Here is a 144,179-nt window from a genome sequence, read left to right as displayed (position 1 = left end):
ATGTCCCTACCCTTCCCAATAAGATCTCTCCTCATGTTTTATACCTTCCCCTTCCTTTGTTTTTCACTTCCACGCAAGTTTCCAACAAGTTTAAACCATCAGTTGGGTATATGATCATGACTAGCACATGTAATGATGGCTAATGTTTCAAATTTGCAATGCACGGTACTTACGTTTAATGTGAATGGGTTAAATGAGCCAGTTAAAAGGGCTCCGATTTTTCACGAGTAAATTAAACTTAATTCAAAAATAGTGATTCAAGAAACTCTCTTCAAAGGAAAACACAAACCAACTTTGAGACTAAAGCATTACCCCCATATTTTTATGAGCAACAACCCTTTAAAAAAATCTTTGGGAGTATTAAGCCTTATCCATAAAGACCTCCCATTCAAACATTTAGATACAATTACTGATAAGGAGGGGCGCTTTCTTATTTTAAAGGGGAAACTAATGGAACAACCTTGCACAATAGCAAATGTGTATGTACCCAATACGGCACAGATAACATACCTGAAACACTTCTTGAAAGTTCTAGGAAATTGCAAGGAAGGCCTCCTCATATTAGGGGGAGACATTAACCTAACACTTAACCCCCTAATTGATTCATCTTCTGGGAAAACAAATGTATCCTACAAGGGTTTAAAGGAAGTAAAAAAAGTCATTGTCTGAGTTGCAATTGATTGATGTCTGGAAAACACTCAATCCAGCAAAAAAGGACCATATGCACTTTTCAAAAGTCCATTCTGTTTATTCGAGAATAGATTATATATTTACATCACAATATTGGTTGAAATGGTTTCTAAGAGCAGACATTGGGAACACCATCTTATCTGATCACTCCCCATTAACTTCTACATTCACAGTCCCCCAAACATGGAGAGCGGATTTTACATGGCACTTGAATGAAAGGTTGTTGCATACAGAAGGTAGAAAGAAACAGATCCAATCTTGGATAGATTCGATAATACAAAATAACAGTGCTGCTGATACTTCACCGGCGACACTGTGGGAAACTGGTAAATGTGTTCTGAGAGGCAGTCTGATTGCCATGGGGAGCAACCTGAAAAGAGAAAAAGATAAGGAGATTAATACCCTACTAAAAGAAATAATGATCCTAGAACAATCCCATAAAGAAACTATAGCCCAAGGGACATTAGTTGCACTTAAAAGCAAGAGATCACAATTGAAGGCCCTTCTTAATCATACAGTACAAAAAGCTTATATGAGGACGAAGCAGCCATATTATGAACTAAGCGATAAATGTAATAAGCATTTTGCTAGAATTACCAAAAAAATCCAACCCCAAATGCAGATCATGTCTGTTAAAGACAGGGATGATACATTACATTAGGACACTATAGGAGTAGCAAGTGCTTTTCAAGACTACTACCAAGCACTTACTTGAACTCAGGCCCACCTAAAAAGGAAGAAATTAGTAAAATAGAAACATTTATTAAAGAGGCAGGCCTAAACCAACTAACTCTGGAAATTACCCAAAAAATGGAAGTCCCTTTTGAATCGAAGGAAATAGAGGAGTCCATAGATTCCCTCACTCCAGGGAAAAGCCCTGGACCGGATGGATACACTGAACTTTTCTATAAAGCCTTCAAACATGATATAATTCCAGTTCTGCTTAAATACTTTAATAGCATAACCAAAGAAACTGGGTTTCACTCACAAGCCCAGGAGGCCCACATAACAAATCCCCAAACCAGACAAAGACCCCCAATTAAGCTCTAGCTATAGATCCATTTCCCTGATTAATATAGATTTGAAGTTGTACGCAAAAATGATAGCTATTAGAATAAAGAGATACTTATCTGGACTCCAATAAAGCAGGGTTTGTGCCTAAAAGAGAAGAAAAGGACAATAAGGCTAAGATTATAACACTACTTAAACATGCCCAAAAACAAGGCATAATGGCAAAGGATAATGGCTCTATATGAGAAACCCACGGCACGCATTCGAATAAATGGAACCATGTCCTCAAAGGTGTCAATTTTAAATGGTACAAGGCAAGGATGCCCCCTCTCACCAGTCCTATTTATCATGGTGATGGAAACATTGTTGGCGCATATCAGACAGGACCCCGATATCTCAGGCATAATGGTTGAACTCGATGGACATGTGTCTTTTTTCAACCTTACTTACTATGTTACTATGTTACTATGTATAATTGCTGCAGGTCAGGATTTTAAGTGTGTGGCCTTTGCAGATGATTTTTTACTTTGTATAACCAAATCTGCAATTTCCCTACCAAACATTATGCATTTAATGAGAGAATTTGGTATGCTATCTAATTTGAAAGTTAATTACTCTAAATCAGAGATACTCAATATAACAGTCCCAGAGGCAAGAACCAAAGTACTACGACAAAACTTCCCATTTAAATGGGCCGATCCGACAATCAAATATTTGACCTGACCTAGGAAAACTCTACCAAGATAACTATATGCCCTTATTAACATACTTTCAAAAATCAGTTAGCAATTGGGCAAAATTACAACTTTTGTGGTTTGGGAGAATACAAACTATTGAGATGTTTCTTATACCGAAGCTCTTATATCTCTTACAGGTACTTCCAATATTGGTGCCCCAGTCCTTCTTTGCTTCCGTAAAGTCCATGATATCTAGATTTGTGTGGAAAGAGAAAAGCCTCAGACTGAAACATGATTTACTAATACAGCCTAAAGACAAAGGCGGCCTAAGCTTACCAGATGCATACCTTTATTATGTAGCTGTTCACCTTGTCCGTATCCTTAATTGGAGATTGGAGAAGAAGAAAAAAGACTGGTGCACTCTGGAACAATCATTGATAGGGAACCCGCTGATGCACAACGTGTGGACAGAAAATGATATCAAAGCAACAGCCCTTAGTGGGCGCCACATTGAAAGTGTGGCACAAAAATAAAAAAGAATATAAATTAACATCTTCTCCCTATATACTAAAAGCTTTAGTATACAATCTAGACTTTAAATCTAGTATGGAGGAAGGGTCATTCACGAGATGGGGTAAATGCGGTGACAGAGAAACCAGAGTAAAAGATCTTATGAAAAATAACAGGCTGATACTGTTGGCAGAGATTCAGAAAAGATGGGGCTGACACCCCAGAGACCCCTGGGAGTATAACCAACTCCATTTTTATATCAAATCTTTAAATCTTGATGATTGGGATAGACCTGAAACACATTGGGAAAGGCTGGTAGCTACACAAGTAGAAATAACCAAACCCCTCTCCAAAATGTATGAGCTGCTAATTGGGGCAATTTACTCCAAATATGAGAAAAAGAACTAGGAGTTACCGTAACACAATATATGTGGAACAATATAATCAAGGGGGTACAGCCAGAACGAAACAGGCAATCTAGAAATGAGTCACCCGGTGGCATTACACCCCTATATCATTGAAAAGGATGTTCCCCAGTAGTTCAGGTAACTGTGAAAAGGAGGAGGGGAATCACACTCACATTTGGTTAACATGCCCTTATTTACAACAGCTTTGGAGGTAATTTCTAGAGGTTGTAAACAAAATTACCCAAAATACTTTTAAAATGGAAGACAAGACGACAATACTATTGAATGTCATGGCAGATACACAAGAGATTATAAAGGATCCCCTTACCTTACAAAGTAAGTAAGTATTGATTCCAAGATACTGGAAAACACTGGTTGCTCCTAGCTTTAGAGAATGGTGGGCTCCCATAGAAGAAATAAGGCAGAAGAAATCTCATACTTATTACATAACCAGCGCACTATATATTGGAAAATATGGGCCCCATGGGTAAATTATCTCAAGAAAGCAACCAAACAACATAAGGCTTGACCACCAATTAAAGTCTATGACAAGTGAACCCATTCACCCTTTATTTATCACTAGTTACAGAAAATTTAGAAGTGAAATTCATACCACTGAAATGTATATCTTAAAGTAAACTATGACTTGTTCTCTAACTTATTTCAATTTTTATGTTATTGCAAATGATGTCAAACTGATGTGTAGATTTTTTCCCCTGTTTCCTCCCCCCCCCCCTTTTTTGTCTTCTGAACCCCCTCCCAGTTTAAAATACAATAAAGAAAGAATTATAAATAAAATCAAAACCTTAAGGCGTTGGTGTTTGCTGTGCATGCTGGGAGTGCTGGTGCAAGAAGGGAGTAAGTGCACTGACTGCTGTGGGTTCTGTGAGTATCTGACTGAGACAAACAGCTTTTTCTTTTCTCTCTTTGGGGTCAACTCGTAGATACATTTAGTGCATTTATTTTCTTTTTGTGTTAAATCCTGAAATTGTTTCTAAGGGAAACTTTTGTTTAAAAAAAGAAATAAATAAAATGTTAATAAGGGGTTGTTTTACTGCTGGTAGCAAACAGCATAATGAGGGAGGAAGGTTTGTGACAGTCAAGAGGGGAAGTAGGGGACAGAAGAGTAGGGGGGCTGGTCCACAGCTTGTCCAAAACAGCAAATTCGCCGTTTTGGCTGAAGATACTGGGGAGGAAAACTCTGAACTGACATGTATGGAGCAGACTGACTCTCAGAGCACACTGGGGGCAGTGTTTGTAATACGGGTGGTGAGGGGAGTGCAAGGAAGGAAAGGCAGGTTCTAGTTATAGGGGATTCAATTATTAGAAAGGTGGATAGGGGAATCTGTCGTAAGGCCGCTACATGCCCAACAGTCTGCTGCTTGCCTGGTGCTGGGGTTCTGCATGTGATGGAACGAGTGGACAGATTATTGGGAGGGGCTGGGGAAGACCCAGGAGTTGGGGTACACATAGGTACCAATGACAAAGTTAGAGGAGGTGGTGAAGTCCTCAAGAACAATTTAAAAAAAATTAGGTTTAAAGTTGAGGGCGAGGACTTCCAAGGTAATTTTCTCAGAGATATTACCTGAGCCACGAGCAACGCTCGATGGTGCAGCTGTTTTGGGAGAGAAGATGGCTAGAGGGTTGGAGGAGATTTTAAACTAGGTGTGGGGGGGGGAGGGTTCAGTAAAAGATTCAGTGGAAGACAGGTTAGATGAGATAGTGGGCAAAGAAAGGGAAAATGGGGGAGGAGATTTGGCTGGGGGTTAAGGATAGGGAGGAGCACATGTCACATGTTCAATATTTTGCTCAGTTCACCAGGAGACATCCAGAATCCACCTGAGGGTAAGGTGCTTAAAGGAACCATTACACACTGTTGGAAGTTGCAGGGAGTTGCCCACAGCCTAAGGGAGCGAGCACACAGGCAGATTCGGGGAGATTTAGTCGCCTGGCGATTCGATTTCCAAAGTCACCTGAAGTTGCCTCATGAGGAAACTTCAGGCGACTTCGGAAATCGAAGCGACGCGAGTGCATTGGTGCTAGTGTTTTGTCATTATAGCAGGCGGCAGGCATTGCAAAGGCAGTTTGGGGAGATTGTTGCCCCGCAGAAGAGGCGATTAGTCACCAGGCGACTAAATCTCCCCGAATCTGCTTGCGTGCTTGAGGCCTAAAGGTATCTGGGGTACACTGTCAGCCAGTCACACATCCTACACTACTTCTCAGGCCCACCCATGTCTTTGCTACAAACAATATCTTCAAAGATTGAGTCTATATACTTGGCAGCAGTTTCAGCCCACACGTACAGTATTGCTAATATACACTGCAAATGCTAAACACTGTATTGCAGATCAGTGGAGTCTCGTCACAGTCAAAGAGAGGAGGTCACTTTCAAAGGCATCGGCCACTGTGATTGGAGCTCTTCTATCAGAGCGGTAAAGGAAGAAGGAGGGCTAGTAAGGTTTTTGGCCTACTATGTCCCCACTGGCTTCAGACATGGCTCCCTCTGCTAATCACGGAGCAGACTTCAGTGGTTACAAAGAGACTGACCCGAAAGGACAGTCAGTATCAGTGAGGACAAGGGCAGGAGAGCCGCTCACCTGGAGAAGGTTGTGGTGAGTGCAGGTAATGTCTCTAATCTGAATACACTGTTACATAAATGTCATTTTTACTTAGAGGTACAACCCACTCCTCTGGTGCATCTATAAGTAGTGATGGGCAAATTTATTCACCAGGTGCGTTTCCATGTTTCGCTGCCGGTGAATACATTTGTGAAATTGCAGTGAAAATTCTCCGGCGAATTGTTTTGATGCCGGCAACAATTCTGGCCGCGATGATAATTAATAGGCGCTTATTGACTTTAATGTGCGTCGGAATTGGCGCCAACGTCAAAATTCATGTTGGGGGGGGGGGGTTTGTCAAATTAAAGTCGGATAAAAAGACTGATTCGGAGGACAGGAGACAACCAGTAGGAAGAACTTGTAATCATTGGCTGCAGGAATTGTGTGTATTAGTGTCATCTGTGAGAAGCAGCCATGCCTGGTCCTAAATGTATTCACCATATTGATATTATACTAGAGATGTATAAGAGCTTTGGGGTCTGTTTCCTAAATGAGGAAAGATTCAGGCAAAGGTTGGCTGTGCACGAGCATCTGACGTAAATAAAGCCGTGGATCTGTGGCTGGATATTCTCTCTTTTAGGCAACTGGTGCCAAGTCCCAGGGGTGATTCTGGCCTTTTTGCTGCCTGAGGTGAAAGCATGGCAAGGCGCCCCCATGCCACACGCCCCGTGCCACGCCCCCCTCATACAGGATAGGTAAATTACCCTATGTGTTACCATGCTGTCCCACTGTGACACATTCAGTTACATTGAGTAGGAGAAACAGCAGCCTGCCAGAAAGCAGTTCCATCCTAAAGTGCTGGCTCTTTCTGAAATCACATGACCAGGCAAAATGAGCTGAGATGCACCTACACACCAATATTACAACTAAATACACTTGCTGCTTCAGGAATGACATTTTATTTTGTACAGTGAATTATTTGCAGTGTAAACAGTGTCATTTAGAAATAAAAACTACATAGAAATCATGACAGAATCCCTTTAAATTACAGTACATTGCACTGTTAAAAAGCCCTCTGAAGAACAGATAAGTTATGATGTGACAGCATTGCTTCCATTGAAAGGAGAAAAGTCAAGCAGAATAAGTGTAGGGTGATTGGTGATACAGTAGAAACGGTAGCATTAATGTTACACTATAGATTAAACTGCATTATAACTTAATGGGGCCACAAGAAAATTAAGTAAATGCTGAACAAACTTATAATAAGGAGATGTAAAATTGAGGTATCACAGTGCAAGGGGTTGATAACCTTCAAGTTCTCTTTTAGTATGTCATAGAATGGCCAATTATTAACACATTTTCAATTGGTCTTCATTATTGTTTTCATAGTTTTTAAATTATTAGCCTTTTTCTTATGATTCTTTCCAGCTTTCAAATGGGGGTCATTGATCACCTCCATCTAAAAATCAAACGCTCTGTCAGGCTACAAAGGTAAATTCAAAGACCCTGACAAGCAGATGGCTGAAATTAAAGACTGGAGAGCTGCTGAGGCTTTTCAATTATGGATCAACTAGCATTTAACTTCATTTGAGCAAAACGTTGCCTTTATGCATTAAACATGGAACATACATCTTTTTTTAAACTTTTTTATAACTTTTTTTTAACTTAAGCAACTATTATTTATGAATTAATTGTCTACAATTTTATTTTGGTAAATAGAGTCAAAGGCATTGCCAAAGGCTCCTGCGCAAGTGACTTTTATAAATACAGGCTTTTGATGACACACACAGTGGAGAATTCAAATTACAGGCAGTACTACTATTATTCCAAATATTCCTTCTGTACAGTACCTGATCGCTTCTCAATAAACTCTGCCTCGCCCTCACTGCCTGCCCTGAGTGTGCACACTAGACGCAGCAGCCAGCCAGCCACCAGACCGGTTCAGTCCAAAGCCAACATCCAGCCCTAGAGATATGCACGGAGCTGGTGATGTCACCGTCGTCACGTAAGCAGGATGCAGCATGCAGGAAGCAACGGAGCGCTGCACAGTTACGCACCGGCACCGCACAGGACAAGTGAGGGCAGCAGCAGGACTGGGAACTGACTGAAGGCGCATTACTATTACGCGCATATTTACATTACACAAGCAAGTTTTTTTCTTCTTAACCACAGCAGAGCAGCCTATTACAGCTTCGAAAATGCCACCCCTTGTATTGACCCACATTTTGCCGCCTGAGGCGAGATTCTCAGGCCGCCTCATTATAGAAGCGCCCCTGCCAAGTCCACAAACCCCTGGTAGTGCCGTTCAGATAATGAACCCTAATGCTCCCGCCCAATGGGTGATTGACAGTTATTCAAGTCAGTATGTTTCTGTTATTTGGGTGATTGGAATAAAGTTCCTATTTCTTCCCAAGTAAGTCTCATGTATGTGTTCTTTATTGGGTATAAGCTCTTTCCCTTCCCAGTGATGACACATTTCTCTTTCTTCCGCACATCACAAAGTCTAAATGTAGTTGTTTAGCTTTGTCTGACATTTCCTAAAATCCCCTAAAACTATTGCATTCTGCTGCATTTATCTTGTGCAATTTGTTACATTGAAAGATAAATCTTCTTAAATATGAACATCAGGGATCTGCTGAACAGTCTGATGCCCAATATGCATCGATTTCTAATAATATGTGCCGTACAGACCCCAATATTAAAATTGTGCATTTGAGGTTCTTTTGGTTTCTGCAAACAAAGCCCCATCTGTGTATTTTGTGTTATAAGAACCCAAACAGTACAAAGACCTCAGAAAAACATGTCTTTTTGGAAAGTCAACCTTCTGATGAATCCAACATTGGTAAATATGAATTTCTAGGTCAAATTGTGAAACTACAAAGTGTTTGTTATAATGATCAGTTGTTATGACATTTCTGTAAATAGCATCAAATAATAAAAGTTTACCACATTATTGTCACACAATTTCCTACATATGAATCACTATTACTGAAATAAATCCTGCCCTGATTTTCTCTTTTTTTCTGCTGCTACAGGAGTCAGGGGCTTTAATATATGAAAGTGCAGGTCAGGGGGGGACAGGGGGGACAGGGGGGACAAGCGTACGGGGCCCGGGCATGAAGGGGGGCCCAGCAGCGCTGCATTTTTTTGAAGATCCGGGCCCCCCTTACGAGCGCCCGAGCCGTACGTCATTCCTCTTCAGTGCCGAATGCGGAAGTGCCGAAAAGACCCGAAGTCACGAAAGGAGGTGAAGTCCTGAAGCCACGAGTTCAATTCTACTGACACCAGTTTGTGGTTTTAATTTTAATCCCCACCAATGTATTATTTTAATATTCTATAGGCCCCTGCCACCAATCTTTTTTTTTGGGGCCCCAATTTTTTATAAACTTGTAAGGTCCCCTTGCTACCAATGTTTTTTTTTTTTTATAATTTTTTTAAAAATAATTTTGGGGCCCCAATATTTTTTAACTTGTAAGAGGCCCCTTGCCACCAATGTTTTTTTTTTTAAATAGTTTTTTGTTGGGGCCCCAATTTTTTTTAACTTGTAAGTGGGCCCCTGCCACTAATGCATTTTTTTTTGGGGCCCCAATTTTTTTTAACTTGTAAGGGGGCCTCTGCCACCAATATTTTTATTTTTTAATTTTTAAAAAAACTTTTTTTCTGTTGGGGCCCCAAGTTTTTATAAGGGGGCCCTGATCATCAATAGCTTTTTATAACTTGTGTGTGTGGGGGGGTTACTTTTGTAGCGCTGATGTCTGTGTGGTCTTTTAACTGAGATGTGGAGTGGGTGGGATATGGGGTGGAGCTTGGGTGTCAGTGTGGGCGGGGCCCCGTGATTTCTAATGGCGGCCCTGGTGCAGGTACACGATATTTGGCAATGCCTCCACCAGAGCAGACACAATGAATGGTCTAAATACCTGATCCAACATGATCTAACATTTTTAGGGGAGAAATAAAATACAATTGGCATAAGTAACAAAAAACTAATTTGTGAGATGTCTACACTTTTTAAGGTAATTTGGAAACATGGAGTTGCAGCAAAATTCAATATTTCTGCATCACAAACGTTTCATAGACAATAATGTATTGAGCCCAGAAAAATAAGTCACTACATGAAAAGTCACTGCAAAAGAAAGTGCCAATAGATAACAATGGATGTAAAATGCATTGAATTGTGTTTAAAGGCCCTGACCCACATCATGGAATTTGTATTGATGATCTCTGGTCTTAATTTGATGGGCGGTTTTTAAAGAATAATTATAAAGACTCTTTCCAGCGACTTTCTATTTTCTATTTGTGACTGTTTTTCTGATATAGAAGTGTAAAGTGTCATTTTTCACCTTCTAAAGCAGCTCTGGGAGGGGTCGTCGACTCTTCAACTCATTGATATATATATATATAAAATTGAAACATTTGTTATGTTTGTCCCTGCTGAGCAGAATCCCTGAGTGACATTAAAGGCAACTGTCAGACTTGATACAATAGTTACTGATATTCCCCATAGATCCTACTGAGAAATGGAGCAACTAATGGATCAACTAAATGTAATAAATTGTATCAGTTCAGAGGCTCCTGGATCACTGAGTTGCCAGACTGACACACCAGAGACACAAACATTAAACTTTACACTGACATTTTGGGAAAATGGTAAAAAATAAAAGATGGAAAGTAATTGGACAAAGTCTTTGTTTCTGGGGAAGAATCTGAAAACAACTGAACTCTGTTTGGAAGGCAAAGATCCCCTTTAATGTACAAATAAAAGTTTTAGACAAGAACCCTTTGATCAAGTGAAGGAACTAATTACTGAACTTGTCCTATTATAGAAATGTCAGTCTAATACTGAGAGTCCTTTATCCCTCTGTTCATCTCACTACGATGTGATCACAAGTCAAGTGGCTCTATGAGAAGTTACACGTGTTCCCTATACAATAACTTTTCCCTTTCCCATAAGCAGCAGCATTTCTCAGAAACAGGATTTATTTGTATTGGTTCCTGTTTTTGTCTTTTCTTGGAATTATTGGAATAGTTTCACTTTCATACAGTTACACTGACAGATAATTATGTGCAGCTGATCCTGATCTTTTAACATATACATTTTGTATTGTATTGTATTATTGTATTTGTATACACAGTAGATAACAGATAAGTACTACTATAGTTTATATAAACAAGCTGCTGTGTAGCCATGGGGGGCAGCCATTCAAGCACAGGACACACAGTAGATAACAGATAAGTACTACTATAGTTTATATAAACAAGCTGCTGTGTAGCCATGGGGGCAGCCATTCAAGCACAGGATACACAGTAGATAACAGATAAGTACTACTATAGTTTATATAAACAAGCTGCTGTGTAGCCATGGGGGCAGCCATTCAAGCACAGGATACACAGTAGATAACAGATAAGTACTACTATAGTTTATATAAACAAGCTGCTGTGTAGCTATAGGGGCAGCCATTCAAGCACAGGATACACAGTAGATAACAGATAAGTACTACTATAGTTTATATAAACAAGCTGCTGTGTAGCCATGGGGGCAGCCATTCAAGCACAGGATACACAGTAGATAACAGATAAGTACTACTATAGTTTATATAAACAAGCTGCTGTGTAGCCATGGGGGCAGCCATTCAAGCACAGGATACACAGTAGATAACAGATAATTACTACTATAGTTTATATAAACAAGCTGCTGTGTAGCCATGGGGGAGCCATCAATCTGAAGAAGGCTAAATGGCTCAGGTTACATAGCAGATACAATGGTGTACTACAGAGTTTGTTTGTTATATGATATATAACCTGTGTCTGTACCAGTACAGGACAATACTACAGTATATTAAAATTGGTTTAATACACTTTAATTCATTTTTTGGTTGGTATAAAAACATCAACCAACAAGGAACCATTTTTGCTGTTTTTGTTAAATTCCAGAGATAACGGCGCTGCATAGAAAGCTCCATCTATTTTTCTATCCAGTGGTTGAGATATGGAAAATATTCTCAGATGTAGGGCACTCTAATATAAAGTAAATGCAATATTATTAACTTATGGGTGCAAATAAAGCCCAAAAGAAGCCCCCATATAAGTGGTTGAGATATGAACTAGCAATAGATTTAAATGTCGTATTGAATATTGATTATGATTGATTACATTTAATCTCACTGTGCAGTAGATACTGTAGATCACGTGGGGACACATTGTGTATAAACAAAGGTTCACCATATAAAGGCCAAGCTGACTCTGAATATTGATCTATTTGTGCCCCGTCTGGAGAGATCCAACTCATTGTGTGAATGAAGAAGCTCATGTTACAGTATAAACCTGTTGTGTCCACGACTCCTACTTCAGTCAGTTGGATTTATTCAGAATGTGAGGACAGACAGATTCTGCACTTTGTGCCCCAATGTAGTTCTATTTGGGTTGAGCCAACTGAGTACGGCAGATGATGATGCTACAAATGCCCAACCCATGTGACCCCCATATTCTTATAGCGACAAACCTGAATTTTCAGTTTCTTCAAAGAAAAAGACTTTCTTGATATCATTTAGGTCTTTCCAGGATTCTTTGCAGTTCGAGAGCCCAAAGATCTTCACCCCAATTATTCTGTCAGAGGAACAAACAGGTTAGAGAAGAGGTTTTCATCTATTTAGGGCCAAGCCTGGGGCGGATTGTGGGCTCACGTTTATATAAAGGGTCAGGATTTAAAGGACAAAGTAAAATGGCCTGAACTGTTTTCTTTCCCATTCAATAAAACCAGCCTGGCACTAATGGGAGGTCCATTGGTTGGATACAGTCCTCCATCGCATGTTTTGCTTCTGATCAGCCTACTTCTTATAACAAATTTGGGCAACTTTGCATTAAAGCATGAGACACCCCAAGCGGCACATTGATATGAAGCTGCTGTTTCTGTGCCTTGAGTTTCCCTCAAATAGCCACAATGGTGCAGTGCTCCCTCCAATGCATTAAAGCATCAATGACCTTCAACATCCCTAACCCTATATATCTTCATCTTCACCTGAGGCAGAAGGATCCCCCCAAAACATTGCGCATCCCCAGTATTGGACTGTGCTGGCAGGACAAAAACCTGGTGGGCTTCCAACTTCCCTCCCTGCCCCCAGCATGGCTGAATGAAAAAGAAGGTAGGTGCAGGGGGCTTGGGGGGATGTTGCGGCTGAGGGAGGAACTTTGAGTCTGAGTTGGGGGCCTCCCCAGTGAGTGGTGGTTGGCCCCAGACCCCCCAGTCCGACGCTGCGCATACCACACACTGTTTGCCCTGTATGGTTTCCAATAAAAGATTTAAGAGAAGAGATTTAATTCCCCCTGAAATGTTTTTGTGCCTCAATTCTATTTCTTGCAGATGGAAGGGAAATACCTACCCAGGCAAAGCCAAAAAGCTAAAACTGCACTTTTTCATAAAGGAGAATTGTTCATTAGGAGGCAGATCTGCGGTGGAGTCCACGTTGATACAGCGAGGGGCCCCGTCTACGTACGATTTCCAGCTGGGAGGAGAATATACAAGTTATGTGGGTATCAATGTTTTAGGGTTCATTTATATCTGCAAAAAGATTGTGCAAATTTGAGATCCAATCGTTACGTTTTTACCCACAATGCACTTTGTGTGTCATTGCGAGTGCAATATGGGCCACGATTCAGACGCAATTGAGCTATGATTCTTGAACGCTGCGTCCTGCACAACTGCATTCTATCTGTCATGATGGACACAACTGCATTCTATTTGTCATGATGGACACAACTGCATTGTATCTGTCATGATGGACACAACTGCATTGTATTTGTCATGATGGACACAACTGCACGTGTGCGGCCCTGTAAATTGGATGCAGTTCTGTTCATTTGCATCAGATCTGGTGGATGTCATGTGATTCCTGAGCCCAATTCTTTAGTCCACTGCATCTATAGCCAAAGACAGGGGCACAGGGCGGTGCATTAATAGACGCAGCACAGGAGACAGGAGGGACTGAAATGGAAGTGCTGGACACAAATATCTTTATTGCCATTGGATTTAGTAGCATCTCACAATCTCACGGTCTCTGCGGATGTAAATGAGCCCTTTCATCTGTCGTTAAAATGTAGAGCCAAAATCCTGCCGCCATTACTTCTTGCACTTTCTCATTCCTGTTCTGGAATTGACTGTAACTGTCACCTGGCACCAAACTGCCACCCGTCTCACAAGACTTGTGCAACAACAGCTATGGTTTATGTGAAAGCCACATTTACATTGATAAAACTGGGGTTAGACCTTTTATATCCCAATCTCTGCTCATTGGGCCCCAGACTGGTCTATAGAGTGTGGTAGAGTGACCAAAACAATGTGGGAAAATGTGTGTTTTACCTTTAAGTTCTCCTTAGTGGGAGAGGTAGGCACCAGGAAGGGTGTTCATAAAGAGAGAATAGGTTCTCTCATTAAAGGTTTTGGCAGCCAGATTCTGGAAGCTGGAGTATTCTGGAAAGAACAGGCAAGCCAGGTACTCCGATCCAGAAGTCCAGCTCATGGATTAGAGCTCAGCTTTCATAGGAAGACTGTCCTGTGGAAAGGTATTTAGTTCTAGTGAGGCTGTTAGGAAGGTCTATCAGAGCAGGACTCAGAGCAGGAAGGACACCTGTCTGTGTAAGGAACTCCCAGAGGGGCTGGGGGTGCCGTTTGCTACTGCAGGGTGCAGAGAGAGGAGACCAAGTGACAGAGGGTCTGTCTGTCTGAGGAAAGTCAGGAGGCTGAGCAATCCCCCAGGAGATTCGTGAGTACAGGGGTGACCCCTACTTATGTGTTTGCTTACTGGTAGTCCACAAGGGGCCCAGTTTAGTAAGGGAACTCTTCATGTGTAAAGGTAGCGCCCAGTGGGCAGGATTTATTTTTATTATTTGTTTTGTATCCTGAAATGGTCACCCCTGTGTGTAAATAAACTGTCTTAAAGAGAAGAGAAGTGTCTGTCGTGGATCCCACAGCTTACAAGAGTCACTAGCTGAAGAGAAGTCTCAGCTGAAACAGAGCAAACAATGTCTAATGTGACAGTAACTCAGCAATATTTAGGCTTATGTAAACAAATGTCAATGGTTTTTGGGGGTTTGTAGTGCTGCACCCCCATTAAGCTCCATTTGCATCTTATAAAGGGGCACGAATGTTAGTGCAGCTGTCACTCACCCGTATGTCTGTCTCTTCTTCTCCAGCTCTGACTGTCTCTGTTGTCTCACTATGGGGTTGACTCCAGCGCTTAGAATGAAACCTGCAACACCCACACAGGAGGGAAGAATTCAGAATTCCAGGTGACTCCCCATCTGATGGATATATCGGTTACACTAGTCCTGCAGTATTGCCCCGGGGGCCGGTGTGAAGGGGAGTGGGATCAATTCAGATATTATATTACTGGGGAGTCATTAGAGAACAGCTTAGTGATTCTCTAGGGGTCTCTATCACTAGGGATGAACCCCAACACTGATATGGGAATATATGGGGCTAAATTGCATCAGTGCAGTTACCAATAGCAACCAATGAGCAATTCCTTTAATCAGGGTACCCACCTGTAGTGCTGAATTAGATAATGTTGCTGAGTGGAGGATTGTACAGAACCCCAACATATGCAAAAATCAACAAAATCTTGGGGTTCATTCCCTTAATACATTCCTTCCTGCTTCCCCAAACTGCAATTTATTTGCTTATTCAGTGAAATTCAATCAGTTCATGGAACATGTTTGGATCTCGCAGGTCTTACCCTTCCCCTGGGGAATATCCACAGTCACAAAGCCTTCGATCCATTTGTAGTATGGGAACTGATAGAGTTCTCCTTTGGGGCAGGTCACCGTGATGTAGTTACAGAACCAGGTATCCGTTGGGAAGAACAAGTACTGTTCCTTAATGATCCGGACCAGCAGGATCTCTCCCAGGTCTTTCTCACTACTCACTGTGTACTCATCCACCTGGGAAACGGGTCAGTACAACTGAAATCATCCCAAACACAAACTCACATAAACAGCACAACTGAAACTTATCTACTTCTGGTGCCATAATGATGTGAAAGAACAGATCCAGTGATTTATTTTTTTTCTTTACATGGGGCTGAAAGTGTTGCACCCGTGTGGTTCTGCTGCTGTTCCAAAGATGGATCCAACATTCTGGTACAACATTCACAAAGCAATTTGCTGATTTGCAATGAGCGGTGGATGAAAAACCTTCAATAATCTTCACCAGACCAGGGACCCTTAGACAACATCTAGTCCTCAGGCTATTTGGAGATGCAGGCTGAAGACCCATCCCCAGGGCTAATAGAAATGAGAGGGTTTATAAGGTGCAACAGTGTTGGACTGACCCACCGGGATACCAGGAAAAGTCCCGGGGGCCCAGGTGTCAGTGGCCCCTCATGCTGATAAACATTTGGCCTATTTCATGGTCATTCCCTATTTCTATGAGAACTAAGAGGCTAAATAGATGGAATAATAGATTATAGTCTGTAAAGAAAAGAGACTAGGAGAATAGAGGTTGAGTTAGGAGAGAAAGAATAATAGTATTGAGAGTGAGCCCTGGTCTAAGATTAATTGGTGGACCCCTAGTCAAAGGTTTTTGGGTGGGCCCCTGGTGTTCCAGTCCGACTGAGGTGCAATAAGTGTACGGTGTGTAGAAGCTTTACAGACAAATGCACCAAAAATCCAATCAGGAGAAGGAGTAGAACATCAATAGTCTGAGTTAGAGGCACTATTTGGTCAATGTGGATGTAAGTACCATCAAAGTGAGTGCAGTTATCAAATGGCTATACAGTATTACACTATTTTGCTGTGCTTCTTTCTTTAAAGCATAAGTAAACCTTTAAAATAAGTGAATGTAAAACTGATGAGGGGGCTATTCTAAGCACTTTTGTAAGTTACATTCATTATTTATTTTCTTTTAATTCCAAGATATTAAGGGATACATGTGCTGTTAATATGAATATGAACCAGCGCCACCTGCTGGTCATTTTCCCACCAGTCTGACCAGCAAGTAGTCAAGGAAGTTGTCAGGAGAAAGAAAGAGGCTGATGTTCTTCTGCTTAGGAATAAAATTAGAAACCTTTCTCACATCTTTCCTAAGCAGAAGAACATCAGTCTCTTTCTTTCTCCTGACAACTTCCTTGACTACTTGCTGGTCAGACTGGTGGGAAACTGACCAGCAGGTGGCGCTGTTGTAACAAAATTCATTCATATTAACAGTACATGTATCTCTTAATATCTTGGAATGTGAAAAAAAACTAATGAATGTAAATTACAAAAGTGCTTATAATAAGTCCTCATCAATTTTACATTCAATAATTTTTAAGGTTAATGTATCCTTTAAGTTTTCCCCACGTCTCTATATTGGTTTGGAGTGTTTGGGTGAATACAGTTAGATACTGGCTGCTAATAGACTGTACAGCATTGACTGAGCCATATATTAAGCCTGGGTGTGAAACAGATAGAATGGACTCTATCAGAGGACATCTGTTGAGAGTCCAGTTATTTTTTGTTGTTTTTTTTAGAGTGGGAACTCTTAATTAACCTGCAAGCTCATTTGTTTAGTATTTGACTATTTAATAATAAGCGAGTGTGGAAAACACTGGTCATATCTGATACCAGGGAGACTTCGGGCTCTGATGCCAAGGGGGCTTTCATACCAGGGGATTCCAGACTCTGATACCAGGGAGACTCCAGGCTCTGATATGAGGGGGATTCAAGGCTCTGATACCTGTGCTGTTCCCCATGTTTTAATATGGGGTACAGCACAGCTGTTTAAGTACCCATAACTACTTCTGGCCTGTATGGATAAGACCCATAAAACAAGTGCCCTGCATATCCATCTTGCCTGGATACTAAGTGCACACAATACAGAGATGTTGAGACCTGGCTTCACAAGGTTCAGCTGTAACCAAGTACCCAAGAATCTACTGGAGTTTTGGGTAAATCTAAGCACAGGTTCTGCTTCATGTATCTGAATTCATTGAGGAGCTAAGGATGGGGATAATCCTGATACCGGGGAACCTGCTCTTCTGCAGACTGAGTTAGACTGAGGAGAGAGGTGCAAGTCTGAAAAAATTTAGGAAATTAGGTGCATTCACTCTCCCTGTGTGTGTGGGGAATTCCCATTCAGAATTTTTGCCTACAGATATTGCACTGGAATTGCACTTGATAATATTTCTTGTGATATTAGTGCCGTCTGATTTAATTAAATAAACAATATGATCTAATGATATGAACCCCATGGTCTTTCTTACACTTCCCACCCCTTCCTATAGGAAAATACTCACAGCTCCAGGTTTGGATTCATCTCCACAGTCATCCAGTTTGTATTTGGTGCTTTCTCCATTGGATCCAATGAGGTGAAGAGAGATGGAGTCCAGGGTCCCAGCACTGAGAAAATTGCCGGTTACCACTTGGATCTTATAGACAAACATTCTGGGATACAATAGACAGAAAGTGCTGCTCCAGCAAAGTGTCACCCGGGAATATTAATGGTTCTTATATACCTGGGGATGAGCCCACCCAAACATCCCTTAACCCTTTCCTAAAGAAGGACTTTAGCTTTACCAGAGCCCGACCAAGAGTATTATATGCCCCAATACACGGATACAGACCACAAGACAAGGGTGAAAAGAGACCTGCAGTTGGTCTCATGATTTTTTTTTTTTTACAGTGTGATCATCTTACGTATTCATGTCCTTAAATATTGATAATGGCAAATCCTGCAGTTGGCAAATAACTGTGACTGTAACTGTGTAACTGCCTGAAATCTCTGTCTGTGTCTCCCATGATGGACAAACTCTTACTCAAGTGTCTCTGCCGTGGATCTATCGATGATTAATAAGACCTTTGCCTGAGAGTTTTAGGCCCAACTTGGGTGGAAGTTCATGAGAAGAATATTGTGGAGCTGCTGCAATGCATTTCTAGTCCATAGAAGACATAGACAATTTTGGTTATTAAAGGACACATATTGTGTGAAAAACTAAAATGTGCCGGTGAATGACACTCTTTTAAATACAGAAGGAAAGTGCATTAAAAACTTTTATTGAAAATGTCTGCAAAAACCCCTCTGTTCCACTCAGGGCCACCATAAGAAATCACAGAGCCCCTTACAACAAATTTTTCGTGGCCCACCCCGGCCCCTAAGCCCCATCCCAGATCCAGCCCACCCCACACCACAGTTGAAAGACCACACAGACATCAGTGCTAAAAACAGTAAACCCCCCCCCACACACACACACAAGTTATTAAAAGACATTGATGGTCAGGGCCCCTTTATAAGTTTAAAAAAAGACTGTACACCAGGGCCCCCCATAAAAGTTTTTTAAAAATAATTGGTGGTCAGGGCCCCAATAAGTAAAAAAAAAAATGTTGACGTCAGGTTCCTCCATAAAAGTTTTTTTTACAACTTGAAAAGAAACATTAGGGCCCCAGAAAATATTTTTGTAAAAAACATTGGTGTCAGGGGCCAGTAGAGTATTAAAATAATACATTGGTGGCCAGGGGGTTTAATGAAATAAAAAAAAACTCATTAGTGTTCAGTAGAACTAAACTCATGGCTTCAAGACTTCAACTTCGGCTCCTTTCATGACTTTGGGTTTTTTCACGGCTTTAGGATTCAACTTTGGCTCTTCGGGACTTTGTCGGTTCTGGACTACGGCAGATGTGGCCTGGCTATCTGAAAGGTGCAGCACAGTCGGGCCCCCCTTTAGGCCCAGGCCCAGTACCATATTACCCCCTGTGCCCCCCTGATAAAGGCCCTGGTTCCACTTGCTGCTGCCTCCTTTCCCAGGCTGTACAGGATGGGAACCAATCAGCAACTAGACTGACCTGATAGGGAACTAAACCTGTCATTGTTTCTGTGATCTAGCCTGGCTAAACCCCTCCTACTGTGCTTCTGGCAGGGACCTTTAGGACACGCCCATCCCTAATAAAGGGGCCATTTTTAAAGATTTAGCCCAGAGTGAAACCTACACAATATGTTATTCATTATTGCCTCCAAGACTGGGGGGATTTCCCCTTATCCTATAGGAATCGTTTAAGAAAGACAATACTACAAGACATGCTGTTACTCACCTGGATACCCCTGGAACTGAAACCGGGGGAAATGGGGATGTAATGGAATTTAATGGTGACCAGTGTAATGTAAGGGGCTAATGGAAAAGAGTCTCAGGAAGAAAAGTTACAAATAGATTTTTCTTCTGTCCTTCTGGCTGGCACATTCTTGATGTTTGGAGATTGGAGTTTGATGGACACATCCATGATGGACACATCCATTGTGAGGTTTCATCAGTTGTCAGTTACGAGAAGAGCATCATCATCATCATCATCATTTATTTATATATCGCCAACAAGATACATCTCATTTAGTTCTATATTTATAGTACAAGTTGCCCAGGACTTTCCATTTCTGGCCGAGGGGGGCTGAGGATGGGTTGGGCCGGACAAATGGCTGAATATTGATTTGACATTTGCATTTCATTTTTACTAAAGCTTTTAAACATTCTTTTTTCCCAATGGTATTGTTTACAAATAGGGATGGGAAAATTTGACCTGTTTTGCTTCACTAAAAATTCACCCAAAATGCATTAAAGGCTATGGGCAACATTTTTTTTCCCAATGAAGTCTATGGGTGTCATTTCTGCCGTAAAACTCATCGAAAAACTTTTTCTTATCCCTATTTACAAACACAATTATTATTTCAGTGCCAAATAATGTACATTTTCATTCTTGCACAATAGAAACCAAGGTGGTTAAATTCATAAACTTTACTTAACACTTTGCCTGTCACTCCCCCTTCTAACATTCATAGCCCCTCACTCCTCTGCCCCTCACTCCTCTCTTTCTCAATCCTCTGCCCCTCACTCCTCTCCTGCTCACTCCTCTCCCCCTCACTCCTTTCCTTCTCACTCCTCTGCCCTCACTCCTCTCCCCCTCACTCCTTTCCTCCTCACTCCTCACCCCCTCACTCCTTTCCTCCTCACTCCTTTGGCCCTCACTCCTCTCCTCCTCACTCCTCACCCCTCACTCCTTTCCTTCTCACTCCTCTGCCGTCACTCCTCTCCCCCTCACTCCTCTACCCCTCACTCCTCTCTTTCTCAATCCTCTGCCCCTCACTCCTCACCCCCTGACTCCTTTCCTCCTTACTCCTCTGCCCCTCACTCCTCTCTTTCTCAATCCTCTGCCCCCTCACTCCTCTCCTCCTCACTCCTCACCCCTCACTCCTTTCCTTCTCACTCCTCTGCCCTCACTCCTCTCCCCCTCACTCCTTTCCTTCTCACTCCTCTGCCCCTCACTCCTCTTCTCCTCACTCCTCTCCCCCTCATTCCTTTCCTTCTCACTCCTCTGCCCTCACTCCTCTCCCCCTCACTCCTTTCCTCCTCACTCCTCACCCCCTCACTCCTTTCCTCCTCACTCCTCTGCCCCTCACTCCTCTCTTTCTCAATCCTCTGCCCCTCACTCCTCACCCCCTCACTCCTCTCCCCCTCACTCCTCTACCCCTCACTCCTCTCTTTCTCAATCCTCTGCCCCTCACTCCTCTCTTTCTCAATCCTCTGCCCCTCACTTCTCACCCCCTCACTCCTTTCCTCCTCACTCCTCTGCCCCTCACTCCTCTCTTTCTCAATCCTCTGCCCCTCACTCCTCACCCCCTCACTCCTTTCCTCCTCACTCCTCTGCCCCTCACTCCTCTCCTCCTCACTCCTCACCCCTCACTCCTTTCCTTATCACTCCTCTGCCCTCACTCCTCTCCCCCTCACTCCTCTACCCCTCACTCCTCTCTTTCTCAATCCTCTGCCCCTCACTCCTCACCCCCTCACTCCTCTCCCCCTCACTCCTTTCCTCCTCACTCCTCACCCCCTCACTCCTTTCCTCCTCACTCCTCTGCCCCTCACTCCTCTCCTCCTCACTCCTCACCCCACACTCCTTTCCTTCTCACTCCTCTGCCCTCACTCCTCTCCCCCTCACTCCTCTACCCTCACTCCTCTCTTTCTCAATCCTCTGCCCCTCACTCCTCACCCCCTCACTCCTCTCCCCCTCACTCCTTTCCTCCTCACTCCTCACCCCCTCACTCCTTTCCTCCTCACTCCTCTGCCCCTCACTCCTCTCCTCCTCACTGCTCACCCCTCACTCCTTTCCTTCTCACTCCTCTGCCCTCACTCCTCTCCCCCTCACTCCTCTACCCCTCACTCCTCTCTTTCTCAATCCTCTGCCCCTCACTCCTCACCCCCTCACTCCTTTCCTCCTCACTCCTCTGCCCCTCACTCCTCTCTTTCTCAATCCTCTGCCCCTCACTCCTCTCCTCCTCACTCCTAACCCCCTCACTCCTCTCCTCCTCACTCCTCTCCTCCTCTCTCCTCTGCCCCTCACTCCTCAGCCCCTAGCTGCTCTGCTTTATACTCCTCTGCCCCCTCACTCCTTTCCTCCTCACTCCTCTGCTCTCAATAATCTCCTCCTCACTCCTCTCCCTTCACTACATTTTCCCCTTGTCTCTGTCAAGACCGCCGGGAGCGCGAGGAGTTGCGTCCGCTCCCGGCGACGAAGAATCCAAAATGGCGGCGCCCAGGCAACCCACGTGGGTTCCGACGCCGGCGCCGTGACGTCAGCGCGGCGCGACGGTCGCGGGCGCGCTGACGCTGGCGCAAGGGCGCCAAATTCAAACATAAAAGGACGCCTGAGGCGCCAAGATGGCGCCCGAAAATAGGATTCTGTTCCCTGAGTGATTCCTGGGTTCCCTTGCTGTTTTCCCTGCTTATATCTGCCTGATTCCGTGTTGTGACCCCTTGCCTGGACCTGGACTTCGCTGATTCTCTGCCTGCCATTGACCCCCTGCCTGGCCTTGGACTTTGTTTGTATTCCGCCTGTCTTTTGACCTGTGCCTGGACTTTGATTATTCTCTTGCCTTACCCCTGGATACCACGACCCTGATCCCTCCTGAGGGGCTTCCTCCTAGATCCGGACTACTCCCCAGAGGGGGCTCCCGGCTCCCTGACATTATTTTCGGGCCATGGATCCTTCTGAGGAAGCCACACCTCATGTCGGACGAGCGCTCCGCGGACTGGCATCCCGCATGGAGGACTACGAAAACCAGCAGGTTCGCATTGGGCAAGCACTCGATGTCCTGCTAGCTCAAGTGCCTTCTGCGCCCTCCACTGCTCCACCTACTGGAGATCCCCCCATGGCGGCAACCCCCACGAACACAAGCTACCCGACAGGTGAGCCTCGCATTCCACCTCCCCCTCGTTTCAGTGGGGACCCACAAGCCTGCAGGGGATTTGCCACGCAATGCCAAATTCAATTTGAGTTCCAACCCACACAGTTTCCAAGTGAGCGTTCCAAGGTGGGGTATGTGATGTCTCGATTGGAAGGCAAGCCACTGGAGTGGGCAACGTCTCTTTGGGAGAAGAATTCCCCGCTGACTTTTGATGTTAAAGACTTTCTCCAAGCTTTTCGTATAGTCTTTGATGCTCCAGGTCGGGTTACGAACGCCCCCGCCCGTCTCTTGCAGCTCCGGCAGGGAAGCCGCAGTGTCAATGAGTATGCTATAGACTTCCGAACACTGATGGCGGAGACTTCCTGGTGTGATGACGCTTACAAGGCTGTATACTACCAAGGCCTATCCATCCGCATCAAAGATGATCTCGTCTCCAGAGAGACTCCTGACACCCTGGAAGGGCTGATCGCTCTATCCATTAAGGTGGACACTCGTCTCAGAGAGCACCAGGTGGAGAGAGAGCGCAGCAGACGATTTTCTCCCATGTTGGCCCCTCGCTTTCAAAGGCCGATTCTGCAAACACCCGCTGTTCCTGTGACTCATGTGTCGATGTCTCCCTTGGAGGAACCTATGCAGTAGGAAAGACTCGCCTCTCCGAGCAGGAAAGACTCCAAAGACGTATGGCAGGTCTCTGTTTATACTGTGGTGGGCATTCCCATTTTGCCAACGCCTGTCCTGCCAAAGCCAAGAGTTTTGTACCCCGAGGTATGTCTCAGGTTTCTCATGTAGGGGGCATCAACTCGAGGTCTTCAGGAGAAGTATCAAGAAAATTCACGCAGACTTCTCCTTCCTTTGCAGATTCACCTGGCAAGTAAGTCTATCTTCGAAAGGGCCTTCCTCGACTCCGGAGCGGATGGCAATTTCATGGATGCCTTTTTTGCCGAACGCATGAAGATTCCCCTGCTTCCATTGTCTTCACCCCTGCGAATTACCGCCATAGATGACAAACCCCTGGAGTTTGAATTCGTCACAAAGTTCACGGCGGAACTATCTGTACAAGTTGGGGCGCTGCATCAAGAAAAACTTTCATTCTTCATCATCCCCTGTCCTTCTACTCCAGTAATATTGGGTCTTCCGTGGTTACGTCTGCATAACCCCACCATAGACTGGTCCACTGGGCAGATCTCTCGTTGGAGTTTATTTTGCCTGCAACATTGCCTTCCGCCAAAAACCCCTCGAGAAGGTGAATGTCTCCTCTGCGGAATTAAAGACTTTGCCCTCCACTTACAAGGGATTTTCCGATGTGTTTTGTAAAAAAGTCTGCAGAGTTCCTCCCCCCACATCGCTCCTACGACTGTCCGGTTGAACTCCTGCCAGGAGCTATGCCCCCCAGAGGGCGCACCTACCCTCTCTCTCCTGCAGAGACTACCGCTATGAAGGAGTACATCCAAGAAAATCTCCAGCGGGGGTTTATCCGCCCTTCTACCTCTCCTGCAGGGGCTGGGTTCTTCTTTGTGGAGAAGAAGGACGGAGGCCTTCGGCCTTGTATAGACTTTCGGGGTCTGAATAAGATCACCGTGAAGAACAGGTACCCCCTGCCCCTGATTGCCGAGCTCTTTGACCAGCTGAAAGGGGCAAAGATTTTCTCCAAGTTGGATCTCCGGGGGGCCTACAACCTCATTCGCATCCGGGAGGGTGACGAATGGAAGACGGCATTCAACACTCGGGATGGGCACTATGAATATCTCGTTATGCCCTTCGGCCTATGCAATGCCCCTGCCGTCTTCCAGGAGTTTGTTAATGATGTGTTCCGAGATCTCCTAGGAAGGTTCGTAGTCGTATACTTGGACGACATCCTGATCTTTTCCAAGGACCTTGAAAGTCATCGCTCCCAGGTGAAGGAGGTACTCTCTCGTCTGAGGAAGAACTCTCTCTTCGCCAAGTTGGAGAAGTGTGTCTTCGAGGTATCCAAGATCCCCTTCCTAGGATACATTATCTCTCCAGAGGGATTTGAGATGGACCCCGTGAAAGTGTCGGCCATCCAGGAGTGGCCTCTCCCATTGAGTACCAAGGCAATCCAGAGATTCATCGGATTTGCTAATTATTATCGACAGTTCATCCGGGGGTTCTCTTCCCGCATTGCACCTATTCTGGCCCTCATCCGGAAAGGGGGTAAACCCAGCCTGTGGCCTCCATCTGCCATAGAAGCTTTTCAGTCCTTGAAAGAGGCCTTCACATCCGCTCCTGTTCTCCGACATCCCAATCCTGCACTACCCTTCTGCATCGAAGTTGATGCTTCTGAAGTCGGAGCCGGAGCTATCCTGTCTCAGAGACACTCCACTGATGGAAAATTGCACCCCTGTGCGTTTTTCTCCAAGAAGTTCTCATCCGCAGAGCAGAACTATGATGTCGGGAATCGGGAACTCTTGGCAGTCAAGCTTGCCCTTGAAGAATGGCGTCACCTCCTGGAGGGCTCTGAAATTCCTGTCCAGATTTTCACAGACCAGAAGAATCTGGAGTTTATACAGTCCCTCAAGAGGCTAAATCCCAGACAAGCCAGGTGGGCCCTTTTCTTTTCCCGATTTAACTTTGTTTTGACCTATCGCCCAGGTTCCAAAAATCTGAAGGCCGACGCCTTGTCTCGTAGCTTCACTCCGGTGGACCGTGACCCTGAGAGGCAGGAACCAATCATTCCACCAGTCAAGATCATTGCCTCTCTGTATCCCCAATTTGCCGACCAGATTCTGGCTGGGCAGTCCTTGGCTCCTCAAGATACTCCGATTGGCATGGCCTTCGTCCCTCCAGAACTTCGCCTGGCCATCCTGCAACAAACCCACTGCTCCAGGCAAGCTGGACATCCTGGTCCGGCCAAGACCCTTGAACTCTTGAGGCGCCTAGTCTGGTGGCCTGATATCCGCAAGGATGTAAAGGACTTTGTGGCTGCTTGTAATGTCTGCGCCACTTCTAAGCCTAGCCATTCCCGCCCCAGCGGGTTGTTACAGCCTTTGCCGGTTCCCTCTCGTCCATGGACGCACCTCTCTATGGACTTTATTGTCGAACTTCCTCCCTCCGGTGGGAATACTGTGATCTGGGTTGTTATTGACCGCTTCAGCAAAATGGCCCATTTCATCCCTTTGAAGAAGTTACCCTCTGCGGTAGAATTATCCCAACTCTTTATTAAGTACATCTTCCGCCTGCATGGTTTCCCGGTGGAGATCGTCTCCGACAGAGGCACCCAGTTTACCGCCAAGTTCTGGCGTTCCTATGTAAAGACTTGGGAATAACACTTCATTTTTCGTCTGCCTACCACCCGCAGACGAATGGGGCAGCTGAACGTGTGAACCAAGCCTTAGAACAGTTCCTGAGGAACCATGTGTCTCTTTGCCAGGACGATTGGTCTGACCTCCTCCCGTGGGCGGAGTTTGCTCATAATAATGCATGTCATTCCTCCACAGGAAGGTCTCCGTTTATGGTGGTGTATGGACAGCACCCTCAAGCCTTTCCTCAGGACTTCGTGTTGTCAGACGTCCCGGCTGCAGATGATCTGGCAGCCCATATGCTTGCTATTTGGGCTGCAACCAAGTCTAATCTGGAGAAGAGTGCTCTAGTCCACAAGACTTTCGCGGATCGCCGTAGAAGGCCCTCTCCTCCCTACAAGGTGGGTGATAGTGTCTGGCTCTCTTCCAGGAATATTCGCTTGAAGGTGCCATCTCCCAAGTTGGGTCCAAAGTTCCTGGGTCCGTTCCCCATCTTGGAGATAATTAACCCTGTAGCCATCAGACTTCAACTCCCACCAGAGATGAGAATCCCCAACGTGTTCCACGTCTCCCTGGTGAAGCCCACCATCTCTAACCGTTTCTCTGATGTCCAATCTCCTCCTCCTGCCGTCTCTGTGGAGGGTCAACAAGAATTCGAGGTGGAGAGAATCCTTGATTCCAGAATCTCCAGAGGGTCCCTTCAGTACCTCATCCATTGGAAGGGCTTTGGCCCAGAAGAATGCTCTTGGGAGGGACACCGTGATGTGCATGCTCCTCGTTTGGTAAGAGACTTCCACTCCAAGTTTCCCCAGAAACCAAGTCTCGGTGGTCCTGAGGCCCCCCGTGAGGGGGGGGGTACTGTCAAGACCGCCGGGAGCGCGAGGAGTCGCGTCCGCTCCCGGCGGCGAAGAATCCAAAATGGCGGCACCCAGGCAACCCACGTGGGTTCCGACGCCGGCGCCGTGACGTCAGCGCGGCACGACGGTCGCGGGCGCGCTGACGCTGGCGCAAGGGCGCCAAATTCAAACATAAAAGGACGCCTGAGGCGCCAAGATGGCGCCCGAAAATAGGATTCTGTTACCTGAGTGATTCCTGGGTTCCCTTGCTGTTTTCCCTGCTTATATCTGCCTGATTCCTTGTTGTGACCCCTTGCCTGGACCTGGACTTCGCTGATTCTCTGCCTGCCATTGACCCCCTGCCTGGCCTTGGACTTTGTTTGTATTCCGCCTGTCTTTTGACCTGTGCCTGGACTTTGATTATTCTCTTGCCTTACCCCTGGATACCACGACCCTGATCCCTCCTGAGGGGCTTCCTCCTAGATCCGGACTACTCCCCAGAGGGGGCTCCCGGCTCCCTGACAGTCTCCCCATATGCTCCGGACTCTATCTCTGGAATTCTATCACTGATATTCTCCATAAGGAACATCCTCTGAACCCCTCCAAAAATAAACTCACATCCTGACTTCTTGGAGCACTAGAACTACTTGCACCGCCCTGGAACTTAAAGGAGTTGTTCACCTTCCAAATACTTTTTGTCAGTTCAGTTGGTTTCAGATTGTTCACCAGAAATAAACACTGTTTTCAATTGCTTTCCATCTTTTATTTTGACAATTCTTCCCAAAATTGAAACGTAAAGAAAAGAAATGGATCAACTCATAGATCAGTTACAGGGTCGCTGACCCCCTCCCACAGCTGCTTCACAAACACATAAGAAGTGGAAACATGAAACTTTACACTTCAATATTAGAAAAATGGAAACAAATAGAAAATACAAAGTCATTGAAGAAAATCTTTATTTCTGGTGAACTGTCTGAAACCAACTGAACTGAAAAAATGTTTGAAGATGAACATCCCCTTTTAAGAACTAATGTCCAAACCTTTGTGCACTTTGCCCTCCTATTTGTACCTGTATCTTATCCACCCACTTCTACTGCAAGATCTATGGGACATGAACTGTCTACTCACTGTGTAGTTTATCACATGGCTCTTAATCACTGTTTATTTATACTTATTTACTTACTATTATTTATTATAATGTTGTACTGATGTTGTACTGATGTTGTACTGTGCTTGTGCAAACACGATCACAGGTTTCACTCAGTAATGAACAATGGGGGCAGATCTAAAACTGTGCTAAATTTAGGACTGTGTCCCTTTGTAATTCATGGTTAGTAAAAACCAAAATGGCAGCTTCCTGGCCTGTGTTAATTGGCCCATTGATGCTGCAGGTTTCTCTTGACCAAACAACCAGGTCATTCTGATTTAACCCAGAGTATTGGTGCAATCCAGGTTTTGTGTTGAATTTAGGAATCTCTACATCATCACTACATCATCACTACATCATCACTACATCATCACGACATCATCTCTACATCATCACTACATCATCACTACATCATTACTACATCATCACTACATCATCACTACATCATCACTACATCATCTCTACATCATCACTACATCATCACTACATCATCTCTACATCATCACTACATCATCACTACATCATTACTACATCATCACTACATCATCACTACATCATCTCTACATCATCACTACATCATCACTACATCATCACTACATCATCACTACATCATCATTACATCATCACTACCTCATCACTACATCATCACTACATCATCACTACATCATCTCTACATCATCACTACATCATCACTACATCATCTCTACATCATCACTACATCATCTCTACATCATCACTACATCATCACTACATCATTACTACATCATCACTACATCATCACTACATCATCTCTACATCATCACTACATCATCACTACATCATCACTACATCATCACTACATCATCATTACATCATCACTACATCATCACTACCACAGGTGTTTACCCCATGCCCAGAATACATGAACGTTTAGACAGGCTTGGGGGGGGGTAACTAGCTATCCATGATTTAAGTAGAGGGTACTGGTAGATCGCCACTGCCTTCAGAAGCCCAGGCGACATCTGCATTACTTGGTTTGTATTATTTTACAGTCACTCGATTTGGTTTAAAACCTGCCCCAGCAACATTTCAGAGCCTGGAAGGGTTCCAAGACTTTGTACAAGTGTATTTGGTTAATATGGTCAGATACAGCAAGACCTGTGAAGATGATCTTTAAAAAGTCCTAGATAGAAACTGTTCTGCAGGTCTTGATCTACATCCTGATAAATGTCAGCCAGGCAGAAAGACCCCACTAAAGACTAGACACTTTTAATTATCACAGTTAATTACATCTTCAATGTTAAACCCCTCACAGACTTGACAAGAAGAACAAAAGTGAGGGTAGACAGCAATGCCTTATGCTCAGCCAACAATGGGGTGCCTGGGGGTCTTCTGCTGGTGTTCCATGTGGACACAATGGAGACATAAGTTCTGATCTTCAGCAATAATCAGTCTATTACTGTATATATAAATCACTGCAGGAGCCTAGCAGGAGTGTCATGCACTGGAGTTAACATGTGTGTCAGGAAACAATAGGGGTCATTTATAAAATTCACGCATCATATATTTATTCGCAAATGGTTGTACTGTCCAAGCTTTTTTCTGAACGCTAAATATTGCACTGCTGTACCCATCTTTCCAATCTTTATGAATTTGCATAAATTTTCGCAAATTGTTCCCAAAAGAGAATGGTGTTTGTGTGAGTGCGCCGGCTGTGCAAGGTTGTTGTACGCGAAAATAGTGTTGACAGTAACTTGAATTCGCAATTTGCAAAACTGTTTTGTGAATTTTTTCTACACCAGTGGCGAAATTCAAATGCAGAGTGAGCCCATAAATATTTGCAATTTGCGATTTTTGCCATATTTAAAAAGCTCTTATGGACATTCGCAGTGTGAAAAAAAATTGCAATTCTGTTTGCACAGTAAATACACCACTTTTATCCAGCTTTAGAAATATAACCATACGCAGGGCAAATATTTTCACTGTGAGAATTAATCTGCCTAATGCAAAGTTTATAAATGAGTTAATTTGGGCCATGCCGATAGTCTTATTCTACAACTCTGTCTCTTTGGAGGACACATTTTAATAATAGCAGTGAAGAAATGCTTTACAGCTGGATCTTCCAAACATTTTATCTTCATCATAGATTTTATCTTCATCATAGATTTTATCTTCATCATAGATAGATGCTGAGTGCTGCCTAATGGACTTGTAAAGTTCTGTATTGCAGAGCACTGGTGCTGTTCTGATATTTGGGGGGGGGAGGCATGTGTTTGTCACATATATAGACAAGAGTCAGTCTCCTGTTAGACAATTGAAATGATGGTGTTTATCAACTCCAGTTTGACACAGACATAACTTTCTTCAGGTCAGAAAAAGTAGTAAGACCCTCCCAACTACCTTTCCTCAATGGGAACCAGAATCACTACTTACTGGTCTGTGAGCATCTGGACATATTCCTCAAGGTTTAAAAGATGAAGGGAAGACCTTTGACTTCTGTGATTCTGTTGTTTCTTCTACACCCAGGATTGACTTTATTTCTTAAGTAAAGGGAAACTAAAGCGAGAACAAGGGCTGTATGTTCAGACTCGTCCTCTTCGTCATAAAAAAGAGAAGACAAGATCTTCTCTAGAGACTGGTGCCACCAGGACAGAAGAAGGTACAGTGCAAGAGGTCAGATTTTTTTAGACCAAAGTATTTGCAAAATGTCTTTTCAAGGAATAGGGAAGCAAAGCAGCCCAAACAACCTTAGAGATTTTGATCCAGGTTTCCTTCTTTGCCTTTGCACAAACTCCACCAAGAAGAAATGTAAGCCGAATAAGAAAGAGAAAATAAATTAATATATATGTGTAATGATCATTAGGGTTAATTCCCCTATGTCCTAAAAGTTCCACATGGTGGGAAATCCCCTGTCTGGCCAACTACGGGTTGGACCTAAATTGAAGAGAGGGGGAAGGAGCCCTTGTCCTTGTGCAGTGTGTTCTGGCAGCAGCGTCGGACTGGCCCGGCGGGACACTGCTGGACCAGACCCCCTTTGCAGATAACGGGATTTGAAAAAAAAATGTTTTCCAGCGCTGCTCAGCGCCGTCTGCACATGTACGCGAAGGAACCTCGTTGCACATGCGCACCGAGAGATGCCGTTGTGAACGTGCCCAGAGGCTCAGCCGGCGTGTCACAGTAGGGGGCGGGGAAGGTAATGGTGTATAACCTATGGCACAGGGGGTGGCCAAGAAGGGGTTACAAGAACCTATAAACCTGAAATTGTGAACCTAAAAAATGCAGCCATGTTACCAACCCCTTCCTACCAACCAATGGAGCATCAGGAACTGGGATACCTGGCCTTCTATTCCTCACCAACTAAGGTGAGCTCCACAGATGCTGCCCTAACACTACCTGCTCTATCTAAATGATATTGCATGTGAAACTCACCTGGGCTATTACCTGTGCTACTGCTCTTCTTTCCCCCATTCACTTCATTATTGTGTAGAGCACAACTCTATGTAAAGTCTTGTATATATAAGTATATATTTCAGCAGGCCCGGACTGGCAATCTGTGGGTTCTGGCAAATGCCAGAGGGGCTGCTATAAGGTCTTATTGAAAGTCAGTATTTAGTGGGCTGGTGGGGGCTGATTGGGCCTCTGTGTACCTGAAATGCCAGGGCCTATTTTAAATCTCAGTCCGGACCTGTATTTCAGTAACATTGGACTTCGCTTCTCCCATTTACCAGCCAATACGACTTCAGCAAACTAGTCACTGTCTCATCCAGACTTCCCAGGATAATCTCTTCTGATCTCAGAACCTTATAGAGGGGATGCCGTAGCCCATGCTGCCCTCTAGTGACTGGAACTTAGAACAAAACACCAAATACATCTATTATATTCACTAGTGATGTGCGGGCCAACCCGATAGGTTTATTCGCGGGTCAGGTAGGTTTGGGCCGACCTCACACTCCTTTTCGCCAACTTCAGATGCCGACTTCCAGCTTTATAGCCGTCGGCGCGTATATAAAAGGAAGTCGGATGCGGGCGGGCGTGGGCTGAGGGTTCGGGTCGGGTGCGGGTCTGCAAAAACCCAACCGGCACATCACTAATATCTACCCCCTTACAAAATCTATAGCCCCTATTGCACAGCCCAGTGAAGAGAATGGAACCAACAAACTAATAAAATAAATAATTAACTCAATGCAAGATTATGAAAGTTACTTGGAAATCAGATTAAAGATGGAACTAAAAGACCTTTCAACCGATCTCATTCTGAGAGTTTGGCAGCCAGACACCTAATCCCTCCATATCTTCACTTAAAGGGGAACTGCCATCCCCTTTTTTCAAACCGAGTGCAGATTTGGAGATACTTTTCAATATTTATTAAGTTCCCTTTTTTCAACCAAACTTCAGGAATCCCATCATCCTTTGCAACCCAGGTGGAGCTGAGCAAATACCTGACTATGGTGATGTTCACATGTTCAGCTCAACACGCTGTTGTCAACAGTGGCCAGGTGAGAGGCACCTATGGACCCACTATAGAATTTAACTGAATTATATCTATAGAAATAAGTCAAATCAACTGGACTTGCTGTGGGACAGTCTGTTGCTGTTTAATGGAATTGCTGATATTGTGACCAGTGAAGGATTAGGAAATAAATGTCTTGCACTGGTGTCCCAGCCTGTGATGTTGGTGGGTCCTACAAAGGGTTCATTCAGCCATAATACTGGGAAAATATATTATTTCCCTGGTACAAAATGTTACAGTCTTCTTTCATGAGGCACAGGTTCCAGAGGGAAACTGTCAGTTTTAGGGGTGACTGTGTTTGCTCTTCCGTTATCCACTAAATCCCCAGCGCCCATTGCTGCCATTAGATGTATTAGAGCTAATACTAATTAGTGGGGCCTCATTTCTCCTTCTAAAACAACCAAGCTGTGGCAATCCATTTGTTGTATGGGCAATGTCGGGCTGCCACAGGGCAACTTCAGGCTCTGATACCAAAGAAGCTTTAAGCTCTGTTACCAGGGGCACTTCAGCCTTTGAAACAAGGGAGGGGACTCCAGACTCTTATACCAGGGGGACTCCAGGATTTGACACCAAGAGGATTCCAGACTCTGATACCAGGGAAAGTGACTTTATAAAAACTCAATGTATAATTGCTACTTTTTGGGCAAGTGCAAGTAAGCTCAGGTTCTGGTTCTTGTACCTAAAGGAATGTGGGGACTAAGGATGGGGATAATCCTGATCTGGGGAACCTGCTTACATAGGGAGAGTTAAAAGAAACTGTCAACACCTACTAAGCATGGGTTAAAAACATAATAGATATACTGGCACTGGAATTCCATTCATTCTATGGTCCAGTACATTGGAAGGCAACTCATACTTATACACTGCCATATTTGGTCAGTTGTGAAAGTCCAAATCTGTGTCATAACCTGCTGATGTCAGTAGCACAGGGGCTGCTGGGAAGGTATCAGAGGACAATTATGACAGTTATGTTTTAGGGCTATTGATCTTGGGGTTGATACAAAAGCCAAATGGTACTAGTAAATTACACACACTTACTGTATATATTCCCTTCTCCTCTTCATCATTTGCCATTCCCTTCTACTGAGTGACAAGGAAGGGGTCAGTTTGGGTCACAATAGTTATTGTATAAGGGGACACACATGGATACAGTGAGGCCACAAGCCCACATGGCATTCAATTCGTTCCCTAATGAAGTATTGAGCACACTCTGCCTTTGGCATATATTGAAGGGACCATGTCGCCTCCACTCAGCAACATCAATGTGAGCATCAGATCAAACCTACACAGGAGCCCAAGTGTTACATGTTTATTTAGACACATTATAAAGCAGAAAGAAGTATAGAATGAGACTGATCCCCATGGGAGTTGCAACTATATAGAGACACTGCACTCAATTTCCTCAGGATCCAGGTAATGGTACGTTAGTTTCTGCATCTTGTTCCTCAGTTTGATATCCTTTGAAATCTCACATAACGTATCTCTGAATTGCTCAACACATTTCTTTGGCACATCTTCAACAAAGTTCTTGTTTATGTATCGTCCGAGTGGTCTCTGGAATGAAATACAACAGTCAAGTCCAGATTAAATGGAGAAACATGGCAAAATTCTGGTTTAAAGACTTTATAATAGCAAGCTCCCCTATTGGAGGTTCAATGTTTGGTTACAGTTCCCCTTGGCTCATAACACAGTTACAGATATATAGTAATATTGGGGTCAACCTACTATAGTTCCAGGGCAGCTCATAATAAGGTTACAGATATAGGAAAACATTGGGATATCGTTCAGTCACAGTTTCAAGAATATTTTGGACAGCAAAGACGTGTTCACTCCCAGTGTCACCATGACTGACAATCAAGGTTGACTTTCAGGTTTCAATTAATTGAGATCCAACCCCCAAAAAATGAATCAGTTCTTCTCTGAGCTACTTTGCAATTTACATTCATTTTCTATTTTTATTGGTTTGAGATATTTGAAATGTTAGAATGCTAATAGCGGGCTTTTAACTCTACTGAACTTAGAGTTGGACTAAATGAATAAACAAACGGGGACAGATTTAATAATCACATCACTGATAACTTACAGCGTGGAAAATAAGTCTCCAAATTCATTTTCTGCCCATGTGATTTGCATCAGGGATTAATAACCGTGAAGGGTGTTGGTGCTCAGCAGCTGAACACATTCTGGTGAATGACCAAATCTACCTGCTTTGATAAATGTGTCATTCATAAAACTGTTAGGAAAAGAAATGAAACTACTAAGAAACTCTGGACAAAAAACTGCATTAAAGAGGGAAAATACCCATATTCAACATAAGGGGCTCCAACTGGGACATTGATACCTTTTCCTCCTCCCACAATTCCTCTGAAGAACCAAAAAGTCAAGTGTAAGGTGAAAGTGCTCTTCATCTTACATTGAAACAGGAAGAATGGCTGTCCAACCCATTCTGTATTTAATCAACTTGCATTAAATACCATTAAAGGTCTCTCAGTTGGAAGGTGTGATAGTTAGACACTTGGAGAGGTCTAACTTGGTATTCATGACAACAGAGAGCCATCATTTGATCAACCGGTCCTTGGGTGCTGCCATTATAAAAGACTGTTCGTGGTTCATCTCTTCAGTTTTAGGTCTTCAAACAAAATCAATAGATGCAACAAATACTCACCCGATCTAGTGGCTCTCTACTGAGGAGATTGACAGTGACCATGGTTGAAGCAGTTGTGTTTATAGCTGGTAACGTCTCCAGGATACTCTGGTAGGTGGTGGCGCCCTTAGCAGTAGGGGGAGGTTTCCTCATGGTGGATGGACCATTGGGCATCCAGGAGTAGAAGTCAAACTGTGGAACAAGTGAAGGAATGTAGGGTCACACCCCAGGTCATGGCATTAAGTAGAGAGATCACTAAAGGGTCACACAGCAATAACTGTATAAGAGGAACTATAAATCCAATGCATGAGGCCTGTCCAGCAGTTTGAAATAAAACTGTATTGTGAGGCCACCAGGTTGCAGTAAAATAATTCAGTTAAATTCTACAATGGCTCCATAGGTGCCTCTCACCTGGCCACTGTTTACTGCAGCGTGTAGAGCAGAACATGTGAACATCACCATAGTCAGGTATTTGGTCAGCTCCACCCGGGTTACAAAGGATGATGGGATTCCTGGGGGAGCAGACAATAAGAATTATTAACATGCATTTATATAGCGCCAACATATTGCGTAGCACTGTAATAAGAATATTAGCTGTGATCAGATCAGTTTATATCTATGTTTAAAGGGATATTGTCGATATTGAACATTTTAAAAGACACTGCTCTGCTTTCTGGGCTAATACCAGTGTATGGGGAATTTTGCTCAAGGTGCTACGGGGGGGGGGGTCACAAAATCACTATTGAAGCTGTCCAGTTCTATACTTCTGTATTTTCTTCAACCAGATCTGCTCTGCGAGGGTCCCACACAACATCATAGAACTTCTTTAGCAGAAGGCTCTGATTTTTTTTCTATGAATAAAGTTCTTTTAGAGTCTCTGAACAATGTGTTTTCTTTGTGCAATTGAGGTCTACATAGAGTGGTGGTTTCCAAACTGTGGGGCAGGGGTGCTCTAAAGGTTAGTTAGGATGAGAATGCCCATTTGCTTTCCTAGAAGAGCACAAAAGTCCAACTTAAGGCTCTGTTGGGGTGAGATTTGGGCTGAATATGAATTGAGAAAAACAATGGCTGAATGATGGATACACAAACATTTTCCTATATTTCTAACTGTAAGGGAGCGGAGGTTGCCCTGGCCATAGGCTGGACCTTCAAGTGGGCTTAAATGAAAAGGTTTGACCAGGACTGCTGTAGAGCAAATTGCTAAATGTTCAAATAATGAGATTCCATTTGACTCTGGTGCAACACAACTGAGCCTTAGACTTTTTGCCTTCTAGTCTTTATCTTTGTGTCCAAATTCTGGGCCATACCTGAGTTTGTATTAGACAGGAAGCCTTCCTGGAAGATCTCTGCCACCCAAGCCTGAAGTTCTGGGTCTTTAGAGACGGTTTGATCATTCGGGTAATAGTAATGGACAATGTTAGACACATAGCTGGGGAAAGAATATTATATCATCAAACAGATAAATCATTCTGGTTTAAATAACTAGTAATTTCTCAGGGTGGTATTGGGGGGCTTGGCAGCCAACTTCTACTTCCAGATTGTGTGTACTTGTAATCCATTATTTATATAAAACTAGAATAATATAAACCAGGAAGTGAGCCCTACTAGTTGCCCAAAACAATCCATGTAAAATGTTTTGCTTTGACCCAAAGCCAGTAATTCCGTTAAACAGGTTGTATGTAAATCTATGATCAGCATATTTGCCTCTTCTTTTGCTTAAATTGATTATTGTAAAATATTATAGACTGATCAAAAACCCAAGAGTCAGTTTGTACTGGTCGAATGCAGATAAAATGAGCTCCTGATTGGCAGCTATGGGATATTAGCCTGCATATATTATTGCATAAATGCCATTGTATCAAAGAAAAATAAAGCGATTCTCCACCTTTCCATGGCTTTCCAGATTCTCATCCCGTCTTCTCTGTAGAAATAATTGGGAACAGACTCAACTCCTCTTGCCTGAATATCATCCGGGAGACAGAGGGCGCTGTAGGTCAGACTCTCCGTGGCTCTTGCAAGTAGCACAGGGACTCCCCCATTCCCAATCACCACAGCCTGGGGGACATTCACACAGGAACAGTTAGGGGCAATATGGGAACTGATTGATGCTGTGTTACATTGATATCATATGCTCCCAAAAGAAAATAGAAACTCACCTAGGTCTCCCATATAATTACATTATAAAGCTCTAGAGAATGGTATTTAGAATTTTACAGCTAGTGAAGCGACATCTGCCATATGCAGGAGGTGCTTACAATTAAAATGTGCACTGGTTTTCATAAGCAGTAGAGTGACAAGTACAATACATGACCCCCAGGTTAATAGATCCAGTACTAGTACTTTTAACCTCATATGTGCCAAGTGGTGGGTCATCAGGCCTGAAGTTGCAAGACTTACAAAAGTTCTACAGTACAGAAGTCTTATTATGAGCCTTCCATCTGTGAGTGTATCTCCCCTGAAGAGGATAGGTTTTTGAGTTGAGAGAAGACTACTGTGGAGAACCCTGTTGGCATGAAGGTGGCCCCTGAAACCTCTGATACTCCAGATAGATCTAAAGGACTGGGTAAGTGCAGGTCGCCAGGTAAGGCTAATGTTAGGGTCTCAGGTAACCATAGTGATACAAAAATTGACTGTTTATGCCAGGGCATATGGCAAGTGAGGACGTTGCCGGTTTGTCCAAGGGGAGAATGTAGGGGATCAGACACGCCTTACCCCTGTTCTGCCTGTGACATCACTGAGTCTGGTTACAGGCAGGGGAGTGACTGAGTGGCTGGAAGCCCCAGAGGCCACCTGGGAAAAAGAGGATCCAGGAAGAGCCTGGGTTTGGAGCCAATTGCAAGGGGTTAAGAGAGAGAGAGAGAGAGAGGTTATAAAAGCTCCCCTGCTGCAGCATACAGCCAGAACCAATGTGCGTAAGACTGTCCAGGAGTGCAGACAGGCTGCTGTTTCATGCTGTGCAGTTTTAGTTGAGATTTCTGCATCTCTAGAAGTACAGAGAGAGCCCATACGGTTCCCTGCCAAGATGCTAGAGACTCAGGAGGTGAAAGGTGCCACTGGTGAGATTGATCCTGCTGCAGAGCTGCCTGTAATCTCCAGTGTGACTGCCTCTGAGAGCACCTCGGTGAGTGAGACACCCAAGGGAGGATACAAACGTGGGGCCCCTGGGTGAGGACAGGTCATTTACTCACTACGTGGGAGCGGCTGCTAAGTTCCAAAGGTAGAGGTACTCTTGGGAAAGTTAGCGCTACCTGGGGTATAAAAGCTCTGGGGAAGGGACATTTCAGTTGAACTAAACTGTGGGGTCATTAACCCCTTCCAGAGGATTGGGACTTTGATAATAAAAAGGACTGTGTTGGCGAAACAGTCAGGTACCTAATAGTGTGTTAGGTAGGTCCTCTGTGTCCCCAGTGCAGGAGTGCATTGTGTATTAGATTGCCCAAGTTCTTTCACTACTGTTTTATATAAAGTTTATATTTGTTTCATTTGCAAACTTGTGTTTTATTTTTCCTAGTGGAACCTCCTGACGTGTGCTACTAAGTGTTCCTGAGGACGGCTTAAGTTGTGAGCCAAAACGTTAAAATGAATTGAATTTTTTTTGCACTATAAAAGCCCTGTGAGTTTTTTTGATGCTTTTGATATTTATCTATGCATAACCAGCACCCAGGCATTGTTCAGATTTTGGAGTGCACCAGCATAGAGTTTGATATAGATAACCCTTATTTGGTTACAGTCTCTTGAGCAGTGGGCTAAGCAATATTTGGAGGGGAGTCTGCAGTTTCACGAATATAATGAGGTTCATATAATTCAGAGAGAAATTGCACCCCACTGCAGTCTCTGAAATAGGTGAGCAGATGCTGTGATTGTTATGGGGACAATTATGTTATGAGAAATGTCTCATGCACCTGAGAAAGGGACAGGTTGGAATCATTGTTCATTCCTCTCACTTGGAATAACCTTTAATGGCCAAGGGAATCCTCTCACCTGATCAAAGAAGCCGTCTGGGCCAATAAGAGTCTGTCGGGCGAGTGTATTAATCTCCAGGGTGTAACGGAGATGTGGGTGGATCAGCTGAAAAGGAGAAAACACAAGGAAAATGATTGTCCCCATTAATGTAACATTTCATATTCAACTCTTGCACTGCATGTGCTTTTTGTTCACTTGTTCATTAAATCACATTGTTTCACAATAACATTACTTCTACTTGTCATCAAGATAAAATATGTATAACCTGAGTTACACAGCAAGTCTCCAAATACGACACCTTTCTCTCAGCTTAAACATATACACACCTCCCCTAAACCACATCTCCAAATTCTACCCCTGCAGCCTCCTGGGACACCTATAAAGTAACAAGTCTATGTACACATTTCATTCCCTGATATGATCAATACTGGGCCATCCGCTCCCTTGATTCCCACCCCCAAAGTGAGGATTGGGGGGGAAGTGGGATGGTCAAGCAATGCTCAGCCAATAGGAACTAAGGGTAGACCGGTAGCTAAGGTTCATTTTTTGCACCCCAGTCACAGGCCTCTTCTGCCTACCTCTAGTTCTGGACCTGTTAAAATAATGATATTCCCCTACCCATAAACGAATGGTTTTGATTTGGTTTGGTTGAACTCCAAGGATTTGACAAACCAAATCTTGCAAAAAGCCTGATATTCATCCAGCTTCGGCTTGTTCGTCTCTTACCTTGTACACAGGGTGGCCCATTGGGAGATGCCGGGTGGTAGTGACATTAAAGATCTCAGCACACAAATGAGTGTAGAGGAAATGAGAGACAATCTCATGGACCTGGAACTCAGAGTTTCGCACCCACAGCTTGGCCAAAGTCCAGTCCCACTTGGGGTCAGTAGGCAGGAAGATTGGGTTCTCCTCCCCTGGGGTTTGATTCAGCTGTAACAAACAGAACAACGGTATAGATACTGTCCCAGTCACCCCAAAGTTACCTGTAGCTCCCCGTCTCTAGTTACACCTAGGATTGCAGTGGGTGAGTATTTCCCTTGCAAAGATGCGGATAGGAAGTTATTATTGTTGTATAATTTACTGATAGTTATTTTCTTTGTTACATACGATGATCATCATTGGTTATTTTTAGGGATGCACCGAATCCTTCGGGAAAGATCGGCCGAATACCGAATCCTAATTTGCATATGCAAATTTTTTTACTTCATTTTGTGACAAAAAGTCATGCAATTTCCCTCTCTGCCCCTAATTTGCATATGCAAATTAGGATTCGGTTTGGCCGGACAGAAGGATTCGGCCGAATCCGTATCCTCCTGAAAAAGGCAGAATATTGGCCGAATCCCGAACCTGGATTCAGTGCATCCCTAGTTATTTTGGCTGAAGCATATGCCGTTAGGTATTTTGTTGCACTATATGTGGAAACACCAGTATTTTTGTTTGCCAATAGGTCATTTTTGTTGCATCATGTGTGTCGGTTATTGGGGTTAACTTGGTGAAGGTTCTACAAGTTGCTTGACATAGGCAGGAATTATAAGGCAAATGTTCCGCCTAGAGTTTGAGCAAGATTCACTTGAATGAGAAAAACATCACCTAATTTAATTCCCCATAGACATCTATTGAGTTTTCATGAGATAAACCATGAGACATATTTCTTATTGAACTGAATGTGGCCCAATGTTTGTGTGTCACTTATACACATCTCTATGTATTACATGTATCACTGGATGCAGGTGGCACATGGAGCAGTTTGTTCATTAAGTATTGGAGAAGATTTAATTTGAGGACAAAACTTTTCTACTAATTCAGTTTTTACCATAAACTTCAATAGAATGGTTATGTGATAAAGATAAGTTGTTTTCATTGAATTGCACCTGGGCTTTTAGCTCATGAAAACTCATCTGAAGTCTATAAGGAATTTGGGATTTGAATAGGGACATAAATGTTCCTCATGGAATTGAATCTGGCCCACTGGGTGTATGGATTAACCAATCAGGTTTGCCGTCACCAATATTTACCTGAATAGCAATAGGCACAACTTTATCCTGGGGGGATTTCCAGAGCAGGCACATTGGGGCAGCAAGATATTGGGTTTCTCCATTAACAACATTTGTAGAGATTCCCTGAAGGATCTTGTAATCTGCCAGGAAGATGTTTCCATTCTGTTGATATAAAAAAGAGAAGAGATGAAGGTGGTGCCACCCAGTATGGTCTTCTTAAAGAACCTTCACCCCATAAGTGTTGTATCTTCATCTTCAGACTGATAATATTTAAATCAAAAGCCTTGCCACTGCCCAGCCCCCCATTGCCCATAGTAAAATACTCAATAGAGCCCTGGTCTTTGATGTCTTCTGCTCCACCAAGCCCCAAGACAATGCCCAGAGCAATAGACAGGAAAGTGATCCCAATGTGCCTTATTCCTATATAATATTGGAATGTTTCACAAGGACTTTAATTAGGTATGAGAGACTGGCATGGACTGGGGTAGCCTTGTGGGCTCCACAGAGGTTCCATTTATAATCTATTGATCTTTTTAGCAGATACAACCACAGGCTATGAATCTAGTTTCCATGGCAATAAAAGAAATATGGAAAGGCCTCATTGCTTGGAGGAAAGACTCAATGTGGGTCATGGCTTTAGGGTAAAATAAGAACCATCTGAAATAGTCTAGAAATGGTAACATCTGTGGTGAGCCCATATCAGTAGATACCCATGTTAGCTACGTTGATTCTAATACATTTCTACCCTAACTGTGTTGCAATGAGGGAAGGTGAGAGCCGGTGGCACTTAAGCAGGGGTGGCAAAAAGACCATCCAATTTTCTGTGATCCATCTGACCATCTGTGATCCTCAGAGTAGGAAGTCATGTTTCCTCCTTACTTCCTGTCACATTCGCTCATATAGGTCAATGGGTTGAACAAAAGGAACTATGTTGTTTGGGAAAACCTGTGAATGGCTGAACAACTGGGGATGATACAAGGATCCTGAGGGGTACCAAAGGTTGAAGTCAATGGATGTGTGTCTCTTGTCAGCCTATGTTACTATGTTTGGATAGAAGCAGGTTTGAAGACAAAATATCAACCCCCAGGTAAACTTTTCTTGAAAACCTAAAAAAGCCTACAACTTTAGGATGGTGTGGGCTTGTTTAAACAGAGCTCGTTGTCTCCATTTACCCTGTATAAATGGGAGAAAGGGCAGCATTCAGGGAAAAACAAAACTTTTTCCATTAGTACTAACAAATTATTAAAATATGGATTTTTTGACATTTGAAGAGGAATTCATTATCGAAGGAGATAGACTCTAGCGGTACTTCGCACTCTAATGCCAGGCGAATTGACGTAACTACGCAAATTCACTACAACTTCAGTTTTTCAGGGTGATAGGCTGCAAATGATCGTAAATTTGTTTTGGGGTACCCGGCTTCCCCCCTACATTTCCTTACATATGGCACAAACTATACACTGGGCACATGTTTAGGGCATTATAACAACTGTTTTTGTTTTTTATTAAGGTTCCCTGGGCTTGTGTAATGTAATGTATTTGCTGCAACATATACGTCCATTTAAATTTAACTTTAACCCGCCCTTTTAAAAATTAAAATTTTTGGCAGATTAGCCAACGCAACTTCGCTTTACTTGCCGAATTAACGCTAGCAAAACTTCACCATCGTTCCGCGCCCTGGACGCAACTTCGCATTTTAGTGAATTAGCATTGTCCTAGTGAATTTTTGCTTGGCGAAATATGGCGATGTGAGCGAAGTGGACGCAGGCGAATTTCCGCGGGTTAGTGAATTTGCCCCTTAGGGTTTCTGGTCAGGGCAGATTATGATAAGACAGGGCAGATCAGAGCAATGAAGGTCAGTAGGAGGCACCTACCTGCAGTTCATTCTGGAGGGTTGTGGACGTCCCTAGAATCGCAGACACCGTCACATCATCAACAGGGAAATTATCAGGAATCCCGAGACATTTCTGGATCATCAGTGGATTTAATCCATTTAGATACTGGTACCCAAAGAAAGTATCTTCATTCCACAGCTCAGACACCAGATCTAGAAAGATCCCACCAGAAATCAGCAATAATTTTCTTTATTTTCAGCCTCCTATAGATTCTTTCAATGGGCCTCACAAACGTCTTAAAGGGGAAGTTCACCTTCAATTGAACCTTTAGGACAGCATCTCTTGGCCTATTCTTAGCAACCTAATTGTTGAATTTTCAATCATTTTCAAATGATCAGTCACCCTGTTCTGCCTCTGTCCAGCTACAAACTGAAATTGTTCTATAGATGGGAATGTCATTGGCCCCCCAGCAACCAATAATAGATTGACTATGAGGATTCAGTTTCATTGTTGTACTTATTAATTATAGTGATCTTCACTATTCAAAATTTCATTAGAATCCCACAGTCTGCATTAATACTAACAGTCAATTTCAAGGTGTGAAGTCCCTTTAAATGAAAGTTATTAACCATCACTATCACAAAGCTGTTGATTCCCTCATTAACAAATGATGTACCTGAGATTGGTGTCCATTGGATGGAGAAGACTCTCTTGATGTCACAAAGGTCGGTCCAGGAGTTGGAGCATTTTAGGAAGCCTTTCAGCTTAGGCCCAAGAGAACTGCGGGTGAGAGGATGGATAGAACACACCAGGGCTGATTTACACATATACTGTAGGTGCTAAACTCCACCATTGCAGTTACCAATAGCAACCAATTATTTATTTCATTTTTCTAACTTGCTATATAACCAGTTGCAAACAAATATGGTCTACTGAGACCCCAAGTAAGACTTGGTTACTCCCCTGTCAAATGAGCACTGCTCCAGGTCACCATTGAGTTATTATGGTTATAAAACAGGTCAGGTTATAACAGACTGGAGTCTATACAGGAGATACAACCGATAACCCTCTGTCCTACTCACTGCTGGAGTCTATACAGGAGATACAACTGATACCCCTCTGTCCTACTCACTGCTGGAGTCTATACAGGAGATACAACTGATACCCCTCTGTCCTACTCACTGCTGGAGTCTATACAGGAGATACAACCGATACCCCTCTGTCCTACTCACTGCTGGAGTCTATACAGGAGATACAACTGATACCCCTCTGTCCTACTCACTGCTGGAGTCTATACAGGAGATACAACTGATACCCCTCTGTCCTACTCACTGCTGGAGTCTATACAGGAGATACAACCGATACCCCTCTGTCCTACTCACTGCTGGAGTCTATACAGGAGATACAACCGATACCCCTCTGTCCTACTCACTGCTGGAGTCTATACAGGAGATACAACTGATACCCCTCTGTCCCACTCACTGCTGGAGTCTGTGACTAATATTAGGGTTTCATGAGATTAACCACAATAAAAGTTCTTCCCAAAATGAAAGCCCCGGCGTCATCTTCCCTCCACTCTTACATTAGTAGCTGATCAGGTGCCGTTACCTGGAAAAAAACCCAAATCCAAAACTGACTGTCTTCAAGAAGGAGAATCGATCGTTTGGGGACAGTTCTTTAACATCGTTGACATTGATACAGCGAGGGACCCCTACAGCGTATGTTTTCCACCTAAAGTAAGAAAAATACACATTCTATAAAATGATTTATGTTTACATTTTAGTTTGTAGGTTCTGCTTTATCTTGCTCTCATTTAACTGTCAGCTCTTCTTCTGCCCTGAAATTGCAATTATATTAAAGGGATACTGTCATGGGAAAAATATATTTTTTTTCAAAACACATCAGTTAATAGTGCTGCACTGAAATCCATTTCTCAAAAGAGCAAACTGATTTTTTATATTTAATTTTGAAATCAGAAATGGTGCTAGACATATTGTCAATTTCCCAGCTGCCCCAAGTCATGTGACTTGTGCTCTGATAATCTTCAGTCACTCTTTACTGCTGTACTGCAAGTTGGAATGCACAGAATCCACTATTTTGGAATCAGCGGAACCCCCGAATCCTCCGGTTAAGATTTGTCCGAATACCAAACCGAATCCCCATCCTAATTTGCATATGCATATAAATCCTGGCTGAATCCCGAACCAAATCCTGGATTTGGTGCATCCCTAATATCACCCTTTCCCCCAGCAGCCTAACAACAGAACAATGGGAAGGTAACCAGATAGCAGCTCCCTAACACAAGATAACAGCTGCCTGGTAGATCTAAGAACAACACTCAATAGTAAAATCCAGGTCCCACTGAGACACATTCAGTTACATTGAGTAGGAGAAACAACAGGCTGCCAGAAAGCAGTTCCATCCTAAAGTGCTGGCTCTTTCTGAAATCACATGACCAGGCAAAATGAGCTGAGATGCACCTACACACCAATATTACAACTAAATACACTTGCTGCTTCAGGAATGACATTTTATATTGTACAGTCAATTATTTGCAGTGTAAACAGTGTCATTTAGAAATAAAAACTACACCATAAAAATCATGTCAGAATCCCTTTATAATGTTGCAGCTGTGACATCACTAATGTATTTATAGATTGTTTTGGTAAATAATGAAATCCTCCTGCTCAGTTATATCTTCCAGCTTCTCCTGACACCCGAAGGCTCTCAGTGGGAAAGGGATGGCTGTTATTTCATGAATAATGATGGCACTGATAGGGTTACTTCTTCACTAGTGATGGGCGAATCTGTCATGTTCCGCTTTAATGAATAATTAGCGAATTTCACGGTGGAAAATTTGCAAAATGGCATTTTTTTTGGAAAAAACTTTTGCCTGCGAATTTTTCCAAATTTATTCACCAGCCGCAAATCGCAGGAATTCACCGCAAATTCGACTGGCAAATAAATTTGCCCATCACTATTCTTCACAAGATGGTTTAGACTTTTCCAGGAATCTTCAGAACAGGGGGTGTAACTGTTACTATGTGGGAATCTGGAAGGAGGGGGATCATCTATGGTAATTTAAGGGTTAGATTTGATTGGAGAATCCAAACTCCTTCACTCAGATTTAATTCAGGGAGAAAATGTTATTGCACTTGAAAACTCAATGATAATATCTTTTACTTGGGAGATATTTCTGTTCTGGTTTGGGGATTCCTTGTGGGGACGGGCAGAACAATTAGGAAATGGATATTTACAGACACGTCTAGTGGTTTCTCAGATGTTGCCCCTGGGCTGGGTAAGTTAATGCAGTATCTGCAGAGGCAACAGAGCCTATGGGGTAGATGTATTCTCAGTACAGATATATAAGAGATTGTATCATTTCTGGGCAGAGAGGACACAGGACAGTCTCTCGGTGCCAATGTTGTGCCCATGTCACTTACTTGTGTGTCTGTCTCTTCTGCTCCAGTTCTTCTTCTCTCTGTTTCTTTATAACGGGACTGACACTGTCCCCCAGGATTATTCCTGTAACACAGAGAAATACATGAGGACATTACCCAAATTCACATTTACACCCTATGCCACTAATGGGAGCTGAAATGTTCTCTGTAAGTGAAGACAATAGGGGTCATTTCCACTGGGCAGAGGGACACTAGGGGGCGCTAGTGATACAGAGCATTTGTGCCCAAGTTTGGCTGCACTGCACCCCTTGCACCTGGACTAATGGGGGGAAAGGGGACAGGGACATGTAACAATTCATTTAGGCAGGAAAGGAAGATACACTGTGTAAAAAAGGGCAATTAATTGTGTGTTTGAACATTATACATTGTCTTCCTAGTCACAAATAGACTTAAACATCTCGGGTATTTCTGTCTGGGTTGTAATAGAATAGCTAGAAATGATGTACATGATGTTTTGTGCTTCTGTACCAGCCCAAGGCAACCACAGCCCTTTAGCAGTAAAGATCTGTGTCTCCAAAGATGCCCCAGTAGCTCCCCATCTTCTTTTCTGCCGATTCACTGAACTTACCTTTCCCTTGTTGAATCTCAAAGGTTCCGCAGCCTGAGAACCACAAATGAAATGGGAATTCAGATGTTTCTCCATTGGGGCAGGTCACTTTAATGGATCTGCAGAACCAGTCGTCCACCGGGAAACAAGTAAAAGGTTCTTTGTAGAGTCGCACCACCAGGATCTCCCCGAGATCTTTATCACATTTCACTTCATATAAATCTCTCTGTAACATGAACACAAACCCCCCAAATTAAACACAGTGATTATTGTTCTGGATCCCTATCAGTAACTCGCTCTGCTAAACTCTGTGTATAAGGACAATAATATAGATCTAGATCAATGGGATCAAATAGAATTGAGCAGAGAAGTCCTAAAGAGAACCTAAAAAGTTGGCCGGTCAAAGACTGGGTTGCACAGATTTCTAGTGGGAATTTGTAGGAGACTCCCTGATTTTTGCCATAAGAAGTTTCAGAAACAGATTCGGCATCGGGATGAGGTCTATAAAATCATGTACAGCAGCCACACGGCATCAGAAACAAAGCTGCACTGTAGGTACCGGCTGCTGACATTAAGTAGCACATGTACAGCAATTCCTCAGCACTATTGTTATTGAATAAAGCAATAATGGTTACTGGAAGGCAGATAACAAGGTCAGCAATGGGGTTTGTTACTGATATACAAACATAACCCCCAAAATGTGAGAAACCTGGAATGTTTTTTATACAGGAGCCAGTAAGTTCCCAGTAAGACTACATGTTACTATTTGTTAAAAAAATATTCAAAGAAAGGAAACCCAGTGTCCTATAGTTTATGGGCTGTTCCTGCTCGATCCATTTCCCATTCAGCAATAAAATACTCACGGCACCAGGATGGAAATCTTTCCCCCAGCGATCCAGTGGGTTTTTCTGGCTTTCTCCTCCAGACCCAATCAGCACCACTGAGATGGAGTTCATGGTCCCAGCATAGACGTCCTTGCCCGTCTCCACTTCTACTTTATAAGTCACCATTTCTCTCACTTTCCTCTCTCAGCACCAGACAGATGGGCGACAGCGGATGGGCGACAGTGGATAGGTGCTTGCTGGAATATATAATATATATAGTGAATTACCCCCTCTTGTAAAATAGAAGGATATTATAAGTTACCGAGGAGTTTCATGACTATCATGGAACTCCGAGGTAACTTCTAATATCCTCATATTTTACAACTGGGGGTACTTTATTTATTATAATACACAAGTTTCAGTGAGTCATGTGACAGAAATGACATCAGAACTCACCGTTTATAACTGATGACATCACCGTTTATAAGGATATAATATACAGGATATTCATAGCTTTTGTGTAACACACACACATTTTTTTTTTTCTTTACACAACAAGCATTAGGGATGCACGGAATCCAGGATTCGGCTCGGGATTCGGTTTGGTATTTAGCCTTTTTCAGCAGGATTGGGATTTGCCCGAATCCTTCTGCCTGGTCGAACCGAATCCTAATTTGTATATGTAAATTAGGGGCAGGGAGGGAAATTGTGTGGCTTTTTGTCACAAAACAAGGAAGTAAAAAAGGTTTTCCCTGCCCCCCCTAATTTGCATATACCATTCTTTAGAGCACAGCGGATCTCACGGTGGTTCGTCCAAGTGCGAGCGGGGCGGGGAGGGCTTCGTTGTCATGGTGACATTCAAAACACAAACACAGGTCAAAACACTACGCGACGTGCTCAACTCATTCCCGAAACCACCCCTTGTCCCTCACCAAACATACCTTCTCTCGTCGATGATTCAGATCCCACTCATCGCATCCTCACAATATTGTCTCGCCGTTATCACGCAGGCACTTACATGACCTTTTCATAAAGTGAACAAAAAGTTTATACTATTTATTTTCAATAAAATATGAGAAATACAGTATCTACCTTTTTTCCCTTTAAAAAGAGTCGCTGAAGCAGTGCCGGTAGCTTTTGTTGAATTCCTTACATACTATAAGCAGCCACCACCAGTGACGACTTGGAGGAGTTTAGAGTGCACCCAGTTTATGGTGGGTGTGGGGTGGCAGGCCCGCACCGCATCGTCAACTGCCTCATCTTTCTTCCCACAACTGGCTAAGACCGCACGCTACTAAGATCACATTACCCGGTCGCACGTCCATCTCTCACCGCATCTATCTATCCTCCGTAGCTGCTCACCACACCGTAGACCTATCCACCTGTCGCAACTAACCCACAGTAGCCACTGACTAAAACTAGCACCGACTCACCCGCACCCTCATCACGTCCACCAGATCTCTGCACAATACCTGCCTGCTCCTGCCTTCCATCTACCCGTGCTCCATCGCTACCTTGCACACAGCTCTCTGAAGTCTCATCGCTCACGATGCAGGTGCTCGCTCTCGGCGACTCGGATCCTACCGCTCTCTACTAACACCCCACTCTGAACCTAGCGTGCACATCCCTCAGTGTACGCAATTACCTCCAACCCGCCACGCCATCCTTTCCTCCCTCTCCACCTCCGGCATCCGAACCATTCGCTCGCCCTACTCACTCTCAGCTCACTCAGCCTCGATCTGCCCCGTACATACCAGATCAGCATCGCTACCACTCTCAGCTCCTCCACACTAATGCCGTTCGATCTCACCATCTGCTATCGTTGGTAATCCCTCCATCACACAATACATAACAATACCTCGCTCACGGCTGCCTAGCGGACCACACTACCACCGAGACACCTATCAGCCTTACTAATCTAACGATCCAAGTTAACAAGACGCAACTCGCTTCATCGCTCCTCCACGACGCCCTCTACTGCAAATCAATCTCCTCCTACTCAGCATTCGCTCGCCGTCGTACTCACATGATACGCAACAACGCGAACTTGATACACATTCATCTCCCTAATGCCTAGCTGTGCACTACTAATACTCACGTCGTGAACTCCATCAGCTCTGATCGTTCCCGACACGCGTATTGCGTCGATCACGAGTCTCAGCTCTCCTACCGCATCACTATTTCTGCTCGCCCTCTGCACCCCTCATATAACATCCAGCGCGTCCCATTAACGAACACGAACCTCCGTTTGCGATGACGACTGACTGTTCCACTCTTCTATACAGTTATCGACCCTCATCGACACACTACTACACAAGACACTAGACATCGAATACAGTCTTACATACTATCTACGACCAACACCTCTACTATGCAGACTATTTGTGCCTACCACCACTTTATACAGCGCATACCCGTTTACCATCCTCTCTCTCCCTCGACACACCGTACCTTCCTCGCGCACGCTCCAATATCGACTCGTCTGTAACGCCCCAATGAACCAACCACTATGGCTTTCCATCCTTAGCTAGAATCACAACTACTTCACATGTGGTCCCACACACACTAATCTCCATCAACCGCGTCCACCGATATTATATGTCAGCTATATATTATGTATTAGTCTACACCTACCCACTTCTGCGTGTACATAGCCTGATCACCACCTCTACGCTACTACTCGTAACTATGTCTCGCCATCTACGGACATTACGAACTTACGACTCTCTTATCGTTCGACCTCTTCATCCTATCATCGGCCGGTCTTCACTATCGAGAGTACGATCACCTCAGCTACTCCGCAGCATATGCTCACCAAATATCCACTGCCGACGTGACTATACGCACTACGTGACTCCAATTCTATTACCACTGTCAAACACTCAAAATCATACTTCCATCACTCCATCCATCTCACAATCAGATCAACGCAGACCAGTAACAGCCCCTCTCCAAATGCTATTTAACCACAACCGACGCCTATATCACCCACCTCTGCGCTAGCACTTCCGTCACCTACGAACAGCCTCACACTCGTCCACTAGACATAGCTCGACTGATGACCCGTCTCATCATCTGATCCCTACATCACACTCCTTCATACCTCCTCCAGCATTCCAGCCACCTGTGACCACGAGATCAGATCCGACTCGCACAATGACCACGCTACTCCCACTACCGTACCATTCACTCACTCGTTACACCCCGCCGTACGACCGCACCCAGCCATCGTATGTAATAGCCAACATAATCCTTATTCGCCCATCCATTATCACTAGCATTTCATCACACATCTCTCTACTCGTACCACGCTCTCTCGGCACCCCTCTTCTCTACCACAACCGACTCCCTGACCGATATCAGCTGCTCATTATGCTACTACTACGAAGACCTTTACAAGGCTTCCTATAACTATACACTCATATTAAGCGACCATGTGAAATAAGAAAGCTAACATCCACTATCATCTCCCAACAACTACATGTACCCCCCATGTCTTGACCCTTCCTCACTCCTTTCCCTCATATCTCTTCCTACCACTATACCTACAGTGAATTATTCTGATCTCTCAGTGTTTCACAAGCGTTGGAGAAAATGGAGTTTCCTCAAAGACCTTGAAGACTCAAGTGTGTGATAATTACACTTCTATTAAAGACACACGCGCGTGAACAGACTCATTGTGCAAATGTGTAAGTGTCTCTAGTGCAGAGCTTTGTGCTCAGTGTGTCATTTAATGGACCCCAGTCTTCAACTTTCCTTTATGAATGTCAACACCCTTACTACATACATCGAAAAGGCAAGCCGCTGTGATGATAGCTGCGCAACTTTAACCGGGTAACTATAACACGATCATCCCTCAATAGACTCCATTGTCAATCAATACATATATCCTCGGGCCTAACTCGTTTCCGACTATATATCTGTCACTTTCCCTAATGATTACAGATACTGCGGAGCGTCGCTCCACTGTTCGACCTATTCTATTCTCGTACACTAAATAGTACTGGGCTTCACCGATATTACTACCCTATCAATTTCGTACTACTATACCATATACTTCGGGGTCCCAAACGTCTGTCTTCTACTTCAGCTGCATTTGTTATAACTAATACTGGGTCTCACTGGCTTCCACATTACTAATAATTGGTCATAACATAAAGCTATCTGGGGTCCTGTTACTATTATTGTCATACAATACTGGGGTCACTGTTATTACTATATATTGTCATAAAGCACTGGGGTCACGTGATGTCAATTAAAATCATGGCTGGGTCACTGTTACATAAGTATTGTCATAAAATACTGGGGTCCACTGTTACTGATATATTGTCCATAAATACTGGGGTCACTGTTACTACATGGGTACTGTTACTATATATTGTCATTAAATACTGGGGTCACTGTTTACTATATATTTGTCATAAAATACTGGGTCACGGTTACTATAATTGTCATAAAATACTGGGGTCACTGTTACTTATATATTGTCATACAATACTGGGGTCACTGTTACTATATATTGTCATAAAATACTGGGGTCACTGTTTCTATATATTGTCATAATACTGGGGTCACTGTTACTATATATTGTCATAAAATACTGGCGGTCACTGTTACTTATATATTGTCATACAATACTGGGGTCACTGTATCTATATATTGTCATAAAATACTGGGGTCACTGTTACTATATATTGTCATAAAATACTGGGGTCACTGTTACTATATATTGTCATAAAATACTGGGGTCACTGTTACTATATATTGTCATACAATACTGGGGTCACTGTTACTATATATTGTCATAAAATACTGGGGTCACTGTTACTATATATTGTCATAAAATACTGGGGTCACTGTTACAATATATTGTCATAAAATACTGGGGTCACAGTTACAATATATATATATATAGACAAATACAATAGTCCTCTGCACTCAACCCATTATCAATATATATAAGACAGAGACATTTTGTGCTACTGAATATGACTTACCCTTTAAACAACACAGGGATTGTTTGTCCATATATTACAATATATTTAATAATAAACTCATCCCATATCTGGCCAGTCCTACACTCAATTTTATCTGATTCAGTAAGAATTCTATTGATTCATTATACATTTTACACAGGGACTAAGTTTTACCTGCAACTTACTTGCTGCTTTCAAAGTAAAACTCCCAAACTTGGCTGCCCTTTTATTGGCCACCAGTGGGATCACCTGACTATAGCTGGGAGGGGTGGAGCTACAACATGGAGCTGGTCACTGCTCCTGTATAAACTGCCTCCAGCATTGTCTTATTGTTTCTATTGCAGCACCTTATCATTTACTTGTGTGCAGTGTTATAGAAATGTCCTTCTTAGGCCACCGTACCCTTCCCATGTGATACTGTGTAATACCAGGAAGTGATGAGTGTAGCGGCCATCTTTATAGTGGTCACAAGTAGTAGCACATCAGTATGTGTAGTAATCCTGCCCCATCCAGCCTCATAGTAGCTCGGTTGGTAGGTATTACTTTATCCCAAGCCTGATCTATAAAGGCACATGATTATTTAGCTGTTTTGTACATTTCTATGTAACTTTATATCTGTTCATGTCACTGCTATACACATGCCTCTCACCCCTTACTGTACAGTCTTTATGTATTTCCTATATAACATATTGTACAGTTTACTAATCACTGGCACTTCTGTCTCCCCCTAGTTTTACACCTTCCCCTTATTTAATAAACTCAAGCTCAATAACCAGTGTCAGTGGATTAATGAAGGAGTTTAGCTGCAAATCAGGCCACACACTGCCCCACACACTAAGCACAATTCAGCAGGAACAGCCCCTAAGTTTGCTCATAGTCTGTACAGAGAAATCCCATAAAACTATGACAGCATAGGTATTCCTCTGTACTAAGCACAATTCAGCAGGAACAGTCCCTAAGTTTGCTCATAGTCTGTACAGAGAGATCCCATAAAACTATGACAGCATAGGTATCCCCTGTACTAAGCACAATTCAGCAGGAACAGCCCCTAAGTTTGCTCATAGTCTGTACAGAGAGATCCCATAAAACTATGACAGCATAGGTATCCCCTGTACTAAGCACAATTCAGCAGGAACAGTCCCTAAGTTTGCTCATAGTCTGTACAGAGAGATCCCATAAAACTATGGCACATAGGTATTCCCTGTACTAAGCACAATTCAGCAGGAACAGTCCCTAAGTTTGCTCATAGTCTGTACAGAGAGATCCCATAAAACTATGACAGCATAGGTATCCCCTGTACTAAGCACAATTCAGCAGGAACAGTCCCTAAGTTTGCTCATAGTCTGTACAGAGAGATCCCATAAAACTATGGTACATAGGTATTCCCTGTACTAAGCACAATTCAGCAGGAACAGCCCCTAAGTTTGCTCATAGTTTGTACAGAGAGATCCCATAAAACTATGGCACATAGGTATCCCCTGTACTAAGCACAATTCAGCAGGAACAGTCCCTAAGTTTGCTCATAGTCTGTACAGAGAGATCCCATAAAACTATGGTACATAGGTATTCCCTGTACTAAGCACAATTCAGCAGGACCGCCCACTGGTGATCGTGTTTGCAGCTGGTTGGAGAGAGCAGTTTGTGTGTGTGCTCGTTAGCTCAATCATGAGCAATTGCAGCCCTGGAGGGAGTGGTTCTTCCAAGGAAGCTGATCCAGGATAGTCCCAGGCCTCCCCACTATCTAGGCCTCGTGGTGCTTCTGCAAAAGAAGGGGTTTCTGAGGGGCCCCAAGCGGAGTCTTCTGACCATGTTGTTGGATTCAACCCCAATATGCAGCCAACTGACCCTGGATTCCATGAGAACATGGCTAAAGGAATACAGAGGTACAAGGAGAAAAGGGCAGAGATTGCGACACTAACGACTCTGATAAAGAACAAGAGACATGAGTGTACAAGGACATACAGTCTGGCCCGGCCTAAAAAGCGGGTGGAAATTGCAGCCCTGTGTGACAAACTGCACAGTCTGGAGCAGGAGGTGGAAACTGTTGGTAATGGAATTGGTCCTGTAAAAGAGTCGTTTGATAATGCCGAGAGGTTCCGGGAGATGGAGCAGAGGCGCCAGGAGGAGAAATACAAAGCTTCGCTTAAAAGCAGAGCAATCAAGGAGGTATCTAGTGATGAGGAGCCTGACAGCTCTGGGGCCCTCCAGCCAAACCAGCCAGCCCCAAGGAGCCCTGGCTCCCCCTTTGCTACACCCACTGGTACCCCTCTGCTACAACTACAGGTACCCCCACTGGTACCCCCTCTGGATCTTCTCAGAGAGATCAGAGCGGCAGAATCTCGTTGCACTCTGAGACCTCAAATATATGGTCTTTGGACATTGACCCAAGGGAGAAAGTGAAGCAAAGGAGACAGAAACAGCAGCCTGAAGTAAAAGTGATTTCCCTGCTCTGCCCCCGGCCCAGAATCAGCCCGTGTCTCTGGGAGTCTCCCAGGCAGCCCCACAATCTGGGGGTACAGCAGCAGCAGCTGAGAATGTCGGGGTGCAGTCGGCACCTACTGTGCCGCATGGGCACAGAAACCTAATGCTAATGTGGCTGCAGCAGAGAACTCTGGGAATGTGCCATCTGTAAGCAACGCAGAGCAGTCAGTCGAGGAAAAGCCTGAAACAGAGGCACTTTGCCACACTGCTGCAAATAACAGTGCAGAGCAACAAGAAGTCCCAGGTGTTGCCAGGGAACTCTCACAGCAACCAGATGCTTCAGCCATTCATACTACATTTCATTCAGAGCAGGACAGAGCTTCCAGTGATATTAACATTAAAGTGCAAAGGTGCAGTTGCTGGGCAACAGGAGGATCAGACAGATCAGAGAAGAAAGAGGATGACCAAGAAGAAGACCAAGAGGCTACTAAAGCAGCTATCCAGAAGAAAAAAAAAAGATTCTAAAGTGGTCTCTTGTAGTTCAGCAATTCCAGATGTTGCTGTTTCTGGTGGTGTGCGTGGGAGTGAGTGCAGTGAGGAGGAGATCAGTGAGTGGATGCCTGAGGTTTCGGCTGGTGAGTGCACTGAGAAAACAGAACCTGTTGGTGCATCTGTGAGGGGGGTAAAGTGTCGGGGGGTCAGGCTGTGCAAGTGTCACATGTGCAAGAGGTGAGTGTGGGTGTCAGTACAAGTGTTTTGGGTGCAGGTGAAGCAAATGTCGCAGTGGTGGGTGTGAGTACAGCGAATGAAGTGGCGAGTGGGAGTGGCCAAAGTTTTGCGAATGTTGTGCGTGGCAGGGTGTTTGGGGAAGTGAATGGGGTGAGACAAAGAAATGTGTCTGGGGTGCGTGTGGGGATCAACCCACAGAGGCAGTTTTCCCTGGTGACTTTTTTTTATAAACAGTTTGTTGATATCCTGGCCCCTTGTCTCACAGCGGTATTCAATAGCACCATGTAAGAGGGCCTACTCCTTCCCTCTATGAGACACTCAGCTCTTACTCTCCTCTCCAAAGGGTTTGGACCAGTCTAAGGTTACGAACTGGCGCCCCGTCGCTCTTCTCAATACAGACAGACAGATTCTGGCCAAAGTCATGTTTAACCCCCTTTTCCTTTTGCAGAAAGGCTTCTTTCCCCCTCTCAGCACTGCACTGTAACGGGCCGCAGCAACATCTGGGAGGTCCTAGAGCGGAGCAGGATCTACGAGTGGGGTAAGTATTTGCTGAGTTTGGATCAGTCAAAGGCTTTTGATAGGGTAAACCATGAGTATCTCTGGTTACTCCTTGACAGGTACGGTCTTCCAGGCAAATTTATCAATTGGCTAAAGGTTTTGTACAGAGAGTTTCCCACTTGTGAATGGTTGGTCCGGGGAGAGCTTTGGGGTTTCTTCTTGGGTCAGACAGGGTTGTCCTTTTAGCCCTCTGCTGTATGTATTTGCCATTGATCCCCTCGTTAGGTGGATAGAGGGTGATGCATTAGTGGGGGTTCCTCTGTCTCCTGGGAGGGCCCTGAGGGTCTCCGCTTATGCAGACGATGGCACAGTAGTCGTGTCTAGTGGGGAGGAGGCAAGTAGCAAGTACAGTTAGGCCCATAAATATTGGGACAGAGACAACTTTTTTCTCATTTTGGTTCTGTACATTGCCACAATGAATTTTAAATGCAGTTGAACTGCAGACTTTCAGCTTTAATTCAGTGGGTTGAACAAAAAGATTGTATAAAAATGTGACGAACTAAAGCCTTTTTTTAACACAATCACTTAATTCTTTGGAGAGATGAAACCAAGATGAAGCTCTAGCAGAATGATGGCAAGAGTAAAAAAGTGTGGAGAAGGCTTGGGAAGAGCTGATGATCCAAAGCATAGCACAGTTGTGTATAAAACATTTGGGGGGCAGTGGGCTTGGGCGTGACTGGCTGCCAGTGGCACTGGGACACTAGTGTTTATCCATCATGTGACACAGAAGCACAAGAATGAATTGTGAGCTCCTCAGAGACACTGTCTGCTCAAATCCAGCTAAATGGGAGGCGTCTCATAATGAGCCAAAACAGACAGCCAAAGGAACCCAGGAGTTTATTAACGCAAAGAAGTAGAATATTGTTGAATGGCCAATTCAGTCACCTGATCTGAACCTTTTCTGAACAATTGAGCTGCATTTCACTTGTTTAAGACTAAACGTGGGACAGAAAGGCCACAAACAAAGAGCAAGTGAAAGAAGCGGCTGCAGTAAAGGCCTGGCAGAGCATTAAACAGGAGCAAACCCACAATCTGCTGATGTCCATGAGTCCAACACTTCAGTCTGTCATTGCAGCAAAGGCTTTTCAACCAAATATAAGAAATGAACATTTTATTTTCAGTTTTTTAATTTGTCCAATTACTTGTGAGCCCCTGAAATGAAGTGATTGTGTTACAAAAGGTTTTAGTTCATCACATTTTTATACAAGCTTTTTGTTCACTGAATTAAAGCTGAAAGTCTGCAGTTCAACTGCATCTGAGTTGTTTCATTTAAAATTCAGTGTTTATGTACAGAACCAAAATTAGAAAAAAGTTGTCTCTGTCCAAATATTTATGGGCCTATCTGTATGCTAAAGGACTGTGAGAGGGCCACCAGGTCCTTGATTAACCAGAATAAGTGTGAAACTTTCTGGATGGGGATGGGAGATTCAGAATGGCATTGAATTTGATCATGGGGATTACGCCAAGCAAAACTGGGAGGGCAAATGGGAAACCACATCATTTCTGGTGAACCATTGGAAAAGGTTAAAATATAACCTCAGAGAGAGGGTGGATCCTATCAAAACCTACCTAATTTCAATCTTGTTCTATCTCAGCCACGTGTGCCTTTTGCAACTGTCGCTCCTTCCACGGGAAGCTCTATGTTAATGACAATCTGAACTACAAACATACTGATGACCGTGATTACCCATGGAAGAATGTTCTGGGGAAGTGGAAACAATGGACCACTTTTTACTTCAATGCCCCTTTAACATAGATGTCTACAAAGAAGTCTCTGCTGCCTTGGCCATTCCTTGTCTCTCTGGTTGTAGTTACCAGGAGTGGGCCTATGGGACATTCAAGCGACACAGGGGTTATGATTTGGGCACTCTTTCCTTAGTCAGCTCTGTTGTCCGCTTTTATACCAGGAGTGCACAGTGCAAGGTTTCTCTGAGGCGTGAAGTCCTCCTCTGTTCAGTGGTGGAGGAGATGACACTGGGGGAGCTCATGTAGATAAGTTTTTTGGAGAGACAAAGGATGGATGAAGCAAGGTGGAAGTGTCTATGGAGGGGCATTCAGTTTGACCCACCGTGAGTCTCTTGCTAATTCTGATGTCTCTTTGGTGAGTGGGCTAATATTTTTAAACCCCCCATAGATTTTTGTGCTTTTTCTATCACAAATCTGAGTGTGTTGCCTTATACATGCAACTTGTAACGCAATACTTGTAGAGTTGCTCGTAAAATGATTATTACTATAACTATTGAATATATTAAATGTTTTGCTTGTTACATATGTTATCTCTTCAGCTTTTGTTGTATTAGGATAAAATAACTGAATAAATAACTGCTCCCTGTACTAAGCACATTTCAGCAGGAACAGCCCTCCGTTTGCTCATACGTGGTTGGTGTAACTGCAGTTTGGTTTTATAAGTCAGTTTCTCTGAACTCTGGAGTGAACTAGAAATAGAGCAGTGAAACAGCAGCAGAACAATAAACTGATGGGTAACTTTCCTTTAATGCGCAGTATTAGTGTCCCATTCATACAGTCAGTAACAAACGCAGAATCCAACACTTTCTTTCTATAGGAACAATAATTTGGGTTCTAAAGGCTCTGAGCATTTCTGCAGCCTAATCTGCCCGCTGCTCATTTTCCCAGCATACCTTGCTCCAGACCATCTGTGATACGTTTCTTACATGCATAAAGGGCTCTGGGTGAAACAGGAAGGAAGCTAAATATAGCAAAATATGGTTTCTCTCATCTGATTGGGTATCTATGGTGAGTCCCTGTATAAAATATGTATATAACCCTCTGCATAACAACTACCCCTTTATATACTATATTTAACCAGCAATGAAAAAATAAACTTCTGTCCAATAAAAAGCCCCTGGGGGGGTCAAAAGAACCACTGAGGTTGTTTGTCACTTTTGCGCCTGGTCCTCAGCTGCTCGTTCAACCTGTTCCGTATCTCGCTGTGATCACTCTTTCTCAGGGTGAAGTTACGCTCAACAATGGTCATCAACTGTCTTTTGACGTTCAATGGAATCCCCCTCCTGCCCCTTAAACCATCCAGGTTTACATGGTTGACCCACCCCTTGTAAATGTCAAATGGAACAAGAGCACGGAACACCAGAGCCGCAAACCTGCCCGCCTTCCCCCCACTCCTGGCTAGCAGAGACCATTCACGGTCGGCACTGATAGGCAGCATGGGGATGTTGGGCAGACGGTCCCCTATCCGGCACTCATCATAAAGAGTTGGGCTATAGAAGGTGCCCTCAGGGGAGGTGCATTCCTCTGGCTCATCCTCCATTTTGACCTGGATCGTGTCAGTTGTTGATGGTAACAAGTCTGCATCTTCATGGGAAGGCGCCATGTACATCCACGACGTACAGTCCCTACTCTGATCAGACAAAGTCTCTAGTGGGTGAGGTGGAGGGTACTGGAGGCTGCTCTCTGGTGAGGCTCTGCTGGAAGAAATGGAAAACCTGTCCTCGCCCTGCAAGGCTAAAGTCCTCTCTGTGTTGTTCAATCCTGGATATGATGGTGGCTCAGCCAAGGTGTGAGATTCTGTGCCAGAAAGGCAAACACTCTCTGGGGTCCTCGCAGAACATACAGTTGCCACCATCTCCTTCAACTCCCTCATCTCCTGAGTGAATAGGTCCATGGTGGCCCTCATGCTGTCCCACTCCTGCTGGACCCGATTAGACATCTTGCGGAATCTTCTCAGCTCTCTCAGCATTGGCAGATGCACCCTGGTTGCCTTCTTCTTCTGTGGGAACTGGGGAGATGCAAGGAAAAGCTGGGTAAGTCTCTAAGAAGTAGAATTCCCTGGAGCACCCCAACATCATATTGTATGTATCTGGTGTGGGTTCTGGAGAATTATACATGGAATTGGCCATGTTTTTATCCTGCATATGTTCTGTGTGTTATACGTGGAATTGGCTCTGTATTTATCCGGTTGTGTGTTCTGGGTATTATACATGGAATTGGCACTGTATTTATCTGCTGTGTGTTTTCCGGGGTATTAAACATGGAATTGGCCCTGTATTTATCTGCCTTGTTTTCTGGGGTATTATACATGGAATTGGCACTGTATTTATCTGCTGTGTGTTCTGGGGTATTATACATGGAATTGGCACTGTATTTATCTGCTGTGTGTTCTGGGGTATTATACATGGAATTGGCCCTGTATTTATCCTGCTGTGGGTTCTGGGGTATTATACATGGAATTGGCACTGTATTTATCTGCTGTGTGTTCTGTGGTATTATACATGGAATTGGCACTGTATTTATCTGCTGTGTGTTCTGGGTATTATACATGGAATTGGCCCTGTATTTATCTGCTGTGTGTTCTGGGGTATTATATATGGAATTGGCCCTGTATTTATCTGCTGTGTGTTCTGGGGTATTATACATGGAATTGGCACTGTATTTATCCTGCTGTGTGTTCTGGGGTATTATACATGGAATTGGCCCTGTATTTATCTGCCGTGTGTTCTGGGGTATTATACATGGAATTGGCACTGTATTTATCTGCTGTGTGTTCTGGGGTATTATACATGGAATTGGCCCTGTATTTATCTGCTGTGTGTTCTGGGGTATTATACATGGAATTGGCCCTGTATTTATCCTGCTGTGTGTTCTGGGGTATTATACATGGAATTGGCCCTGTATTTATCTGCCGTGTGTTCTGGGGTATTATACATGGAATTGGCACTGTATTTATCTGCTGTGTGTTCTGGGGTATTATACATGGAATTGGCTCTGTATTTATCTGCTGTGTGTTCTGGGGTATTATACATGGAATTGGCACTGTATTTATCTGCTGTGGGTTCTGGGGTATTATACATGGAATTGACACTGTATTTATCTGCCGTGGGTTCTGGGGTATTATACATGGAATTGGCCCTGTATTTATCTGCCGTGTGTTCTGGGGTATTATACATGGAATTGGCCCTGTATTTATCTGCCGTGTGTTCTGGGGTATTATACATGGAATTGGTCCTGTATTTATCCTGCTGTGTGTTCTGGGGTATTATACATGGAATTGGCACTGTATTTATCTGCTGTGTGTTCTGGGTATTATACATGGAATTGGCCCTGTATTTATCTGCTGTGAGTTCTGGGGTATTATACATGGAATTGGTACTGTATTTATCTGCTGTGTGTTCTGGGGTATTATACATGGAATTGGCACTGTATTTATCTGCTGTGAGTTCTGGGGTATTATACATGGAATTGGCACTGTATTTATCTGCTGTGGGTTCTGGGGTATTATACATGGAATTGGCACTGTATTTATCTGCTGTGTGTTCTGGGTATTATACATGGAATTGGCCCTGTATTTATCCTGCTGTGTGTTCTGGGTATTATACATGGAATTGGCACTGTATTTATCTGCTGTGGGTTCTGGGGTATTATACATGGAATTGGCACTGTATTTATCTGCTGTGGGTTCTGGGGTATTATACATGGAATTGGCACTGTATTTATCTGCTGTGTGTTCTGGGTATTATACATGGAATTGGCCCTGTATTTATCCTGCTGTGTGTTCTGGGTATTATACATGGAATTGGCACTGTATTTATCTGCTGTGGGTTCTGGGGTATTATACATGGAATTGGCACTGTATTTATCTGCTGTGGGTTCTGGGGTATTATACATGGAATTGGCACTGTATTTATCTACTGTGTGTTCTGGGGCATTATACATGGAATTGGCACTGTATTTATCTGCTGTGGGTTCTGGGGTATTATACATGGAATTGACACTGTATTTATCTGCCGTGGGTTCTGGGGTATTATACATGGAATTGGCCCTGTATTTATCTGCCGTGTGTTCTGGGGTATTATACATGGAATTGGCCCTGTATTTATCTGCCGTGTGTTCTGGGGTATTATACATGGAATTGGTCCTGTATTTATCCTGCTGTGTGTTCTGGGGTATTATACATGGAATTGGCACTGTATTTATCTGCTGTGTGTTCTGGGTATTATACATGGAATTGGCCCTGTATTTATCTGCTGTGAGTTCTGGGGTATTATACATGGAATTGGTACTGTATTTATCTGCTGTGTGTTCTGGGGTATTATACATGGAATTGGCACTGTATTTATCTGCTGTGAGTTCTGGGGTATTATACATGGAATTGGCACTGTATTTATCTGCTGTGGGTTCTGGGGTATTATACATGGAATTGGCACTGTATTTATCTGCTGTGTGTTCTGGGTATTATACATGGAATTGGCCCTGTATTTATCCTGCTGTGTGTTCTGGGTATTATACATGGAATTGGCACTGTATTTATCTGCTGTGGGTTCTGGGGTATTATACATGGAATTGGCACTGTATTTATCTGCTGTGGGTTCTGGGGTATTATACATGGAATTGGCACTGTATTTATCTGCTGTGTGTTCTGGGTATTATACATGGAATTGGCCCTGTATTTATCCTGCTGTGTGTTCTGGGTATTATACATGGAATTGGCACTGTATTTATCTGCTGTGGGTTCTGGGGTATTATACATGGAATTGGCACTGTATTTATCTGCTGTGGGTTCTGGGGTATTATACATGGAATTGGCACTGTATTTATCTGCTGTGTGTTCTGGGGTATTATATATGGAATTGGCCCTGTATTTATCTGCTGTGTGTTCTGGGGTATTATACATGGAATTGTCCCTGTATTTATCTGCTGTGTGTTCTGGGGTATTATACATGGAATTGGCTCTGTATTTATCTGCTGTGTGTTCTGGGGTATTATACATGGAATTGGCACTGTATTTATCTACTGTGTGTTCTGGGGCATTATACATGGAATTGGCACTGTATTTATCTGCTGTGGGTTCTGGGGTATTATACATGGAATTGACACTGTATTTATCTGCCGTGGGTTCTGGGGTATTATACATGGAATTGGCCCTGTATTTATCTGCCGTGTGTTCTGGGGTATTATACATGGAATTGGCCCTGTATTTATCTGCCGTGTGTTCTGGGGTATTATACATGGAATTGGTCCTGTATTTATCCTGCTGTGTGTTCTGGGGTATTATACATGGAATTGGCACTGTATTTATCTGCTGTGAGTTCTGGGGTATTATACATGGAATTGGCACTGTATTTATCTGCTGTGAGTTCTGGGGTATTATACATGGAATTGGCACTGTATTTATCTGCTGTGTGTTCTGGGGTATTATACATGGAATTGGCACTGTATTTATCTGCTGTGTGTTCTGGGTATTATACATGGAATTGGCACTGTATTTATCTGCTGTGTGTTCTGGGGTATTATATATGGAATTGGCACTGTATTTATCTGCTGTGTGTTCTGGGGTATTATACATGGAATTGGCCCTGTATTTATCTGCTGTGTGTTCTGGGTATTATACATGGAATTGGCACTGTATTTATCTGCTGTGTGTTCTGGGGTATTATACATGGAATTGGCACTGTATTTATCTGCTGTGGGTTCTGGGGTATTATACATGGAATTGACACTGTATTTATCTGCTGTGGGTTCTGGGGTATTATACATGGAATTGGTCCTGTATTTATCCTGCTGTGTGTTCTGGGGTATTATACATGGAATTGGTCCTGTATTTATCCTGCTGTGTGTTCTGGGGTATTATACATGGAATTGGCCCTGTATTTATCTGCTGTGAGTTCTGGGGTATTATACATGGAATTGGCACTGTATTTATCCTGCTGTGTGTTCTGGGGTATTATACATGGAATTGGCACTGTATTTATCTGCTGTGAGTTCTGGGGTATTATACATGGAATTGGCACTGTATTTATCTGCTGTGTGTTCTGGGGTATTATACATGGAATTGGCACTGTATTTATCTGCTGTGGGTTCTGGGGTATTATACATGGAATTGGCACTGTATTTATCTGCTGTGGGTTCTGGGGTATTATACATGGAATTGGCACTGTATTTATCTGCTGTGTGTTCTGGGTATTATACATGGAATTGGCCCTGTATTTATCCTGCTGTGTGTTCTGGGTATTATACATGGAATTGGCACTGTATTTATCTGCTGTGGGTTCTGGGGTATTATACATGGAATTGGCCCTGTATTTATCTGCTGTGTGTTCTGGGTATTATACATGGAATTGGCACTGTATTTATCTGCTGTGGGTTCTGGGGTATTATACATGGAATTGGCCCTGTATTTATCCTGCTGTGTGTTCTGGGTATTATACATGGAATTGGCACTGTATTTATCTGCTGTGTGTTCTGGGTATTATACATGGAATTGGCCCTGTATTTATCCTGCTGTGTGTTCTGGGTATTATACATGGAATTGGCACTGTATTTATCTGCTGTGGGTTCTGGGGTATTATACATGGAATTGGCCCTGTATTTATCTGCTGTGTGTTCTGGGTATTATACATGGAATTGGTCCTGTATTTATCTGCTGTGTGTTCTGGGGTAAAATACATGGAATTGGCACTGTATTTATCTGCTGTGTGTTCTGGGGTAAAATACTATGTATTGGCACTGTATTTATCTCTTTCTTTGTTAGTGTCTTGATTTCTGTACAAATGTGTTGCCTGACCATTTAAGTACTAAATGAACCAGAGCAGAGATCACTAAAAACCAAACTGGATCACAGCAGAATAATAGGAACTGGATTCATGTGATGTTCAAGAACATCATCTTATGGGCATGTCTGATCCATTTCAGCTTTACTGGATGTATATGAGGGGGGTTTTGAATTTATGGGGGGCACTTATGCCAGATTATCGAGTGTATGGCGGGCACATGTGTCAGAGTATAGCCCAATTTCAGTTGTTGTCTGTAAAGCAGAAAATCACAGTAGGTTGGTGCCATTTCCATCCCTTTGGGGCAGTCACAGTGACTGTGTTGGATCAGTACTTCCCCCACTTACAGTTATTAGTAAGCACAGGACTCACATTGGGGTTGGGAAGGGCCACATTGCTACTCACTTGCCTTACCTCAGTCTGTGTGTCCTGGTGCTTGACTTTAACTTCCCCCATAATTGGAGAGCTCTGTCCTGGCTCCTCTTCTTTTTTCACATCTGCCACTGCAACACTTTGTTTTTCCTGCCCCTTTGGAAAGTCCCCTCTGTCAGATTCAGACAATTTCCTCATATGGTTCTCCCCTTTACCTTCTTCCTGCAACTTCCTATCCTGGACCTCATCCTTCCTTTTGTCGGCTTCTTCTAAATTCCTAGCCTGGTGATCCTTCCTTTTGTCTGCTTCTTGTAACTCCTGATTCCACTGCTCATCTCTAGTTTTGTCCGCTTCCTTGCTCTTGCTGCACCAATCAGAAATGATTGTATCTTCTTCCTGCAATTTCATATCCTTTTGTTGATTCTTCCTTTTTTCTGCTGGTTCTAGCTCCTGCTGATCTCTTATTTTGCCTGCTTCTCTGCTCTGGCTGCACCAATTCTGCTTATTCCTCTCTGCGTCTGCTTTCTCTATCTTCTTGTCCTGATGATCTTCTTTCGTTACATCAGCTTCCTCCAGCTTTCTGGCCTGTGACTCACTTATACTTTTGTCTGCCTGCGGTAACTTCCTATTCTGTTGCTCATCCTTCTCTTTGCCTGCATTCCCCACCTTCCTTTCCAACTGCTCATGTTTTATCCTGGCCACGTCCTCTAGTTTCCTCTCCCACATCTTCTGGTCCCACTTTCTGCTTCTTTCCTCCAGCTTGTTATCATATGACTCACTGTTCTGTTCTTTTCCTTCTCCCTGCTCACTGTGCTGCTGTTCCCTTCTTTCTTCTGTTTTCTCCTGCTCCTTGTGAACCTTCCACCCTTCTCCATGCTCCTTGTCCCATATGTGACCCTCCTGTATGTCACCCTCCTCCATCTTCCTGTACCAATGCTCATTTGTCCTTTCTTCTGATTCCCCCAACTCCTTGTCCTGGGGCTCATTCTTCCCTCTGAAACAAGGCTGGAAAAGAAATATATGAGAGTCAGTACAGCTGGTGGATCAAGCACAGGATATTCCCTTTATACAATAAATATACCAGTGCCAATATAACCACATGTTAGTGATACAAGTCCTTCTCTGGGGAGAATTATTTGGCAGTGACTCTCTCTTCCATCCTGTGTGACCTCCTGGTTGGCCAGAATTCAGACCCCCCTCTGTCTCTCTGGGGGAAGTGGCCTTTTATATGTAACACAACTGGGGCTGATTTATTAACTTACCTGCTAGGGCACTAGGTGCCAGGGTTGTATTCATGGAAATATTGATTGTGCTATCCCAGTACAAACACTATTAATACACAATTAATGTATCAGATGAATATTTAGATGAGTTACCTCTTTGTTGGCATCAGCCAGTGTGAGACGGAATGTTCCATCTGGAGGGAACACCTGAAGTTTTGGGTTTCTTTCTGTAGTTCCATCAGTGTCAGTGGCACAGCGGCGCCCCCAGATGGTTTGCAGACTCTCCCCGGAATGTTTGCGCATGTGCCTCTGCAGGGATTTCTTGCGGATAAACCTTTCCCAGCAGTAGGGGCATTCGTATGGACGCTCCCCCGTGTGCCTCCTCATATGAGCCACTAGGTCGGTTTTACGGCTGAAGCGCTTGGTGCAGCAGGAGCAGTGGAAGGGCTTGTGACCAGCGTGGCTCCATAGGTGGGTAGTGAGGGTGGAGCTCTGGCGGAAGCTACGGCCGCACTGGGGGCAGGTGAAGGGTCTCTCCTCGGTGTGGATTTTGCGGTGAGAGCTCAGGTGCTGCTTCTTCACAAAGGTCTTGGAGCAGATGTTACAGACGTAGGGACGATCCTGGCAGCTGTCCGCCTCATGGGACAAGAAGTCAAGCAGATTATTCCAGGTCTCACCACACCGGGCACATCTATAGGGTTTTCCATCTCCTATAGAAAGGCCTGAAATGTGGGCAGTCTCCTCAGAGATGTCCTCTCTCTTGCACACAATACCCTTCCTGCTATTATGGGGTCCTGGCACACCGGTTTGGCTATGCGTGTGGTTCTCTGGCTGAGGCTGGTTCAATGTACCATGAGCAATATGGTTGCCCAGCTCAGTATCCATGACCACTCTTGGAGGCTTCCTCAACAGCTTCAGAGACTTTTGGGATGGTTTCCACCCCACTGGACAGAACTTGGCACTTGGTTCCTCTGGAGAGGGAAGTTGCTTCTTCTCCAATCTCCTGACTTGCTCTGAGGGACCAGGGAGGGCTCCGTGGCTTCTGAGTGAGTATTTTGAATGCTTGGACCCTACAGCTGCAACATCGATGTACGTTGGACCTGCAGTTGGGGAAAGATGAATCAATCAGTGATTTATAATAATCAGAATAAATCCCTAGTTTACAACAGTCATCCATCAGGGTCTGCCCATATTCCACAAGCAAAGGGGCTACACAAGGATTTTCACACTATCCCATCACATGGGGGTCCAATACTTTCCAAAATCTGTGACCTGGTTAATAGCTGTCCCTGACCAAAGGTTAGACCGGCCTGCACTAAAGAAATCCAAGAAGCACTGCTGTTAGGATACAAGCAGTATCTGTGTGATTAAATACAAATATACAGAGAAGGAATGCTCTGGGCACACATTAAGCCACACCCTGCTGTACAAAGCTGAATGCCCAGGTGGGTAACAAGGGGACAGAAGACTGCAGGGGTAATTGCTCAGTCCCTCACTCACGTGAGTGTGCTCGGTGCTGGACTTGTGCAGGAGTCAGACAGACGCTGATGACTGGATCCTCCCCCTTCTCAATCTTTTGCACAATCTCTGGTTTGGTGATCACAAGCCCTGCAGGAGCAAAGAGAAGAATGATTTATCCTCCCAGAATTCCATGGGGTTTTATTAGAGAAGTGGGTCAACTAACTAAAAAGCAAGTTGCATGAGGCCAGTGAAGAGAGGAGGTGAGGGGATAATGTCATCAGCATAGGAAGGGGTCCTTACTGGAAGGGCAGTCAAGTTGCAGAGCTCCCTAGGAGTGTGATGTCAGTGACTGATGGGGCCACATGTAGGAAGGAAGAAAGGGTACCTTGGTAAATATTCGTTATTATTTGGTTTGACTATGTGTTTGCTGCACAGAATGGGGCTCATTAGTCTGTGCTACGGGGGAAGTCTGTATTACAACTCCCAGGTACCCTGCGGGGGGTTCCTTACCCAGATCAGTCAGGTTCTGATAATTGTCCTGTATCACCTCACGGTACAGCTCCTTGTGCCCCTCCTGTAACCCCTTCCATTCCTCCTCTGAGAAGTACACGGCAATGTCCTCAAATGTGACCGGGTCCTGGAATAGAGAGGGGCATTGTGGGAATACACAGCTCAAGTGCTGAACATACAGGACACAATACAGGGTTAATGAGACGACACAGGGGGTGAGGGGAACATAATAAACAGCTATGAATCATGGGATGTGTAGTCCAGGAGGGTCAGACACACTTACATTTGGGGAGAGCAGCACTGGGGTCTGATGTCTGTTCCAGGTCAGGGTGACGTCAGACTGTGACCTCATCATATGAATGAGAGAAACCAGTCAGTGTGATTGGGAGTCTCAGTTATAGAGTCCAGTGTGTGTCATGTCTCCCCCTCTCATCTCTCTTCTGTGTCTCCTTCTCACTGCTCTGTCCATTCTCTCATCTCCCTGTGTATCTAGTGTATATACAGTGTGTGTGTGTATATGTGTGACACTGAGCCGACACTGGTCTCTCCCACATACCCCCCTCTGCCTGACAGTGAGCCGGCCCTTCACTCTCCCACACGCCTCTCTAACCCATTGCTTGTGCCTCGGGCTCTGGGCTCCCCTTCTCTCCCCACAGCGCTCGCACAGCAGCTCCCAGTAATGCTTTGCGGCACAGCCCGGAAGCAGGAAGGAAAGTACCACCCCTCCTTCAGTGAAAGGCCGAGTTACAGCTGCAGGCTCCTCCCCCCAGTGCTCACGTGGGACAGAGTGAGCGGAGGCTCCTGTATGAGGGCGGGGCTGCTGTCTGTCAGTTGCCGAGGGACGAGAGGGGGCGGGGTCAGTGTAGGCAACAAATGGGACAGGAGGTGCTCGGTGCTTGTGGTACAGCTGAGAGGGAAGTGATACAATACCGGAACTACTCTCCTTCCATAGCAACTCCCAGCCCCCTGCTCTCCTTCCATAGCAACTCCCAGCCCCCTGCTCTCCTTCTCTAGCAACTCCCAGCCCCCTGCTCTCCTTCCATAGCAACTCCCAGCCCCCTGCTCTCCTTCCATAGCAACTCCCAGCCCACTGCTCTCCTTCTATTATAACTCCCAGCCCCCTGCTCTCCTTCTCTAGCAACTCCCAGCCCCCTGCCCTCCTTCTATTACAACTCCCAGCCCCCTGCTCTCCTTCCATAGCAACTCCCAGCCCCCTGCTCTCCTTCCATAGCAACTCCCAGCCCACTGCTCTCCTTCTATTACAACTCCCAGCCCCCTGCTCTCTCCTTCCATAGCAACTCCCAGCCCCTGCTCTCCTTCCATAGCAACTCCCAGCCCACTGCTCTCCTTCCATAGCAACTCCCAGCCCCCTGCTCTCCTTCTATTATAACTCCCAGCCCCCTGCTCTCCTTCTCTAGCAACTCCCAGCCCCCTGCCCTCCTTCTATTACAACTCCCAGCCCCCTGCTCTCCTTCTCTAGCAACTCCCAGCCCCCTGCTCTCCTTCCATAGCAACTCCCAGCCCCTGCTCTCCTTCCATAGAAGCTCCCAACCCCCTGCTATCCTTCCATATCAACTCCCAGCCCCCTGCTCTCCTTTTCTAGCAACTCCCAGCCCCCTGCTCTCCTTTTCTAGCAACTCCCAGCCCCCTGCTCTCCTTCCATAGCAACTCCCAGCCCCCTGCTTTCCTTCCATAGCAACTCCCAGCCCCCTGCTCTCCTTCTCTAGCAACTCCCAGCCCCCTGCTCTCCTTCTATCACAACTCCCAGCCCCCTGCTCTCCTTCTATAGCAACTCCCAGCCCCCTGTTCTCCTTCCATAGCAACTCCCAGCCCCCTGCTCTCCTTCCATAGCAACTCCCAGCCCTCTGCTCTCCTTCCATAGCAACTCCCAGCCCCCTGCTCTCCTTCGATCGCAACTCCCAGCCCCCTGCTCTCCTTCTATAGCAACTCCCAGCACCCTGCTCTCCTTCTATAGCAACTCCCAGCACCTGCTCTCCTTCTCTAGCAACTCCCAGCCCCCTGCTCTCCTTCTATTACAACTCCCAGACCCCTGCTATCCTTCTATTACAACTCCCAGCCCCCTGCTCTCCTATTACAACTCCCAGCCCCCTGCTCTCCTTCTATTACAACTCCCAGCCCCCTGCTCTCCTTCTATTACAACTCCCAGCCCCCTGCTCTCCTTCTCTAGCAACTCCCAGCCCTCTGCTCTCCTTCTATTACAACTCCCAGCTCCCTGCTCTCCTTCTATAACAACTCAGAGCCCCCTGCTCTCCTTCTCTAGCAACTCACAGCCCCCTGCTCTCCTTCTCTAGCAACTCCCAGCCCCCTGCTCTCCTTCTATCACAACTCCCAGCCCCCTGTTCTCCTTCTATAGCAACTCCCAGCCCCCTGTTCTCCTTCCATAGCAGCTCCCAGCCCCCTGCTCTCCTTCCATAGCAACTCCCAGCCCTCTGCTCTCCTTCCATAGCAACTCCCAGCCCCCTGCTCTCCTTCTATCGCAACTCCCAGCCCCCTGCTCTCCTTCTATAGCAACTCCCAGCACCCTGCTCTCCTTCTATAGCAACTCCCAGCACCTGCTCTCCTTCTATAGCAACTCCCAGCCCCCTGCTCTCCTTCTATACCAGCCCCCTGCTCTCCTTCTATCACAACTCCCAGCCCCCTGCTCTCCTTCTATAGCAACTCCCAGCCCCCTGTTCTCCTTCCATAGCAACTCCCAGCCCTCTGCTCTCCTTCCATAGCAACTCCCAGCCCTCTGCTCTCCTTCCATAGCAACTCCCAGCCCTCTGCTCTCCTTCCATAGCAACTCCCAGCCCTCTGCTCTCCTTCTATCGCAACTCCCAGCCCCCTGCTCTCCTTCTATAGCAACTCCCAGCACCCTGCTCTCCTTCTATAGCAACTCCCAGCACCTGCTCTCCTTCTATAGCAACTCCCAGCCCCCTGCTCTCCTTCTATACCAGCCCCCTGCTCTCCTTCTATCACAACTCCCAGCCCCCTGCTCTCCTTCTATAGCAACTCCCAGCCCCCTGTTCTCCTTCCATAGCAACTCCCAGCCCTCTGCTCTCCTTCCATAGCAACTCCCAGCCCTCTGCTCTCCTTCCATAGCAACTCCCAGCCCTCTGCTCTCCTTCCATAGCAACTCCCAGCCCTCTGCTCTCCTTCTATCGCAACTCCCAGCCCCCTGCTCTCCTTCTATAGCAACTCCCAGCACCCTGCTCTCCTTCTATAGCAACTCCCAGCACCTGCTCTCCTTCTATAGCAACTACCAGCACCCTGCTCTCCTTCTATACCAGCCCCCTGCTCTCCTTCTATCACAACTACCAGCCCCCTGCTCTCCTTCTATAGCAACTCCCAGCACCCTGCTCTCCTTCCATAGCAACTCCCAGCCCCCTGCTTTCCTTCCATAGCAACTCCCAGCACCCTGATCTCCTTCTATAGCAACTCCCAGCACCTTGCTGGGGGTGGAAGGTTCAGGGTTCCACAGACACAAGTACCTTTAATGATTGGAATGGGCAGCACTTTATGTTCAGCTTTGCAGAGGCTCATGGGTAAAGTATATTTCCAGGGCACAGAGGACTCGCAGGGAATAATGAGAGAGCGTCGGTCACTAGGAGCAGAGATGGGAGAGCACAAGTCGAGGGAGATGGAGGGTCCCAAGGGCAGAAAATAACGCTGTGCCCCATACACAGGAGTGTTCATTTTATTCTGTCTTGTTATTATTTCCTTCATGTTTATGTATGAATTGTATGAAGCTTAAGTATAAACCAGAGACGAGACACAATTCTGCCATAGAAGATTTATTGTCTGGATCAACTGTATCAGCAGAACCAACGAGATCCCCAGCACAACTGTAACTCACACATTTATTCAGTTTCAGCAACTGTACAAATGAGCATTTGTTACATTTCATTGGATAGATGAGAACCTGGTCTATTCTGATTGGCTCACTTGGATATGGCTCAGACTAATGAATGTGCATCACCTTAGGAATGTGCGTAGGTCAGAGGTCAAACACGTGCAGTTTTACATTTGACTCGTTATAAGGGAAGCCCTGCTTATGTTTAACCCTTACAGTGGGAGGCATTATGGGAAGATCCAGGGGCCGGAAGGTGAACATTGTTGTCATATATAAATCTGTCAGTTTAATAGTTGGGAGTTCGCCAATCACACGTCCATCAGAGTCTTTCCTTATTGGTATCGAAGCAGAAACTGGCCATTTGTCCACCAACAACTAAAGAGCCAAGTTCCAAGGAGGAGTGAGAGGTTCCCTACTGCAAATACGTCCCGTTACACAACCATTCTTGGCCACCACAAGCCAACTTATCAACCAGACGCTCAACAGCCCACTAACCCCAACACTGGGTCTTCTCCCACCCACACTCAACAATGACCACAGATACTTCACAATGTCTATTATGTTTGTAAGCAGATCCTTATTAACCAGAAACTGGGAATCAACAACACTCCACCCAAAAGGAAACCTCTAGAAATAATCTCTATGAAAGAACCTCTGCCAAAGGCACCTCCCATGAAAAGACCCTCACACTATCCTTCTTATAATAAAAATAAATTGTCATAGTAATTAGGTTCAGCCCCTGGCCCTTCCCACTGATCCTCTGGCCAATAGGAGGGTAATTTCAACCCCAAAGTAGCAGTCGGATTGGTTCTTAGATCAGCCCCAGAACTCTACAGATTTTATTGAAAACTCCCACTTATCTGCATGTGGCCAGTGGCATGACTCTGGGCATCTGGGAAACTGTAGCATGTGCCAAGGGAAGCTATCAGTTTGCTACTGAAAACTTCATAATGCTAGAGGTTAGGGTTAGTATTGTTACTTGAGGATAGTAGTGCTATAAAATAGTGTTGCTACAGGCTAGTAGTTGTAGTAGTTAGTAGTGTTACTTGAGGTAAGTCCTGCTACAGGTTTATAGTGTTACTTGAGGTAAGTAGTGCTAGACATTAGTAGTGTTACTGGAAAGTAGTAATGTTGCTAAAGGTAGAAGTTCTAGCAATTAGTAGTAGGTAGTAGTGCTAGCAATTAGTAGGGTTACTAGAGGCTAGTAGTGCAAAAGATGGTAAGTGGTTCTTGAGATTAGTATTGATACTAGAGGTTTTTAGTGTTTGAAGCAAGTAATGCTAGTGATTAGTAGCATTAGAGGTTAATAGGTCTAGATGTTACCAGTCTTTATAGAAGTTAGTAGTGTTACCTGAGGTTAGTAGTACTGCAGATTAATGTTACAAGAGGTTAGTAGTGTTAGTACATAGTAGTGCTTAATATTAGTGGCGTTACTAGAGTTTATTAGTGCTAGATGTTAGTAATGTTACTCGAGGTTAGTAGTAGTAGTGTTAGAGATTAATGTTACTAGAGCCTTGTAATTCTAGACTAGTTAGCAGTGTTGCATGAGTTAGTAGTAGTAGTTTTACTAGAAGTAAGTATTGCTAAAGAATAATAGTGTTTTTTTTGCAGAGGATTTTGTCTGCAGTTGTGTGAAAAAATTAGCAGATGGGTAAATTTGGAATTTCTCCACTAATCCATTTCTGGCAAAAAAAAATTCTCTTCACTAGTTACAGGTAAGTAGTTCTAGAGATTACTTGTTATACTAAAAGTTAGTAGTGCTAGATGTTAGTAGTGTTAGAGATTACTAGTTTTACTAAAAGTTAGTAGTGTTAGAGGTTAGTAGTACTAGAGATTACTAGTTTTACTAAAAGTTAGTAGTGTTAGAGGTTAGTAGTACTAGAGATTACTAGTTTTACTAAAAGTTAGTAGTGTTATAGGTAAGAAGTGCTAGAGATTACTTGTGTTACTAAAAATTAGAAGTGTTAGAGGTAAGTAGTGCTAGAGATTACTAGTGTTACTAAAAGTTAGTAGTGTTAGAGGTAAGTAGTGCTAGTAGGGTGCCCCAATGCCATCATTTTTGTTTTTATTTGAAACCTCCCCAAATGTGACATTCTTCTGCCCAGGGCTTACATGAACATTTGGGAACATTTAGGGGCAGATTTATCAAAAAGACCAACATTAAATGAAAACATTAAATTTAAGTTTTTGTGGCGAATAGTCGAAGTCGAATTTTTAAAGAGACAGTACATGTAAATGTCAAAATTCGACTTTTCAAATTTTTTTCCGAATCAAATTTGGACTACTCCCTAATCTTTCAAATTTACACTCTGACCTTTGATAAATCTGCCCCTTAAAGGGCACCAATCATAACTAAAATCATTTCCTAAGTAAAAACACTATGTGAAAGTTCAAGAAATCTGATTTTTAAAACAGTTAGAATTGTTTGTATAATGTAAATGATCAGCTCACTATTCCTTCTGCAAGATCTCCCCTATCTCCCCTGCAGTTCTAGCTGAGGCAGCCATCTTGGATTTCACTGGCTCCTCCTACCTATATCTTCCCAGCCAACTGCAGCTCTGAAATCTCGCACATGCTCAGTTGAAATTCCTTGTTGCTTATCAACCCTTCTAAGCTATTTTCAAATCAGCCAAACCTGTGTGTTAGCTGCTGTACAGTAGTGCTGCCCCCTGCTGGAAGTTACTGTGTGCCCTTCATTTGCATAATAAAATCACCAGCAGGGGACAAGATAGGGAAATCTCCTGATACTTCTAGTGGAGGAGTTTACTAAAACAAGGCATTCTGGGTAGAATACTCAAAGCACTGTTACAATCTGAGCATGCTCCTGAAATTTGCATATTAGAGTCTCTGTTATAGTCACAGTATGGCCTCCCTCAGTGAAAGAACCCATTTGACAAAGTAAGGGATTTTTTAAAACCTGCAGTTTTTTTCAAAAAACTATATATGTAGTTTGATTAAACGTGTTTATGTTGTACAGGTCAGATTGTTAATATATTTTTGATTTTGGCAGTGATAGGTGCCCTTTAAGGTTCACTATGAGTTTGGCCAGTGGAAGTGTTGGGATTCGGTGCATCCTTACTACACAGAGTTGGGGGTATGTGTAGGAAAACAGTGCAGTCAGCAGTAGAAGTTGTGCTGGTTGTACAAGGTGTGTGTGAATGTGCAGTGTGTACATAAGGACAGTGCCACAAGCGTGACCGGCTGCTGTTTGTTACTAGTGTTTGTACAGCGGCACCTGCACATCCTATTGGAGAAGGAACAACATCTCCGGCAACTACTGGTCACACTGACATGTCTGGCCAATGGCACGGCTTACTCCTTGGCTCTAAGGGCAGGGGGCGGCTCAGCCTAAAACTCAGCACTGAGGGCTCCACGTATTCTCATACAGGAGTGTGTGTTCCACTTGCTGGTGTTTACTGGGCACAGCTACTGGGCAAGGCTGGCACTGGAATCCATTGGGCACACAGTCCTGGCAAGGAAATCACTGGTGTTTACTGGGAGAGTTACTGGGCAAACATTGGCATTTGTTGGTTGGCTGGATACCAGGGAAGAGGCAAATAATGCACTGAAGGCTGATGGGCAGGACTTGGGGGTAAGAGTGACTGGCACATACTGAGATTGGCATTAAGGATCTTTGACCCCCTATTGCATCTGGGACCCAAAATGCACAGCAATTAACAGGGGCACCTACTGCACTGCATCACCCTAGATGGGCACCACCATGCCTGGCACATCTGCAGCTGCGCTCTTCTTGCTTTTCCAGGTACGACTGAAGATGGAGGGGCTTGAGTTGCAGGGGTGGGTTTAGGGAAGATTCAACATTTAACTTACAATCCCCAAGAGTGAGGCAACTATATAATAGTGTTAACCAGCAAATGACTCCGCATGCCTATGCCATTTGCTACACTTAATAGGCCAGTTTTTGTGTAGAGTGTTCCAAGGTGTGTTCTATGTATATCAGATTAATGTGACCCCCGTAACTTTCTGGGTAGCTGATACTGTCACTACTTCTGCTTTCAGAGGAGACAGGGGCTGGTCATGTAAGTATCAACTGTGTGTGTATCTTCTGTGTATCTTCTCCTTCTCTTCTCTGTGTGTATCTTCTCTGTAGGTTTCATCTGTGTGTGTATCCTCTCTCTATATATCTCTCTCTCACATACCCTAATAATATGGCAAATACAACGGACTACTCACACCTCATCCTGGTGACCCCAGTTTTGGGCAGCCTCCTTAAACCTAATGACCGGTCACCTATATCCCCACCATAAATCTCTCCATACAGTTTCATACTTGTGTAGCTTGTGTCTCACTCTAAAACTGTGAAAAGAAATGGTGAATACATTGTATCAGATCTGATTGGCCAAGTTGTTGGGGGGGAGAAGGAAATGAAGAAGGGTTTAATGAGTAATTACTTTGTTGCACTGCAGCTTGTGGCGGCCCAATCTGGAATTCCCCTCGGATCTCTGAGTGTATCTTCTCTTGAGTTCCTCAACCCACCAGACAAGGTTTCTGAGGGACATGTTCTGCAGGTTTGGTATCAATGTAAGGAGGAGCAACTGGTACACGTAGATATAATTGCCTCATCCCTCATTGCTTCATCCGTGTCTGTGTTTAAGAAAAGATGGTCGTGTGGCCCCCAACAGGAACAGACAGTAAGGAAAATCCGCTTGGACTTCCCAGACCAGATGGTCTACAGAGAAGACTACTTTCTAAGGAATTCCATATATGTACATGATGTGTTTCTGAGAGCTTGGATCTCCGATTATCCCTCTGATTATACCAGTCCTGCGGATTGGCTCACCTACAACAGGGGGCTGGTAAAGAAAATCCACTATGTTCAAGCTGTGCCCCCCTACAGCCGCCCCTACAAGCCCCCCAGTAGGTCTCTACGATGGGACCAGCAGCTCATTTGGAACCTGGGAAAAAACAAATTGCCCCAGTGTCAGGCGGAGCCAGGTGGGTATTAGAGCCAGAGGCAAAGTGAACAAAGCTCTGCTGTGGGGCAAATTATAATGTTTGTTGCTGCAGGTTATTTCAGTTCATTAGGGTGAGACGATTAAGTTAATGAACCCTGTTTTGTCATCCATAGTAAGTTCAGTAAAGAGTAACAAACAAACTTTATGTTGTGTAACAATGTGTAATGAGTGTTGGGTTGGGTTGTCCAACAAATTAGTAAACAAGGCATTGTTGGGTCAGGGTTCCATAACATGGGTAATATCCAACGTAAAATATGGGGTCCACACCTGAGCATAGAGGGGGCACATGGGATCCCACTAGGCTTCATTGCTGGTCCATCACTTGATTCCTTACTTAGGAAGGAAGGAAACCTTGGCTGTTGTTCTTCAACAAAGGTGCCTGGTATTGATCCCCACCTAAGATGACCAGATCATGTGAAACCCTGATTCCAAATCAGCAAATCTCAAATGGCCATTCTAAACTGTAGAATCTCCACATTGACTTGTGTCTTTGCAGAGGTTGCTCATCTCCTGGAGTTTGTTTATGCATCGACTGGGGAGGACTTTGGGGTGCTGAGGACCCTGGAGCCCTACAAGAACCGAGTTCTAGAGAGACAGAGGAAAGCCTCCATCAGCAATCCACGGTAAGGTTCTCCTTCTGAGTACGTCCATTATTCCCCTTCCCATTGGGACAAGCTGATGTATTTGGTTGGTTTATTCTTTATTCCATAATTATGTTTAAAAATAAAACAACTCTAAAACCTAATGGAGGGATGGGCTGGTTCTGTCACTACTCTGATCATGAGCTAATGTGTTTCTGGGGTTTTACGTAAATGGAAAGATAAATGTGATACAATGTTTTTGTTCCACTGGAAAGTCTCACAGAAGCATAAAGCCAACTCATCAAGAGACTATTATAATAGGGATTTGGCTCTGACACCTTCTAACCAAGAAGGGAAATTCCTACACAGTGGTGCCTAAAATCACAGGTTAATATGATGTTTGTGGGTAGGGGGTCTGTCACCCCAATCTGACACCCTATTTGCAGTACATGAGTTTTCACATGCAGTGTTCATTGTCCCTGAGGCTGGATTTCAGCTCTTCTACCCCTTTCCTTAATGAAACATTCTGTCCATTTTCTGTCCAGATGCACCTTCTCCACTTGGCTGTACCTACTGGAGGGCTGTTCTAGAGGGACATGTGGCTTGTTCTACCATGTTGGTGATGATAGCGACTATTCTTCTCCAACTGTGCTACTAAACAGTGAAGGTAACGTGTTCTGTGTCCTTTTATATCAGTCAATCACATCTTGTCTTTCTGTCAGTCCTCTTGTTTTTTTCATTAAAACCCATTTAATTTTACAGAGGGACAGTAATGTTTTCACCACCCTTAGAAGCCTACTGGAAAAGTTCTAAAATACTGCCCTAAGTCCTTACGTTCTTTTTGATCCTGCATTAGTGACCTACCTCCATCTCAGCCTCCCTTCTTTGCTTCCTGGTCCTTCATTAGTGACCTACCTCCATCTCAGCCTCCCTGCTCTGCTTCCTGGACCATCATTAGTGACCTACCTCCATCTCAGCCTCCCTGCTCTGCTTCCTGGTCCTTCTTTAGTGACCTACCTCCATCTCAGCCTCCCTGCTTTGCTTCCTGGTCTTGCATTAGGGACCTACCGTCATTTCAGCCTCCCTGCTCTACTTCCTGGTCCTGCATGATAAAACTGCTTCTAATCCATGTCTCCCTGCTCTTCATTGGTTGACCAGTAAGATTGGTTACTGAGTCAATAAAGAATTCTCTATACAGTTCAATAAATGGGTTTCCCATGGATATTTCCATATCTTTATGTTTATTTCCCATTAACCCCCTTTATGTCTGCGCAGGTCAGTTACATATTCAGGTTGATCTGATGTCTGGGAAAACCTATGCCTTTCAGAGTTTTGTGTCCCTCCCCTTGAACCAGTGGTGCCAGATCCACCTCATTTTGGACAACTCATTGGTAAGGATCCAGGAAGATCTGGCTTGAGTCAATTACCACACCTATATTAAAGGATATTTATACCTTGAAAATAAGTGAAATTGATAAGGTCGCTATTCTATGAACATTTGCAATTGACATTCATTATTTCTTTTATTTTAATTCCAAGATATTAAGGGATACATGTACTGTTAATATGAATGAATTGTGTTACAACAGCGCCACCTGCTGGTCAGTTTCCCACCAGTCTGACCAGCAAGTAGTCAAGGAAGTTGTCAGGAGAAAGAAAGAGGCTGATGTTCTTCTGCTTAGGAAAGATGTGAGAAAGGTTTCTAATTTTATTCCTAAGCAGAAGAACATCAGCCTCTTTCTTTCTCCTGACAACTTCCTTGACTACTTGCTGGTCAGACTGGTGGGAAACTGACCAGCAGGTGGCGCTGTTGTAACAAAATTCATTCATATTAACAGTACATGTATCCCTTAATATCTTGGAATAAAAACAAAATAAATAATGAATATAAAGTGCTTTGAATACCTCCCTCATCAATTTTACATTCACTTATTTTAAGGTTTACTTATCCTTTAAGTACTACATTTTTAGGTGGAGTAACTGGACCAATTGTATTTGGGAATGTGAATTATATTGAGGCAGCCCCCCTCCTCTGGGGAAGTACAGTCAGTCTGACGAGGTATTAGCCCTATAGGTACCCACTGGGCAGCAAAGCAAACAAGCTTAAGAAGAGGATAACAAGCAGATGAGTATCTGGAGATGAGTTCAGAGATAAAGGGTGGGACAGAGTTATGAACTGCTCTGAATATCTTTGTTAATTTTATTTGAATGGTGGTTGAAACCAATGCAGGGATTGGCAGAGCGACTGGTAGAGTGGCATGGTGGAGGAGCGGGTGCTGAGGTGTATGGGCCGAGTGTCAGTATTTAATATGGACCGGAGAGGTGCCACTGTGCCAGTCCCTGGAGGGGAAGGAATATTCACCCCCACTAATTATGGAGCAATTAGAGAACCATTTAATCTAACGAGTAATTTCCTTCCCCAGGCCAACCTCACAGTGATATGCGATGATGATCCCCCCAGCATGATGTCCTACAGGTACCGTTATTGTTTCTTCCTATTAAACTCTCAGCTCTTTAGCCCCCTCAATGCTACCTGCTCTCTATCCAATGGTAACACTGGACGGAGGAAGCCACACCCTCCAATAAGTCAAACTACTCTTTGTATTTCTACTCCAGCCTGTTGGCTCCCATTAGATGGGACTTTCTTTCTATATATGTTTGCCATAGATACAGCTTTGATCCTGTGTGCAGAGCAGGGCCACAGAGCAAGGCCACAGTCCAGGCAGCAGGGGTTCTGGTGCTTCCCCTCCAGATCATGGGTCTAATACCACCCTGCTCCCAGGTAACATTACCCAGACTGGCCAAAAATGTGTGCCATCAGCCTGCAGCCCTGGGCAATGCTAGATGAGGTTGTAGAGGGATGTGGGGGGTATTAGAGTGATGTCTATAAGAGAGGTGCCTGAACCAAAGAGCTTACACTCTGATGAAGAGAATACACCTTATTGGGACACAAAACAGTTTCTTTCTTCTTGTCCGTCTGTAGATTCCCGACCAGTGTGTATCTGGATGACACCACGGGATACTTTAGTCTGACCGGATGTCAATTTGTTTCTGGGATAATTGGGTTCCTGGGACCCACTGTGTATTATAGGAACAAGATAACTTTTATTGATAAGGTAAGTCCTGGAGACCTTTAGCTAACACTGAACTACAACTCCCAAGCAGCTCTGTTTTTCAGGGCATGATGGGAGTTTTAGTGGTAGTGGGGGTAGACCTCAGGTCCATAATCATTCATCCTGCTATTTGAAAAGGGGTTCTCTCAAGCTTTTTCTCTCTTTATTTCCCAAGGCAAGTCCCCCCAAGCTTCTCCAAAGCCTCCATCTGTCCCACTGGTACAACACATGCCAAGCCTTCCAGCAACATTGTGGAAGCAAATACCAGTCTTTTCTGTCAGCATCAAGATGGCAGATGCCTCCAGGTATGGCAGGGTGATGGCAATTACTGCACCTTGTATCACTGAAATGGCCACCAGGAAGTCTCTGGTCCAATCACAGCATGGTGTTCTCCTGTGTTATTGGGTGTGACCTCCATCAGAAACCCAATTAAAATGATAGGGCCCCGTACAAGTAGCCATGTGATGAACTGGACAGGACTAGATGTTGGGGTTAATGGAACTACAGAAGTACCCCCTATGGCTGGGTTTTTCCCTATGGCAAATAATAGAGGCAGATAAAAGAACAAAAGAGAATAATAGAGTTGATTGAAGAAGAACAGACATACAAACCCCATGTGGATCATGCAGAACACCAAACCGAAATCCTGTATGGTTCTGCTGTTCTACTCTGGGAATGTGCCCCATACCTGGAGATGCTCTGGACATTCCCACTTAGGTCATACTCTTGTATCCCCTGATCTTTGTCTCTCCAGGGACCTGCAGGGATGTGTTCCAAGATCTAGTTTCAGGCTCTAACACAATATCTTCTGGGCCAACGTGCACTGCGATGGAGGCACCTGCAATGCCAAAACGAGCCACTGTCACCCGGCTTCTGAGAAGGAAAGCGGAACTGGGGGGTGAGTGCACTCATGGTGTCTCTTTAGCTTTGGGTGGCATCTTAGTAATCCACTGCTTCATGCAAAATAGATCTCTCATATCGCTATGGGAACCATGTCACTGATGGGGAAAACTGAACTCCCACTACCCAACTCCTGGTACCACTGCAACCTTTTTAATTTATTAAGTTTATTAGTTTTTTATTAGTAAGGTTGTGTTTATTCTGGCAGGAGGGGAGCACCTGAACATGGAGCAGATTGGCAGAGCCCTGTATCATATCTACATGAGGAGAGTCCTCTCCACCAATGGTCTGTCTCGTATGAATGGGCCCATAAGCTTGCTGTTACAGGCCGGCTGTCTGGGGTATCATCCAGCCCTATATCTTGCCTCGGTTCTCTTCCAGACTGGATTTGGGATTAAAATGGACCCATCGAAGGTAAATTTATTGTTATGGCCCGACTCTGTATCACTTGCCTTTATTTTTCTCATTGTAATGTCCACATGGAGGTTAAAGTTCAACTTCTTTTGACATCTCCCTCTACTGTGTGCAAGAATCCAGTATACGAATTAAGCAGGAGGCATGGGGTCAGTAGCAGATGACAGAATAATTACTGATCAGGGGTTTAAATAGAGAGAATTGCCTAGTGCAGATACTGAAGGTTGTTGCTAAATAGCAGATCTCACTCATATTCCTAATACACACACACAGACAGGAATGTTCTATGCACACTATGAGGGGGATACACTATAGTATATAACTTAGCACATACCTTCAGGGGCTCATATAAAGTTGTTACTGTTCCCCTTGGATGTGGCTTTTTATTATGTGGATTTGCCCCCCCCCCCCCCACAGGCTCTAATGCTCAAGCTCATTGCCGCACAGAAGGACGATCGTCTGTCTCTCATGTCTCTTGGCCACAAACACCACATGGGTGGAGATGGTTACCCAGTAGACTACGACCTCTCTTATGCCTATTATGCCAATATCGCCTTCCAGTCAACAGAAGATCGGCTGCAGCCAAACAGAGACCAGGTACAGTAATGCCCGTGGGGTCAGGGACTCGGGCAGCAGAAATTCTACTCAGAACATGGGACCAGTACTGACCCTATATTTGCACAGTCCTATGTAGAGACCATCCGCCTGATTGATGAAGAAGTTCTAAAACTGCAGACGAAGGAGGATGATGATCTCTTCATGTGGCTACGATACCAGGCCAAGCAGGGTGTTATCTCTGCACAGGTACCGTTAGATTGGGGTACGGGCTGTGAGACTGACTGGCATGGGCACTGTGAGACTGATATGGGCACTGTGAGACTGATATGGGCACTGTGAGACTGGCACATGGACTGTGAGAGTGACTGGTATGGGCACTGTGAGACTGATATGGGCACTGTGAGACTGGCACAGGGACTGTGAGACTAAATAACATGAATATGGTGAGACTGGCACTCCCTGGAGCTCAGCCCATTACCCTGATACTCACTCTGGCATTTGCCTTTCCAGCAAAGTGTGAGCCGAATGTTGTACTGGGGACAACAGGGGATCTCCTCCAACCTCCAGGCTGCTGCTAAGTTCTATGAGAAGGGGGCCATGCAGCAGAAGGACCCAGTAATGATGTATGATTATGGGGTGGTGCTGCTCAGGGTAAGTATCTCTATCTCCCTCTCTGTTCTGGCTTCACTGTTCAGAATGGTTTATAGGGACTGGGAACAAGTTTACGTGACTGGGAAGTTTGGAGGAATCTTTATTTTATACCTTGTCCAGCAAACACTTGTAGCTCCTCTTCCTCCCACACCCAACGTGCCACATACTGAGCCACAAACCATCTCCTTAAACTTCTCTGCCATCTCCCACTATCACTCACTACTACATATAAGATATATCCCCTATGAATTAGATTCCTCTAGTTCTGTGACAGTTGCTATTTCGGTCAGTTTTTAGGAATAAGCATCTCTGGCATTGGGCACATTTTTGAGAGGAAATAGCTAAAATGTACCATTAGTATCTTGTACCCCAAACGTTCCTGCTTTACTGTTATATTCAGGGGTTCTGTATCAATGTAAGATTTTCTCATACAGGGCCAAGGGGTGAAACAGGATATACCAAAGGCTTTAGAGTATCTGAAGAAAGCGGCCGATATGGTGAGATCTCTGCTCTCTTAAATATAAAGAATAATACCATCTGCAGTACTTACCTGCTTTCTATCCATGACTACCAGCTCTACTTCATACTGGACTAGGCTCCTCTTACTTGATAGAAGTGGGGGCTAGATTTTGGTTATGTAACCCAAGTGTATCTGTACTTTAACTGTGTCCTTACTGTATCTGAACTCTTACTGACCTGTGTCCTTACTGGATCTGAACTCTGACTGACCTGTGTCCTTACTGTATCTGAACTCTGACTGACCTGTGTCCTTACTGTATCTGAACTCTGACTGACCTAAGTCCTTACTGTATCTGAACTCTGACTGACCTGTGTCCTTACTGTATCTGAACTCTGTCTGACCTAAGTCCTTACTGTATCTGAACTCTGACTGACCTGTGTCCTTACTGTATCTGAACTCTGACTGACCTGTGTCCTTACTGTATCTGAACTCTGACTGACCTGTGTCCTTACTGTATCTGAACTCTGACTGACCTAAGTCCTTACTGTATCTGAACTCTGACTGACCTGTGTCCTTACTGTATCTGAACTCTGACTGACCTGTGTCCTTACTGTATCTGAACTCTGACTGACCTGTGTCCTTACTGTATCTGAACTCTGACTGACCTGTGTCCTTACTGTATCTGAACTCTGACTGACCTGTGTCCTTACTGTATCTGAACTCTTACTGACCTGTGTCCTTACTGGATCTGAACTCTGACTGACCTGTGTCCTTACTGTATCTGAACTCTGACTGACCTGTGTCCTTACTGTATCTGAACTCTGACTGACCTAAGTCCTTACTGTATCTGAACTCTGACTGACCTGTGTCCTTACTGTATCTGAACTCTGTCTGACCTAAGTCCTTACTGTATCTGAACTCTGACTGACCTGTGTCCTTACTGTATCTGAACTCTGACTGACCTGTGTCCTTACTGTATCTGAACTCTGACTGACCTGTGTCCTTACTGTATCTGAACTCTGACTGACCTAAGTCCTTACTGTATCTGAACTCTGACTGACCTGTGTCCTTACTGGATCTGAACTCTGACTGACCTTTTGTCCTTACTTTATCTGAACTCTGACTGACCTATGTCCTTACTTTATCTGAACTCTGACTGACCTGTGTCCTTACTGTATCTGAACTCTGACTGACCTGTGTCCTTACTGTATCTGAACTCTGTCTGACCTGTGTCCTTACTGTATCTGAACTCTGACTGACCTGTGTCCTTACTGTATCTGAACTCTGTCTGACCTGTGTCCTTACTGTATCTGAATTCTGTTCTATCCTAGAACTTTGTTCCAGCCCTTAACAGCCTGGGCTGGTATTATGAGAGGTATGAGGGAGATTATGAGAAAGCCATTGAATACTGGGAAAGAGCAGATGAACTCTGGAATGCAGAAGCTGCTTTCAACCTCGGCATTATGTACTTTAATGGGTATTATCCAGGCCAAGGCAGAAATTATGTAAGTCTCTCTGTTTCCTTTGATAATTCTGTAAAAAATGAATTAAAATCTAATTCTAATGTGAGGCAGCAGTTGCTGAGCCAAGAGTAGAAACCCATAGCAACCAATAACACATCTTCCCCTGCCTCTCTGGGGAAGACTTGGGTATCTTCCTCATGGTCAATGGGATAGAATTGGGTGTTTGTCTCTGGGTCCTGGGTATTTTTTCTGTGATAGATTTGGGTATTTTCCCCTAGGTCTCTGGGACAAACCTATGTATCATCCCCTGGGTCTCTGGGATACAGCTGATTATCATCCCCTGCATCTCTGGGATAGAGCTGATTATCATCCCCTGGGTCTCTGGATTAGAGCTGGTTATCATCCCCTGCATCTCTAGGATAGAGCTGTTTATCATCCCCTGGGTCTCTGGGATAGAGCTGGTTATCATCCCCTGGGTCTCTGGGATAGAGCTGGTTATCATACCCTGGGTCTCTGGGATAGAGCTGATTATCATACCCTGGGTCTCTGGATTAGAGCTGGTTATCATCCCCTGCATCTCTAGGATAGAGCTGGTTATGATCCCCATGGTCTCTGGATTAGAGCTGGTTATCATCTCCTGCATCTCTAGGATAGAGCTGGTTGTCATCCCCTGGGTTTCTGGGATAGAGCTGGTTATCATCCCCTGGGTCTCTGGATTAGAGGTAGTTATCATTCCCTGCATCTCTGGGATAGAGCTGGTTGTCATCCCCTAGGTCTGTGGGATAGAGCTGGTTATCATCACCTGGGTCTCTGGGATAGAGCTGGTTACCATCCCCTGCATCTCTAGGATAGAGCTGGTTATCATCCCCTGGGTCTCTGGGATAGAGCTGGTTATCATCCCCTGGGACAGAACAGGGAGACCTTATAACAATGCTTGTGTTCAGACTGCAGCGTATCACTACTACCTGAAATCCGCAACCCGTGGTCACATTGATGCAGCTGTTCATGTCTCATTTTTCTGGATCAAAGGGATCCCTGGGCTGGTACCACGGAATCCTCATGATGCAGTTGTGTAAGTATCCTGACATTTATCAGGGGTTAATGCTGTTATCTCATAGGCTGCAGTTGCTCATTGATGTGAGTGAAATTGGTAGCTCTTTGTGCAACTGGTGGTGCTACATTGCTGATATCATTATTAACATGTATTTATTATTAACATGTATTTATATAGCGCCAACATATTGCATAGCACTGTAAAGTAAATGTGATTATACAACTAAATCACATGAATTACATACATAGAATATATGGAGTAACAAACATCACAATCAATACAGGTACAAAAAGGTGAGGAAGTCCCTATGCAAAAGAGCTTACAGTCTAAAGGGAAGGGAGTAATACACAAGGTGTGGGAGTGGGTAAGATTGAATTAAGTGGGTGAGAAATGTGGTACTGTATGTGGTGTTGCGTTTGGTAGTTAAGCAGAGTGAGGGGAGGCTTCTCGAAAGAAGTTGTTTTCCCACAACCTTTGTTCTTCATCTCCCAGGTGGACAAAATGGGCAGCAGAACAGAACGGGTATCTCGGGATGCAGTTACGGAAGGGCCTGGACGCGTATCTGAAACATTCCTGGTAAGTGGCAGCACCAATCACAGGGGAGGATCATGGGTAGTTACCCAATTACATATTAGATGTGTGCAAAGGGGTTGTCCTTAAAGTGAAAGTATACTCCTTTAAAGGAACAGTTCAGTATAAAAACAAAAACGGGTAAATAGGTTGTGCAAAATAAAAAATGTATCTAATATAGTTAGTTCGGCAAAAATGTAATGTATAAAGGCTGGAGTGAGTGGATGTGTAACATAATAGCCAGAACACTACTTCCTGCTTTTCAGCTCTCTAACTCTGAGTTAAGGTGGCCATACACGGATAGATCCGCTCGTTTGGCGATGTCGCCAAACGAGCGGATCTCCCTCCGATATGCCCACCTTGAGGTGGGCAATATCGGGCTGATCCGATCGTGGGCCCTAGGGCCCAACGATCGGATCCTAGCGCTCGCAAACGGGCGGTCGGATCGCGGTACCGCATCAACGAACAGATGCGGCCGCGATCCGACGGGATTTTTAACCCCATCCGATCGAGATCTGGCCGACTTTCGGCCAGATCTCGATCGGGGAAGCCCGTCGGGGGCCCCCATACACGGGCCAATAAGCTGCCGACACAGTCTGTCGGCAGCTTTTATCGGCCCGTGTATGGCCACCTTTAGTCAGTGACTATAAGGGGGGCCACATGGGACATAACTGTTCAGTGAGTTTGTAATTGATCCTCAGCATTCAGCTCAGATTCAAAAGCCCCTAGGAGTGAGCGACTGTAGCACCCAGCAGTACCAATGACCAGTCATTCACTGGTACTTGTGCAATAATATGTGCCCAGCTTCATGCCCTAAATGCTGCCCTTTCCTGCCAGGCTGGAGTCCCTTCTCCATTACATACAGGCAGCGGAGGCCGGCTTTGAGATCGCCCAGTTCAACGCAGCGTATATCTGTCAGCATGACCCGGTGAGTCCCTCATTGTCTGTCATTTCACCCAGTGCCCCCATGTTGGGCATATTACTGGGCACGGAGGCTCTTGTGCAGAGGACTGGCACGGGCATATTCTTTGCATTTGGGAGTTCAGGTGAATAGATTCTGGAGATGGTTGAACATTGTGGGCATTTGCTTTGTCTGGTGCAGCTACCAACATTGTGCCTGGCACCAGTACAGGAGTCTATCTATTAATAAAATACGGGCACAAGAGGGATGCCCAGGTAACGGCACCTGAATCCTCTGCGCTGCGACCCTGCTCTCCTATAGAGCTAATACATTGATTCAAAGGAGCCAATAATGAATGTGGTACAGGTAAGAGACACCCAAGGGGACCCCTTATTCCCACCCGTACAAACTTGCACCCTACAATGCTGCTCACAAAAATGGTCTGGTCATCCCTCTTGTCCTGGGACAAAGAGTATAAATAAATAACTATATTTCCATTAATGAATCGTTTCAATATTATGTGGATTGATATAAACTGGCACAAAGTTTCAGGAGAGGCGTAACCAAATGCCAACTGTGCCCTCCCTCTTTACACAGTCCAGTTTAGGGTGGGTAAAGTTTCTGCCACACACGGCTCATTTTGTGTCTTATTTTTATATTTAAAACAAAAGCGTTGCTGAGTATTGGGCCCCCCAGCAGGAATATTACAGCTATGGCCATTAGAGGGCGCTCATTACATTTTGTTTATTAATATTACATGTTATTAATTAACAGGACGGCCTCATGAGTCACTATATCCATACAGACTGTATGTGGAAATATTACAACCTGTCAGTATCAAGTGCCTCCCCATCATCCTATGGTAAGTCTGTCTGTCTGTCATTGGCTCCTCCCACTACTCTGATCACCTGTATGGGTGCATTGGGTGACTCTTGGTCTTTTGTCTCAGCCCAGATCAAGATGGGGGACTTGTTGTACACGTCTCACATGAGGAGGAAGCGCAATGTTCAGGCTGCAGTGCAGATGTACAAAGCTGCCGCTCTACTGAAAGACCCCCAGGTACCGGACCCTCTTGCTCAGGATTCCTCTCTATCCTACATACGGTATAAATGTGGCACATTGTGGAGCCTGGGGTTGTTTCTTTCACAGACACATCACTATGATCACAGTTATTCATTGAGAATATGGAGAAGACACAATGATGGTCCCTCATTCAAGGGCCACAGCAAAGCCAAGGGGCGGTATGAGGGCCATGACATCGGCTCCAGCAGGAATGGGGGTCCCTTTACTGATATATGAAGGTTTTATATGGTAGACAAGCAAGTGCCACCTTCATTAGCCATTGGTTTGTGGGAGACACTTTCTGCTCTAGAGGCGCCCACTGCACTGAGCAGCAAGTGACAAGGGGATGCCAACAGGAACCAATGGGAATTCAGTTTCATGGGGGGCCTATATTATGTAGACTCACCTCAGTCTGATCTTTTGGGTCCTGCTTTGCTCTTCCAGGGTCTCTACAACTTGGGTATCCTGGTAGAAGATGGAGTTCCAGTTCCATGGTCCACCCTTCATGAGTTGGGCTTCAATAGATCCACAGGCAGCAATAACTACACCATCGCTATAGAGCTGTACAGAAGGTACGAGATGGAGCCCAATCATACATTAATTTACATTTACTTTTGGGATTATTTCTATAACATGGGACCCAACCATAGACAAGACCAGGAACCATTCCTTTGGGAATCACAACATGAAGTGGGCCCCAACCATTCACCAACTCATTATCAGAATGTGGCTCATTCTATAAGATGGGTCTAGCTCTTAACCAACCCAAAAGTGGTTCCTCTGGGGAATATAATGTAGACAGGGATCCAACACTTTCATCATCTCATTTATAGTTCCTCTTGGGTTTATTCTGTAGATTGGGGCCCAAGTTTACAGCAGTTTCTTAGGGGTTTCTCAGGTGATTACAATATCAGTCAGGGCCCAACCATATATAAATTCCTTAGGGTATCACTGAGATTTATTCTATAAAATGGGTCCTAACCCTACACCAATCATTGGTGGTTTCTCTGGGTGTTTTTACATAGACTGGACCTTGATCCTACATCATCTCATTAGTGTTTCCTCTGGGCATTATTGTACAGGATGGGGCCCAACCTCATCAGCCCATTAGCAGTTCTGGGGATTATTATAAAGGTTATGTGTTTAAGGGGAGGAAGATAGAATACAGAATATAAGCATGATGCCAATAATAATAATAACATGGCTGTTGATCTGTTCAGATGCCGAGACCACGAGAGTGACGATTCATACATTCCCTGCAGCCTGGCTCTCATCAATGCTCAGATACAATACATGTGGGCCTTCCATGGAATCATGCTCAAGGTAATGGGGTTCTTCTCCCACCCCCATACTCACAGTAAGATAATCGCCCCTCTGGTTACACAGGTGATATTTGCCCATGAGAAGGAGGCACCACAAACAGATCTACTGTAGCCACAAGCCAGATGTCACATAGAATGACAGTTTATTGGGTGCTTATCTGTCCATTTATTACAGGTCTAATGCACAAGACCCTGGGGGTGAGCACCCTCTAAACTCAGAGGTCCCTTCCCAGGGATAACACAGCGGAGGTCAAAGTCCAGTGCTGACGGAGGGTCTTTTTGTTTTCCAGTGTTCCAGTGCAGCGGCCATTGCCATTGTTACTCTGATCAGTCTGGCCACAATTTTGGGGAGATTACGTCAGGGAGCCCTAATCCGGCAGCAATCTGTATGAGACCCACCGGCTGGGAATGATGTGGAGGAAGCACCAGGATCGGCAATTCCAGAATATTCTATAATATAGAGGTGCCTTGTTGTTCTGCTGCTCTACACTGTTCCCTAATGAGGAGGAGCCCCAATAAATGGCTGTTCCACATGTTCCCTGTCTATGAGTTATATGTTCTGTACAGGGAACCAATACATACAATACTGGGGTGGGATCTGTTACTATAGGGGACCAATAAATACAATACTGGTCATGTCAATAGAATCTATTATTGAGAATAGTTGGGACCTAGGGGGTGCAAATAAATGCAATACAGCTTTCGGATCTCTATTCCAGAATGCTTGGAACCTAGGGGGGTATTGGATATGTTATTGGGAATACTTGGGGCCTAGAGGGCTACCAATACATGCAATACAGGTTTGGGATCTCTTTTCCGGATTCTTGGAACCTGGAGGTGGGGTACCAATAAATACAGTACAGGTATATGATCTATTATTGGGAATATTTGGGACCTGGGGGGCTACCAGTAAATGCAATACAGGTTTGGGATCTCTTATCCGGAATGATTGCGTAAGGGTTTTTCCATAATTGCAATCACCATAATTTAAGTCTAATAAAAAAACATGAACCATGACATAAATCCAAGGCGCTGCCTTATTATTAAGAGAAAGGGCCTTATGTAGGGCCTGGGGTCAGTCAGAAGGGCTCCCGTAGTCTGACAGATACTCAGAACATATTGTGTTTATAACTGGTGGGAAATCCCCCTCAGCCTTCCTGCCCAGCAGAACCTCCTACTCCCAGTACCTCTGTTTGGAAAATAGATGCCAACCAAATCAGCAGCAACTGGGCCACAGAGCTAACACTTGTCTCTTTGGGTTTCCTTGGAGTCTGGATTGGTAGTATCCAACATATAACAATGACAACAGGGCCAGTACCAGCTTATATGTGAATGTGTTTAATAATATTATGAATAATAACCTTATAGAGCTCAGCCGTGGATACAGCACAACCTATAGACACAGAGTAAGACCTGCGCTCCCAAAACCGTGGGATGTTGGGGTGAAGCTTCAGGTGTAGGTACAGGTACCCCCACAGTTGTGTCTCAGGGTATCTCCTGTAGGTATGTGAGCAGCCCAGATGCATTGCCAGGGGCAATAAGGGGGAGAGGGCTCATAATAACCCCAATACCTTGTGTTGTTACAGTGGTTACACCAACCTCCCCCCTGCTATTTGCCCAACAGGCACAACTGATGTAGGGGAGTTTATTGATGACACTTGTGCCTCTGGCAAAGGCCAGTAGGGCAGCTTCCACTCACAGGGGCCTGATTATAATATAATAAACCATCACTGTAGGGCTGGACCATGTATATTGCCCTATAATTTGTATTTATATGTAGCGCTATCTGTAAATAACAAATCCAATGATTCTGTGAAAATGGTCTCATGTGAGAAGCAATATAGCAGCTCCCACACATCAATATAAGGCCATACGTAAGGGGCTCCTGCCTGTCAAACATCTTATTCCCAACCCAAGGGGTAATATGAAGCCCCCACCCGGTGCTTCTAGGAAGGTTCCCAGTGGATGTTGGAACATTGTTGCTGGGAGTTGTTTCCATTCAGCAAGAGCATTAGTGAGGTTGGGCAATGATGTTGGGGATCAGGCTCACAGTCGGCGTTCATCCCAAATGGGTTCAGTTGAGTTGTCCCTCTCTTTCCTGCTATAACTGCCCCATCTCCTCTGGGAAGTGTCCTACGAGATGCTGGAACACTATTGCGGGGAGTTGCTTGCAGGAAACCAGGGGTCCAAACCATGGGAAGAGGCCCAGACCATTACTCTTCCTGCACCCTCCACCCCTGTCATCACTGATCTGCGTTTCATCAGTTTGAGCCCCTGTGTATGATTTATCCTCTTCATCCTCATGGAGCAATAAGTCCAAATAATAAAAATATATTGGATGGTCCATCTCTCTATATCATTTCCTATGGGATGGGCGTTGGGTTTCACCTTATTTAGAGACAGAGTTCAGGGTTTGCAAGTTGTAGAGCAGATATTGATTATAATGGAGACTTTGCAGGAGAAATACATTGAGAGGTCACAGTCACTGGGGCAATAGCTGGGGGAATCAGGGTAAGAGAAGACCCCCCAGCGGGCCCCACAGGAGTATCAGCCAACAACTTGGAATGATCTGCAGGATTCCCATCCCAGGGCCTGTGGCTGGAAGAAACAAAATACAAATATTATAATTGGACAATATGAGGAATAAAGGGGAAGTGCATTTTATTTACAGACCAACTGAAACAAAGGGAATGAGCTGCCGGCACAACAGGCATGGGGTCTGCAGATAGAGACTCTCTGAAGACAAATTAGAAGTAATTCCTTTTCGTGGGGTGCAGGTGCTAGAGAGCAAGAGTGCACCCCTTAAATCTCATCTAAGTATCACTTGTGCCACAGACATTTCTGCTCTCTGCATTGAGAGAGAGGTGCAGAGGGGTATTAGGAGCCCCCTGTGTCTGGATGATGCACAGGTTAGGGGATAGGTAGGGGGATGCCAAGTACCCCCTCTGCCTCTTTTTTAAAGTTTGGGAAAACATCAAAATCTGTATTATTTGCTTTGTTGGGCACATTGTCTGCCATTACCTGAACTGAAAGGGCACCACGAGGCTTTGCATCTTCTCTCTGCAAAACACAAGCACAAATATTAACCACTTCCATTCCAGCAGGGCAGTTACTGACCTCAGCAAGACCAACGCTCAATGGGGGGGGGGGGGGGTGTTAACTTGTACTAAAACACTTCCATGTTATATGACTGCAGATGTATTGTGACCTTAAAAAACCTCCCAACACTGCTCTGAATTACAGAGCTATCATTGGTGGGTTCAGAGGGTTACCTGGAATCCCAGACTAGGCGCTTATTGACAGTACATCTGCAGGCTCACTAGTATCCAGCTTTGGACGAGGGATCCTTTCATTAGGAAAGGTGACTTGGTGGAACCCAGCACAATTTGGATGCAGAGATGGAGAAAAGATCTTCTCAACCTAGTGCAGTGACCGCACTTTACCTGCACAAGGAATTTGTTCCACCAATGTTCTTAATAATAATATAAACCCCAGCACTAACCACCAGCCGTGTCCAAGTCAGATGCTGAAAATGCAGAACATGAGCCCAGTATCCTCATTCTTTGTCATGTATTTGTTGTGACAATGTGTAAGCACTAACCCTAACATCTCACTCACCATGGGAACCAACAATGGTGCCCGTGAGATTCAGTAGGTAGCTGAGAACAAGGGCTTTATCTAAAGGTGGAGCAAAGGTCCAGACAGACGTGTGCAACACTGACTCATTGACTTTCAATGGAAAATTAAACCTCACCTTTCACAAACTCACAATTGTACACACTGGACTTTTCCACAGACTGGAGGGTGATGATGTTTTTTCTGCTCATTGTGCTGAAATCGGTGACTTTGAATTTCTCAAAGGGTGGGATAAGCACTTCTTCCTCACTGGGGAAGAAGGAGAAGTTCCTGATGTTGACCCCGTAGCAGGTATGGATGCTAAAGAAGGTGTCTTCTCCAAAGGACAAAGCGCTCTGGTCATCCTTTGATGAAGATGTGAATTGGCCAAAACGGACTGGTTTCCTGGGCTCCGATTTGAATCTAACCCCCTTTATTCCTCTGAAGACTTTGTGACAAGTTGGTGATTCCACAGCATCCAGCATCTGAAGTGCCCTGGTCAGATAGTAGTGTAAGACCTTAAAATTGAAGTTTGTTAGATAGTACTGTCTGGACTGCCCAGCCTGGCGTACTGCCTCATTGAAGATTCTGTGGAGAGGACCACTGCTGGTGTAGGCAAATATTGCTATAGCATACTGGTCCTTAAATCCAGGGGGAACCACCATCTTTCCCTTTCTCTCTTCCCATCTGAAGGTGGCAGAATCCCAGGCTTCAGCAAAGTCCTTGTTTGAGGAATACTCGTATTGAAAGAGTGTAGGAATCTCGGCCTCCATGGCCTCAGTGCACCCTTTATACTGATCATCATAGGAAGAAGGTGCCATGTCCAACACAGACTCCTTTGATAGGAATGCGTCTCTCCTGGACATTCCAGTCCTGTCCCCCTGTACAGAGAGAAAATATCATCACCAGGCAGTTTCCCTGCACACAGGTCAGTCTCAAAGGAAATTCTAGTGCCTAAATCCTTAGATCGTCATTGCTAGAGAGCTGGACCCCAGTACTTAAGTTTGTTTATTGCTGACTTCTCTTATCATTTTTCCCACTGTTCCTACTGGACTATAACAAGATGTGCTACAGTCTCTTTCCATTATTTCCACCCATGTAATGTGCCCTTTATAGCCTCAAATCCCATTCTATGTGCCCTCCTGTCTTCCCTGACAGGTTCCTGACACTAATGGATAACATTTTGCCAAAAACATAATAATCACTAAGTGACTGTACCTCGCTGGGGTGGATGAGTGACAGGGTGGAGATCAGAGCAAGTGCCCAGATGATGTTGGTACCAGGGCTTCCAGCCCCCATTCTGGTGGCACAATTCTATAATCACAAGACAGTTTCCAGTCACATTTCCAGTTGTTTGTTTAAAGATATAGTCCCCAAACCCACCACAAACTCAACAAATAAACACACACAGACTGACAAAAGTCAAACCCTATAGAAACCGCAGGAGACTTCCCTTCTAATAGATACGGCACCACTTGTACTGGCCTTTCCCATAGTCACACTGTACAATTAAATGCTTAATTAACATTACATGGACTTTACTACACAGTCATATTCCCTCTGCTACACATTAGTATTGGGCAAGGTGGAGTCACACTTGTGACATCAATCAATATATGGAATACAAAAGAATCACTTGTGTAGTATATACTCTATTTTATAATGGACATAATACAATTCTCTCACATAACAACTCCCAGCATCCCTTGGCAGATGACGGCTCTCAGTGGCTGAAGATTAGTGATGGGCGAATTTCGCGCGAAATTTGCGAAACGGCGCCGGCGTCTCATTTTTTACGCCGGCGTCCGTTTTTCGAGAAAAAAAAATTTGGCGCCGGCGAATTTTTTCCGCGAATTTTCACGGGCGTTTCGCCAGACGCGAATAGCGCAAATTCGCCGCGAATTTGCACCTGGCGAATAAATTCGCCCATCACTACTGAAGATTAATGTCCAACTCTTGGCTGAACTTAACAGGATAACAGATCTCAGCCCAAAGAGACTCATATTATAAATATACAGCACTACTCACTATTCTACCCACTGTAAGAACATTATAAACACAGGAGAAACTCACGGTCACAGGGAATAAGTGAATTATTACAAAACAAGTTGCATGTCGTACAGTAAGTGGCTGATGGGGTTACAGATTATACATACAGGGTACACATGGTATATTTCTAGAGGGACATATAGTTTTCAGCCCTGGGACACACACACTCACTGGGACACACACACTCACTGGGACACACACACTCACTGGGATACACACACTCACTGGGACACACACACTCACTGGGACACACACACTCACTGGGATACACACACTCACTGGGACACACACACTCACTGGGACACACACACTCACTGGATACACACACACTCACTGGGATACACACACTCACTGGGACACACACACTCACTGGGATACACACACTCACTGGGATACACACACTCACTGGGATACACACACTCACTGGGATACACACACTCACTGGGACACACACACTCACTGGGATACACACACTCACTGGGATACACACACTCACTGGGACACACACACTCACTGGGATACACACACTCACTGGGATACACACACTCACTGGGATAAACACACTCACTGGGATACACACACTCACTGGGATACACACACTCACTGGGACACACACACTCACTGGGACACACACACTCACTGGGATACACACACTCACTGGGACACACACACTCACTGGGACACACATACTCACTGGAATATACACACACTCACTGGGATACACTCACTCACTGGGATACACACACTCACTGGGATACACACACTCACTGGGATAAACACACTCACTGGGATACACACACTCACTGGGATAAACACACTCACTGGGATACACTCACTCACTGGGATAAACACACTCACTGGGATACACTCACTCACTGGGATAAACACACTCACTGGGATACACTCACTCACTGGGATAAACACACTCACTGGGATACACTCACTCACTGGGATAAACACACTCACTGGGATTACACTCACTCACTGGGTTAACCACTGGGAATACACACACTCACTGGATACACACACTCACTGGGATACACACACTCACTGGGATACACACATCACTGGATACAACACACTCACTGGGATACACACACTCACTGGGATACACACACTCACTGGGATACACACACTTCACTGGATTACACACACTCACTGGGTACACACACTCACTGGGATACACACACTCACTGGGATACACACACTCACTGGGATACACACACACTCACTGGGATACACACACTCACTGGGATACACACACTCACTGGGATACACACACTCACTGGGATACACACACTCACTGGATAACACACTCACTGGATACACACACTCCACTGGGATACACACACTCACTGGGATACACACACTCACTGGGATACACACACTCACTGGGATACACACACTCACTGGGATACACACACTCACTGGGATACACCACACTCACTGGGATACACCACACTCACTGGGATACACACACTCACTGGGATACACACACTCACTGGGATACACACACTCACTGGGATACACACACTCACTGGGATACACACACTCACTGGGATACACACACTCACTGGGATACACACACACTCACTGGGATACACACACTCACTGGGATACACACACTCACTGGGATACACACACTCACTGGGATACACACACTCACTGGGATACACACACTCACTGGATACACACACTCACTGGATACACACACTCACTGGGATAAACACACTCACTGGGATACACACACTCACTGGGATACACACACTCACTGGGATACACACACTCACTGGGATACACACACTCACTGGGATAACACACACTCACTGGGATACACACACTCACTGGGGATAACACACACTCACTGGATACACACACTCACTGGGATACACACACTCACTGGGATACACACACTCACTGGGATAAACACACTCACTGGGATACACACACTCACTGGGATACACACACTCACTGGGATACACACACTCACTGGGATACACACACTCACTGGGATACACACACTCACTGGGATACACACACACTCACTGGGATACACACACACTCACTGGGATACACACACACTCACTGGGATACACACACACTCACTGGGATACACACACACTCACTGGGATACACACACACTCACTGGGATAAACACACTCACTGGGATAAACACACTCACTGGGATACACACACTGTGCACAGAAGATACACAAGTTCTACACTAGTTGTATCATTAGTACAAGGGGCTTAGGGATTCCCCAATCCTGGGCTGTTTTATATCAGCCTCTCCCTGTATATAAAGTGCAGGAAGTGGGGAATATAAAGTAAATAACTGGCCCGTTACCTTTTCTCCTTTGTGTATGTCCTTCTTCTCCTCCTTCTCCTCCTCCTGTGCCAGGGACAGACCAGGGATTGCTCGGCTGGGGGGATATTTTAGGAGACATGAGGCTTGTTCTTTTTATAGACAGACACATGATCATATTATGGGATATAGTGACAGGGACATACATGTTTCTACTCAGCTACTAGAAGCCTCTGGGTGGCTGAAGGGCCAAAACTATGAGCCCTGGGCCATTCTTTCTCAGACAGGGGCCCTTGTGTTCCTATATGGGGCCCACGCCTCTCTGTTAATTGCAGCAGATCATTACACTAAAATAATAAGGAGCAAAAGGTGTGAAGGGGGTTACACACAAATAACTAGGGGAACTGTCATGGAGAGCAACGCTGGTATTCCTGCACATTGAGATCAGAATGTAGAATATCTTAATGACCCCCTACTAGAACATAAACAACACCAGTAATAAATGACATTCCTCCCCCTACCCCCCTCACCCCATGATCAGACAGTTGGTTCCATTTATACCAGGTGGTTTCTGTCCTTGTCCCTCATCTCTAACCCATCCACACTCATCCTCATGTCCCAACACCCAACTGGGTAAAGTCTATCAAAGGCCTCACTCAGATCTTCTCACCCACCTTGCAAACTGTGACAGTATAAGGGCATCTCTGCAACATATTAAGTGGGAAATGCTTTTCACAGGGTTAAACACAGAACAAAAATGGGAAGTCTTTATAATAAATCTACTTGTCAGTATATTCCACTTGTAAGCAAGGAACGTCGTTGCAAAGCAAAACCTTTTTGGTTCAATAGAAGCGTTGGTGTTGAGGTGGGTAAGAAAAGACCTGCTTTTAAGGCTTTCAAGTTAGCTGGTACAGCCGAATCATTTATAAGGTACAAGGAGGCCAATAAATCATGCAAAGAAGCTATAAGGCAAGCTAAAATTGCTATAGAAAAGGATATTGCAGCAAGCAGTAAAAAAAATCCAAAATTATTTTTTAAATATGTTAATAGTAAAAAAATGAAGCAGGAAGGGGTGGGACCCTTACTATCAGAGGGGGTCAGCTGGTTGATGAAAACAAAATAAAAGCGCAGATTCTGAACTCATATTTTTCATCTGTCTACACAAATGAAGAACCAGTAAGTGAAGGTTTCCTTCTTAACACTCCCAATTCTAGTAATACAACTAATGGTGCATGGTTCACACATGAGGAAATTCAAAAGAGACTTGAACATGTTAAGATTAACAAAGGTCCAGGGCCAGATGGTATTCATCCCAGGGTAATTAGCGAGCTTAGCTCTGTGATTGCCAAACCTCTTTACTTAATTTTTCAGGATTCATTGAGATCTGGCATTGTGCCGAGATACTGGCGAATTGCTAATGTGGTGCCTCTATTCAAAAAAGGATCCCGTTCTCAGCCTCAAAACTATAGGCCAGTTAGTCTGACGTCAGTGTTAGGAAAGCTTTTCGAAGGGTTAATAAAGGATAAGATACTGGACTTCATAGCAAATCATAATACTATGAGTGTGTCCCAGCATGGTTTTATGCGTAATAGATCTTGTCAGACTAACTTAATTTCTTTTTATGAAAAGGTAAGTAGAGACCTCGATTCTGGGATGGCAGTGGATGTGATTTACTTAGACTTTGCTAAAGCATTTGATACAGTGCCACACAGAAGGTTACTGGTTAAATGAAGGAATGTTGGCCTGGAACATAGTATTTGTACCTGGATAGTGAACTGGCTAAAAGATAGACTACAAAGAGTGGTGGTAAATGGAACATTTTCTAATTGGACCAGTGTTGTTAGTGGAGTACCGCAGGGCTCTGTACTAGGTCCCTTGCTTTTCAACTTGTTTATTAATGACCTGGAGGTGCCATTGAAAGGACTGTTTCTATTTGTGCAGATGAGACTAAATTGTGCAGAACTATAGGTTCCATGCAGGATGCTGCCACTTTGCACAGTGATTTGTCTAAACTGGAAAACTGGGCAGCAAACTGGAAAATGAGGTTCAATGTTGATAAATGCAGGTTATGCACTTTGGCAAAAATACTATAAATGCAAGTTCTACACTAAATGGCAGTGTGTTGGGAGTTTCCTTAAATGAGAAGGATCTTGGGGTCTTTGTAGATAACAAGTTGTCTAATTCTGGGCAGTGTCATTCTGTGGCTACTAAAGCAAATAAAGTTCTTGTATAAAAAAGGGCATTAACTCAAGGGATGAAACATAATTGTGTCTCTTTATAGGTCCCTGGTGAGGCCTCATCTGGAGTATGGGGGCAGTTTTGGACTCCAGTCCTTAAGAGGGATATAAATGAGCTGGAGAGAGTGCAGAGACTAAGTGCAACTAAACTGGTTAGAGGGAGGGAAGAGTTAAATTATGGGGAGGGGAGACTGACAAGGTTGGGGTTGTTTTCTCTGGGGGAAAAAAGGCGCTTGTGAGGGGACATGATTAGACTTTACAAGTACATTAGAGGACATTATAGACAAATAGCAGGGGACCTTTTTACCCATAAAGAGAATGACGTACCAGAGGCCTCCCCTTCAGACTAGAGGAAAAGAAGTTTCATTTAAAGGAACAGAGTAGGGGGTTCATCACAGTGAGGACAGTGAGGTTGGGGAATGCACTGCCGGGTGATGATTCAGTTAATGACTATAAGAGGGACTTGGATGATTTCTTGGACAGACATAATACAAAGGCTATTGTGATACTAAACTCTATAGTTAGTATAGATATGGGGATATATCATTTATGTGACAGTAGGGAGGGCTGTGTGTATGGGGCTGGGTTTTCATTTGGAGGGGTTGAACTTGATGGACTTTGTCTTTTTTCAACCCAATTTAACTATGTAACTAACTATGTAACTATGTAACTAACCTTGGAGCTGAAGGTTGAAGGAAAGGGGGAATTATTAGACTCTCCTGTGAATGGTCAATGTTCAGCCCCGGCCCAAACTTCCTCACACTGGGGAGGAGACAAGATGAGAAGCACATTCTCTTGGTTGTGGTGGGACACATAGACACTTCATCTATATATTTCTCCACAAACACAGATGTTGGTGAACAAATCTGGATTGCAATTTGGCACTTTTTATTATTGAATGGGAGAAACATTGAAGAAGCTGGAAGTTCTCTGCTTCTCTTTCTTTATTGCCCACAGTCTAGTCTGGTTGCATGGGTAGGTACCTGCAGTTCATCTCAGTTGGGGGTCACAAATATCAGTCCATTTGTGAAAAACATGATATTTAGTTATTTTTCCCAGATTTGTGATTTTGGGTTGTTCTGCTGAAACACAGGGAATGAATCCTGTATGTAAGTGACACAGTGTTGTAATTCTTCTATAAGTGACTAATAACAGTGGGGTTGGTATTTCGGGGCACAATTGTAAGTAATAGAGGCAGTTTTGTATTATTTGTGGCAATGATGTAACAATAGGGGGGTAATATTCTGGGTGGTTGATGGGAACACAGGGGGTCCCTGCAAGGACAAGAAGTGGGTGAGAGTTAAATCTCAGGTCTTTGCTATGCATGCACCCAAACCATGATATTTAATGTACACTCACTCACTCACTCATTCACTCACTCACTCACTCACTCACGTGTAAGCTACAGATTAAATGCTCCCCCTTCCATTATATAGAGGCAGGAGTGGGATGGAGACCACCCAGTTCATCTGTGAGTAAAGGTGGCCATACAAAGGCCGATAAAAGCTGCCGACAGACCAAGTTGGCAGCTTATTGGCCCGTGTATGGGGCCCCCCCGACGGGCTTCCCCGATCGAGACAAAAAATCCCGTCGGATCGCGGCCGAATCTGTTCGTTGATGTGGTCCTGTGATCCGACCCCACGTTTCCCATGCGTTAGGATACAATCATTGGGCCCTAGGGCCCACGATCGGATCAGCCCAATATTGCCCACCTCAAGGTGGTCATATTGGAGAGAGATCTGCTCGTTTGGCGACATCGCCAAATGAGCGGATCTCTCCGTGTATGGCCACCTTAAGACCCAGTGAGTTCCCTACTGAGCCAATTACTTTCTATCATTCACCCTAAAGAGCCCCCCTCTTTGCTCCCTCCTCTCTGTTCTTCTGATCATGGGCATTTCACCCAGTGCCACCATGTGTTTGTGGGACAAGCAGGCTCTTGTGCAGGTGGTTGGCACAGGTCACATTCATTTCATGCTGTAGTGTGAGTGCAAGTGAATTATATGTTGGAGAAAGTGAAGTTTGTACCTATGGGTATTTACTCTTTATGGTACAGTTACCAACCTTGTGCCATGCCAGCAACTGAAAGTATATGCCCTGGGCCAGTCTCCTGCACAAGACTGGCATTAAATAATGTGAGATGCCCTCAGGGAAATGCCCATGTTTTCTCTACAGCTCAGTCTTCAACTGAACCCCTACAGGTTGAGGTTTCCCAAATGAAGTATTCAGTGGGTAATGAGCAGCCACAGGGCACCAGATTTGTAGCCTTTCCATGGTGGGCACAGAGCTTTATGTTTTGTTCTAACGTTGCACCTTAAAATGGCAGCTACAAAGAATAGGTACAGGGTGTATTGTGGGCAAAGCCTGGAAATTTGTACCTTTTGCCCAGGATTCCTCCCCATGATCCACATGGTAAAACTCTGGCAAATAGTGATGCCAGGGAGAGTTTCTGGCACAGAGAATAAAACCAGATTCCTGTGACCAAGGAGTTGGTAAGAAGACACAGCAGTGGGTCCCATGAGATTCATTCTTAAAACCACAGCAAAGCCACAAGATTACTGAGTATCTCTAGTCTGCTTGAGTTTAACCCCCCCATGGAAGGGGGCATCTCCTGCATTTAGCATGTAATATGGGATCTGGGTGGTCTCACTGGCAATTCCCTGGCACAACCACAATCAATGAGATTCCCCTCATAGAGTCAAAGGGTCTGGAACAGAATGAAATACAAACACACAATACAAACACTTATTTAATATACATTTTGTGAACCTGCAAATATTCTTAGCCACGCCCCCTGTGGCACCGATTATTTTGTGAATTTATGCCTATTGGGATGATGTGTAATAGAATGAAAAGAATAAACCAGCTGCCAGCAGTTCTTAATCAAAGTATTAGATGCAGCTCAGATTCCCAATGGGTCAAGTGCTAAGAAATACAAAATGTAATATTTTATGATTGAATAACAGATGATATCACGTCAAATGGAATGACATGGAATGGAAGAGGATGAAAAAATATACACAATGAAAACATTTTGGGAATCTACTAAGGCAGGGGGCCAATCTCCAGACTGTAGGCATCAGGGGGTCAGGGGATAAGAAGAGACCCCAGAAGGCCCCACAGAAGCACCAGCCAACACATTGGAATAATCTGCAGACTTCCCATGCCAGGACTTGCGGCTGAAAGAAACAAAACACAAATATTTCATTATATTAGGTTTATTTTACAGACCAACGTAGCGATGCGTTGACTTATCTCAAATTATAAATATCCTTATATGTTACAATAGGGGCACATTAGCCACCAGCCAAATCCAAGTGAGTTGGTGCAAATGCAGGAGAAGATAACACAGGCCCTGCTAAACTGTAAGAAAATGTAGGAGATAAAATAATCACAAACCCAAACTCTCCATAAGAACCAGCGGTGGTGCCCCCAGGATTCAATAAAGGTGAAAGAGAACAAAGGATTTATGTAAATGTGGATGAAACATCCAAGTAGGAATAAGAAATGGAAATTGGAATCTTACCTCTGAGAAACACACAGTTGTGGTTACTATGAATTTGCACAGACTCAAGGGTCATCTTATTTTTATTATTGTTTGTACTGAAATCGATGACTTTGAATTTCTCAAAGGGCGGGATAAGCACTTCCTCCTCTGTACGGTAGAACGATAAATCCCTAATTCTGACCCCGTAGCAGGTAGTGATGGTAAAGACCGTGTCATCTCCAAACTTCAAAGCTACCTGTTCATCTATTGATGAAGATGTGAACTGGCCAAAACGGACTGATTCCCCTGGCTCAGCTGTGAATCTAATATTTACTCCTCTGTAGACTGAGTAACAAGTTGGTGATTCCACAGCATCGAGCAGCTGAAAGGCCCTGGTCAGATAATAATGTAGAGCCTTGAAATGGAAATGATTTAGATAGAAATCTCTGGATTTCCCAGCCTGGCGCACGGCCTCATTGAAGGGAGAGTAAATATTTGGCTTATGATTGGTGTAGACCAACGTTGATATTGCATACTCATCCTTAAATCCAATGGGAACCTTAGTGCTTCCCTTTCTCTTTTCCCATTCTTTATTGGCACAATCCCAGGCATCAGCAAAGTCCTTGTTTAAGAAAGACTCATTTTTGAAGAGTGTAGGAATCTCAGCCTCCATGGCCTCAGTGCACCCCATGTACTGATCATCATAGGAAGAGGGTGCCATGTCCAACACAGACTCCATTGACAGAAATGTGTCTCTCCTGGACATTCCAGTCCTGTCCCCCTGAACAGAGAGAAAATATAATCACCAGGCAGTTTATTTTGTCCATCTTCTCACCCAGGGAGCTTCAATGACATTATTGATCTAAAGCTCTTAATAAGGCTGTATATTGCTGCCCTTCTGTTTCTATAACTAGTACCTACTTGCTGTACCATGAGGTGTGCTCCACACTCTTCCCACACTCTCACCTTATATTCCATATTGTGCTCCACTTTCTGACCAACTCCAACCCTTCATCCCCTGGTGTGATCTGCACTCGGTTCCCTCACACCCTCCCTACTGACAGATCAAGGTTCATCCCAAAAACTGATCACATCTTCTAAAAACTCTATTGAAGAGATCCATATTACATTATATTGCGCCAGTCCCTCTGTGCACCTAAATCTGTTCCCTTCACTGATTCCTGACTCTACTGGAGTGAATTTAATAACTGCTGTAAAAGCTTTCCAAAAACAATTATCAGTAACACTGCATTCCCAAGAGATGGGGTAACCTTCCTAATAGAAGTGGATCAGTACCTACCTACCAGGGGCAGATCAGTACCTACCTCATAGGGCCGGATCAGTACCTACCTAATGGGGGTGGATCAGGACCTACCTCACAGGGGTGAATCAGTACCTACCTCCCAGAGGTGGATCAGTACCTACCTCCCAGGAATGGATCTTTACCTACCTCCTCAGGGTGGATCAGTGCCTACCTTACAGGGGTGGATCAGTACCTACCTCACAGGGGTGGATCAGTACCTACCTCACAGGGGTGGATCAGTACCTACCTCACAAGGGTGGATCAGTACCTACCTCACAGGGGTGGATCAGTACCTACCTCACAGGGGTGGATCAAGGTGGAGATGAGAGCGAGTGCCCAGGTGATGCTGATAGCAGGACTTCCAGTCCCCATCCTGATCAATATATTTCTATAATGACAAGGCAGTGAGGAGTCAGTTGTTTATAGTTCCAGCACCCAAACCCAGAAGCACCAATCCCTCCTCCCCAGAGGGGCCACTCACTATACACTCACATGTTATACAGAACATTTCAGGAGGAACAGAGCAATGAATCCTTTCCTGGAAGGGGCCCGGAGTGTTTAGAGCCCAGCAATGTCCCTCACTGACTCCCACTTACAATGAGTTGACTTTGTGCAACAGAGTTTGGGACAGTTACACTCACAGCATTTCTCTTCTAATAGATACTGTACCCCCGATCCAAGCCTTTCCCATAATCACAGGGTACAATTATATGCTTCATTTATTAATTACTGATGGGAATGTGATAAGGACCTTAGACTGTAAACTCACGGGGGCAGGGACTGATGAAGCTGTGATAGGGACCTTCGATTGTAAGTTCACTGGGCAGGGGCTTATGGGAATGTGATAGGGACCTTAGATTGTAAGCTCACTGGGACAAAGACTGATTGGAAATGTGATACAGACCTTAGACTGTAAGTTCACTGGGACAGAGACTGATTGGGAATGTGATACAGACCTTAGACTGTAAGATCACTGGGGTGTAAGCTCATTGATAAGAATGTGATAGGCACATGACATGGGTGTAAGTGGATACCTAGTGCAGATAGGGTTGATATTCTATCTCAGCCAGGTAAAGGTAGCAGTTGAGACTAGAGCTGCTTGTAGATGTAAAATGGACATAGTCCAGTATTTGGGGGTTGTGAAAGTGACTGAGAGGAAGCCTGAGAGAGAGAGAAACAAGGGGCCTTTGTGCCTGAGACAAAGAGACGAGGGGCTTGAGCAGCAGAGAGAAAGTGAGTGACAAGGGTCCCGTGACTGTGTCAGTATTTGGGAAAGTGCAGCAGTGACTGTGACTTGGAATCAGTCTGTGTGGCCCGTCTGATGAGAAGTTATATGGGACCTCTGAGTAACAGGGGCAAACCTTGAGTCTGGGACAGTCACAAAGATTAGGATTATCTCATGTTTTGTTTTTGATTGAATAAAGTCAAGGTAAAGTCTTCTTCGGAAAAGAAAACCTGTTTGCCAACCATTTAAAAAGTGAATCTTCTCAATATATATATATACGTATATATATATATATATATATATATATATATATATATATATATATATATCAATATCTGTATCTATTTATATATATAACGGTGCGGTGACCTCTTGATGCTCATAGACAGCACAGGTCCCTCACACACAGGTCATACACTCAGGATGAATTTAGGTTTCCCTGTTGTACAAGTGTTACACAAGCAATAAATAGTATAAATCACATAATACTCAGCCTTATTAATACTCACATTGATGGACAGAAGAAAGGTCTGAACCCGGGGGGCACCAGGAGACTGAGGAGAAGGCTGGAAGGAAACTACTACAGACCCATAGATGCCATCAGAAGAGCGTGTTAAACAATAGACCCAGTCATGAGGTGAGTTATATACTCTTGGTTAGAGGTGAGTTATATTCTCTTGGTTAGGGGTGAGTTATTTACTCTTGGTTAGAGGTGAGTTATATTCTCTTGGTTAGAGGTGAGTTATAAACTCTTGGTTAGGGGCGATGCCCTGCAGAGCCAATAAAATAGAAGCTCAATAGAAGATCAGTTACAGCTGCAGATACTTTTTTGGCCCTATAACTTCATTCAAAGCTTAACTACCATAAATATTCCTTTACAAGATAACCTGGATGAATTTATTGCTTCTGATAAACATTTCTGTTTGTGGGAAAAGCAGTTATACAGCGCAGAGCACACATGTGACTTATCATACAATCATTGTGTAGCCTTGTCATTTTATTTGTATCATTTCACCTGTTGCAAAGGAGCCTTGTGGCTAAACAGCAGTTAGTAGTCTGTTACTATTCCTCATGTAAGTCCTTCTTTGAGTGACCCAAAAGGAACCCATAGAGGACCAAGTCTACACAAAACTGTGCTGGTTTCCAATCCCTGACTAAACCCACAGGCCCGGGGGCAGGAGCAAGTGCACAACTTCTTGAAAGGTTAAAGTTTTTCTAATACTGAAGTAGAAAGTTTATAATTATAAATATACCCCAATAAGGATGCTGGGGTGAGATGGCTAACCCTGAGACCAAATAGAAGTATAAACATTGTTGGCTGCTCTCCTGGTCCAATGGTTAGGGCAAGCAGCCAATAACCAGGAGATCCATGGTAAAATGAAAATAAGGACCCCACATGTCCCGTTCCTCAAGGGGCTCTGGTCTAATCATTCAGATCGGAGCATCACCATGTTCATAGTAGTTAACAGTAGATGGTGGATTACAGTTCTGCTCCCTCAACTGATCAGATGTTCCTGCAACATAAGGGAAGTCTCAGCTGAGGGCTCAGTCTGCCTGAACTAATGGGGAAACAGTAAGTGGGGGAATCAAATGCCATTGTGAAATTACTTTACAATAAGCAGGAGGGAACCATTAGGAAATAGCAAAACCATGAACATTGTTTTTCCATTGCTCAGTCAGTACAGGTTAATTCTACAAAAAGTTCACCTTCATTTTCTTACTAAACATCAATTATTGGCGGTAGCTGTTCAGTATTATTCATTCACACTCTGGAACAATAAACACACAATAGGGAGAAGAAACTAAAGTCACAGCTGTGGGCACAATTGACATAAGAACCTGCAGTCAGTTAGGAGGAAAGTAGAAACCTGGGTAATTAAAAGAGGGAAACACTCGCAGCACCTTTTTGCCTCCAGTTAATAAAACTTATGACAAGTATCAGCCCCAAGTCCCTCCAATGGAAACTGGATTATGCAGCTTTTGTACAGTAGATCGTGGGGAATGTAAAAACCTCTCAGATGCTTAAACCAATCTGCTTCACTAGAGAAAATTCCTGACTCTTTACAGGCGATGAAATTTGCTTCCAGCATCAACGTGCCTCCATTAATCAGAGCTCACTATCTGTCTCCATCAGTCTGAGAAAGAGTCAAACACTGGAATTAACCCTAGGGCTCAGGGAGCTGAGTATATTCCTGGCGGGATCTGGAACAAAGAGACTTGTGGTCAGTTCTAGAAACTTTTATTGACCATGAGCAATGACATCCTTGGTCCACTCATTACTGTCCACTATGGGTTAGAGCCCCACATAGCTGGGCCTTTGCCTGTACATTTCTCTGTACTTATCTGTCCCACATGAACAGAAGGAAGATGGAAACTGCTGGGGAAAGTAGTGGAACAGGCTTTGAGTTCCATTCCACCATTATATCCAGGCCCTGATTTTCTTTATTCTGCGCCCCTAGGCTGCCAGGTCCTAGTGCCCACCTAGCACAGAAATAAAGCTAGTGATCGGTCTAACCCAAGCTGTGGTGTTGCCCAGCTCCTAGAAGCAACCTTGTGCCAGCTCTCAGTCTAACCCACAATCTGGAGTTGACCAGCTGCTATAAACAATAAAAAGCCAATATTTGTACACAAAAAAAGAAAGCGAAAAATTGCCTTCAAAAATAATTATTACAAAAAATGAGGCCAAAATATGTCAGCTCATGTGCCACGCCAAGCATTCCGAGCTAAGGGTAAGTGCACTCTTAGGGGCAAATTTACCTAGGGTCGAATATCGAGGGTTAATTAACCCTCAATATTCGCCTGCCGAATTGAAATCCTTTGACTTCGAATATCGAAGTCGAAGGATTTAGCGCAATTCGTTCGATCGAACGATCGAAGGAATAATCGTTCAATCGAACGATTAAATCCTTCGAATCGAACAATTCAAAGGATTTTAATCCATCGATCGAAGGATTTTCCTTCGATCAGAAAATTGTTAGCAAGCCTATGGGGACCTTCCCCATAGACTAACATTGCACCTAGGTAGGTTTTAGGTGGCGAACTAGGGGGTTGAAGTATTTTTAAAGAGACAGTACTTCGACTATCGAATAGTCGAATAGTTAAACGATTTTTAGTTCGAAACGTTCGAATCGAAGTGGAAGGTCGAAGGTCGAAGTAGCCAATTCGATGGTCGAAGTAGCCAAAAAAAACATTTGAAATTCAACGTTTTTTTCCTCTATTTTCCTCTATTCCTTCACTCGAGCTTAGTGAATGGGCCCCTTGGTCTTACTAGTCAGTCACATTGGTCACCGGGGGACTTGATTTTATTTGCACCACATACTCAGAGTGCTAATAGATAGTGTACGACTTACGTACAATGAGGGGCCTTGACGTGGCACGTGAGCTTACATATTCTGGCCAAAGTAGTGTGGTACTAACACTGCTCATTTTTTTGCAGTAATAATTTTTAAAGGCAAAATGTGCGCTGGGAATTTTTATTTTCCCTAGTGCCCACCTGCACATCGACCCTGTCATTTCGATTTATTATTATAAATACACACACATAAAGTTTGATGGATATATCTGGTCTGATTTCATGGCCTTTCATTATAAAATACATTTTATGATGCTTTAAAATTGTTCATTATCCCTCCCTTGTTCTTTTTTTTTTTTTTTTTTTTGAGGTAAATGCAATAACATTTGGTAAGTCAAATATCCATAAAACGGATCATAAAAAAAGGACAGTTGTAAAATAAAAGTTCTTATCATTAGAGATTTAAGATAAAATGAAACCAAACACAATTCCACTTTCGCTTTCTGTCTAATGGCTAAAACTATATGGGGGGATGTAATTAAAGGGGGGTACCAGGAAAATTATTTGCAATGTCAAAATGTTTGTCTTTGTGCGAGTTTCATGTTAACCCAGAAACTGGGAAAAAAATATATCAAACCAGACTAATGAAGAATATTACATTACAAATTTTTTTATTTGTATTTTTGTCGAATGTTTTTTTTCCAGGGATTGGGTAACACCTCACTGAAATGTTGTAAGTGGTGTGAATTGGTGTCAGACCATTAACTCGTGAAATAAACACACTTTTTGTTTGCAAGTGGATAAAAGTAGTGATGGGCGAATTTATTCGCCAGGCGCGAATTTGCGGCGAATTTGCGCGATTCGCCGCCAGCGAATAAATTTGCAAAGCGCCTGCGTAAATTCACGTCAAAAACGGGCGCCTGCATCACAAAAAACGGCGCTGGCGTCAAAAACGAGAATTTTTTTTTGCCGATTTGTAAATTCACAAATTCACCCATCACTTGATAAAAGCATTTTTATTGTTTCATTGGACACTGGAAGGAAGGTTAATCCACCCGCACTCCACTATATGTGGTGCCTGCACAATAAGTTGCTTGAGCTCCTCAATGGAGCAGTTGGAGGACAGAATAATTGTCTAATACATTTCAGAGGTTTCAAGAAAGCACTTGTTTGCCAGCTGCAGGCTCTGCTTGTTTGCCCAGGAGAACATGGAAAGATGATCAAATCTGATAATAAGTTCTAAGCTTTTTGAAGAAGTGGAGTCTTCTCAATGGACTCAAATTCCTTTGGACAAGTGGCTGCTAGACACCATGTCAATAGGGTACTACCTGGTATTTCAGGGGTGTCCTTGACAATATAAATTTGTGATTTCTTCAGGTGAGAAGAAGCAGTTGCTGTCCCAAGTCAAATCTTGAATCCGTTGGAAGAAAGGAAGGTTATCACAAGACTACCAAAATAAATATGGGGGCTATTTACGTCTTTTAATGAAGAAGAAGAAAAGCATTATCTTTTCCAGGACTGGAACATGGCAATGGGTATGATGTGAATTTCTGTTTCTAGACAGTTAGGGGCAGATTTACTTAGGGTCAAATATCGAGGGTTAATTATTCGATTTAAAGGAATAATCATTCGATCGAATGATTAAATCGTTCGAATTGAACGATTCGAAGGATTTCAATCCATCGATCGAACGAAATTCCTTCGATCAAAAAAAGCTTAGAAAGCCTATGGGGACCTTCCCCATAGGCTAACATTGAGGTTCGGTAGGTTTTACTTGGCGAAGTAGCACTTCAACTATTGAATGGTCGAATGTCTCGAATAGTCGAACGATTTTTAGTTCGAATTGTTCGATTCAAAGTCGTAGTCGAAGGTTGAAGTAGCCAAAAAAAAAAAGTTTTTTTTATTCTATTCCTTCACTCGAACTAAGTAAATGTGCCCCCAACTGTTACAAATGTGTTTTCTTCTACGTCCCTCCATGTCAGTACACATGGGCATTGCCCCTCCCAGACCTGGAGGTAGGACATATAACACAGCCAATCAAAATGAATCATGACCTATAAGACCACCTGACTTCCTCCTCACCACAGTTATTTTTTGTCCTACTGGACAGGGAGGTAGGATCTCCCTCCTCACTTTTTATTTTTTGTTGAATTTTGAGAGAAATCAAACAGTTTTTGTTTTTTGTTTTTCTTTTGTATTTTCTTTTTGTTTATTTATTTATTTTTTACACAGAGGGATGATTCCCAGGTAATGGAGAAGATTTTACCTGATGCCTCAAGACGCATAATCTGTAAATTATCGCTTATTGGGAAGAAATGCAGGTGTGGGCATAGCCATGGTACTAGCCCTGTGCTAAAATAGCCCCCCTGCTATATGCCCAGCGAGGCACAAGATTCAATCTAGTGCTTTTTGGGAAGAGACACAGTTGTGGGCTTTCCACATTATTACCTGTGAGCCTTTTGTTTTTTCTTCTATATTTTTATTTATTTATTTATTTTTGCTTATTTTTTACCTCTGTGTGGACACAGAGGGATGATTCCCAGGTAATGGAGAAGAATTTACCTGATGCCTCAAGACGCATAATCTGTAAATTATCGCTTATTGGGAAGAAGTGCAGGTGTGGGCATACCCATGGTCCTAGCCCTGTGCTAAAATAGCCCCCCTGCTATATGCCCAGCGAGGCACAAGATTCAATCTAGTGCTTTTTGGGAACAGACACAGCTGTGGGCTTCCCACATTGTTACCTGTGAGCTTTTTGGACTCCCCTTTTCTTTTGAGTATGTGAGACTTTACAGAACTCTACAGAACTTCTGCAAAAGGGCCGTGGGTATGCATATGGGCTAGTTATAACAGCCTGAAGCTGGTGAGTATGATTCTTCATTATCTACTGTGTGTAGTGCACTGGGAAGTCTGCAGGCTAATTAGCTAATTATGTCCCTCAGCCGAGAGCTATTGGGGCTTTGGCTGGAGTTTCCATCCAGCTAATTAGCCACTCTGATAAGGTGCAGGTGTGCCTTCGCCCCGTTGCTATTGCTGTTTAATATTTTAAGCCTTGTATGGGTGAACCTGCAGACACAGAAGTTATATTGACTCATGTTACTAAGGCACCTCCAGGAAGGGCTAGAGATTGCACTGATCAAGCAATATGGCACCTCCTTCCTTCTTATGAGTCTGCTCTTAACAAGCAGTGTTCCACCTGGATATTCCTGCTGACAAGCCTGAGCTATCTGGTAAGGTGCCTGTGTTCCCCTGACTTCTTGTATTATCTGAAGTCTTATGTTGTGAGCTGGCGTCCTCTGTGCAAAATACAGTATTGGCTCTTGCTACACTTTAAGTACTGGCTGGTGAATCCCTCTGCCTAAGCAGTGTGGTACCTGAATCCAGAGATTTTGATTTCTCAGTATCCATTGTGTATTTGAAACATTTCACTGGGAAGTCTGCATGTTAATAAGCTTAATATGTCCCTCAGCTGAAAGCTATCAGGGCTTTGGCTGGAATTTCCATCAAGCTAACTAGTCACTATCTGGTAAGGTGCAGGTGTTCCTTTGGCCCCTTTGCTATTGCTGTTTAATATTTTAAGTTTTGTATGGGTGAACCTTCATCCTCTTGGCTGACAGTGGTTATATTGGCTCATGTGCTCAAGCAGTATGGCACCTCCTTCCTTTCTTATGAGTCTGCTCTTAACAAGCAGTGTTCCACTGGACTGGATATTCCTGCTGACAAGTCTGAGCTATCTGGTAAGCTGCCTGTGTTCCTTCTTATATTATATGAAGTTGTGAGCTGGAGTCCTCTGTGCAAAATGCAGTTACACAAGGTACTAAGTCTGCATGTTAATAAGCTAATTATGTCCCTCAGCTGAAAGCTATCCGGGTTCTAGCTGAAGTTTCCAACCTGCGGACTTTTCATTGCTATCAGGTAATGTGCAGATACTCCTTAGTTTGCTACTGTTGTTTCTATTGTCCTCTTTGCAGACACAGAGGTTATATTTGCCTTTTATTACACTGGGTGCTTGCACGGTTTCTGGAGGCTTGCACTGCTGAAGCAGTATGGTAGCCCCTTCCTTCCTTACATTGAGTCTGCTCAGTGCTATAACCTGATATCATTGGACCCCACAGCAAATTCATTTTAGGGCCCCTAACATATCCAGAGGTTGTGCTTTTTTACCAATACGTATTGAAATTGCTCTTTATTTGGGTCTCATGGGTCCCTATACCTTTTGGGCCCACCTGCAGCCGCAGGGTCTGCTTCCTCTTTAGTTACGCCCCTGAGTCTGCTCCTTAGAAGCAGTCTGACACCAAGGATCTGTCTGGATTATTCCTACTGTCTAGCGCATATTATCTGGTTAGGTGCCTGTATTCCTCTGACTTCTTGTATAGTTGTCATCTGAGGTGTTAGGTTGTGAGCCCGAGTTCTCTGCGCAGACACAGTAGGTAAGTGTGATCTTATTACACCTGGTATTTCCAGGACCGGCTAGGGGTTTGTTCTGCTGTAGCAGCATTGTGCCCCATTTTTTCCTATGATGTTTCCACACTTAACAGGCAGTGTTCCAAGTTATATGGTGTCTTTTTGTGTGATGTAGGCCTTCTCTTAGATATTCTATTCCCATCTGGTGGCTTTTGTTGGAAGCTCAGTTGTAGTTATACTACATCTACTGAGTTTTTGTGACTGTAGGTTTCCCTTCTTTAATTGTTGGTAGATTAAAGGGCACTTTCTGTTATGTCTATTGGCACCTTAACATGCTTGAAGCCAGCTTGTAGTCTATGGCCCTTTGGGTGGCCTCGGGCATCTCGCCAGGAAGCTGGGTTTGTGTGGCCTCTGGCTTTCATTATGGCCCTTGGCTTGGGTTAGAGCCCTTGTTTTGGTCCATGGCTTTTTACCATGGTCCTCGGCTCCTGGCCTTTTACAAGGGCCCTTGTTCTGCTGGCCTGTTGCATGAGCCTTTGGCTCATGTGGTCTTTTACCCTTGGCACATTTGTTTGGTTGTCCTTTTACCTGGGTTATTATGGCTGCGGGCCTGTTTTCATGGCCCTTAACTTAGGTGCTTGCTTGCCTTTTACCAGGGTTCTTGGGCTGTTGGCCTTTTCTGTGGCCCCTGGCTAAGGTGGCCGCTAGTTTTTATTATAGTCCTTGTGGGCTTGTGGCTGCCAGTCTTGGCTGTGACCTATGGTGCATAGGTCGCCAGGCTGTGCCTGCTGATAGGCATGGTTACTATTCTTGCTGTGGCCCTTGGTGGGCATGTCTGTTTGCCTTGCGGCAATCCTTGGCAGGACAACAGCCATCGGTTTTGTCTTGTCTGCAATCCTTGCAGGCATGGTTCTGGTTACACCAGCAGTAGGCATGATTGACTATTTGGTTGGATCTAGCATGGGTTGTACCATCAGCTGGTGTTTGCTCTGAGTTTCACAGCCCATAGCTAATTTTGTTGCTGATTGGTATTCAGCAGCTGTGGTTGGTCATATGTTGTTGGCTTACAGCTAACCTTTTCTTCTGCCTTTCATGCATTGTTTTTGGTCTTGTATGCCACTGCTTATTATCAATAAGGCTGGCTTGTGGACCAGGGTTTTGCAAGTTCAACAACTGACGTGCTCCGTTGTTTCATGTATGGAAATTGACTTTTGTGTCAGGTGCCAGTGCAGTTGGTTACCTTGTCCCTAAGGGTGGCATTCACAATAGCTGGCTTATTTACTATTGCTTGTGTATTCGAATTCCACTCTGGTTTTTTTGCAAACACTTCAGCTGACGGGCATCTTGGCCTGCTAGTGTGACAATGGCCTTGCACATCTATGTTGGAATACATAATAGCTGGCTGGTCCACCACTGGTTGCATGTATGGTGGCTGGCTCTCTGCCAGTGGATTGTGCATCATTGCTGGTTGGTACCAGTTTTTGTAGGCTATAAGCTTCTGGCATGCCTGATTTTGGATTGTGATCCCAGCTGTTGGCTGGTTCAGTAGCTTCTATGTATGGTCACAGGTTTGGTTCAGTTTTTGCATAAACTGTATCAATGTGCAGCTTGAGCTGTAGTGGCCTCGGCTTTTGTGGGTGTTTTCTAGAACTGTAATTGGCTTGGGTCCCATTGCTTGCTTATGTAGCAGTTGGCTGGGGCAACAGCATTGCTTACTGGTAGATGGCTTTAAGTCACATTGGTTGGTTCAGCAGCTTATCCTTGTGCTGTTGTATACCCAGTTTAGATTTGGTGGTTGTTGGAGCTACTGGGCTGTACCAGCTTGGCTCTACAATGGTTACAATGATATGCTGATTTATGATAACCCAGAGTTGGTGTTCATTTAGTTAAGTCTTCATTAGGTATTATTAGCATGGAGTTAGTGGATCTTGGACTGATCTCTGGTGTAGAGGTGACTCCGGTCAGCACTGGTTTGAGCTGCTTCCATTAAGATGCAGGACCAGGCTAATGTGGGCCAAGTCTTTTTAGGGCCACTTGCTATTGCTGAGGATTGTGTATTTCACCAGCACTGGTGATAGATGCATTCAAGTTGTGTTTAGTTTCTGATCTGATTGATTTCCTGGTGGTTTCTAGGGTGTTTTAGTTCTGAGATGGCTATTGCCATCATTCTGGTTTTGTCCTAGGGCACTTTTTTGTTTTAACAGTTGCAGGATTTTTGTTCTTCCCCAGGTGGGGTTTTGTCAGATAACCATATTGCAGGTATCCCTCTAGTCACTGAGGGAACCTTTTTAAACAGAATATGTTTATTCTTAATCTGCAATGCTTGATCCTCAAGTACCGGTCTCTGTAATTTTGTGGTTAATTGTGTAGCTCTTGTTAATCGTTTACCATGTCCTAGGACATGTTGTTCTTGTGCCTTTTATCTACCCTTTTCAGGAGATATACATTTATCAGCTCCCCTGTTGGATGGATGTGATGCTGGCCTTTTCTCAGGGCCTCCTTAGCATCAGTTTGGTTTTTGCATTATGTTGGTTATTCCCACCCCTTGTTTTCGGTGCATGGCTTGGTAGATCCCATGTGTACTGACATGGAGGGACGTAGAAGAAATAGAGAATTTTACTTACCTACTTGACGTAAATTCCTTTTCTTCTAGTCCCGACATGTCAGTACAGGGTTTCCCATCCCAATTATTTATTTTGGTTACTGTACTGCTATGGCAAAAGTATAACTGTGGTGAGGAGGAAGTCATGTGATCTTATAGGTCATGATTCATTTTTGATGACAAACCACAACATTTTTGGACTAATGGATGAAACTCAGAGCAGATCCGGATATTAATGGAACATCTGCCATTGGCTTCTACATGAACTCGGCAGGTCTGAGTTGGAGTACTTTTTTATTTGGACATTTGACAGCCTGAGGGTTTGATAAATCATGAAAAAGTCAAGTTTTTTATGTTTTTTCTGATTTTTGGCATCAAAATGGACTCTGCTAAAAAATATTGTACCTTAATAAATAACCCCCTTAATGTTGTATTGCTCGTGTGCTAGGCAAATCAAGAGAAAATGTGTTCTGTCCGTATGTCTGTACGTCTGTTTGCCTCTAAAAAAGCTGTTAATCAAACTACTAAATAATTACAGGTGATTAGAGATTGTAAAGATTTCAGACATTCCTTAGCAGTAGATTCCATAGGATGAGATTTTTTTTGTTCTTAACGTGTTTTTTTTCCTTTATTTTCTTTTCTTTATTTTTTCTTTTTTTTTACCTATTTTATTTTCATCTTATAACTATTGGCAGGCCTGGCTGAGCTGCAGAATTGCAGGCAAAGGGTTAAAAGGGAACTGAAAGTAAAACTTGAAAAAGTTAATGGATCCAAATAACCCAACAAAGAATCCCGCCACATTGGCACAAACATACAATTAAATATTATCTTTTATGTTTTTTAACCTTGAACCTCATTTTATGGTGTTTTATGTGTTATTTGAGTGGGAGCAGATAATACAGATTGTCTCTATAACAGAAAAGTGTAAATCAAAGGCACAGCTCTGTCCTTCCATTGGCCATTGCTACATGAATAGAACAAACAGGGAGTCATAATAAATACAAATAAGTACAAAGTACAATTAGAGATAAAATCTACAAACAAGAAAGAGTAAGAGCTTAAGTGTCAAGGAGACAAAAGGATTTAGATGTGACCCATTGGTTTCATAGGAGCCAGGGGGAAAGATTTGGGAATGAAAATGTTAGTGTTTTAATAGGGGATCATCCACTGCTCTGCATTGTTCGGGGTTCACAAACATTGTAGCCTAGTAGATTTAGACATCAAGTGCCACCCCAATTCTGCCTGACTGCCAGTTCATTTAGATATTCGGAGCCGTAATTGCTGCCTTTGTGCTCTGTCGCTCCTTGCAAATAGTGGTCCCAATGAATAAAACATATTCACAAGCCAAGTAATCTTTTATACTCCATATAAATCTTATTGGGGTTCTATGTCACAAGCTGGAGAGCCCACATTGTTTCCCAGAGTTCATTAATATAATAAGCAAAAGTTTCAGTGCTGTTTGCCATCCCTGCCCAATGGCTTTTTGGATATTTGGAGTGAGAATGATGGTATTAAATAGGTGAGTTAAATAGGTGAACCCAAAACAGAGGAGTCTCCCCCTCCCCCTCAACTAGAGCCGCAATATACACTTGAGGTTGTGCGGAACTCATTTTTTGTGTTCATTTAACGTATAACTCTTGACAATTGAAGCATTACTTAACAACAGTTTTTCAGGGAGAGACGGCCTGTGTCCCCCAATGTAGGCGAAGAGAAAAAGATTTTACAGTGAGTACAAAAATCTTGCGTTCTCTTGCTTAGATTGGGGAACACAAGCACCATGGGGAAGTCCCGAAGCAACCCCAGAGGGTGGGACAAACACCCCAATTTCTTGATGCTTATGTTATAACAGTCTATAGCACCTTCCTCCCGACGCTGGCTCTAGCTGTTGCCTGTATGTAGAAACGTGTGAAGGTCTGAATGGAAGCCCAGATGGATGCTCGGTATACCTGGTCTGCTGATGCCTGAATGCCCAGGTAGTACTCAATGAGCGTGTAGGGTGAGCTCTGACCTTGAAGGGAACTGTGTAGGTTCTGATAATGGTAGCTCAAATCCACCTTGCTACTGTTGTCTTCGAGGCTCATAGACCCTTTCATTAACCTCCTGGAAGGATGAAGAGCGAGTCCACTCTTCTTATCTTTTGTGGCCGACAAGTAGTCTTTGATTGCTCGAACCACATCTAGCTTGGTCAGCTTCGCTTCCAAGGCGCTCTTTGGATTTGGACAGAATGAAGGGACCACCAAGTCTTGGTTTAGATGGAATTCCGTTACTACCTTCAGTAGGAAATCTGGTGTTGGCCTTAAGACTACCTTGTCTTGATGTAGGATGGTGAATGGAGATTTGCACAAGAGAGAGCTGCAAGTTCGAAAACATTCCTTGCAGATGGGATTGCTAGCAGAAAGGCTACCTTTTCTGTAAATGTAGGTAATGGGATGGCGTCCAGTGGCTCGTAAGGATCCTCTTGTAGGACTGAAAGTACTAAATTTAGGCCCCACGGTGGAACTGAATACTTATAGGGAGGTGCCAACCTGGTTGCTCCCTGCAAAAAAGTTGTTATATTCTTGCTCTCTGCAAACCTCTTCTGGAAAAGGATTGACGGAGCAGAGATTTGAGTACTTACGGAGAGACCCTTGGAGAGGCCGTCCTGAAGGAAGGATATGATCTCTCTTTCTCCTGCCTTACTTGGATTCCTTTGCTTGGACTCACACCAACCTATGAACATCTTCCAAACTCTGTGTTATTTTTAGGCCGATACTGGCTTTCTTGCTCGCAGCATGGTGGGTATGGCCTCTGTAGGAGCCCCTGAGGCTTGAAGTACTAAGGCTTCAAGAGCCACGGCATTAAAGCCCACCAATGTGAATTCGGGTGGACAATCGACCCTTGTGTTAGCAAATCTGACCTCTGTGGTAAGTGAAGGGGCGACCCCATTGCCATGTCGATGATGTCTGCTAGCGATGTTCTTCATGTCCAGTAAGGGGCTACTAAGATGGTTGGAGTTCCCTCTCTTTTTATCTTTTTTATTACTCTTGGGAGTAGAGCCAGCGAGGGAAACACGTATGCCAGTCTGAATTTCCACAGGATCACCAGAGCGTCTACTGCATAAGCTTGAGGGTCGACACACCTTTCCACAAATCTTGGAACCTTGTGATTGTATCATGACACCATGAGGTCCACCTCTGGAAACCCCCATCTTGCTACTATCAGATGATGGGGTCTTTACTATCAGGTTGTCTAAATAAATGCTGCTGCCATTTACCTTCGTGAAGACATGCGGTGCTGACGAAAGACCAAAGGGGAGAGCTACAAATTGCCAGTGTCTGTTGGCTATGCATATTCTCAGGAATCTGTGGTGATTGGGATATGAAGATACGCATCCTTGATATCTATTACCATCATGTACTCCTCTCTTTCCATTGACATGCATACTGACTGCACTGAATCCATCTTGAAATATGACTTTTTTACACAAAGGTTGAGCGCCTTCAGGGCCAACACTGGTCTGTAGGAGCCATCCTTTTTGGGGATGATGCATAAGTTTTAATAGAAACCCTTCCTTTGTCCCGTGGTGGAACATGTTGTATCACCCCCTGGGGTGGGTACGCCTTCATGTTGAGGTGTGCTTTTCCTGGGAGGGTTTGGCTGATCCCTTTTTGGAGGACCAAATAGATCATTATTTGTTGTGGTAAAGTGGGTGACAACTTGTAGATGACTTGTCTGTTTTTGCCTCTGCCCCCTCTGTCCTTGACGAAAGGGTTAAAAAATGGTCTCCACTTGAGGATAGGACGTTTAGGCTTGTTCTGTGGAAGCAGTGTGCGCTTACTGCCCGGGGCCTGGGAGATTATCTTAGCAAGTTCTGTCCCAAAGAACTGTTTTCCCTGAAAATGCAGACTCACTAGAGATTGCTTGGAGGTGAGGTCTGCCATCCATGTCTTGAGCCATCTTGCTGCTATGGATTGAGCTGCCGCTTTGGCGACCATATTGGCTGTACCTAAGGACGCATCGCATATGAAGGTGGCGGCATCGGCAATCTGAGAAAGTATGAGGATCCTCTGATCCGAATAGTTGTGCCACCTGCTCTACCCAGACTTTCACTGCCTTAGATACCCATGCAATAGTGAAGATTGGTCTGAAGGCTGTGCCGGAGGCTGTAAATATTGCCTTACAGAAACCTTCTAGCCGTTTGTCTATGGGATCTTTGAACGCAGCTGCGTCTGCCACTGGGATGGTAGTCGTCCTTGACAATCTAGAAACAAGGGGATCCACTTGGGGTGGAGATGACCAAAGGTCTATACACTCCTGTGGAAATGGGTAAACTTTGAAGAACCATTTGGATATTTGAACTCTGATCTGGGTTCTTCCATTGCGCTTTGATGATTTCCTCCAACTGATCATATGCTGGAAAAATGCCAGACTTTTCTTTTGTCTCTTGAATATGCTCTTTTCTGGCTGCGCAGGTGCCGTGGAATCCTCTTTATTGAGTGTTTTGAGTACAACCTGTATCAGGCCCTCCACCCCTCCTGCGTTCTTGGAGTGTCTGTATCAGGTTCGTTATCCTGATCGGACTCTCTGTGATAAAAAATTTGGCCTTCCTCATCCGATGGTCCTGATTGAACCTCTGGAGATCCCATAGGGGAGCTGGGAGGGCACTTTGAAGGTGCTGTGCATCTTTTCTGTGAATGGGAGGGAGCAGACAGCTTCTCCAGGACCTTTTTTAGGGTCTTCTGAATGCGGGCCAAGTTCTGCAAACCGGCAAAGGAGAGTGAGCGCGTACCAATTCCTGGTCAGATCCAGCAGTGTTTGTCATGCTTGAATTAAGTGAAGGTACTTGTGCCTGTGTGGGAATTGCCAATGTGTTAGGTCAAAGACCATGCATACTGGATCAGCCGAAGGTACTGGAACTTTTACCTTACAATCAGCACAAGCAAAATAAGACACACAAGATACACTGCATGAAGGAGCTGAGGACCTGGGGGCTGGTCCGCTATCTTGAGCCCAGAGATCAAGCCCCCCTCTATCCTACTCCAGTGTAGTCTGACTGCTTCAGCTTCCAAAGAGCGGGAACACAGTCTGAGGGGGAATTTGGGCTAGCCTGTAGTCCTCCATAGACCGGGTTGCCTACAGGGCTGGATTTTTGGTCATAGGACCTATAGCTGACATAATGGGTACTGGAATTGGCATTCCTTGACCCACAACCATAGTTCAGATCATTCCCTCTGCCACTTCATGTCCATGTTCTTCCTTCTGAGGACACTAAGAAAAAACTGGATCCGGTTGGAGGAGGCAGGAGATAAAGCCCACAGCAGGAGGAGGAGTCAACTTTAACGATTTAGTTATTAGAGGACTTAATATCGAGATTGATCTGAAGTGTTTTTTAATTGATTAAACTGTTTGTAAATTTGTAATGGAATTGTATTTTAAACCTACACGATGTTAATGGTTTCATCGCAGAGACTTAATTGTACTGATTATGTAAATTGTTAAAACCACCCACCGACTCGATAAATTACACCTAATGGCATTGTGGGTAATCCCCATAGGAAATATTTTTAGATACGAAAGGCGTCCGGCTCTGTGAATTTAATAGCAGTATTTTACTGTGGCACCAATCCCCAATGGTACCTAAGAAAGGATAGCGGAATAATATTACATCCACTAGCGTCCCACACCAGGAGGAAGCCGACCCCCGGAAGCACTCGCCGACACTGTGAACCCCAACCGGCGACCGTTCTTCAGCGCCTCTTCTAGAGCAAAGAGCCAACACCGGGAACACTACACCAGTGCAAAAAGGATATTGCAAAAGGTGAATTCCACCTCCTGATCGCCATTACATAGATCGCAGAAGCTTCTGTACCAAAGCCGCCCGGTAAGCGTAACCAGTTGCCCACCCCCACCCACACGCTGACTATCCGGATTTATTCCCGTTAGGTACACTGCGGAAACACATCGGACCAAGACACGATCGCCACTAATACTTCGGGATCTTTCTTCATTTTTTAGGTACTGGCCATTAAACCACCACATTAGCGCACCATCCTTTTATTATTTAATTATTTAGTGTCTGCTCTCCAGCTGCAGGATCTTCACCCCCATGGTGCCTGTATCCCCAATGTAGGCAAGAGAAAAAAATATTCTATTCATTTTTGAGCATTTGTTGGAAATCTGGTCTAGAGGCCATGGAATGTATGACTTAGATGTACATTTTGTGGTCATTTTAATACAGGAGTATGGCCTGAGTAAGAAAGGTTTCCTATTGTTGCATCACTAGCCTGAATTACTAGATTGACCGATTTTATTATGTAGTCAATTCTTGTACCGGAATGGGAATAATGGGAATTACTTGTTGGATTCCACATATCCTTTAAATTTGTTTAGTCTAGCAGGTCAGAAAAATGTTTGATTTAATAGATGCTTTGAGATTGTGCTACATTTGTCCAATGACCATTTATGTGATTCATTGAAGTCACCCCCTACAATAAAATTGGAGGCATTTAAAGAATTGAATCTATAGTCAAGGTTTTGATAGAATTCTGGTTTATTATTATTGCCAGGGGCACAAACTCAACAAACATTCCATGACTGGTTTTGGAATAAAATTTCAGCCTGCATGAACCTTCCCAATTTAACTTAATTAGATGTTTTAATGAATTGGTAATGTAGGTTTGTGTTAAATAATATTCATATTCCTCCTTTCTTATTTATTAAAGGAGAATAAACATTTCCAACAAGTCCATAAGAACAGAACTTCTATCTTTCCTCATCAGTGAGGTGTATCTTCTGTAGGAGGGTAATATCTGATTTTCTGAATTCCTCTAAGATTCTTTTCTGTTAAATTGGGGAATTAATACCATTTAATTTCCAGGAAATGACTTTAAACTTATCCAGTTAAATATAGAATAGTTATGGCTAGCCTGAACAATAATGTCATATCAAGTCTGGCCTTGTACATTTTGTTAAAAAAGATCATAATAATAATAATAATAATAATAATAACTTGTAAGTAAATAGGGATGATACAACTTCACATCTTTGGATACAATGCTAAATAAAAACTTTTTAAAAGAATATAACCAGTGGAGTCATTTATCTGTACCCTCCTTTCTAAAGACAGGTCAGTAATTAAATCTTCCATAGGAATAAGATGTGTTTAAGACTCCATCTCTATCTGATCCAAATACAGTAAGAGCCATTTTGGCAATGAAGGGATCATCTACATTGTGATCTTTGTTGAAAGTTATATTTGTTTTTCCTGTTTTTGAATGGACTGACTTTTCCTGAGATACGTGAGATGAGGTCTCCACTTTTTGTAGAAGTATTTGTTTCATTAAAAAGGGATTTCTCTCTTGATTGTCACTTGAGAAGTATTTTTCATTGGTCATGATGATAATGAAAATGTGAATCTCTCAACCTCTTTAATCTCCAATGGTGTGTGTACCAGCAATTTTTGGCAATTTTTTTCATCTTTTGAGAAGTCTTGAAAAACTAAAATGTTGTTTCTTTCTAGATAGAGGTTTCTGTATTTTTTATAGGTTTGAGCAATTATACATTGTCCAAGAATTTTACTAGGACTTTACGTGATCTCTGGTAAGTGGATTTACTCATTGGCCCCACTCTGTGAGCTGTCAGAGAGGAAATATTCTGTTTAAAATGTTCTGGTCTACCAATGATCCATAAATTGTTTCTTCTAGACCTGTACTCGAGATCTTCGGTCTTATTTTCTATCTCAATCACTTTTGGTCCCAGAAACCATACTTTTTATTTATTCAACATTTATTATTCTGTTTCCAACTTAGACATTTCCATGTTCCATATAGTCATTACATGGTCTCATTATATTTACTAGATTAACAATTCCAGTTAACATTTGCTATTCAGTTGGGTTATATAAAAGTTAAAAATTAAGCAGAAAAAAAAACCAAAGGAAAAAATTGAAGCATATAACATAAAATTTTAACAAAAGAAATGAACTATTACATTCCTAGAATAGTTGTTGCACTTGTATATGTCTCTTGTATTAACTGAAAGTTATTTTTTTAGACCTTTATCCTGATCCCAAATACTAAGGTAGGTACTTTTTTATTATTGCGTGCAACTATTACTGTTATACCTGTCTTTACTTTATATATGAGATTTTATTTCCCAATGTGTTCTAGCCATGGTAGTCAGATTACAGTGTAATCTAGATACTTGTTATGTATTAAAGCAATTAACTGTTCCATCAGACATATTTCCATCAGGAGAGGAGGAGATATTGTAAAGGATACTTTGCGTCGAGAGAGTAAATGGATTCATCTATTAGAAACACTAACACCTAGGGGCAGATTTATCTGTACTATTTTTTCTGTACTTCGACTAGGGAATAGTCCAACTTCGATTAGATTTTGAAAAAACTTTGAAATTCAAAGGTTGAATTTTTCTGAAGTACTGTCTCTTTAAAACTTCAACTTTGACCATTTGTCTCCTAAAAGCTGCCGAAATGTTATTTTAGCCTGTGGGGGACCTCCTAGTACCTGTATGGAGGCAATTGGGGGAGTTTGAGAGATCGAAGGTCAAAGTAAAAAAAAACTTTGAATCAAAGTAGCGCTACTTCGACCCCAAAAAACTTCGACCACCATTTGGTTGGTATTTTTGAATTCGAAGTTCGAAGTTTTTTTTAACTTCGAACTTCGACCTTTGATAAATATGTCTCCTAAAGGCTTAGGGACAGATTTATCAAAGGTCGAGGTGAATTTTCGAATGGAAAAAAAAATCGAATTTCGAGCTATTTTTTCTTTACTTCGACAAGGGAATAGTCCAAATTTTATTTGAATTTGAAAAAAGTACTGTCTCTTTAAAATTTGGACTTCGACCATTCACCATCTAAAACCTGCCGAATTGCTGTTTTAGCCTATGGGGGACCTCCTAGAACCAATCTGGAGTCAATTCATGGACTTTGAAAAATCAAAGTTTTTTTGGGGAAAAATTTGAAGCGAATTCGATTGAATGCGATATTCCTTCAATTTGTACGATTCGAATTCGGCAGAATTCGACTTAATTTCAGTTGGTCTTTTTGAATTCGAATTTTGAAGTTTTTTTCAATTCGAAATTCGACCCTTGATAAATATGCCCCATAATATAGATTTTAACCTTAGAGCATTTTTATGGGGGAAAAAACCCTTTTACCCAAATGGAAGGGTTAAAATGTAAGAGTGTTTTTATTCTAACTGTAAATAATTAAATATACTGCAGATGATTTATATACAACCCCACAAATTGATGGAAATGGAGCAACATAAAAACCTATAAAGATTAATTTATTTGATTAATTTATGTACATAAAAAGTAATTTGTTTAACCCACAGGGAAAAGAAAAACATTTTATCAGAATTTTTTTTTTTATTTGAAATGATGCTCTAATTTCCAGAAAGTGCGGTTTAAGAAAAAAATCTTAAACGCTTGTGAGTAAAACCGCAGCTGGTGATTTAATAGTATCACGTATGCGATACCAACGTGGGGCACATTTACTTAGCTCGAGTGAAGGAATAGAATAAAAAATTAGGGATGCACCGAATCCACTATTTTGGATTCGGCCGAACCCCCGAATCCTTTATGAAAGATTCGGCCTAATACCGAACTGAATCTGAATCCTAATTTGCATATGCAAATTAGGGGTGGGAAGGGAAAATAATTTTTTACTTCCTTGTTTTGTGAAAAAAAGTCACGCAATTTCCCTCCCCAGCCCTAATTTGCATATGCAAATTAGGATTCGGATTTGGTTCGGCCGGGCAAAAGCATTTGGCCGAATCCTGCTGAAAAAGGCCGAATCCTGGCCGAATCCCCAACCGAATCCCCAACCGAATCCTGGATTCGGTGCATCCCTATAAAAAATACTTTGTATTTCAAAGTATTTTTTTGGCTACTTCGACCATCGAATTGGCTACTTCGACCTTCGACTACGACTTCGAAATGAATGATTCGAATTAAAAATCGTTCGACTATTCGACCATTTGATAGTCGAAGTACTGTCTCTTTTAAAAAAACTTCAACCCCCTAGTTCGCCACCTAAAACCTACCGAACCTCAATGTTAGCCTATGGGGAAGTTCCCCATAGGCTTTCTAACAAATTTGTGATCAAAGGAAAATCGTTCGATCGATGGATTAAAATCCTTTGAATCGTTTGACAGTCGAATATCGAGGGTTAATTAACTGTGATGTGTATGTTAACTCTGTATAATACACAAAAGCCATGAATATCTTGTAAATTATATTATACTGATGTCATCAGTTATAAACGGTGAGTTCTGATGTCATTTCTGTCACATGACTCACTAAAACTTGTGTATTATAATAAATAAAGTACCCCCAGTTGTAAAATATGAGGATATTATAAGTTACCTCGGAGTTCCATGACCTGTATAAAAACACTCGGCCTTCGGCCTCGTACTTTTATATTGTCATGAAACTCCTCGGTAACTTATAATATCCTTATATTTTACAAAAGGGGGTACTTTATTCACTATATAACTGAGAGTTTGGACAGCGGGCTAAATAAGACCAAAAAAGAAGTCTAAATACACTACACTATATACCACTATTTACTGTACTGATTGTTCCCCTTAAGCTATTTTTAGCGCTGACTCAAATTGAATGGAAGGAAGTTAAAAAAGAACATTGTTGGTCAGGGCCAGGAAATACCTAATTAATTAAATTAGTGGCCAGAGGTTTAAGAAAGAACATTGATATTCAGTGGAACTTACTTGTAAAGTTCTTGGTGTTTCAAGATTTTTATTGTCTTTTACATAAAGAAGAAAGATTTGAACACAAGTCCAATGCTGAAACAAGTCTAAGGTGACTAATAGTATCGAAGGACAACAACTTACACATAAATGTTGGTTTGTTATTAGATCTGGAGTAAGTAAATCATATTAAAGCAAACCTAATAATGCTCAGTAAATATTAAATGCTAATATAATGTCTTTCAATATGATATAGAAGTAGTTCTATTGTTTAGAACAGGAAACATTCGGAATTATCCATTACAGGGTGAGTTAGAACTGTAGAAATCCCAAAGTTATGTCTCCTCTCAGGTTGTCTTCTTCATTCTTCTTCTGTAGCTTCTCCATCAGCAGTGGGAATGGGGTCCATCCCATATTAGGTTAAGAGGGCCTGGGATGACTGTACTCCCAATGGAGACCCTGTATGGGGGCTGTGATTTAGTGGTGTAATTACCTTCAAACTTTATGATTAAAAACGTACCAGTGCCTTTAGACTGCTCTAATCATACCTGGTAGAGCTGGTGCAGATGCAGAGGGTAGTACAAATAATCCCATGCTGGTTAAAGCAGGAACATTACTGCAGAATTCAGATTTCCCTTGGCACTGATGTCCCTTAGTACAAGAAAGGCTCCACCAGAACTGCTACAAGACACTTGATAACATTAACTGAGTGTTGCCAGTAATGTCCAACTGCCCGCCATACTCTGCCTGTGTGTTCTCTACTCTGCCTGTGTATACATACACTTTATGGCCAAAAGTATGGGGACATTTCACTACCCCCCCCCCATTCTCAAACCAAGGGTATTTTCTGGAAGTTACCCATCTCTTTACTGCTATAACCGCCCAGTACATCTGGGAAGGTCCCAATAGATATCATAACATTGTTGTTGGAAGTTGCTTCCATTCAGCCACAAGAGCATTAGTGAGGTTGGGCACTGATGTTAGGGATCAGGCTCACAGTCGGGGTTCCAGTTCATCCCCCAGGGGTTCAGTTGGATTGCCCCTCCCTTTGCTGCTATAACTGCCCCAGTGCTTCTTGGAAGGTTCCCACTAGAAGTTGGAACATTGTTGCTGGGAGTTGCTTCCATTCAGCCACAAGAGCATTAGTGAGGTTGGGCACTGATGTTAGGGATCAGGCTCACAGTCCGGGTTCCAGTTCATCCCACAGGGGTTCAGTTGAATTGTCCCTCCCTTTGATGCTATAACTGCCGCGGTGCTTCTTGGAAGGTTCCCACTAGAAGTTGGAACATTGTTGCTGGGAGTTGCTTCCATTCAGACACAAGAACATTAGTGACATATGCCATATCAGAGACTGGCACAAAACAGGGACACACCACACTATGGAGCACATTTATCAAGGGTTGAATTGAAAATTCAAATTTGAATTTTTGATTTTTTTTTATGATCAAAATTGTCAAATTCAATTCAAGTTTTTGAAAAAATTCAAATTCAATTTTCGAGATTTATCATACTCTGGACTTCCACTATTCGCCCCCTAAATCCTGTTGAATTGCTGTTTAAGTCAATGAGAGACATCCTGGTATCAATGTGGAGTTGTTTGCAGCCTTTCTGACATAGAGTTTTCGAATTTGATTTGAGTTTTCGCATAGATCCTATTCACACGAGTTGAAAAAATTTGATTTTTTAAATAAATTAGTCGAATTTTGTGTTTATGTGAGTTTATGGGAATTTAAAAAAACTCACATGAATTTGAAATTCTACCTTTGATAAATGTGCCTCCCTGTGAACAGGGTTTACACAGTGGCATTGTTACAAATGTAGGGATGTGTAAAATAGCCATACCCAGTAATATTTAGTACAGTTGGGAGGGGTAACTGTTTCCTATTCCTGCTTTAAGCTATGCCTCTTGTTGTTTCTCACAGTGACCAGTAGATGGCACTGTGCTAGAGTATAAAAGGCTCTGAAGCCATGCTCTCAGGGTCCATCTTGTGCTGGCTCTAGCCTGAGCAGGCAGGGAGAGCTTGAGTGGAACCTAGACAGGTCAGGTCTAGTAAGAATAGGCTACTCACCTTTATAGGTCACTCTAGGAGTGACAGACAGTCAGGATATTTAGCTGAGCAGCTTGAGGCTCCTCCGAGGATAGTGAGTGGGATTAAGATCCCGGGTACTAATTGCCCAGAAGTAGGGACTAAGTGTACAGACCTAGGGTAGAGTTTCCCCTCAGATTCCACTTAGGGAAAAGGCTGAAAGCTGGGTGTACCTCCTTAAGGCTTAATTCATTGTTCTCATTCCTGAGGGAACCTATATTGACCAAAGGTGCTGTGAGTATTGCCTATCCATTGTAATGTATGATCCTGCAACGTTCTCTTTATGTACACTCCACTGAGGATTGTATGTTCAATAAATCTGTTCTATGGTTAAGTTATAAGAACCACTGGTGCCCAATTATTTGCATCCTGAAAACAGTTACAGTTGCACTACATCCTGCTTCCACCTCACTGCGAAGGCTCACTCCCTAGGATTTTAAGGTCTCATCCGGAGCATATGTACTGGGAGTGGACATTTATATCAACAAAGTAGTATTATCTTTCTGCTTCTCATGTTAAACTAGTTCCGAAAGAAGGTATAGATCCATCATTACCAACTTATAGACAAATCCTATAGATGTATTTATTTGATTATCTAAGACTTTTAGGAACAGTGTGTCAGATATAAAATCAACCATCCTACTTGATATAATATCTCCCCATCAGAACAGTTTTGTTAAGGGATTAGGACTTTAATAAACACAATTTACTTTCCTAATAAATGTGGTACATCTTGTAAGAAAACAGAAATGGAGTTACTTTTCCTTTAATCATGCATTAGCAGTTTTAAACCACTTATATGCTTTCTGTAACAGACAATACAAAGATATAAGTTGGTGTGAGAGCAGAGTCCGTGCAGCTCATGTTCAATCTACTGCTCGTCCAAACCCAAGTGTCTCCAGTGATTTCCCTGATAATATAAAGGTGTGTTGCTATTCATTCACATCTCCCAGATTCATTATTATAATATTTATTCCCAGTGCCACAAGGTTCTGCCCCAGTAGGAACAGACAGAAGTAGTGGTGGGACCTTTGCTTGGTGCTGGTCAGGAGAACATGGTGACCTTGGGCAAAAAACAATATCTCCTCTCCTGGGATGAGAACCTCACTTTCACTGATGTCTATGGAGAGGAACTCAATGTTCACCCCATAGCTGGTAATTATCTGAAAGAATGAATCCTGGCCAAACCCTACAGCAATATGTTCAATAAAGGAGAATAATGTCAGGGTCTGATCCTCTGGGGGCCTCTAGGGTTACCACCTGTCCAGATTTCACCAGTATAGCACTTGGTTTTTGGAAGGACTATACTGGTGAAAAGTGCCTGACAGGACATTGAATTTAATGATCAGCCAATCACTGATCCCCCTGATGTTACAGTCAGAATAAATGGTGATTCTGCTGATAACAATACAAACATTTATTTAATATAAAATTTGTGAACATGCAAAGGTTTTAAGCCACACAAAACAGCACAAAACAGACTGTTTCCATATGTGCCAATGGGCAAAGAGTCTCAAGCAGCTCCTAATCAAAGCATTGCATGGCCTCTCTATTCACACGGCTGAGAAACAATACAAATTACAATTTAAGAACAAATTATACCAGTCGCTGGAAGAGGCAGCCGATTGGCTGAAAAGCAGAAGCCACACACTAACCCCCCCACTGCTCTATATGACAGGGTGGAACACAACCAACTAATACCCACAATGCAAAGTGTCAGTGAAGCTGTTTGGGGCTTACAGGTCACTCAGTGGAAATCAGTCAGATCCTTACAGAAGACATTGAGAGGTTACAGTCTCTGGGGACCTTTGGGGGAATGAGGCCGATCTCCAGACTGTAGAAATCAGGGGTCAGGGGAAGAGCAGAGACCCCAAAGGGCCCCACAGGAGTATCAGCCAAAACATTGAAAAATTACTTCCCTTCCTGGCGCTTGTGGCTGGAAGAAATAAAGAAGAAATATTAAGAATAATTTAGAGACCAACTGCAACATCCCCCCAGACACAAAAGGCATGATTTTACTTTTATAGAATGGGTGCAAAAAATTATTGGAAAATATATTTCTTGTCCATCATAATGGATATAATATCACATTTCTGGGTAGTTATGGCAATGGTAAAGCAAAGTCATTTCATCAAACACTTTGTAGGGGAAATATAAATTGGCGACCCAGGGAGGCGACTGTGAGCTTTACATAAAGAAACACCCATTCTTCTGTATAACACCATTATCTCTCAGTAACTGTTTCTATCTTTATTTGTGGGGTCACACACTCAATACATCACACTGTTTCCTATTTGATATGGACAGTATGGGGTCTGGCCTGGATGTGATGACCCACAATCTGAATTGATCATATATATATATATCTATTGTGCCTGAAGTGTTACTATAATGGGTCACATGGTGGATCACATGTGCATGTCACCTTTAGAAATATTATAAAGAGGTGCAAGAGAAGAACGATGGCTAAAAGAGTAGTAGACCACTACTTTGCCTTTGCCTTTAGTCATAGACTCACAGAAGTCACATACCTTTAAAAAATAGGTGTAAAGTTGAGGGCGAGGACTTCCAAGGTCATTTTCTCAGAGATATTCCCTGAGCCACGAGATAGTGGGCAAAGAAAGGGAAGATGGGGGAGGAGATTCGTCTGGGGGTTAAGGATGGGGAGGAGCACATGTCATATGTTCAATAGTTCAATATGGGACCAGTATTAAATGTATGTTGGCAAATGCAACGAGTCTGACTGGTAAAATGGGAGAACTGGAGCTGCTGGTGCTGGAAGGAAAATATGATGTGATTGGAGTGGCCGAAACATGGCTGAATGAGTCACATGACTGGGCAGTAAATATCAGGGGCTATACTTTGTTTCCCAGGGACAGAGGCAATAGAAAAGGAGGAGGGGTATGTCTGTTTGTTAGGCAGGATTTAAATCTAATATAAAGGAGGAGGTTATGTTAGAAAATGAGGGGGCAGAAGTCTTATGGGGGGAGTTCTTCACCAATTGTAAAGAGTCCAGCAAATTAATTGTAGGGGTCGCTATAGACCCCCTAATGTAAGTGACGAGGAGGAGGCGAAGCTCCTGATGCAAATAGAAAAGGCTGCTAGTTTGGGTAAAGTAATGATAATGGGGGATTTTAATTAGCCAGATATTGACTGGAGCAACAGTACTGCCAGATCAGTTAATGGGAACAAGTTTATAAACTGTTACGTGACAATTTTATGGCACAGGTTGTTGAGGAGCCAACCAGAAAAAATGCTATTGTGGATCTAGTGATCTCTAATGAGCCAGAACTTATAGCAAATGTGCAAGTCATTGAACCCCTGGGTAATAGTGACCATAATGTTATATCATTTAATGTCTGGTGCAAAAAACAAATATATACTGGGCCAACAAAAACCAGGAATTTTGGAAAAGCTAATTTTAGTGCCTTGAGGGCTGCCCTACAGAGCATTGATTGGGGCATTAGGTTTTCAGCTAAAACACCGAACAGAAATGGTTGTCATTTAAACTGATATTAAATCATTACTGTTCTCAATTTATTCCCTTAAGGAGTAAACGTAGAAGCTCTAAGAATCATCCTATGTGGCGTTAATAAGCTGCATTTAATGGATATAAACACTGTAATAAATGTTGTAAATCAGCAATCCGGAAGGCAAAGAAAGAGAATGAAGAGTTAATTGTGGTGGAGGTGAAAACTAACCCTAAAAAGTTTTTTAAATATATTAATAGTAAAAAGATACGAGTTGAGAGTGTTGCTCCATTAAATAATGGTACCAGTATGGTTGTAACAGATACAGATAAGGCAAATGTGTTAAATCAGTTCTTTTCTTCAGTGTATACAATAGAGGAGTCTGGGTTCACAGGCTCACTTTATAGCTGCACTAATGGTTCAGCTCAATCTAGTCAGTGGCTGACTCAGGATATGATTCATAAAGCTTTAATAAAAATTAATGTAAACAAGGCTCCAGGGCCTGATGGCATACACCCCCGGGTTCTAAGAGAGCTTAGTTCAGTTTTAGACCAGCCCTTATTTCTGATTTTCTCAGATTCACTTTCATCTGGTATGGTGTCTATGGATTGGAGAAAAGATGATGGTATTCCAATATTTAAAAAGGGATTACGATCTCAGCCTGGCAATTATAGGCCAGTAAGTCTGACATCTGTGGTGGGCAAATTATTTGAAGGCTTGTTAAGGGATCACATTCAAAATGTTGTCCTAGTCAATGTCATTATGAGCAGCAATCACCATGGCTTTATAAAGGATAGGTCATGTCAGACGAATTTGATTGCTTTTTATGATGAGGTAAGTAAGATGCTGGACAGTGGGGGGGCAGTAGATGTGATCTATTTGGATTTTGCCAAAGCGTTTGATATTGTGCCCCACAAACGACTGCTTTCTAAACTAAGGTCTGTTGGGCTTAATGAAGTCGTTTGCACGTGGATAGGAAACTGGCTACAGGATCAGGTACAGAGGGGGGTTGTTAATGGGACATTCTCTACTTTGAGTAAGGTTCTTAGTGGGGTCCCTCAGGGCTCGGTTTTGGGTCCACTTTTATTTAACTTGTTCATTAATGACTTAGGGGAGGGTGTTGTAAGTAATGTATCAGTGTTTGCAGATGAGACAAAACTATCAGCCCAATTAATTCCATCCAGGATGTGGCACTTGCAACAGGATCTTGACTAACTGGCAATCTGGGCAGCTAAGTGGCAAATGAGATTCAATGTTGATAAATGTAAAGTCCTGCACCTGGGATGGAACAATATCCACTTATACCCTTAATGGGACTGCACTAGGCAAATCCATAATGGAGACGGGGCTTGGAGTCCTTGTAGATAATAAACTTGTCTGTAGCAAGTAATGCCAGTCAGCAGCATCAAGGGCAAATAAGGTCTTGACTTGTATTAAATGGGGCAGAGAGTCACGGGAGGAGGGGTCCCACTGTATAGAGCACTGGTAAGGCCCCATCTAGAATATGCCCTACAGTTTTGTCTCCATCACTCAAACAGGACATTATTGTATTAGAGAGGGGACAGAGAAGGGCAACTAAGCTGGTAAAGGGAAAATCTTAGCTATGAGGAAAGACTGGCCAAATTGGGGATGTTCACTCTGGAGAAGAGGCGCTTAAGGGGTGATATGATAACTATGTATAAATATATAAGGGGCTCATATAATAATCTCTCTAATGATTTATTTACCAGTAGGTCTTTCCAGCTGACACAAGGTCACCAGCTTAATATTGGGAAGGGGTTTGTTACAGTGAGAGCTGTGAAGATGTGGAATTGTCTCCCTGAATCAGGGGTACAGGCTGATACATTAGATAGGTACAAGGAAGGGTCGGATGCTTTATTCACCAGTAGTTCCTCCCAGCAGACAGGAGGGAGCCAATGAGATTAGAGGAGGGAAAGGGGTGTTACAGGGAGAGCTGGGAAGTGAATCAGTGGTACAGGCTGATACATTAGATAGGTACAAGAAAGGGTCGGATGCTTTATTCACCAGTAGCTCCTCCCAGCAGACAGGAGGGAGCCAATGAGATTAGAGGAGGGAAAGGGGTGTTACAGGGAGAGCTGGGAAGTGAATCAGTGGTACAGGCTGATACATTAGATAGGTACAAGAAAGGGTCAGATGCTTTATTCACCAGTAGCTCCTCCCAGCAGACAGGAGGGAGCCAATGAGATTAGAGGAGGGAAAGGGGTGTTACAGGGAGAGCTGGGAAGTGAATCAGGGGTACAGGCTGATACATTAGATAGGTACAAGGAAGGGTCGGATGCTTTATTCACCAGTAGCTCCTCCCAGCAGACAGGAGGGAGCCAATGAGATTAGAGGAGGGAAAGGGGTGTTACAGGGAGAGCTGGGAAGTGAATCAGGGGTACAGGCTGATACATTAGATAGGTACAAGGAAGGGTCGGAAGCTTTATTCACCAGTAGCTCCTCCCAGCAGACAGGAGGGAGCCAATGAGATTAGAGGAGGGAAAGGGGTGTTACAGGGAGAGCTGGGAAGTGAATCAGGGGTACAGGCTGATACATTAGATAGGTACAAGGAAGGGTCGGATGCTTTATTCACCAGTAGCTCCTCCCAGCAGACAGGAGGGAGCCAATGAGATTAGAGGAGGGAAAGGGGTGTTACAGGGAGAGCTGGGAAGTGAATCAGGGGTACAGGCTGATACATTAGATAGGTACAAGGAAGGGTCGGATGCTTTATTCACCAGTAGCTCCTCCCAGCAGACAGGAGGGAGCCAATGAGATTAGAGGAGGGAAAGGGGTGTTACAGGGAGAGCTGGGAAGTGAATCAGGGGTACAGGCTGATACATTAGATAGGTATAAGAAGGGGTTGGATGGTGTTTAGCAAGTGAGGGAATACAGGGATATGGGAGAGAGCTCATAGTACAAGTTGATCCAGGGACTGGTCCCATTGCATTTTGGAGTCAGGAAGGAATTTTTTTCCCTCTGAGGCAAATTGGAGAGGACTAAAGGACGTGTGTCTTTTTTTCAACCTTACTTACTATGTATGTTACTATGTTACTATGTTACTAAGTAACATATATAACAGTCATACATATAACAACAGTAACATATGAAACAGTGACATATATAAGAGTAACTTATATAATAGTAACATATATAACAGTAACATTAACATATATAACAGTAACATATAAAACATTAACAGTAACATATATAATAGTAACATTTATAACAGTAACATATATAAGAGTAACAGTAACATATATACCATTAATAGTAACATATATAACAGTTACATATAGAAAAGTAACATATATAATAGTAACATATATAAGAGTAACAGTAACATATATAAGAGTATATGTAACATATATAACAGTAACATATAAAAAATTAACAGTAACATACATAACAGTAACATATATAACAGTAACATATATAATAGTAACATATATAAGAGTATAAATAACATATATAACAGTAACATATATAAGAGTAATATATATAACAGTAACATATATAAGAGTAACATATATAACAGTAACATATATAACAGTAACATATATAAGAGTAACATATATAAGAGTAATATATATATCAGGGACATATATAAGAGTAATATATATAACAGTAACATATATAAGAGTAACATATATAACAGTAACATATATAACAGTAACATATATAAGAGTAACATATATAACAGTAACATATATAAGAGTAATATATATAACAGTGACATATATAAGAGTATATGTAACATATATAACAGTAACATATATAAGAGTAATATATATAACAGTGACATATATAAGAGGTAGAGGAGAGTTTACTGTACATAAAGGTGGAGCATCTGAGTAGAGATTTTAAGTAGAAACATTTACCTTTCACCAACGCACAGTTGTACCTACTATGATTTTTCATAGACTTAAGGGTCATCTTGTTTTTATTATTGTTTGTACTGAAATCGGTGACTTTGAATTTCTCAAAGGGCGGGATAAGCACTTCCTCCTCATTAGGGAAGAACGATAAGTCCCTAATTCTGACCCCAGAGCAGGTAATGATGGTAAAGACCGTGTCATCTCCAAACTCCAAAGCTTTCTGGTAATCTGTTGATGAAGATGTGAACCGGTCAAAACGGACTTGTTTCCCTTGCTCAGTTGTGAATCGAGTCTTTACTCCTCTGAAGACTGAGTGACAAGTTGGTGATTCCACAGCATCGAGCAGCTGAAGGGCCCTGGTCAGATGATAATGTAGAGCCTTGAAATGGAAATGATTTAGATAGAAATCTCTGGATTTCCCAGCCTGGCGCACGGCCTCATTGAAGGGAGAGTAAATATTTGGCTTATCATTGGTGTAGACCAACGTTGATATTGCATACTCATCCTTAAATCCAATGGGAACCTTAGTGTTTCCCTTTCTCTTTTCCCATTCTCCGGTGGCATTTTCCCAGGCATCCGCAAAGTCCTTGTTTAATTTCTTCTCAGCCTGAAGGATTCTGGGGATGTTGTTATCCATGGCCTCAGTGCAGCCCAAGTACTGATCATCATAGGAAGAGTCAGCCATGTCCAACACAATCTTCTTTGATAAATCTCTTCTGAACCTCCTGTCCCCCTGAACAGAGACACAATATAATCACTGGGCTCTTGTCCATCATTCCACCCAGGTCCCCCCCAAACACAGTGTCAATGTGAAGCTCCTCATTACTAAAAGGTCGGTGCTCAGAATTTCACCCCATATATAATAAAAGCCACTGAGTTTTCCTAGGGGCAGTAACCCATAGCAACCAGTATAATCTTTGTTTTTACATGTGACCAGTAAATGCTAGCGGCTGATTGGTTGCTATGGGTTACTGCCCCTATTTTATTACTGCCCATATCTGTTACCATCTCTCCTACCGGCTGTACCATAAGGGGCTGCTCCACTCTCTTCCCAAACTCCCACCCAACATCCCATACTGGGGGCAACATTCAGTGACAGAGAAAAACTGGTCCCATGGTTTAACTGGTGAAAACTCCATTAAGAAAATAGGAAAATCTAGAATCAATTAGGAGATTTCTCTTTCTTTTTTCTCTTTATCTTGAGCCCAACCCATTGTGCACTCAGCTCTGTCCCTTCACTGGTTCCTGACCTACCTCCCAGGGGTGGATCAGTACCTACCTCCCAGGGGTGGATCAGTACCTACCTCCCAGGGGTGGATCAGTACCTACCTCACAGGGGCAAATCAGTACCTACCTCCCAGGGGTGGATCAGTACCTACCTCCCAGGGGTGGATCAGTACCTACCTCACAGGGGTGGATCAGTACCTAGCTCCCAGGGGTGGATCAGTACCTACCTCCCAGGGGTGGATCAGTACCTACCTTCCAGGGGTGGATCAGTACCTACCTCACAGGGGTGGATCAGTACCTACCTCCCAGGGGTGGATCAGTACCTACCTCCCAGGGGTGGATCAGTACCTACCTCACAGGGGCAAATCAGTACCTACCTCCCAGGGGTGGATCAGTACCTACCTCCCAGGGGTGGATCAGTACCTACCTCACAGGGGTGGATCAGTACCTACCTCCCAGGGGTGGATCAGTACCTACCTCACAGGGGTGGATCAGTACCTACCTCCCAGGGGTGGATCAGTACCTACCTCACAGGGGTGGATCAGTAGGTACCTCACAGGGAGAATCAGTACCTACCTCACAGGGGTGGATCAGTACCTACCTCACAGGGAGAATCAGTACCTACCTCACAGGGGTGGATCAGTACCTACCTCACAGGGGTGGATCAGTACCTACCTCCCAGGTGTGGATCAGTACCTACCTCACAGGGGTGGATCAGTACCTACCTCCCAGGTGTGGATCAGTACCTACCTCCCAGGGGTGGATCAGTACCTACCTCACAGGGAGGATCAGTAAGTACCTCACACGGAGAATCAGTACCTACCTCCCAGGGGTGGATCAGTACCTACCTCACTGGGGTGGATCAGTACCTACCTCCCAGGGGTGGATCAGTACCTACCTCACAGGGGCAAATCAGTACCTACCTCCCAGGGGTGGATCAGTACCTACCTCCCAGGGGTGGATCAGTACCTACCTCACAGGGGTGGATCAGTACCTACCTCACAGGGGTGGATCAGTACCTACCTCCCAGGGGTGGATCAGTACCTACCTCACAGGGGTGGATCAGTAGGTACCTCACAGGGAGAATCAGTACCTACCTCACAGGGGTGGATCAGTACCTACCTCACAGGGGTGGATCAGTACCTACCTCCCAGGTGTGGATCAGTACCTACCTCACAGGGGTGGATCAGTACCTACCTCCCAGGTGTGGATCAGTACCTACCTCCCAGGGGTGGATCAGTACCTACCTCACAGGGAGGATCAGTAAGTACCTCACAGGGAGAATCAGTACCTACCTCCCAGGGGTGGATCAGTACCTACCTCACTGGGGTGGATCAGTACCTACCTCCCAGGGGTGGATCAGTACCTACATCACAGGGGTGGATCAGTACCTACCTCACAGGGAGGATCAGTAAGTACCTCACAGGGAGAATCAGTACCTACCTCCCAGGGGTGGATCAGTACCTACCTCACAGGGGTGGATCAGTACCTACCTCACAGGGGTGGATCAGTACCTACCTCACAGGGGAGGATCAGTACCTACCTCACAGGGGTGGATCAGTACCTACCTCACAGGGGTTGATCAGTACCTACCTCACAGGGGTGGATCAGTACCTACCTCACAGGGGTGGATCAAGGTGGAGATGAGAGCGAGTGCCCAGGTGATGCTGATAGCAGGACTACCAGTCCCCATCCTGATCAATATATTTCTATAATGACAAGGCAGTGAGGAGTCAGTTGTTTATAGTTCCAGCACCCAAACCCAGAAGCACCAATCCCTCCTCCCCAGAGGGGCCACTCACTATACACTCACATGTTATACAGAACATTTCCAGAGCAGAGGAACAGAGCAATGAATCCCTTGCTGGAAGGGGCCCGGAGTGTTGAGAGCCCAGTAATGATTCCCACTTACAATGAGTTGACTTTGTGCAACAGAGTTTGGGGCAGTTACACTCACAGCATTTCTCTTCCAATAGATACTGTACCTCTTCTGTTCTGTGCACTGCCCATATGTACACTTGTGACATCACTCATGTGGTTTATGAAATTACATAGTCCTACTTGTGACATCACTCATGTCACTATATGAAATTACATAGTCCTACTTGTGACATCACTCATGTCACTATATGAAATTACATAGTCCTACTTGTGACATCACTCATGTCACTATATGAAATTACATAGTCTTACTTGTGACATCACTCATGTGGTATATGAAATTACATAGTCCTACTTGTGACATCACTCATGTAGTATATGAATTGTATTGGCAAATAACAAAACCCTCCTGCTGAATTATATCTTCCCCTGACCCTTGAAGGTTCTCAGTGGGTGAGAGATGGGTGTTGTTGAACTACAGGCTGCTGTTATCAGGAATAACTGAACCCACAGACATGCCTAATGTTCCACTCACTGTGTACAAATTACACACACTGTGCACAGAGGATACACTAGGGGGCACATTTACTAAGCTCGAGTGAAGGATTCGAATGAAAAAAATGCAATTATTTTTTTGGGTACTTCGACCATCAAATAGGCTACTACGACCACTTCGACTTCGATTCAAACGATCCAAAAATCGTTCGACTATTCGACCATTCGATAGTCAAAGTACTGTCTCTTAATAAAATACTATGACTACATACTTTGTATGCAGTTTAAACCTACCGAGGTAAAATGTTAGCCTATGGGGACTTTCCCCAGCACTTTTCTAACCTTTTTTGGATTGAAGAAAAATCCTTCGATCGATCGCTTAAAATTGTTCGTTTCCGAGGATTTTATTACTTCGATCGATCGATGGATTTGCACTAAATCCTTCGAAATCGATATTCGAATTGGAAGGATTTAAATTCGAGGGTCGAATTCGAGGGTTTATTAACCCTCAATATTTGACCCTTGATAAATGTGCCTATAGTTGTATCATTAGTACGAGGCGCTTAGGTTGTGCCTCTGGAGGATTCCCCAATCCTGGGCTGTTTTATATCAGCCTCTCCCTGTATATAAAGTGCAGGGAGTGGGGAATATAAAGTAAATAACTGGCCCGTTACCTTTTCTCCTCTTGTGCCAGTGACCAGGGATTGCTCAGCTTTGAGGATATTATATAAGGCCTGAGGGTTGTTGCTTTTATTGAGAGACATCTGATCATATTATGGGATACAGTATTAGGGATATGGTGTAAGGAAAGAGCAGCAATTCCCACTCAAGTACTAGAAACTGTTGGGGGGCTGAAGAGCCAAAACTATGAGCCCCTGGGCTTCTTTCTTAGACAGGGGGCCCTTGTGTTCCTTATGGGGCCCACTCCTCTCTGTTTATCCCAGTGGATCATTAGACAGAAATAAAAAGGAGCCTCTTCCCTCTCAGCCTGTAAATAACAGCACCGGGATGGCACAGAGGAGTTGCCACAGATCTGTATGATGCCCAGATGCCCCTTCACATAGTATTTCCCTTATTTCATTGTTATTATTGTTATACCAATGTGAATGTTATGGGCAGAGGCTGAGAGACCAGGAAGGGGGTTGACACGTCGAGCCAAATCCAAGGGTCTCACTAGGGGAAGTGACGGGGGGCAGTGCTGTTACTCTTTCACTTTCACATCAGAATTTAGAATTTCATAATGACCTCTAATAGACTATGGGCAGAACTTATAGAAATAAAAGCCTTTGCCCCATGTTATGCAGTGCCAGTTGGTAATGTTCTTTTAGGCAACAGGTTGGGTGGGGTAATTAATAAATTGGGTGTTGCCTTTTAACCAGGGCAGTTGCCCCCCACTCCGTAACCCAACCAAATCCACCTCAATGGGAGTCCAACCATGAAGAACCTCAGACTTCTTTCTACCCCAATACACAGAAATAAATCACCAGTCAGCCCTTAGCACTGACCGACTGCCAGAAACAATACAAAGCCATTGCCTAGACATAATGGCGGCCAGTGACTGTCAGCTGCTACTTTCAGCCAATATACAGAATTGTTACAAATAATGAGGCATTAGTCCCACTCTATACCCAAAATATGCCACATCCAGGCCCCTCACTAGACATGCAGACTCCTACACTGCCTATTATTATTATTATTATCAATACCATATTTATAAAGTGGCAACATATTCCACAGCGCAGTACAATAAATGGATGTACATGTTGAACGTACAGATTTACACTGAGACCATGTTGCACTTACCCTTACTCAGGAGATCTCTGTACAGTGCTGAGAATATGGATATTGCACCAACATATAGTGCAGCGTTGGTGATATATTTGTAGTGTAAATCATCAAAGGGGATGTTCCCCTTCCAACACTTGTTTCAGTTCAGTTGGTTTCAGACAGTTCACCAGAAATAGACTTTTTCCAATTACTTTCTATTTTCTTTTTGTGTAAAGTTTCATGTTTCCCCTTCTTATGTGTTTGTGAAGCAGCTGTGGGGGGGGGGGGGGGTCAGCGACCCTGTAACTGATCCATGAGTTGATCCATGTGTCCCTGCTGAGCAGAGTGTTATTAAAGGCAACTGTTAGAATTGATACAATAGTTACACTTATATTCCCCATAGATCCTACTGAGAAATGGAGCAACTCATGGATCAGCCAATTGGAACCTGCCCCTGGATCACTCAAGTGCCCCACTCACACCCGCACACCAACATTCAAATGTATTTACTTCTATTTTGGAAAAACGTTAAAAAAATATGAAGATGGGAAGTAATTGGAAAGTTCTGGGGAACGATCTGAACAACTCAACTGAAAAAAAGTTTTTGGAAGGTGAAGGAGGGATTTAAGACAAATGATTGTGGTGGTCTTTGTGTCCCCCAGGTGCCACAGCACAGGAGACCAGACACACTCTTATTATCATGTATGTAGGTTCCCCTGTTATATGTAATAATATGTGAATAAACACAAATCGACCTTATTGCTACTCACATTGATGGGGAGAGTTCTAGACCCAGGGAGAACCAGGAGACTGGTGAGAAGGATTGAAGGGAATAAAAGACAAGTCTGGTTGCAGAGATGCTCAAAGACACAAGTGCTGGGAGTTCTATGCCCTTGGTCTAGGGGCGATGCCCTGCAGAATGCCAGTATAATGTGTGTAAGTCAGATAATGTGCAGCAGCAGCAGATAAATAACTGTCATTTTATGAAAGTGAAACCCTCCCAAAATTTGAGAGAAAAACAAGAAGAAACAACATGATGACATTGCAATATATATATATATATAGTCCCATACACCTGTGCTAATGATGTTCCAACTCAGCCTTGTACAACCTCACTCTGATCATGTGACCAGACACAGCCTCTGTTACATCCAATAGGGGAATTACTTTAATTTTATATGAGATCATGGCAAAGTTATAGCTTAGAGAACCTTTTATTTCAGCTGTTATTTCCCATATCTGATCTCCTGTGGGTTCAATGCACCAAATGTCTTTCTATCACTCTCTCAGAATGACATGGAATGACTTGTAGAGGCTTCTGGTTCCCAACTGGCGTCGTTATTAATGACATGGCCACTTGTTGATGTGTGTGGCTTCTTTCTTGCCCTTGGTACCATGGGAAAATCCAAGCAATCCAGCCAAGACCTCAGAAACAAAAATGTGGGACCTCTATAAGTC

At 43.7% G+C, this 144,179-nt stretch overlaps 7 protein-coding genes across 11 annotated transcripts; 1 reads left to right on the top strand and 6 right to left on the bottom strand.

Annotated features, from left to right (window-relative positions):
- Positions 1–11,489: 11,489 nt before the first annotated feature.
- LOC121400735 (arachidonate 12-lipoxygenase, 12R-type-like) lies at positions 11,490–18,420 on the bottom strand. Its single transcript, XM_041584689.1, has 6 exons — positions 18,120–18,420; positions 15,582–15,786; positions 15,014–15,095; positions 13,230–13,352; positions 12,353–12,456; positions 11,490–11,868 (listed from the first exon to the last, which is right to left on the bottom strand). Exons 1-6 carry the CDS (start codon positions 18,264–18,266, stop codon positions 11,822–11,824), a joined length of 708 nt encoding a protein of 235 aa, XP_041440623.1. The 5' UTR covers positions 18,267–18,420; the 3' UTR covers positions 11,490–11,821.
- Positions 18,421–34,070: 15,650 nt separating this feature from the next.
- Positions 34,071–53,209, bottom strand: alox12b.S (arachidonate 12-lipoxygenase, 12R type S homeolog; the record flags this gene model as incomplete). The annotated part of the gene is given in 15 exon segments (NM_001095796.1): positions 34,071–34,327; positions 35,439–35,609; positions 35,829–35,929; positions 36,725–36,846; positions 37,303–37,472; positions 39,399–39,485; positions 40,107–40,310; positions 41,396–41,539; positions 43,252–43,424; positions 43,889–43,992; positions 44,821–44,943; positions 46,656–46,737; positions 47,242–47,446; positions 48,084–48,301; positions 53,195–53,209. Coding segments are annotated over 14 exon segments (2,013 nt in total). The 3' UTR covers positions 34,071–34,147.
- Positions 53,210–59,204: 5,995 nt separating this feature from the next.
- Positions 59,205–70,051, bottom strand: LOC108710097. Its single transcript, XM_018250502.2, has 7 exons — positions 69,427–70,051; positions 69,100–69,186; positions 68,817–68,943; positions 68,346–68,453; positions 66,999–67,945; positions 65,665–66,627; positions 59,205–60,482 (listed from the first exon to the last, which is right to left on the bottom strand). The coding sequence occupies exons 1-7, from the start codon at positions 70,012–70,014 to the stop codon at positions 59,601–59,603; spliced, it is 3,702 nt and encodes a 1,233-aa protein (XP_018105991.2). The 5' UTR covers positions 70,015–70,051; the 3' UTR covers positions 59,205–59,600.
- A 5,594-nt stretch (positions 70,052–75,645) lies between these two features.
- Positions 75,646–91,229, top strand: LOC108710096 (protein sel-1 homolog 3). 2 transcript variants are annotated; one of them, XM_041584686.1, is made up of 24 exons: positions 75,647–76,432; positions 77,097–77,211; positions 77,291–77,625; positions 78,142–78,268; positions 78,772–78,893; positions 79,502–79,617; positions 80,650–80,702; positions 81,210–81,342; positions 81,515–81,644; positions 82,094–82,237; positions 82,448–82,653; positions 83,071–83,250; positions 83,338–83,457; positions 83,722–83,862; positions 84,297–84,359; positions 85,654–85,827; positions 86,730–86,857; positions 87,332–87,415; positions 88,247–88,337; positions 89,085–89,172; positions 89,260–89,369; positions 89,817–89,944; positions 90,593–90,695; positions 90,985–91,229. In XM_041584686.1, exons 3-24 carry the CDS (start codon positions 77,355–77,357, stop codon positions 91,084–91,086), a joined length of 2,814 nt encoding a protein of 937 aa, XP_041440620.1. In that variant the 5' UTR covers positions 75,647–76,432; positions 77,097–77,211; positions 77,291–77,354; the 3' UTR covers positions 91,087–91,229. The 2 variants fall into 2 exon arrangements, with proteins under 2 accessions (XP_041440619.1, XP_041440620.1); XM_041584685.1 differs by having other exon boundaries at positions 75,646–76,432; positions 77,097–77,625.
- Positions 91,230–92,019: 790 nt separating this feature from the next.
- art1.S (ADP-ribosyltransferase 1 S homeolog) lies at positions 92,020–101,595 on the bottom strand. 3 transcript variants are annotated; one of them, XM_041584687.1, is made up of 5 exons: positions 101,576–101,595; positions 95,528–95,623; positions 94,449–95,190; positions 93,716–93,754; positions 92,020–93,292 (listed from the first exon to the last, which is right to left on the bottom strand). In XM_041584687.1, the coding sequence occupies exons 2-5, from the start codon at positions 95,606–95,608 to the stop codon at positions 93,201–93,203; spliced, it is 954 nt and encodes a 317-aa protein (XP_041440621.1). In that variant the 5' UTR covers positions 95,609–95,623; positions 101,576–101,595; the 3' UTR covers positions 92,020–93,200. The 3 variants fall into 3 exon arrangements, with proteins under 3 accessions (XP_041440621.1, XP_018105988.1, XP_041440622.1); XM_018250499.2 differs by lacking the exon at positions 101,576–101,595 and adding an exon at positions 98,706–98,788; XM_041584688.1 differs by lacking the exon at positions 101,576–101,595 and adding an exon at positions 98,706–98,788 and having other exon boundaries at positions 93,240–93,292; positions 94,464–95,190.
- Positions 101,596–103,628: 2,033 nt separating this feature from the next.
- On the bottom strand, positions 103,629–143,592 carry LOC100036895 (uncharacterized). Of its 2 annotated transcripts, none has more exons than XM_041582908.1 (4): positions 143,492–143,592; positions 105,985–106,075; positions 104,424–105,165; positions 103,629–104,076 (listed from the first exon to the last, which is right to left on the bottom strand). In XM_041582908.1, exons 2-4 carry the CDS (start codon positions 106,057–106,059, stop codon positions 103,985–103,987), a joined length of 909 nt encoding a protein of 302 aa, XP_041438842.1. In that variant the 5' UTR covers positions 106,060–106,075; positions 143,492–143,592; the 3' UTR covers positions 103,629–103,984.
- LOC108709064 (erythroblast NAD(P)(+)--arginine ADP-ribosyltransferase) lies at positions 121,798–140,271 on the bottom strand. The gene is made up of 4 exons (XM_041584773.1): positions 140,197–140,271; positions 137,355–138,084; positions 122,827–122,976; positions 121,798–121,946 (listed from the first exon to the last, which is right to left on the bottom strand). Exons 1-4 carry the CDS (start codon positions 140,269–140,271, stop codon positions 121,798–121,800), a joined length of 1,104 nt encoding a protein of 367 aa, XP_041440707.1.
- Positions 143,593–144,179: the final 587 nt, after the last annotated feature.

This window comes from Xenopus laevis, chromosome 2S (assembly GCF_017654675.1).
Source record: "Xenopus laevis strain J_2021 chromosome 2S, Xenopus_laevis_v10.1, whole genome shotgun sequence".
Lineage (NCBI taxonomy): Eukaryota > Metazoa > Chordata > Amphibia > Anura > Pipidae > Xenopus > Xenopus laevis.
This window is presented reverse-complemented; position numbering and strand designations above follow the sequence as displayed.

Bases quoted from the DNA above. Each gene is read 5' to 3' on its own strand.
- LOC121400735 (XM_041584689.1), bottom strand. From the start codon at position 18,266: ATGTTTGTCTATAAGATCCAAGTGGTAACCGGCAATTTTCTCAGTGCT. The intron at 15,096-15,581 runs GTAAGACCTGCG...TGGGTGTTGCAG, and splicing joins GGATATTCCCCAGGGGAAGG to GTTTCATTCTAAGCGCTGGA. The intron at 11,869-12,352 runs GTTTGTCGCTAT...ACTTTATATTAG, and splicing joins TGAAGAAACTGAAAATTCAG to AGTGCCCTACATCTGAGAAT.
- LOC108710097 (XM_018250502.2), bottom strand. From the start codon at position 70,014: ATGGAAGGAGAGCAGGGGGCTGGGAGTTGTAATAGAAGGAGGGCAGGG. The intron at 68,944-69,099 runs GTAAGTGTGTCT...TCTCTATTCCAG, and splicing joins CAGTGCTGCTCTCCCCAAAT to GACCCGGTCACATTTGAGGA. The intron at 67,946-68,345 runs GTGAGTGAGGGA...CCCCAACTGCAG, and splicing joins CCAGCACCGAGCACACTCAC to GTCCAACGTACATCGATGTT.
- LOC108710096 (XM_041584685.1), top strand. From the start codon at position 76,379: ATGGGCACCACCATGCCTGGCACATCTGCAGCTGCGCTCTTCTTGCTT. The intron at 86,858-87,331 runs GTAAGTATCCTG...TTCATCTCCCAG, and splicing joins AATCCTCATGATGCAGTTGT to GTGGACAAAATGGGCAGCAG. The intron at 87,416-88,246 runs GTAAGTGGCAGC...CTTTCCTGCCAG, and splicing joins GCGTATCTGAAACATTCCTG to GCTGGAGTCCCTTCTCCATT.
- art1.S (XM_041584687.1), bottom strand. From the start codon at position 95,608: ATGGGGGCTGGAAGCCCTGGTACCAACATCATCTGGGCACTTGCTCTG. The intron at 95,191-95,527 runs GTACAGTCACTT...CTCTCTGTACAG, and splicing joins CACTCATCCACCCCAGCGAG to GGGGACAGGACTGGAATGTC. The intron at 93,293-93,715 runs GTAATGGCAGAC...TGTTTCTTCCAG, and splicing joins GTGGTGCCCTTTCAGTTCAG to CCACAGGCCCTGGGATGGGA.
- LOC100036895 (XM_041582908.1), bottom strand. From the start codon at position 106,059: ATGGGGACTGGAAGTCCTGCTATCAGCATCACCTGGGCACTCGCTCTC. The intron at 105,166-105,984 runs GTAGGTACTGAT...CTCTCTGTTCAG, and splicing joins CCTTGATCCACCCCTGTGAG to GGGGACAGGACTGGAATGTC. The intron at 104,077-104,423 runs GTAAGATTCCAA...TGTTTCTTTCAG, and splicing joins CAACTGTGTGTTTCTCAGAG to CCGCAAGTCCTGGCATGGGA.
- LOC108709064 (XM_041584773.1), bottom strand. From the start codon at position 140,271: ATGGGGACTGGTAGTCCTGCTATCAGCATCACCTGGGCACTCGCTCTC. The intron at 138,085-140,196 runs GTAGGTACTGAT...GTCTCTGTTCAG, and splicing joins CCTTGATCCACCCCTGTGAG to GGGGACAGGAGGTTCAGAAG. The intron at 121,947-122,826 runs GTACCATTGGGG...GCCGGTTTGCAG, and splicing joins ATTCCGCTATCCTTTCTTAG to AACTTGGCCCGCATTCAGAA.